The following is a 122,500-nucleotide window of genomic DNA, read 5'->3' on the forward strand; positions in this document are numbered from 1 at the left end:
GGGTTAGGGTTAAGGTTAGGGGTTAGGGTAGGGTTAAGGGTAGGGTTAGGGGGTTAAGGTTAGGGGTTAGGGTTAGGGGTTAGGAGTTAGGGTTAGGGTTAAGGTTAGGGGTTAGGGTAGGGTTAAGGGTAGGGTTAGGGGGTTAAGGTTAGGGGTTAGGGTTAAGGGTAGGGTTAGGGGTTAGGGGGTTAAGGTTAGGGGTTAGGGTTAAGGGTAGGGTTAGGGGTTAGGGGGTTAAGGTTAGGGGTTAGGGTAGGGTTAAGGGTAGGGTTAGGGGGTTAAGGTTAGGGGTTAGGGTTAGGGGTTAGGGTTAGGGGTAGGGTTAGGGGTTAGGGATTAGGGTTAAGGGTAGGGTTAGGGGTTAGGGATTAGGGTTAAGGGTAGGGTTAGGGGTTAGGGTTAGGGGTTAGGGGGTTAGGGTTAGGGGTTAGGGATTAGGGTTAAGGGTAGGGTTAGGGGTTAGGGATTAGGGTTAAGGGTAGGGTTAGGGGTTAGGGTTAGGGATTAGGGTTAAGGGTAGGGTTAGGGGGTTAAGGTTAGGGGTTAGGGTTAAGGGTAGGGTTAGGGGTTAGGGGGTTAAGGTTAGGGGTTAGGGTTAGGGGTTAGGGTTAAGGGTAGGGTTAGGGGTTAGGGGGTTAAGGTTAGGGGTTAGGGTTAAGGGTAGGGTTAGGGGTTAGGGTTAAGGGTAGGGTTAGGGGTTAGGGTTAAGGGTAGGGTTAGGGGTTAGGGGGTTAAGGTTAGGGGTTAGGGTTAAGGGTAGGGTTAGGGGGTTAAGGTTAGGGGTTAGGGTTAAGGGTAGGGTTAGGGGTTAGGGGGTTAAGGTTAGGGGTTAGGGTTAGGGGTTAGGGTTAAGGGTAGGGTTAGGGGTTAGGGTTAAGGGTAGGGTTAGGGGTTAGGGGGTTAAGGTTAGGGGTTAGGGTTAAGGGTAGGGTTAGGGGTTAGGGTTAGGGGTAGGGTTAGGGATTAGGGGGTTAAGGTTAGGGTTAAGGGTAGGGTTAGGGGTTAGGGTTAAGGGTAGGGTTAGGGGTTAGGGATTAGGGTTAAGGGTAGGGTTAAGGGTAGGGTTAAGGGTAGGGTTAGGGGTTAAGGGGTTAGGGTTAGGGTTAGGGTTAAGGGTAGGGTTAGGGTTAGGGGGTTAGGGTTAGGGTTAAGGGTAGGGTTAGGGGTTAGGGGTTAGGGTTAAGGGTAGGGTTAAGGGTAGGGTTAGGGGTTAGGGATTAGGGTTAAGGGTAGGGTTAGGGTTAGTCTTCATTTTGTGATCATGTGATGATTATCTGTTTTTTTTATTTTTATTTTTTTTAATGAGACATAATGTATACAACATATAGCACATACAGATGTACATACATGTGATTTTTGAGAGCTTTCTCTGTTTGGCTTAATGATGAACTTTATTTTTTGTTTGTTGAGAGTCAAAGTTGATGAAACAAATTATACCCATAACCATGGTAACTCTGCACAACAACAATAAAAAACAAGACTAAAAACTTACTAAAAATGTGTCTGCCTGTAACTCAGACAAACAGCTGATATACTACGCTCCGTCTGATTGGCCGCGTCTCTTACCTGTCAACAATCTCGTTATGGATGAGGTCGGCGAGCTTCTTGTCCACGTTCTTCAGGTTCTTTGTGTCTTTCTTCTTCTTCAGCGGTGGTGTCGACGTCGGGGAGCCGAGTTTCCCCCCGAGTTGACGACCTGTTCGACCCTGCGGGAGGAAGAGTCCGAACAGCAGCAGTCACATGAACACGTGTTGACCGGTGAGAGCTCTCCATAGATGAGGGTCAGCGATGAGGTTGGACATGCAGGACTTTATGTTCTCAATGTTTTATTTCATTCAGTTCAGGTCATAAACAACAACAACAACAGACCTGCTTCAGTTTATTATCAATATGGGATTAAAAAAAGCAGCAAATTCTCACATTTGAGAAGCTGAAACCAGAGAATATTATTATTATTTATTTATGTAGAAAGACTTCAGCTCACCTTACTGGCACTGTGAGTGTGTGTGTGTGTGTGCGGGCGCTGTGAGCTCAGGTTGGACGAGCGCTGAAGGCCTGATGAGGATGATGATGATGAAGAGCAGGACGTCTTTGGGAGGAGCTTTGGTCGGCTGGACGGAGGAAAGTCTTTCTTTCTGGAGACAGCGCCACCTGCTGACCATACGCACGCACACACACACACACAGGTTTAGCTAGTCAAGACGCTTGACAACGTCTCTTTGAGGTCACAGAGACCCTTCAGGAGGTTACCTGAGGTCACGTCACAGGCCTCAAATCATGTTTGTTAGTTACATGCATGCAGTTCTGTTTTTAACATCTCTGGTCTTCATCACCAACATCATCATGAGTCATGACGTTCACAGAGTCACAATATAACCTCAATAGTATCTCATTAGACAAATGTACAACTCTGAAGTTTAAAGTGATGTAAAACAGAGAAAACTCATCATTCATTCATCGTCTTTCATCCAAGAATGACACCAAAACCAGCTTTTTCGTCAGTGGTTCTGACTCCTTCAGATCCAGGTCTACCAGGGCTGCACAGATACAGGTCTACAGCCGATACTGAATCCAGATGTCTGACTTCAGAAATCTATGTCTGTCCAAACCCACAGTTCTTTCTGCAGACCTCCAGAGAGTCCTCTCATGCTGCAGACTCCACTATCCATACTACCCATAATCCACTGGAACATGGAAGTGACGATGTAAAAGAACATAATAAACTATATTTATCATAATAATAACAGATGTGTAAAATATCTACCTTTGATAATGTTTGCTTTTTTCATTTTTTGCATTAGTTATTCAGTTTTAAGCCACATTGTCATGATAAATTTAGGTTGTTTTTTGGTCATTATCAGAGAAATAAACTGGGCAAACGTTAGCAGCAGCTCGGCTAACAGCCCCTCCAGGAAGTCCGGTGCTCGCCAAACATCATTGGAGAAACGCTGATTTTTTTAGGTGAGGGAGGACATCTGGATCCAGTCGGACTCTGATCACATGTGTAAGACACTCTCACTCCCTGCAGGACGTACCTGAGCGCAGGTGGGCAGGTCGGTAGGCGGGGTCAGTCTGAGCTCCGGACCCTGAGAGCACCTCCACTACAACAACAACAACAACAACAACAAGAACAAAGATGAACTCAAGAAAAGATAAAAGTTAAAAACACAAAATCAAACAGATTCAAGGAAACACAAAGACTAGATGAAGATGAGAAAGCAGCTACCGAGAGACTGCAGACGCTCCCTCGTCATCATCAGGTTGGTCATCATCTTGTTCTGCAGACGTCTGTCTCGTTCATATTTCTCTCCTGGAAAACAGCCAAAGCTGAATTTCACTTTGAGCAGCAGAATCATTGATCACAAAACACAAAACAAACAGAAGCACAGTTCCAGCCGGCTACAATATTATCAAAGCTCTTCAATACATGTTCACAGGTGATTATAATAAACTTTATTTAAATAGTATCATTTAAAGACACAGTTACAAAATGCTTTACAATAAAAACACAACAAGATTTAAAATCAACTAAAAGCCATAAAATACAAATGAATTATGTACCAACATGTTATCACTCAGGTTTCTGTTTTTGTAATCCACCACTATGCTGACGACACGCCGCTCTTCCCGTCATTCCCCCCGGAAGACCACACAGTCTCGACTCAGATCTCTTCATGCCTTGCCGATATATATCAGCATGGATGAAAGAACGCCACCTTCAGCTTAACCTCTCTAAGACCGAGCTCCTGGTCATGCCAGCCAGTCCCTCCATACAACAAAACATCAGCATCCAGCTCGAATCAACCCAACTCATGCCCACAAAATCTGCCCGTAACTTGGGCGTCATGATTGATGACCAACTAACCTTTAATGTTCACATGGCCTCAGTCACATGATCGTGTTGATTCGCCCTGTACAACATCTTCCTGATGTAGTTGCAGCACAACTCCTGGTTCAGGCTCTTGTAATATCATGCATTGACTACTGCAACTCCTTACTGGCAGGCCTCCCTACATGCGTGCTTAAACCTCTGCAGATGATCCAGAACGGGGCGGTGCATCTGGTCTTCAATCAGCCCAAAACAGCACATCACCCCACTGTTGATATCCCTCTACTGGCTCCCAGTGGCTGCCCGCATCAAATTCAAAACCCTGACACTTACAAAAACGGCTACCACCTACCTGAACTCCCTCATTCAGGTCTACATTCCCCTCCCGCCCACTGCGCTCTGCCAATGAAAGGTACCACAACAGAGTATATATGTGTGTTTGCTTTGTGACGTCAGCTGTTGACTCACCGCTGCCTGACATCTGGATGGCGACGCCTTCCTCCAGCTCGCTGATCCCTCGCTGGTACCAGCCCACCGCCTGCTGCTTGTCACCTGGCAACACATCAGCCAATGAGACACTCACTCTGACATCATCCAAAACTAACTTTCATGTGGAGACTTTTTAGGAGAGTTTCTGCCCCATATTTTCAGTATCTTTCAGTGGGTTGTTGGTCTCTATAAATCACTTCCTCCAGCAGGAAACTGTGACTCTGCCAAATTCAAGAAACCTCCAGAATATAAAAGCAACTTTTCTGCATAAACGTTCAAATCATTGTGGTTTGGACCAATCGTGGCGTTTGGTGTGGTGGTAACTGACGTCATTCAGGTGGAAAATGGACAAACATTATGCCATAGACAAGCAAAGCAGTTCCCAAATGTTCCCAAATGAGGTTTGATTCAGTGAGTCAGAGGAATATTGATTAGACTATTGATCTGCTGTCACATCTAACTGACCTTCAGCTGCATGTGTCTCTCTGGAAACTAACTATAACTGCTGCTTTAAAATATACTGACTCAACTTTACCAAATTTGAATGTGATAAAAAATAGAAAATCCTAATATTTGTACATTATTGATGAAACAACTGCTGGTTGCAGCTTCTTCAATGGGAAGATTTCCTGCTTCTCTGGAAACTTGATGTGGACGATAATGAGAAAATAATTAGTTATAGATGAATCAGTAATGAAAGGATTGTTGTTCTCTGTCTCGTCTCCTCTCTGGCCATACATACTGCTGCCTCAACTGATCAATAATCAATCAATAACAACAGAAAGAGCTGCTGCAGGGCAATGACTCCCCTGATGAGGTTGTGTAAAGTTAGAGAGCTGCTGACCTCAATCTTCTCGCACTAAACTACATTTAAACATCTTCTGATTTCATTTATTTCGACAAGAAATACACAAAACTGTCAGAACTGAACTGAAAGCACATAAACAACAACCACTGAGGTCATTTAACCTGCTCGGCGAGCATCTTATACACCAAGCAGCGGTTATTTTATGAAGTTTGCAAAAATCTGAGTTCATGTTCAGTCAGCTCAACACCGTTAAAATGACGGATTTTCTACCGGAGTTTGGTACAATACAGTCAGGAAGAAAACAACCTCGCTCGTCCTCGTCGATCTTCAGCGCCGCAGCGATGAACTCGAAGGCCCGCCTGTGGTGGCTCCTGACCCGCTCGCCTCGCTCCGGGCTCCCGCCGCCGCCGCCGCCGCCGTCAGAGGTTCGGGTCTCGGTTGTCACCGCGGCTCCGGTGCGGCTCCACAGCCAGCAGAGCAGCGACCGGACCAGGGACAGCACGGCCCGCAGCAGCCCGGCCAGCTTCCCGGTACAGACACGGTCACCGGAGGCGGATCCGTCCGGCGGGTTCCTCCTGCCGCTTCTCCCGCAGAGACCCATCCGAGGCCATGTCACAGCATCCCGGTCCGGTTCCGTTCAAACCGCCGCCGCGTTGCTGCTTCAAACAGACTCTTCTTCGTGTTTACAATTCAATAAAGAACAAAACGCCGCCTGCTGGACCGGACAGTCACCGCAGAACAATAAAACATCCAGAAATATATAATAATCCTAATATTTATATATATATAATCCTAAAAACATTGACGAGACACAAAATGTCCGACAGCGGTTTCATCTCATGACTTTTTTCATTGAATATATGAAAGAGCATTTGAACAAACACATTAGAAATAGAAGAGAATTAAATAAAAATTAAAAAATGAATATATAAAACAACTGAATAGTTAAATAAAGACATTGAAACACTCATTAACAGGTTTTACAGCCTTCTTATTAGTGCAGATCTGATGTCTGTAAACTGTCACATTCTTCATGAAAAACTAAGAAGCAAACTTAAACTCATGGATATGAAACTTAACTCAGATAATTATAAGATAATCTTGAAAACTCAAACAGTTCACAGTAAAGATAATCAGCCATGAATGTAACGTTAATAAACTTCTTGTCAGTGTTTTATTATAGTAACAATGAAAATAGTTTCAGGATGTTAACAACAAAACGAACACAATACATTAATATTATCTCATGAACTTTAGAAATTAATATAAACGACACACAGACAGATAAAACTGAATAAATAAACAAACAAAACGCAATAAAATCTAATAAGGGAGAGTACAGTATTTTGTATTTACTGTATATATTTCATTAGTTAGTTCTAGTTAGTCACATCAAAATATGTGATTCATAAAAGTCTACTTTGTTTCTTTCATGCAGAATAAATGTAAATAACTAAACATTATGTTGTTTAATTTGTTTATGGATTCATTTATTTGTCACAGGGTTTATACATGTAAATATCTATGTTTCTTTTTACATTTTTAATCTATATGTGACATAGAACGAATAAGCGCAGGGACACCACGTGATGTCGTGATGTTGTCGGTGGTCACGTGGAGGGTTGGTCAGCTGATTGCTGTCTTCCGGGTTGTCCGTCGGTGTTTACTTTGAGAGCTGCTCATTTTTTTTTCTGTTTTCTGCGTCTTAAATTAAGGTAAACGTTCATTTTAATGTGTTTATCTGAAGCTAACAGTTCGTTTTAAACGTCTTTTAGTCGGATTCACATTTATTTTCTTTTAGAGTTTATCAGACAGAAACAAAACTCCTGAAGATTAAACATCAGTCAGATGATTAAACACCGAGACACTTTATGAATGATTCAGTTTTCAGTTTCAGTGAGAGTTGGTTTGATTTAAATGTCACATCTTTGATTTTTTTACACTTAATCACTCGAGTTTTTCCAGATTTCCGATGAAAAATAATGACGTCACGTTATGTGATCAGTGTCATTAACGTCTCCATCAAATCAGAAGAAAAGAATCCATTTGAAAAGTGAAAGTTGATATCAAGAGTTTTTAAGGGTTTATAAGGATTTTATTGATGAAGGTTCAGAGTCTCTGCTGGAGTGGATTCAGTCATTTTTGGGGCCTGAAGGCGTTTTTCATTCTGCTAAATTCTGAAAAACTCTGGAAAGTTTCTCTGTTTAGCATCTTCAGGTCAGGCTAACCCAGTGTTGCTAACCTCTGGGGCTCTACTGGAATATCTTTGCATGATTTCCAGTTAAAAACTCCTTATTTATCTTCTACTGGTCCTTTATGCAGCCCCTCAGTTCAGCCTCTGTCTGAAACAGGCCGTTTTAGTTCCTGTCTCTTTAAGGCCCCGCCTCCTGATGAGCCCACTCTGTTCTGATTGGTCAGCTTCAGGAAGCTTCCTCCTACTGGTCTCCTGTCTGGATGTAGAGAAACTAGCCTCGTTATCGATCCTACAGTCTCTGAACTCTTCATCATTGTTCATAAAGATCTTCCTCATGTGGTGTTGTGATGATGATGATGATGGTGCAGAGCGCTGTCTAACACATCAGCTGGATTGAGATCTGGTGACTGTGAAGGTCATAACATTTAATACTCATCAAACCATTCATTGTCATCCTAGAAGAGACCACTCCCATCAGGATAGACATGTTTCAGCACAGGATAAAGCTGATCACTCACAACTACTTTGTATTGATTAGCAGCCCCCCACTGTAGGGGTCCAGCACTCAGACCTGGACCAGTTTTTCCTTTAATGTCACCCGTCTGTATAAATGCCCGTTCTGAACAGGCACGTTTTGAACGGTTACTGAACTATTAACTGATAATAACCGTCCAGCTGCTCGCCGGGAGTCTTAACAGCTCTGCTGGTTATTTGCAGTCGACGCCGTGTGCAGCAGCCATGGACAACGCCTCGGACACCGATGACGACTTCTACACCGAGAGGACGGCGTTGGTTCAGTCTGAGAATCCGGTGTTGCCGTCCTACAGACAAAATGCCGACCCCGAAAACGCCAACGACACCCCGTCCAAAAGGGTAAAGATCCTTTTACCTGTTAATCTTTACAAATGAGTTCAAGTTTAACAGACATTTCTCTGTTGGTCCAGCAGGGACCGACCAGGAGGGCGGCTCCGGCTGCTGTGGACGGCGACAGCAGCGGCGGCGGCGGCGGTGGCGGCGGCTCGGACCAGGAGGTGGACGCAGACGAGGAAGAGCTGACTCTGAAGTACGGAGCCAAACACGTCATCATGCTGTTCATCCCCGTCACCCTCTGCATGGCGGTGGTGGTCGCCACCATCAAGTCGGTCAGCTTCTACACCGAGAAGACGGACCAGCAGCTGTAGGTCCACGTTCAGCCCGCCGCCTCACCATCTCTCGTCCTCCGCTTTGCCGCTAATGCTGATGTGTTTTTGTCCCCCCGCAGAATTTACACGCCGTTCACCGAGAACACCGCGTCTGTCGGCCGCCGGCTCCTCAACTCCGTCCTCAACACCATCATCATGATCAGCGTCATCGTGGTCATGACCATCTTCCTGGTCGTTCTCTACAAGTACCGCTGCTACAAGGTCAGCGCCGCCTCCTCACACAAATGATTTTTGTTTTTAAACTACTACTAATGAAGAGTCATGTATGTAAGTATGTAGTCGCTTCATGCACGCTGCTCTGACGTAACGTTACCACAACAAGAAATTGCATCAATTAGTCCAAAATCACAGTTTCCTGGAGAGACTGCCCATGAGTCTCAGCTGCCGTTGCTATGAAGACGAAGACAGGAAGTGAACTGTTTTACAGTTTTATTGCTTTACAAACTGAATCAAAGTAAATTTGAGAAAGAAAATCCTTTAAAGTAGAAGCAAACTGTCATACAAATGTGAATATTTGGGGGAAATGAGTCCACAACATGGAGTAAATATAGTTTAGACATGTTTACATGCTGCTGACTTTGTGTGTAGCTGCAGTTGAACCTCCTGCTGATAGAGGGCGCCGTCTCTTGTCTCTTGTCTCTTGTCTCTTGTCTCTTGTCTCCTGTGATGTTGGTTTAATGTGTTTGTGTTCAGTTCATCCACGGCTGGCTCATCCTGTCTTCCCTCATGCTGCTCTTCTGGTTCAGCTTCATGTATCTCGGGTGAGTTCAGCTCTCGGCGTCTGTCGCTGTTTTATTTGATGTAAAAACTTTATTTACACCACGTCCACAGAAAACAGTAAATAACATCCTGTTGAAGCTGAAGTATGAAAGTTCAGTTTTTGAAAGTTGACAGTTCAGGTGCATCATGGCGCATCTTCTTCTGTGTCCCAGTGAAGTGTTTAAGACGTACAACCTGGCGGTGGACTACCCGACTGTGGGCGTGATCATCTGGAACTTCGGGGCGGTGGGGATGGTCTGCATCCACTGGAAGGGCCCCCTGCAGCTACAGCAGGCCTACCTGATCCTCATCAGCGCCCTCATGGCCCTCGTCTTCATCAAGTACCTGCCCGAGTGGTCGGCCTGGGTCATCCTGGGAGCCATCTCTGTCTACGGTGAGTCGACGCCGTCAGCGGCAGGGTTCAACAAAGAGTACAGGGCCCAGTACAGATCCCTGTTGAACTCCAGAGGTCCCCAGTTTCCATTTACCACCATAACAAGTCCTGTATCCAGTCTGTAACCGTAGTTACGGTATCTCCATAACGGGGATTCAGGGAAACGAGGACTCAGATACAATGTGTGTCCAACGATGTGACTTTCAGCCTTCCCATCATGCTTTGCTCTGGTTGTTTGTGGTGTCGTTGCAGACCTGGTGGCCGTCCTGTCTCCTAAAGGTCCTCTCAGGATGTTGGTGGAGACGGCTCAGGAACGCAACGAGCCCATCTTCCCCGCCCTCATCTACTCCTGTGAGTATCTGCAGAACCACAATGTTAAAATACTCCCATCACAAGTAAAAGTACACAAGTACTGGCAGCAAAATGTAGTTAAAAGTATTACAGTAAAAGTATTCATCATTCAGAATGGCTCCATTTAGATGGTTGTATTAATCAAACCTGTATATGTATTATTTGAGTATTAAAACTGATTAATTGATGTGAGCAGCATGTTTATAATGTTAATGTATGAAGGTGGAGCTGATTTCTGATCTATAATAATAATATATAATCTATAATAATGAAATGAAATGTTCACCTTCATTTTCTCTTCCATATCTATGACTGACCTGATGGTGATGTCACTGTGATGTCACTGTGATGTCACCATGTTTCCAGATCTGGTTTATTGTCTTAATGAGCACAATGTTATTGATAGAAATGATGATAAACACCTGTAATGTTTCGATCCTTATCCTTAGATCGTTCATACAGTTAGACGTCTGTTAACCGTCCTCCATCCATCCAGAAACTGTAAATATTGATGCTTTCTATAGTTTTTCCCCCACTGGACACCAGATGTTTCCTCTGACATCACACTGTGTACGTTACATACTGGACCACGATTGGCTCCAGACTAGTTGTGATGTCATAAATCCTGCTCCTCCTTCAGTAGATGAATCAAAACAAACTGCAGATGATTCTGACTGGACGAGACTTTAGTTTCGCAACGATTTTATAAGATAAATTATTAAAAATTGAACAAATTTAAGAATTTGTTAAACCCGGAAAACATTTAAAACATGAAATAGTAACGTTTTCAACACGTGATGTTTGTTTTATTATCGTTTTGTGTTCAGCTGCCATGATGTGGACGGTGGGAATGGCGAGCCCGACGGACGGACAGCAGTCAGGACACGAAACAGGTCCGACATAAATAAACTGATTAAATAAATTAATTAAGTTTGCATTCATGTTAAAAATCATTGATGCTGAATTAAATAATTAAACTTTACTATATTTATCTGCCTCTTTGTAAAATGTCCAGATGTTTATTTTCGTGTTGACGCCATTTTGTTTTTCAGACGAGGAGGCGGAGCACAGCAGCAGGGGGGCGGAGCCTGAGAGCCGACGGCCACAGTCGTTTCCAGAAGAGGAGCTGGAGGAGGACCGTGAGTTTCAATCAGCTGACGGCTGCGCTTCACGTGTTTTGATGATGATGATGATGATGATGATGTTTATGTTGTTTTTGGATGTAAACACGACTCAGGAAGTGTGTTTTGGTGTTTTGGCGTGTAGGCGGGGTCAAGCTGGGCCTCGGGGATTTCATCTTCTACAGCGTTCTGGTTGGAAAAGCTGCAGCGACCGGCGGCGACTGGAACACGACGCTCGCCTGCTTCGTCGCCATTCTTATCGTAAGTTGTAGTTTGAGGTGAAGTTGTGTCAGAGCTGCTCCCGATAATCTGCCACCACTTAACATCTTCATCAGCAGCTCCCCAAAACACCATGATGAAACTTCCTGAAATCTACACCAGTTTTCCCAAATATGGTTTCCTAAATTGACACAAACTCCCAAAAATCTACATGGATGTAAATCCACATCAGCAGTTCACCAAATTATGAAGAAAATTCCTAAAATCTAAACAGCAATTCCACAAAATCTACACCAGACTCCTCAGATTCCAAAGAAACTTCCTGCAGTCCTGCCTTAAAATCTAGACCAGGACCAGGACTTTAATCCACAGCAACTCCCTAACCAGCATCTCTCTGTCAGTACTGAAAGTACCTGTACCTGTATCACACCTGTTTCATACCTGTCCTGTACCTGTATCACACCTGTATCACACCTGTCCTGTACCTGTATCACACCTGTATCACACCTGTCCTGTACCTGTATCACACCTGTCCTGTACCTGTGCTGTTTCAGGGTCTGTGCCTGACTCTGCTGCTGCTCGCCATCTTTAAGAAAGCTCTGCCGGCGCTGCCGATCTCCATCACCTTCGGCCTCGTCTTCTACTTCTCCACAGACTTCCTGGTTCAGCCCTTCATGGACAACCTGGCTGCTCACCAGTTTTACATCTGAGACAAAGCCCCGCCCACCTCGCCCGCCTCCTGCACCTTGTCCTCCTTGTTTTTACCTTCGTCACCCGCAGGACGCCTTCTGTTGATGTCACGCACAAAGACTTACTTCCTGCGCCCGACTTCTACCCGGTCTGTAAAAGACGTCATGCAGACAGAGGAAGCTGGCGTGGGTGTCAGCTGATTACCTGGGTGTTTGTGCTCAGGTGTGTTTCAGGTACAAACATCACCTCACCTGCCAGCAGGTGGTTTAAAGGAAAGATCCGCCTTAAATTCTGCCGTCAATCAAAACAAACATGCCCCCAAACATTCCTGTTTTTAATCCTCGACATTAAAATGAAAAGTTTTACAAAATCAGTAACATCAGCGTCGCCTCAGTGAAACAACAATTAACATTTAAACCAAGAAACAATTTGATCTTTTAACAGACAAATGAAACTTGCTTTTTGTGTGTTTTTATTGTTTTTAAGGTGGATTTTGTCCATGAACACATTCAGGGGATACAAGTGTTGCAGAACTCCCTTCAACACATTCAGTTCACATGTAAACTTTCCTGATTTAAAACATAAATACAAACATAACAGGTAATCAGCTTCAGTGTGTCCATGTGGATGCTGAACTTTACCGTTTTCTTTCATTGAGCTGCTGCTAAAACCTCAAAGTCTTTTATTTCTGCTCCTGTTCAACACACATCATGTAAATCAGACCTGTCGGATCTTTTGATGACGCTAGTCCCCCCCCCCCCCCCCCCCCCCATCGCTTCCACTCTTTGTGCTAAGCTACGCTACTTTCCCAAACAGTTCCTCTCCATCCTCTGCAGCATTCAAACAATAAACTTTATTTAAAACACTGTCTGACAGGAGTGGGGGGGGGGTCTTTATATATATATATTTTGTAGATTCAGGCGTAGTGTTTGATTTTGTAACTGAGTACATGTCGAAGAGATTGTTTTATTTCATTGTACTGTGCACTAAAGTAAAACTTATGTAATGAGCTGAAGAAATTAAAATTCTATTAAAAACTTGTTTTGTATGTTTGAAGATTTATTTCTAAGCTTTGGACGGAGCCAGGCTAGCAGTTTCCCTTCGCTTCCAGTCTTTATGCTAAGCTAGGCTAGCAGTTTCCCTTCGCTTCCAGTCTTTATGCTAAGCTAAGCTAACCACATGCTCTGTGCTGATGTTCATCTGAACATCCGCCTCTCTGAGAGAAAAAGAATCTAAAACAGAGACGGTTCTTTTCATGTCAACATGTTTATTCTGGATTATTAAAAAAAAAACAGTGTCGCAGTTCATTAACAAACAAGTTTCTACTGTATGAAATGATTCTAATGCAGCGTTTTAATTTCTCTCGTCGAACTGGGATTTGTTCTTCAGCAGGAACGCTGCCAGATACTCGATGGGGTTCGGAGGTCTGAAAGGAAAAACAAACAAAAAAAAAAAACAACATCTGATCAACAAACTGCAGCAGAAAGACGAAGGAAACAGCAGAGACAGTCAGATATCCGGAGGGAAACTCACAGTAGGAACAGTAGTCTATACATATTATACACAACATATAAACGGGTCATAAATTAAAGGAAAAACTGGTCCAGGTCTGAATGCTGGACCCCTACAGTGAATCCGACTTGAACAAACAAACCTCACAGAGAAAAGTTTTAGAATAAAAATACCAAGATGTCGTTACTTGTGTCAGAGTGAAAATAATCAGCAGAGGAATCAATAATGAAGATAATCGATAGTTGCGGCTTTACCTCTCCTTGGCGAGAACCGACAGACCCTGCAGCAGGATCGGGACCACCGTCTGGTCCAGGTAGGCCCGGGTTGGCAGCGCCTGCAGGTCCACCTTCTGCTTGGAGATCTTCTCTGCACCCGCCTTCTCGTTCTCCACCGTCCTCTGAGGAGCAGCAGCAGCAGAGCATGCTGGGAGTCTGAGTTTACAGAGTGTTTGTGACTGTGTGTGTATGTGTGTGTGTGTGTGTGTGTGTGTGTGTTACCTGGATGTTGTCTGTCAGGCCGTACTCTCCGTGAGGGTTTTCAGACACCTGCAGGAAGATTCATGTTTACAACACAGAACGATCGTTACAGAGTAAAGCTGCAATTAAATTAAACGCCATAAATTTGCTGTTTCAGCTTCTAAAATGTGATGATTTGATGCTTTTACTGACAGTAAACTGAATATTTTGGGATTTTGGACTGTTGGTCGGACAAAACAAGACATAAGAAAACAATATAATAATTTTTCAATTTTTACTGACATTAACAAATCAAACGTTTAATCAAAACAATAATCTGCAGATGAATCCATAATGAAAGTAATGGTTAGTTGCAGCTCTAACTGAGAAACATCAGAAAACAGTGAAAAATGTTCACCAGTGTCTGAGAGCTCAAAGTTTTTTCATTAAACGTTTTATGCGTCCAAAACATGAAGAGTTTCAGTTTACTGGAAGAAAAACACCATCGATAAGCTGGAAGCAATATTTGACTTGATTGTTTAAAATACGGCTGAAATGACCAACTAACAGGCTAACAGTTTCCCTCTGCTTACAGTCTTTATGCTAAGCTAGGCTAACAGTTTCCCTCTGCTTCCAGTCTTTATGCTAAGCTAGGCTAACAGTTTCCCTCTGCTTCCAGTCTTTATGCTAAGCTAGGCTAACAGTTTCCCTCTGCTTCCAGTCTTTATGCTAAGCTAGGCTAACAGTTTCCCTCTGCTTCCAGTCTTTATGCTAAGCTAGGCTAACAGTTTCCCTTTGCTTCCAGTCTTTATGCTAAGCTAGGCTAAGTTTCCCTCTGCTTCCAGTCTTTATGCTAAGCTAGGCTAACAGTTTCCCTCTGCTTCCAGTCTTTATGCTAAGCTAGGCTAACAGTTTCCCTCTGCTTACAGTCTTTATGCTAAGCTAGGCTAACAGTTTCCCTCTGCTTCCAGTCTTTATGCTAAGCTAGGCTAACAGTTTCCCTCTGCTTCCAGTCTTTATGCTAAGCTAGGCTAACAGTTTCCCCCTGCTTCCAGTCTTTATGCTAAGCTAGGCTAGCAGTTTCCCTCTGCTTCCAATCTTTATGCTAAGCTAGGCTAACAGTTTCCCCCTGCTTCCAGTCTTTATGCTAAGCTAGGCTAACAGTTTCCCTCTGCTTCCAGTCTTTATGCTAAGCTAGACTAACAGTTTCCCTCTGCTTCCAGTCTTTATGCTAAGCTAGGCTAGCAGTTTCCCTCTGCTTAGTCTTTATGCTAAGCAAGGCTAACAGTTTCCCTCTGCTTCCAGTCTTTATGCTAAGCTAGGCTAGCAGTTTCCCTCTGCTTCCAATCTTTATGCTAAGCTAGGCTAACAGTTTCCCTCTGCTTACAGTCTTTATGCTAAGCTAGGCTAACAGTTTCCCCATGCTTACAGTCTTTATGCTAAGCTAGGCTAACAGTTTCCCCCTGCTTCCAGTCTTTATGCTAAGCTAGGCTAACAGTTTCCCTCTGCTTACTGTCTTTATGCTAAGCTAGGCTAACAGTTTGTATTTAAATATTAGCCCTTTAATGACAGTGCAGTGTTATACTTACAGGAGTGTGTCCCTCCATCGACTGGTCTGCATCTGTGTGATCTGGAAGACAGACGGTGTATTTAGAGTTTTATTCCTGCTGGTTTCACATTGTTTTTAGTAAAGTATGAAGACCAGAACAGCGACAGAACATTTCAAAAGGTCAAGAATTAACTTTTAAAAAGATAAACTTTGCTTCTTGTAACTCAGAAAGAAACAAAGATGAATAGTTGTTTAAGTGCTCAAAAAAATGGAAATTTACATTCTTCATGAAAACGAGGTAACTTCCATCTGCTGAAGAAGATCTGGTGATGTGATCGAAAGGTCCAGAAAAGCTACGACATGGACTTTAAGTTTAGACTGTTTTGTAGACTGTCACTTCTGTTTTTTGAACTAAGTGCAGAAAGGTGAAATTGGTCATCATCAATTATTGATCACTCAAGTAGTTGACAGCTGATTTGGGAGTAGTTTTAACTAACCACATTAAGACTCTCCAAACATCAGCTAGAAATAACTGTGGCAAAGACAAATTAATTAATTATCTGTACAAAACCAGATCTGAAAAACGGCACCAGTTTCAGTGTCTGAAAGTAAACTTTAAATATCTCGGAAACAGTTCTCGTCTTCCAGGTGAACTGAGTAGATTTTTAAAGAAATGCTCACAGCAACTTCAACTGTAGAAGTGAGAAGAAGAAGAAGAAGAACCTGATTCAACTGAAGAGTAGAGAGCTGCCGTCCTCTACTCAGACAGTTGGAGGCGCCATAACGTCCTTCATCCACAGAGCCGTCAGTACTCTGAGCTGATGTGATGTCTCTGTGTTTATTATACTGACTGCTTCTTACAGAATCTGGATGAACTAAACAGGCTGTAAACTGGCTGATTAATGAGCAGTTTTGGTATAAAAGAGACTGTTTATGGAGCTGAAGATTTAACTGAAATGAAATATCATGTTGTTCAGTGTTTCACCAACAGATCACGCGGATATCTGACAAACCTTTAGTTCAGTTTTATACACATTGATACGGAAGAAATCTCTAAAGAAACTAATTTATGAACAGAGTTTGGTTTACAGACACTTTATGAGAGATAGCCGAGCTCTGTTCAATTAATAAACGTCACTGAGGAGAAATATTACAGCTACAAAATATAATAAAATACCTGATAAGATGCCTGCTTCTTCCAGCTCAATCTTCTCTGATCAATAAGTTTATTTATCAGTTTATTTGTGCGCCCCGAACACAAAGTGTTAATAAAACAAATATTCTTTTTTTATTTAAGTCTCTCGGTGATTCTACAGAAACATTAACTCGTTTATTCTGTTTGAAATTAAAAAACGTTACATTTCCTAAAATCTCGTCTGTCGCGCTGCTGTAAGCGGTTAGCTTGTTAGCTTAGCATCATATTAACACTCTGTAGCCGCTAAATAAACCGGATTTACGGCTCAAACTGACCTCTGCGGGTTAACGAGGTTCCTAAAAGCTCCAAACCAACCTGCAAACACGCAGTAAGGAAACAAAATACAACAAAAAACTGTGAAAAACGCGATCAATGGTCAACAATTAACTCACCGTCCGCCATGTTTGTTGTGGATATTTACGCAGGATGTCTGACGTACGGACGTCGATTCTGTTTTAACGGTACGTAACGCTGCGCATGCTTCCGGTTCTTCTTCTTCTGGTGATATCTGCGGCAGACCAGACGCAGCAGAGGCGTGTTGCTGCCCTCCACAGTAGAACTGCATTAAATGAGTTAAATCATGTAAAGTCCAGCGCGATGGAGGAAATTAATTACAGCTAATTAATTTATTTATCAGGGACGATGCAAAAAAACATTGTAACAGGTTAAAATAACATGAAACAGATGTGTTGCATATAGACTTTTATTTATAGGCTTTTCTACTCAAAATAGTCATAACACATCACTACCAGAAGTACATTAATTAAATAAAGCTTATAATAAATAGTCACAGTATTTACATCACATAACAATCATTTACACATGTTCCCTAATTCATGGCAATGATGTATTTATGTGCATAACATTTATCTTCATGTGTGTCCGTGTACATACATTCATAATCTGTATCAGTGCATGTATGTTTATCTGAATGTGCACATGGACACAGATCACAGATCAATGATCGCAGGTTTGGTTTTGTTTCAGCCGATGTTTCACCTTTTTCATTAAATGTTTTTCAGATCAGTTTGTATTTGTATTTCTGTTGGTAGGGCATTCAAAAGATGTATCCATTTTACTGAAAGAGATGACTGACCGAGAGTAATTTTGCGCTACACTGTCCCTGCTGCTCATTCTTATGTTCTGTACTGTAAAATAAATCCTCCCATTCTTTTTGCCATAACTTCTGTGGAACCATCTTCCAGATTGGGTCCGGGGTGCAGACACCCTCTCTATGTTTAAGAGTAGGCTTAAAACTTTCCTTTTTGATAAAGCTTATAGTTAGGGCCGACCAGGCTTGCCTTGGATCAGCCCTTAGTTATGCTGCTATAGGCCTAGACTGCTGGGGGACTTCCCATGATGCACTGAGCTCCTCTCTCCTCCTCCTCCTCTCCATCTGTATGCATTCATGTAACATCAATGCATGTCACTAACTTTGCTTCTTCCTCGGAGTTTTTTTTGTGCTTTCTCATCTCACAGGAAAACCTGAGTCCCGGGCCGAACCTTCGCGGTCCTTCACAGTCCTGATGGCATCCTTCCCTGGCTATTGATGCTTGTGCTTGTTGTTGTTATTCTGATTGTTGTTCTTCTGTCCCCCCTTCCCCTTTCCCTCTCTCTTTCTCTCTCTCAACCCAACCGGTCAAAGCAGATGGCGTCCACCTAGAGCCGGGTTCTGCTTGAGGTTTCTACCCGTTAAAGGGGAGTTTTTCCTTACCGCTGTCGCCAAGTGCTGCTCATGGGGGAATTGTTGGGTCTCTGTAAATTAAAGAGTACGGTCTTGACCTGCTCTATGTGAAAAGTGCCTTGAGATGACTTCTGTTGTGATATGGTGCTATATAAATAAAAATTGATTGATTGATTGATTGAACTTTGCTATTCCTTGCATGAAGCTCTTACACTCAACCGTTTCATACAGTACCTCCAGATCTAATTCCTTCCTGCTGACGGCTCTTTTTGCTGCCTAATCAGTTTTTTCATTCCACTGTACTTCCATGTGAGCTGACATCTGTTTTCCATGTTGTATCTGTAATTGCGCAATTCTTATTTCTGTTGCAGCTTTTCCATTGCTCAGATTCTTGGAGCCATCAGTGTAACACTGAACACTTGGCAGATGACCACTTATTCTAAGTGCTTCAGCCTGCAACACATCCAGCTTATTTAGAACAGTGTCCCATAATTAAGTACAGATCTTATGATTGCTCTGTATATCATCATTAATGCTCCCCCAGTCACATCCTACCAGTTATGATTTTGCTGCCCAGCTGACTTGGAACCTGTCTGTCCCCCAGAGTAAAAACTAAACCTGGAGAAGCAGCGTTCAGTTTTTATGCTCCACATATCTGGAACAAACTCCCAGAAAACTGCAGGTCTGCTGCAACTCTCAGTTCTTTTAAATCACAGCTGAAGACTTTTCTGTTTGCCGCCTTTCATTAAACCACATTAAGGGTTAATATTTTACACTGCACTGTTACTTTTACTCTCTTGTTTTATGTCTTATTCCCTTTTTAGCTTCTTTTTAATTCCAAATTTAACACTTTTTAATCGTCTTTTATGCTCTATGTGAAGCACTTTGAACTGCCTTGTTGTTGAAATGTGCTACACAAATAAACTTGCCTGCCTGCCATCATTTAATACAATAAGTATGTGTTTGCCTTGAAAATCCTCCAGCACAGCTCAACTTTCTCCCTCCAGCGTCTCTTCCTCCTGCTGTCGTCCAGGTTGCACTACAGAGATCTTTCCCTGTGATGACCTCACTTTATCAACCACACATTCAAGCTCAGTGCTGATCTCTCTACTTTTCTTATAATTCACTCCTGCCACTGCAGGACATCAAACATCATTAAGAACTTCATTATTAACTCATCCATAAACATATACTGCTCATCTGACTCGTCCTTGCTCTGGGCTGCTGCCTACCTGTTGACTTCCAGCTGTTCCTGTGTGTATATAAACTTAATTCTCCACACAGCTACATGATTATTCTTCTGCATATGAAACATAACTGTCATCCCTGAGCTTCGGGAGGCTCAGCCTCAGCATGCTTCCTGTTTAGGGTCGACGTCAAAATAAAAGAACGACAATTAAAACGCGTAGATTCGAACTATTTAATCTAATTAATCTGATACATCTAAATAATATATCTCTGTTCAGTGAAATATTTTAATATCTATCTTTTTATTTTTAATAATGAAAAACACCCATATGTATTCAGACATGTATGTTTGATTTTAAATGTTTCATTTAATTTTAATATAGCTTTGTTTATTTAATAATAATAATAATAATAATAATAATAATACTTTTGTTCTATTTTGTTGTTTGTGGGACACTTTCTTTATCTGCTGCATAATAAACAGATTCTGATTGTTTCCTTTTTTATTTTTAATAAATCACACATGAAAACATTTAGATGAAATAAATGTACAATTTCACACAAAAAAAAGTTGTTTTAGTAAAATTATTAGATTGCAAAAGTTCAACGTTCAATATCAGAGTTCTGCGTCTCATTTTTCTTTAAACACTTTTATATTTATACATTTAAATATAATTTAAACACATAATATTAAAACATTAACAGCACCAACAACGAGTCTCCGTGTTCAGAGTAACATGTGAACTAAACCCCACATTCAACATTTTAATAAATATTCTGGTCGTCACACTACACACAGTTACAGGAGAGGAAGAGGAAACACATGAACTCATCAGACGTTAATGTTTTCACAGCATCTGTACAGACTTTATTTTGAAAAACCCTCCGGTAACAGGAACATAAATCTCATTAATCTCGTGTGTCATTAGTCTCTCTGACTGAAGAAAACATTCAGGTGTTAAAATTGGTAAAGGTGACATTTTTTGGTAATGCTTATAAGTAAATTTGCAGATATTTAACGGTTCGTTTTTAGGAGTCGTGGTGCAATTTGGTACAAATTACAAGAAAAAGATAAAAGTTGGTTTAGTCAATAAGTGCTGATTTATTGTGTTTGGACTTTCAACATAGTTATTAATTTACAAGAACTCTTAATTAGTAGGATTCTTCATTCTGTAACTGACAGAAAATACTCAGTTTTCAGTGTGTCAAATTATACCAGCATATCATCTTAAAAACTATAATGAGCACATTTCCTGTTTACAGAAAGCTTTCAGAGAAACGCCCTGAGATTGAACAGATACACAGCAGCTACTTCTACTGAAATACACTAAAAAAATCCTTTGATACACAAAACTGCACACTGAAAATAACCTTTGCAAATGAACAACTTACCAACTATTAACCAACTTAACACTATTTTCTGGGGTTTTTTTCTTACAATTTGTACCAAATTCCAAGACCTTCTCTGTAAAATGTCTGAAGAATTTACTGTTAAATACCTGCATATTAATCAGGAAGTCAGTATAAAATTAAGTACATTTCAACATTTTGATAGGTAAAAATGACCAAATAGACTGAGGTTGGATGAAGTCAAGTGTCTCTTTAATCCAAACCAAACATGTAGACATAATTGATGAAAATGATCAAAATACATCACATCAGTAAGTTACAATCAGTCAATATCACTTCTCACGATTTTCAATATTAACGTCATAAAGAATCCTTCTTTTGTAACATTACATCACAGATCCAAAAGTAGAAGTTGTTCTTGATATCTTGCTTCCTGGTGCATGACCACAGCTACAGACTTCTTTACCAGTGCCTTGATAATGGGAATGATGCAACAAACACTTACAAAGATCAGAATCAAAAATGGAGCGACTGGAGCCAATAATTTCAAACAAACAGCGTACCATGGACCGGTTACGAACCAGGACCTGTCAAATGTTGAGTCATGATCAACAACATCACGCAGTGAGGTCAGATTAGCAATAGCCTGCTGAATGACTCCTCCCTCATCATCATTAGCAGGGATGTATGTGCAGCATGAGGCGCCTACGAGAGCACACACACCTCCAGTGGCTGCAGTGAGTTGATCTACCACAATGCGGTTCTGAAGGGCAACGGCCCTGAGGCCTCTCAACTCCTCCCGTTCAGCCTGCCACATAACCAGCGTAGTGTTTACGAACCCAGAGAACCTGTAGTTCATAGTTTCCATCCTCAGCATCACTTTACCAACTCCAAGAGACGGGAAGAGTGACAGCATGACTTTTTCACCAGTGGACCACAACTTATGGTCTTCTGGAACATTAGAGCACCAGACAGGATCATGCATCTGACTTACATCTCTCCTCATACGCTGCTCACCCGGAAAGTTCACCAGGGTGGGGCATAGCTGAAACAATGAAGGAATGATCAGTCGGCTCCACAGCCGCACAGCGACCCACCCAGCCAGGAGGAAGTTGAGCATACATGTAGTACTCACAGAGAAACATTACATCAGTCTGTGGATATGTCCCAAGGACGTCTGGCACGGTGGAGTAAGGTGCACACGCACTGCCCATCACTACCTGAGAATAATTTAGAGATGCTTTGCCAATGTTCGAGGTACAAGGACTCGAAATAGTAGAGCAGAAAAGTTTTGGGATGTTTCCTACTCTGATGGAGGAGGACTCAGACAGAACTAATTTTTGAGCAAAACAATCAAATTTAATTTCGGGTCTCAAATGGACCGGCCCAAACAAGGGTTTACAAGAACTCTTAATTAGTAGGATTCTTCATTCTGTAACTGACAGAAAATACTCAGTTTTCAGTGTGTCAAATTATACCAGCATATCATCTTAAAAACTATAACGAGCACATTTCCTGTTTACAGAAAGCTTTCAGAGAAACGCCCTGAGATTGAACAGATACACAGCAGCTACTTCTACTGAAATACACTAAAAAAATCCTTTGATACACAAAACTACACACTGAAAATAACCTTTGCAAATGAACAACTTACCAACTATTAACCAACTTAACACTATTTTCTGGGGTTTTTTTCTTACAATTTGTACCAAATTCCAAGACCTTCTCTGTAAAATGTCTGAAGAATTTACTGTTAAATACCTGCATATTAATCAGGAAGTCAGTATAAAATTAAGTACATTTCAACATTTTGATAGGTAAAAATGACCAAATAGACTGAGGTTGGTTGAAGTCAAGCGTCTCTTTAATCCAAACCAAACATGTAGACATAATTGATGAAAATGATCAAAATACATCACATCAGTAAGTTACAATCAGTCAATATCACTTCTCACGATTTTCAATATTAACGTCATAAAGAATCCTTCTTTTGTAACATTACATCACAGATCCAAAAGTAGAAGTTGTTCTTGATATCTTGCTTCCTGGTGCATGACCACAGCTACAGACTTCTTTACCAGTGCCTTGATAATGGGAATGATGCAACAAACACTTACAAAGATCAGAATCAAAAATGGAGCGACTGGAGCCAATAATTTCAAACAAACAGCGTACCATGGACCGGTTATGAACCAGGACCTGTCAAATTTTGAGTCATGATCAACGGCATCACGCAATGAGGTCAGATTAGCAATAGCCTGCTGAATGACTCCTCCCTCATCATCATTAGCAGGGATGTACGTGCAGCATGAGGCACCTACGAGAGCACACACACCTCCAGTGGCTGCAGTGAGTTGATCCAACACAATGCGGTTCTGAAGGGCAACGGCCCTGAGGCCTCTCAACTCCTCCCGTTCAGCCTGCCACATAGCCAGCGTAGTGTTTACGAACCCAGAGAACCTGTAGTTCATAGTTTCCATCCTCAGCATCACTTTACCCACCCGTGGACCACAACTTATGGTCTTCTGGAACATTAGAGCACCAGACAGGATCATGCATCTGACTTACATCTCTCCTCATACGCTGCTTACCCGGAAAGTTCACCAGGGTGGGGCATAGCTGAAACAATGAAGGAATGATCAGTCGGCTCCACAGCCGCACAGCGACCCACCCAGCCAGGAGGAAGTTGAGCATACATGTAGTACTCACAGAGAAACATTACATCAGTCTGTGGATATGTCCCAAGGATGTCTGGCACGGTGAAGTAAGGTGCACACGCACTGCCCATCACTACCTGAGAATAATTTAGAGATGCTTTGCCAATGTTCGAGGTACAAGGACTCGAAATAGTAGAGCAGAAAAGTTTTGGGATGTTTCCTACTCTGATGGAGGAGGACTCAGACAGAACTAATTTTTGAGCAAAACAATCAAATTTAATTTCGGGTCTCAAATGGACCGGCCCAAACAAGGGTTCACTCCCGGCACTGAGAATCTTAAACCTAGAAAACTTTCGACCTGAGGAAGGCCGCAGGGGTGGCAACACATTTCCAGTTGTCCTAAAAACTGTTTGTTTTAAAACTGTTGAGTCAACACTAGAAACCAAGATATCAGGAAACAAACTCTTTAAGTCTTTAACAGGTCTGGGGACAACATGGGGGTTGTTTGTAGCAATCGGCATATGGCTGCACACATAGCAATTAGAGCGGTTCTTGGATTCAGCAACATACTTGGCATAGGAATACCAAAAGTTAAGTGTGTACATGGTGGAGTGTGATTTCCTTGCTGAGATCATTCTCAGCCAGACATCCTGAGCGTGGCTGATGACATCATCTTCCATAGACCGGGCACCTCTGAGCAATGATAGATAAGGATGAATAGTAGGGAAGAACCATATGCCATATACGTTTGTTCAACTAAGCTCACCATCCCCCCTGACGAGACATGAGTGACTCCATGGCTCGTCATAGCTGCATAGCAAGAAGAGAGACTTTGGTAAAATTGGTTTACCTGCAGGTCAGATGTAAAGACCATCTGCGTCTTGACTAACTCCCTTAGTCTTCCAAAACTGTTTTTCTTGTTTAGGAGAGCTATGTTGCATGTCCATTGAAAAGTCAGTGGTTACTTGAGCTTTGTCAATCTGTACAGAGAAAGAATGACTAACACTCCCACGAGCTGCTTTCTTTGCTGCTTCATCTGCCTTCCTGTTCCCACGAGACACACTGTCGGTATTGTTTGTATGTGCCACACACTTGCAGACAGCGACCTTGGCAGGCAGCTGTATTTCATCAAGTAATTTCAACAGTAAATCCTTATGTGTTACTGGCCGACCTGTGGATGTTATCATTCCTCGGTTCCTCCACTGCTGTGCAACGGTAAACAAAGTGGAAAAGGCATACTGACTGTCTGTCCAGATCGTGACCTTCTTATCTTTCCCTAACCTGCACGCAGCTGACAATGCAACTAATTCTGCTGCTTGGGCAGAGAAATTAGAAGGCAAAGCTCCAGACTCTAAGACTTCATGCAGTGTAACTACAGCATAACCAACTCTGTTAATCCCATCTACATGTTTGCTTGCAGAACCATCTACAAACATCACAATGTCTACATCAGGTAAAGGCGTGTCAATCAAATCAGCGCGAGGTAGGGTTAATTCATCGGTAATTGCCACACAATCATGAGGAATCCCTTCTACAGGTGTTGGAAGGAGCGTAGCTGGATTCAAAGCCGTACATCTCTCAATGGTCAAGTTTGGCTGGCCTAACAATGTGGCTATGCAAGATAAGTGTCTTGCTGGTGACGTGTGAATGTTTGTGCTCCAGCAATAGCAAAGAGACAGCATGTGGCACTCTAAGAGTCAGTGGCCTAAACAAAACCAAAGCAGCTGAGGTCTGCACTGCCATAGCCGCTGCCACCACCGCCTGCAGGCATCCGGGCAGGGCTCTGCTTACTGGGTCAAGTCTGGAGGAGTAGAACGCAACAGGTCTTAATTTATCCCCATACTCCTGTAACAGGACAGATGTCATAAAACCATTTTTGCAATCCACTGTTTGTATGAAATCCTTTTTCATGTTAGGTAAGGCAAGTACAGATGAAGAAGCTATCCACTGTTTTAACTTTGTGAAAGCCTGCTCGCCCTCCTCAGTCCACACCACCTTATCTGAAGCAGCCATTGCTTTACCATAAATCATATTCTGTAATGGTTGTGCAATTTCGGCATAATTAGCAATCCATAACCTGCAGAAGTTGCAAGTACCAAGAAAAGATATCATCTCTCGCTTTGTTGTAGGCTGTGGTAACTGCAGAATAGTTGTTTTTCTCTGTTCATCCAACACATGGCCTTCAGGAGTTAGCGTGTAGCCTAAATATTTCACCTCCTGACTCCACAGCTGGAGTTTAGATTTAGAGACTTTAACGCCAGCTGCAGCTAGATATCTCAACAAGGCCAAAGTCATGTTTTTGCACTTTTGTTGAGAGCTAGAAGTCACAAGGATATCATCAACATAAGTCAAAATCTGAGACGCCTCTTCAGGAGGTTCAAAAAGGTCAATACATTTTTTAATTTCTTGTGAAAAGATAGTAGGGCTATCTTGAAACCCTTGAGGAAGTCTTGAATACGTCAATCGTCTGTGTTTAAACGTAAACGCAAACCAAAACTGTGACTCAGGGCTCAAAGGAATGGTAACAAATGCGTTTGCCAAGTCAATCACTGAGTACCAGACATTAGTGGGTTTTATGTTGTTCAGAAGAGTGTAGGGGTCTGGCACGTTTGGAGCTCGTGGAACTACAGCTCAGTTCACAGCTTGTAAATCATTTACTAACCGCCACCCGGAAATGAGTCAGGACAATCAACTAAAACCCCTTGTTTTATCAAACTGTCTATCACTTCTGAAATACCTTCCTCAGCTTCCAGCTTCAACGGATATTGTTTGACAAACGGTCTATAAGAGCTTTTAGGTTTAATGGTAACAGGTGTGGCAGTACGTAACAACCCGATATCACCATCTTTCCCTGTACTCCACAGTTCAGAAGGTAACTCTTCTAACTCTTTTTCCTGCTCCTCTGTCAGCAAACACACTTTTTCCTGCAATGATCACAAAGAGGGCTGCAAATGAGTTGTGGCTGCTCCCACTGTTACCCAATTCAGCCTCCTGACTCATGCTGCACTCAACCTTTTAAGGCCCTCTCCCCCCAACTCCACTAACGCACCGACGTCCGTCCAGTGCGTCCTAGGGGCGACAATTTGAGTGTGTAAACACGCACATGTCACCTTCCCCTTGAACTTCATTACCTGGCCTAGTTATACTTTATACAACTCAATTGTTGATTAAAGAGACAAACTTCTCACCTCACAAAGGAATCCGTGGGGCTCCCGACTCTCTCCAGCCCGCAAGCGCCTTTATCTCTGAACGTAGCAGGAAAAGGCACTCTACTCCGAGAAACACTTCCAGGAATCCGGCTCGAAGGACCAAAATGATAGGTAAAAATGACCAAATAGACTGAGGTTGGTTGAAGTCAAGCGTCTCTTTAATCCAAACCAAACATATATTGTAGACACGGAGAGTCCGCAGAGTCTCCGTGGAGAATTCTGACAAGACAAAGGAAAGTCACTAGTATATATTGACGGCCTTGATGCCCTGGGAGGCACCTCTAGTTGTTTACAGATTCCTTCTAACAGACCTAGACAAAGCTTTACAGAGCTCTCGGTTCACATGATGACCATGATGTCCATATGTCTATTATAGTGTTCCCCTCAAGGCCCTGCCGCCAAACATATACATACATATGACCATACCTACTTAACTAATACATGGATCGCATTTCAATGACAGTTATTAAAAATATAATTCAAATAGAAAAAGCTTCTCCTCTGTATATAAAATGAGCACAGTTCACTTTTTCGAAGCGTTGATCTTTCACGATGAAGACGGTGAGATTCGGTTGAAAAAGCAACGTAAACCCTAAAGAGTTTTTTGTTTTGTTTTGTTTTGTTTTTCTACTTTTACACATGTCCAACTTTTTCTTACCTGTTTGTAAGTGTATTTTGTGAGATTACAACTAAATACATATTAAAAATACATACAAAAACACATCTTTTATATGATGTAACTTCCCAACGTACCGACAGATTCATCTTAAACAGCCAGCAAGGCAGCAGGAGGAGGATTTCAGATGTTGTATAATGTCCTCCAGGTTTTTATGGTTGATCAGATAAAACTGTGACATACTACTCAAATTGATTTTAAGTGGACAGAGTGACAACACATGTCCTGCACCTGATATGGAGGCAAATTGCCTTCGATGGATAGAAGTTCAGAGGAGGGTTTGTGATCCTGTCAACAGCAGCAAATAAGGAACCTGCATTATTCCTGTTTCTGTCAACGATGTCAGAGAAGAAGAACCGACTTGCATTTCTCAGTTCCAAATTATAAATGTGACGTCTCTCTTTATAGATGTCATAATGAACCTGGAGACTCTTTTTTTTTCCCATTCTGACCAGTGTGGCATTTCTCCATGGAGATCTTTTCTTACCAGAAACAGCCTTCACCTTAGTCCAGGGGTGTCAAACTCATTTTCACCGATCAGCATAATCGTTGTAACTTTTAAAGGTAAAATAAATGTAAGTACTCCTTCATGTTAAATAACTCTGACTGTATTACTTATTCAAGTTACAAATATTATATAGATATTTGCATAGATGTAAAAAAATATATATTTATGTTTGCTTGTTGCTTTGTAATTATAACATAAATCTTTTTAATTTGTCAGGTTATTAAAACCCACATGACTCCATCAATCAACCATCAAACTATCCAAGAGAATAAAGAAACATAACATCAAACACAAGTTATGACGTTAACTTTGTTCAAAACTTTTTTTGTCATAGTTGAGAGGGGCAGAATATTTTTTGGCATCCTCAGCACCGTGTTTGGTAGATCGTTCTCTTTGACCACAGACGCCGCCTCATAACACAAAAGACAAACCGGTTTTTCTCCTTGAAGCACAAACATCTTTCTTGAAACTGCCTTCCGTCTGCATTCATTTTTCTCTTTCTGGACATTTTGGGGTCATTATTTATATTTCTCAATTCCACTTGTTGGGAAAATTGCACTGATGTGGATACGTTGCAGTCTAGTGGCGGGATGCCGTCACTTCGTGGGTAACATAATGGGCATTCATTGTGGGAAATGTAGTTTTCAGTCAATGCCCGCTTTTGACTTTTTTTTTTTTTTTTTTACAATCAGACCTTTTTCTCTTGCGGGCCACATAAAATGACGTGGCGGGGCACATTTTTTTGAGTTTGACACACATGTCTTAGTAGGTGCAATGGCATCAATAACATTTGTAATTGTTGAACTGAAATTATCTACAAGCTCAATGACCAAGACCAAAGAGAGGGCAGGTGTGGAAGAGAAAGCCTGAATAAATATTTCACTAGTGTTTTCATTGATGTACCGTTTTGTGATTACCTCTGTTTGAACATTTGCGTGCATGGAGATAAAACTCTCAAAGAAAACACAGGAATGATCAACATCAGTCAACTGGCTGAGGACTTAAAGCCATTGGTGGAGGTGGACGTCGAAGGAGGTGTAAGTTTGGTTCAAGCAGAGAGCAGCTCTTTCATCTGGTCAGTGAACTCCAAGAGAGGGGAAGAGGGGGTTAAGGGCGACCTGGATGGGGTTTTGGGTGGGGACTCTTCCTCTCGGTGTGGTGCAATTTCATTAAGAGTCATGGTGTGCCGACAGAAAAGATATTAAACAGCGCACAGTGATTCTTATAAACATTATAAGCACTAAGTACTAATGTGAATTATCTTTATGTTGCATATATAACCTCACAGATCACATATAATCAATATAAGGGCACAGAAGTGTGTCAAAAGAATTTTAATTCATACACTGGAGAAATTTGAGTGTGTTTGTATTACATGTCACTTTGCTTGGGTTTGCATGAAAGTCTTCACCTTTTTTAAAAAATACTCTGGAGGAGATCAAGAAATAAGGGTGTAAAATGGCAAGAATAAGTTATAAAAAAAAAATAAAGCCAGGAGACAATTTGGCAATAATGGTGTAAAATGATTCCCAACAGTTATATATATATAAAAAAGGACATGACTAGATAGAACTGAATATGTCAATGCATATCCAGTTCAGCTCAAAACCTATCTTGGAGAGTTTTGGCCAACAACGAGTGACGAGGATAAATTATAATGGTGTAATTGGACCCAAGGGTATAAAAGACAACGCCCTGAGGCCAGAACCCAAGGAGCAACCTGGTTCATCTTGTGTGCACTGTTTGCTCTCCTTTTTTTGTTGCTGCTTGGACCTTTGACTTCTGATTTTTTTTTTTTATCTAAGAGTAGTTTTTTGACCTTGTGTTTCTCCAACTGCAACCCATTAATTTGACACGCCATCGGCTCTGATCATGTTTAAAGCTCTCTTCAGGTGGGGGCTGAGGTGGCTCTCTTTCAAAGTTTTATCATGTATCATGTAAAGGAACTGCATTAAGCTGGTTTAAGTCCTATTTATCAGACCGATTTCAGTTTGTACATGTTAATGATGAATCCTCCGTGAAGGCAAAAGTTAGACACGGAGTTCCACAAGGTTCTGTACTTGGACCAATTCTATTCACCTTGTATATGCTTCCTTTAGGTAATATTATTAGGAAACACTCCATAATTTTTCATTGTTATGCAGATGATACCCAATTATATTTATCAATGAAGCCTGATGAACCCAATCAGTTAACTAAACTCCAAACATGCCTTAACGACATAAAGACCTGGATGACCTGCAATTTTCTGCTACTAAACTCAGATAAAACTGAAGTTATTGTGTTTGGCCCTAAACACCTTAGAAACACATTATCTAATGATATAACTACTCTGGATGGCATTACCCTGGCCTCCAGCACCACCGTAAGGAATCTGGGAGTTATCTTTGATCAGGATATGTCCCACATAAATCAAATCTCAAGGACTGCCTTTTTTTACTTACGTAATATCACAAAAATCAGGCACATCCTGTCCCTAAAAGATGCAGAAAAACTAGTTCACGCATTTGTTACTTCTAGGCTGGATTATTGCAATTCCTTATTATCAGGCTGCTCTAACAAGTCTCTAAAGACTCTCCAGCTGGTCCAGAATGCAGCTGCACGTGTTCTGACTAAAACTAGAAAAAGAGACCACATTTCTCCCATTTTAGCTTCGCTGCATTGGCTTCCTGTAAAATCTAGAATAGAATTTAAAATCCTTCTCCTAACTTACAAAGCCCTTAATGGTCAGGCACCATCATATCTTGAAGAACTCATAGTACCGTATTATCCCACTAGAACACTGCGCTCCCAGTATGCAGGCTTACTGGTGGTCCCTACAGTCTTTAAAAGTAGAATGGGAGGCAGAGCCTTCAGCTATCAGGCTCCTCTTCTATGGAACCATCTACCGGATTCAGTCCGGGGTGCAGACACCCTCTCTATGTTTAAGAGTAGGCTTAAAACTTTCCTTTTTGATAAAGCTTATAGTTAGGGCCGACCAGGCTCACCTTGGATCAGCCCTTAGTTATGCTGCTATAGGCCTAGACTGCTGGGGGACTTCCCATGATGCACTGAGCTCCTCTCTCCTCCTCCTCCTCTCCATCTGCATGCATTCATGTAACATCAATGCATGTCACTAACTTTGCTTCTTCCCCGGAGTTTTTTGTGCTTTCTCATCTCACAGGAAAACCCGAGTCCCGGGCCGAACCTTCGCGGTCCTTCACAGTCCTGATGGCATCCTTCCCTGGCTGTTGCTGCTTGTGCTTGTTGTTGTTGTTGTGATTGTTTTTCTCCTGTCCCCCCTCCCCCTTTCCCTCTCTCTTTCTCTCTCTCAACCCAACCGGTCAAAGCAGATGGCCGCCCACCAAGAGCCGGGGTCTGCTTGAGGTTTCTACCCGTTAAAGGGGAGTTTTTCCTCACCGCTGTCGCCAAGTGCTGCTCATGGGGGAATTGTTGGGTCTCTGTAAATTAAAGAGTACGGTCTTGACCTGCTCTATGTGAAAAGTGCCTTGAGATGACATCTGTTGTGATATGGCGCTATATAAATAAAAATTGATTGATTGATTGATTGATTGATGTTTTCTCCTGTTTTGATTCGTCTTGTCCCTTGTCCTTGGCAGAAGTTAGAGATGAATGATGAGTGCAGTTGTGTTCAATACCAACAAGCTGCTGAAGCTCTCAACTCCTCTTCTGACTGGTGGTAGAGGGCCACTGATAAACACCTCAGTTGGATGTGCAGCTGCGATATGAGGATTCTCTGTGTTAGTAATGGATTTGGCATGTATCCTGCAGTTTCCCAGGGAAATTGTTTATTCTTTGGCTTTATTCTAAGAGTTCTGGGAAGACAACCAGATTTATTATCCAGTTTACAGATCTCCTGTTTCTTGGTAGTCTCAGGTCCAAAATAATTTGAAATCATGTTTCTTTAAGCTCAAGATACTCTCCAGAGTCAAAAGTTGATGATTTACAAAAAGTTGTACATGCTTTTATCTATTCCTTGCTGAATTATTGCAATGCACAACGCTGCTGCTCAACTCATTGCTGGAACAAAGAGGCATGATGACATTACCCCTGTGCTTACCTCCCTATATTGGCTCCTTGTTACATTTCACATTGATTTTAAAATCTTATTGCTTACTTTTAAAGCTTTAAATGGCCTTTCACCTACCTATGTCTCTGACTTATTGACCTGGTATGAGCAGATTCACAGATACACTACATGTAACTCCAGCTATCCGTTGTAAATATGATCCTAAGTGCTCCCCATTATCAGCTTTGGTACATATAGTCATCTTATGCAGTCATGCCCTAAAATTGCAATTTTTTGGCTCTCAGTCCAATATGAGATAAAGAAAATATCTGGGATAGAAATCACTTTGTACTGCGGTTAGATACTAATTATGAAGGCAAGCACAGAAACATTCTTAGAATTATGTGCAGCACGACTCATAATATTACAAAACTGGCTGAACAAAGAGCCCCCTAATATCCTAACATGGTATGAAAAATTTATGTCCATTTTGCCATTGGAAAGACTATCATATGTGTTAAGAGGCACTCTAGAGGAGTTTTTAAGGGATTGGTCACCAATTGCAATATACCTGAAAGAGGAACGGTCAAGAGTAATAAGCATGGGGGTAATAAATATAACAGTTTAAGTACATACAAACTGCATTTTATAAATTCACCAGCTTGTGAATACTGACTGCCGATTTTTGTCTGTTTTGTTTTGTTTTTTTCTTCTTTGTGTATTTGTTTTTGTTCTTGTGCTGTGGTTTTTGGTGCGTCTTAATTGTAGGTCTTTGTACTGTATCATGTTGTTATTGAATATTAAAAAAGATCCTCAGATGGAGCCCTGCTGGTGATATTCTGTTCAATATATCAGTGTGATTTGCATTATTGTGCCAATTTGATGAAATGTTTTTTGTTTTTGTCTTTTTTTTTTCCATGTTATGATTTTAACGGCATATTTTGGTATGACAGCTACAGTCCAGTAGTTCCTGGGAAAATAGACAGGCAGACATTTTGACTCAAAGCACCGGAAGGCTCAGCTGAGGAAACCACACTGGTGAACACTTGTGCACTATGCCAAGGTCAGCCATCATTATTTGTTTTTTTTTTATTCATCATTATTTGCACCTGTGCTTTTCCTCTGTTTGACATGTCAAAATGTTTGCCAAAAACTGCAGTTCCTCATATGGCCACTTGAGGCTGGCTCAAAAAGTCATTCCCAAGCAGGAAGCTCCGGGTCTGAAAAGTGAAGCCAGTATGGAAGTGCCTTAAACTTGCATTCTCTCTAACAGCCAGCAGGGGGCGACTCCACTGGTCTGATTGTATGGAAGTCTATGAGAAAATGACCCTACTGGTCACCTGAATTATTACCTCAGTAAACACTTCTAACGAGTTTATGGTCTCAATCACTAGTTTCAAGTCTTCTTTAATACAGCATGATGTTCATTTAGTAAATTATGGTCCCATTTAGAGTAAAACAGACGTAACATAACAATGGCGTAACCCCAGACTCACAGGGTATAGGCGTAGCTGCTGATATTTCACAGTGTGTTTTCAGTTAATTTTGGTCACCTAAAAAATTCTTGTTCAGTGTTTGGTTGTGATAAAAGATCCTCTAAGGAGACGGATGATCGTTTTCCAGTGACTACATTTTGTTTAATGGTTTTAAGCCTGTTTTTCGCTAGCGGAAATTAGCATTAACATTATCACAGTTAACAAAGACTGTAAATGCACTGTGCTAACCAACCTAGCAGCTAGCAGCTAGCAGCTAGCAGCTAGCAGCTAGCGCTAGGGTCAGCTCTACCCTCTCGTCCAAATATGGTCACTTCTGATTCCAAAAATCCAAGATGGCGACACTCAAAACGTAAAGTCAAGGCTTCAAAATGGGAGTCCACAAGCTAATGGGTGACGTCACAGTGGCTACGTCCATTATTTTTTTACAGTCTACGGTATTTGGTCATAAACCAAAGTATTGGACAAATTAACATTTTGACCAGATGGTGGTGCTAGATGAAAGGTCAGAAGATCACCACAGTTGCAAGAATTCATCCTCTGGGGAACATGAATGTTAGTGCAAGATATCTTAGCAATCCATCTGATAGTTGTTGGGATATTTTAGTCTGAACCAAAATGGTGGGCTGACATTACCATTTATAGAGCTGTGCGGCTAATAAATCTGATAATTACGTGTCATCAGAACAGCACCAACAAAGCAACGGTTTGAAATTAAGGTCTTGCAGGAGGCTTGTTGTTTTACTTCATATGCCCACATTAATATTTGTAGCTGTACTGGTGTAAAATGGACACTCTGTCCTTTATTTATCTGTTGCCATGGTGAATTGTAGTATCAGAGCTCTGTTGGTGAGAGAATTTTACATTCATCACACAAGTGCTTATTTCAAGATTAACCCAAAACTCCATCAAGTTCATCAGCTCAGAGTCCAGATTCAGGCTTTGTTAAACCAGCAGCGACATGCTAGTTTCTTTCTGCCTTCTGGTGGTGAGGGGGTGGCATCGTGACAAAAGTTACATCAGCAGAGACTTTCCTAAACAAAGCAGCAGAAAACAAGCTCCAGAGTGACAGAAGAACATAGCTTACCCCCTTTGTTTTCCTGCTGGTGTCATAATAATCACACATTTCACAATAAAACCACAGCGCAATGCTGTGTTTAGTAAACATGGTTGGTAAAAAAAAAAGTTTGCTGTTTGCAAGTCGGGTGACACATGGTGCAAAACACAACGTTAGGATCTTTCAAGTAATTATGAAAAGTGTCAGCGAGGAAAAAAATATCACCTGCAATAGTCTCATGCAGGACGTTGAGGGCAGCTCATGTAGCGACCACAGATGTCACAAAAACAAACAACAACAAAAAAGGGAAAAAAGTTTATAACAGACACTCCCCAGTCCTCACAGTATGAAAGGAATAAGAGCTTTCCTGGAGCGAGGGTAATCCTCAAACCTCTGCTGGTAGTCTCTGCAAGACAAACAGGAAGGAAACACTGAGGTAGAGTTCATCTAAGGTTACCGTAGCCAACGAAAAACTAAGCAAACAGCTATCTGCTGTGCTGGTAATAATCAGATTATAAAGTTACCTGCTATGCTGGTAGTAATCAGATTGTAAAGCTACCTGTGGTGCTGGTAGGCTCTGGGTCCGATGGAGCAGATGGTGAAGAAAGCGAAGGCGAAGGCAGGTAAAGACCACACAGCTACAGCGTAACCACACCACTCCACAATCTCTCCGAAGAAGTTAGCACCGGACACAAACTCAAACATTCCCCCTGAGAGACAAAACAGGTCCAAGAATTAAGAGGAAGCTGCTGACATCAGTGAAGCAGTCTGTCATCGATACTGTAGACAGATCAATAATTTATTAATCAGACTGAAAAAGCAATCGTGCTTTACAACATCAGAAACAGAATTAATAGAAAACTGTCGACCTTGTTGACCAGTAAAAGTAAACCAGGGGTCCGTTTCACAAAGCAGGTTTAGTGAAAACTCAGAGTCTGTTAACCCTGAAATGAGGGAAACTCTGAGTTTTCTGTTTCAAAAAGGGAGGTAACTCAAACCAGAGAAAGAGGGATAACTCTAGCCTGTTTCAGAGAGAGGGGTAACTTAAGCTCTCTGTCAGTTACCGTAGTAACAGACTCTATGAACCTAACCTGGTCGGGACCAGGTTTTTCTCAATGAACCTCGAGTTTCTCTCAGTCTCCGCCCTCTTTCAGAGCCACACACTCCATTTGATTTCCTTATTCATTCAGTCAGCAGGCGAGTTTTGGCGTAGCCTAGTTCTGCCGTCTGTCATTTAAAGAAATCATTAAAAAAAAAATCAGAGTCAGTATATTAGAAGTCCATTAGGCACAGTAACAGGCACAGTAACATTTTTCACTAACATGGCATGTCCTTTTGATAACGATCCCGTGGATGAAGGTGCAGCATTACTGCGCAGAGAATTAAATATTCGTTGAGAGATGGTTATCAGACCACGCATAGATGTTCTAGCATTTCCAGACAATTATCTTTTTGAGCGGTACCGTTTCACGTCACAGTCCATCACCTACATACAAAACCTAATCCGTCCTTACATTTGCAACATTACCAATCGTAGTCATGCTCTCACATCCCAGCAGATATTGTGTGTTGTGCTGCGTTTCTTTGCAAACGGAAGTTTTTTGTACAGTGTCGGGGCCAGCCACTGGCCTTCCTATAGTCTGGCTTAGGGCCAGCTCCTCTGCCTCCGTTAGAGGTGGCGGTGCTGGACCACCACCCGTTTTATGGACATCTGCCTTCTTTCTGTTGGCTGAGTAGAAGTCTGTGTTAGTTTAAATAGGCTTAATTATTTAACAGAACATGATGTAGATGAGAAGACATTTATGTGTGTGAAACCAGCATTATGTTGGGGATAAAACAGCTGCTCAGTCAAACAGCCACTTAATATTTACTTTACAATGTAAAACATGATCAAAATGAGGTTCCCCCATGAGATTATGCCGAGGTCTCACCTGTTTGAACAATGTTTTTATATTTCATCCTAAACTGCTGCCAAGTGCGCTTCTCCCCCGCGGGATTGGACCTAAATGAAATAAATTAATGGGCGACCAATCAAGCAGTTTTCCTCTGTAATATTATTGTGATTACAAAGGACTACATTTAAACTTACACATTGACCCGAGCAGCGATGTTCTCCCACGCCGTCTCCCTCTCTTTTGCAGCTGCAGCAGTGTTGCACTTCTCTCTGAAAACGTGTTCAAACTCACCGTATTATCGCATTAAGATTTCTAGTTCTAGTGGGGTGAAAAACGCAGCCCACCTCTTCCCCGTTGCCATGGTGACTCGTTGAATCGGGGCTCCATTGATGCTGGCTTTTTATAGTTGTGGTGCACGCGCTTAACTCCAGGTGAAACTACTCCGAGTTGAATAAACTGACTCAAATCAGCTGTTCTGGAACCGGAAACTCGGGAGTTTCCTACCTCAGAGTAGATCAACTCAGAGTTCAGGATTAGACTCAGAGTTTGTTGAACCTGCTTTGTGAAACGGACCCCAGATCAATTCCCAGCAGCTGGAGCTCTGGGTCTTGATCTGGTGTGGACAAGGATTAAGTGTTGATCAGGATCTAGTGTAGATCAGGATCTAGTGTACCGTAGGGGATCTTATAGACGATCTCTCCAGGTTTCCTCAGGTTGCGCAGGATGTGGTCGCTGTGGATGTTGATGGTGAAACCAACCACGAACAGAAGCAAACCTACAAACAGGGACAACACACACAGACAAACCCTTTATTTTCAGGCAGCTGTCAGTTTCACTTGCTGTAAACAATCTGACTATTATTCCGTATTTCGCTCAGTGAAACATCATACAGCTTCAGTGATGAGTTAATATGATGCTGTCACACAGAGTGGAATTTCCCATCTTTAAGTCCCTCCACCCAAAAATGTGTTTGTCTTGTTCTTCTCAACTGTGATGTTGTTTTCTTCTCTGTGAATGATTCAAATGGTCTCAGTGGTTCATTCAACAGTTAATTATTGTTAAAACTATAATTATAATTATCGTCATTCGGCCCATAAATGTTATTTTCACATTCCTAATGAGTCCATTAATGATAACAAAGCGGCCGTCCGGGTCTACAACTGTATTTTTGTTTTGGTATGGAACATTTTTATTCATTAGAACAGCTGATGGATGATGACAACCAAGGAATTCAAAAGAACATCAGAAATACAAAGTACATCACAAATTCCTTCATACATGAATACATCCGTCATCAGTTCTACTTAAAGCCAATAAAGATCCAACTCAACCTACCAGCTACTGCCCTCCGTTACTAATACACACTGACTTAATAATCATTATAAAAGCCTTAAAATTTCCACCTTAATACACCTGGATCAGAAAGGTTTTATCAAGAAAAGACATCAGATAATGTATTAAAACTTTAATCTCATTAACTTCCGACAACAAACTCAAATCAAGACAATTATTGTATCATTAGACGCAGAAAAAGTCTTCAACCAAGTTAACTGGACGTTCTTATTAAACACGCTACACAAATTTGTCTTCAGGGAGTCGTTCACACATTGGATAAGGACACTATACAGCTCACCCACAACCACAGTGTCTATAAACGGAAGGTGAGGATGACCACTGCCTCCTTCGTTATACGCTCTCTTCATAGAGCCACTTAGTGCAGTTATACATCATTACAAGGCCATTAAAGGAGCTACGCAGATGTTATTTTATTATAATTAAAGGACCCTTTACTTACTTACTTTTATTTATTTGACATGGACCTCACGTTAGCTGTAGGGACTACTTTTCAAAAAAGGCCGCTAAGAGACTTAGTAGGCTCCTATATGTGACATACATCCATACAAACTCATCCTGAAGTCCAGATGACATATTACTGATGTTTTAAGAGTCTGACAAGCAGCTGTTGCACAAAAAATATACAAAAAAATTCAATCTGACTGTGAAAATAAAGTGATGAACAGACGATGGTGACGGTCAACAGAAAATATCAGAGCTCTACCAACTCCCTTTGTCCAAAAACTCCCGCCACCACCTAAGTGAAGAGGTTAAATAATAGGAAACCACACCCATGTGTCAAGCAACGTAAGTGACGCAATACGTGATGCCCGTGTCAATATATATAAACAGAAATAACAACATATTTTGGCTCCTACATTAGCTTTGGAACTGCAACATACAATTATGCACCAGATGCACTGTTTAGTGTTTCTGGTTGTTTGTCTTTGAGCTGCAGTAAACAGATGTCACTGTTTGGGGACAAGAACTTAACGATCGTGAGACTGATTCATTGATTAAATTGAACAAGGGTTGGTGCTTCCTCCTGGCACTAACAAATCCAGAAACCAGAAAGGGAGGTGGTGCCCCAATAACGAGGTAATTCATTGATAAAGTATTAATACTCCTACGGGATTGACGTGTTAAGACAGCGCTCTCCACCATCCCTCCAGAGTAGTTAGTGGTCGTGTCTATAATGTGAATTCCTGGATATTAAACGTTCATCTGCAATTTTCTGTAGTGGTCCCAGTGACTACATTAAACTACATTTGAGTCAAAATAAAGGTTATAAATGCAGTTACGAGAACAAGACTTTCCACTCATATCTTAGGATGTTTGATTTGAAGGAGATAACTGTAATTATAACTAATTATCTGTTAACTAATGCTGCTCCGTCATCTGTTTCACTCTGTATTGAGTGTTTTGTCAGTGATGGTTATTTGCGTGCTTTAACTGTGCGCTCTCCCTGATGCCTCTATGTGCCGTCGATGATGAGATCACACTGGACGGTAGAGGAGGAGACGCGGAGATGAGGAGATGCTGGTATTTAAACAGATGCAGGAGACTCAGCGGAGCTCAGAGCAGAAACACAATCGCTCTGCTGTCCTCCGCTCCCGTCATCTGGTGCTGATTCATTTTGAAAGTCATCTCTCACTGACTCACAGCATAAAAACAGACATAACTCATAGCAGCATGACAGAAAATCATCAGATCGATTAAAACTGCAGTATGGAGGATATAAATGTTTGATAGGGATGGTTCAGTTCAGGTGACGGCTGCTGATCATTGATTATATAAGTATGGATGACAGGTCTCCAATTGCTGCCGCTGCGCATAAGTGCAGCCACGTATCTCCTTTACGGGAGCGGCCATCTTGCTTGTGTGATGTCATTTAGAGCCAGTCTACACAGTAGAGTGCGGCGGCGGGATGACGGCCCCCCACGGGACACGCCTCCTCAGCTGTCCCGCTTCGTGATGGAGGTTTGAGAGCAGCTGTCAATCATGACATCACACCCACTTTTTTTATATCATCAAATAACTAATTAAAAACAAACTGATCAGAAAAATGAGCAGTTGAACATCAGCGTGATAAGAACGACCTCAAATGACAGAAACCATCTTTGGGAAGAATTTATTTGACGTGTGCTTTGATTTTTTAGTTTGGCTCATGTCCCATCCGCTAACATGGAGGGGGCGGGACTTTATGACCTATACTGCAACCAGCCACCAGGGGGGCGATCCAGATGTTTTGGCTTCACTTCTGGGGAGCTGCCATGTTGTTCATATTTATATAGTCAGTGCTGCTGACACAGAAGTCATTTAAGGACAAGACAGTCCAACAACAAACAGTTCCAGTCGCTGCAGTAGTCAGAAGGTGGATGTCGTTACCTTTGAACACAGCCAAGCTAGCCGCTTCCTCTTGTTTCCAGTGTTTGTGCTAAGCTAAGCTAGCTGGTTGCTGCAGCTTCATATTTAGCATACAGACATGAGAGACAAGTTAATGAATTGATGAAATTGATGAAACATTTCTATCCTGATGGGAGTGGTCTCTTCCAGGATGGAGGATTAAATAATGTGAATCATATGTTACGACCTTCACAGTCACCAGATCTCAACCCAGCTGACGTGTTAGACAGCGCTCTGCACCACCATCATCACAACACCACATGAGGAAGATCTTTATGAACAATGATGTTCATCAATAACAAGCAGCTCTGAAGCTGTTCTGGCAGCATGTGGTGGTCCAACTCCTTACTGAGACACTTTATGTTGGTTTTTCCTCTAATATGTCACCCGTCTGTATGTACAGCATGTTTGTGTGTGGCTTAAACTTAACATTAGTCAACAATTAGGTATTTAATCAACAACATTGTAACACTTGTAAGAAGGATCAAACATGAACATGAACATGTCTCTAGAATATCAGAAAATAATACTTAAATAAACAGGTTACTCTCTACATATGAAGCATATCCAAACTTTTGGGGGTAAATTGAACCGTTGACTCAACTTGCCCCAACATCACTGGCAGGTTTTACGCCACAACCTCCATTTTGACAAAATTGTTTCACGCAGTGACTCAAATCCACAGTTAAGCTGAGTTTATGACCTTGTTTTGTAGCTTACACTGACTTAAATTAACACGTAATAATGTCCAGAACGTATCTATTTTAATTAAGATACAAGACTGATAACTTTAGTGACATGATGAATTCACTTGGCATAACAAATCTTTTTTTTTTTTTGCTCAGTTTTGCTGACCACTCTCTCCATGTGCTTGAGTCCAAGATGGATGGAATAGCGTGAACTATACTTCCTTAATTTGTGGTCACATGATTACTTTTGTCTGTGGTTACCTAGATACAGGGGGTGGCTCTATTTACCCCGTTATCTCCTACGTAAAACAATATAGGTGTGTCTATACAGAGGACAGACGGTCCAGGTATCGTTGGATAATTCGTAATTCATTTGTAATTCATTTGTTTCAAAACAGTCGCTGAGGATCATGGGTAGGCTAATGTAGCCGCTTCCGCTATTGTACAAAACTGACAAAAATACTTGATTTCTAAACCGAAATTGCGCGGTCTTTTGTATTTGGTTTAAAATGAAAAAAGGAATTGGCTGAATGTCCGCAGACCTGCTCGATATTCAGTCCGAAAAGGAATAACGATAAAACGAATCGGCAAAAACCAAAAGTGGGCCGGGTTTGATTGGTTTTTCGTTATTTGATTCTTGTTTTTTGTTTTGAAACAAATAACAGATTTACTGTTTTTGGGTTTTTGAATTATGAATTAATTACGAATTATCTGATGATACCTGGACCATAGACACACCAGAAATAGACATCTCTGTTCAAAGTACTGAACTGTGTTGCATTTTCAGCTCAGTTTCTCTAATTACACAGTAAATTGGAACAAGTGTCTGGGTTTCTGCAGACACTGGAAACATTAGATACTCGGGTACTGACATTTCTGTATTTTGCATTACTTGTAATGCTTATTATGATTATTATATTATATTGTATTGTATGTTCAACTTTACTTTGACCCAGACTTACCCACAAGCCCCTAGTGTCAATCATAAATGTCACAGAACTCACTGATGGTAAAACAACACTTTTTCTGCCACACAGCATCATTTTTCATTAATTGCTGCCATTTTCCAACTCAGTAATCCACTAAAGATCCAATTTATTGATATATCGATCCATCTTATTACGATGTGCTACGATGCCAAATGCTCAGCTGATGCAACTCAGTGCAGATCGTTCGGATCACCTGACATGACCGGCTGATGTTTTTCTCTCGCCAGCGTCTGCAGCTGCTGCTCCGACAACATCGCTGCATTTTTCTCACATTTCTGACCGCCTGGAGCTGAACGTTTGGTCCTCGCTCTTTTCTTCTGGTTGACTTTAGTCTCCAGAACAACAATGTTGATGAAAACTGTAAATCCATTTGTAGTTACACAGCTGATTCTAGATTTAGGTCCTACTGCAGAAGAAGTTTTCCTCTTCCTCTGCAGAGATCTGATAAAACTTTCAGCTGCTTGAATCAGTTCACTGACACTCTGGCTTTGTCTCCATGGCAACAGCAGTTGGGGCTCATGGGTATTGTAGTATTTAGAGCCATAGCGTTAAACTGACACAAAGTTGAAATAATTCAAACATAAAGTATGGTCACATGATCCAGGAGACTCCTGAACTGGTTGTGTCTCCTGGGGACTGACGGCGTTATTATGACTCACCTGCAGCCCGGCAAGCGTCCGTCATCCAGGCGTCTTCAAGCTGGACGCAGTGTAGCAGGTTGTGTCCCTGCAGGAAGCCGTTGAGCGAGGAGAAGATGATGGCGTTGAGGACGATGTGCTGCGGGACGGGCCGTCCTCTGGTCAAGAAGGCGTAGATGCAACTCCTAAAGAACAGAAACAAGTCACATCCTGCAAACCGTCTGCACACATATCAAACTCTCTCTTTCTATGTTGTGGTGAAGCAAGAAACGTCCAAATCAACAGACACTTGTGATTTGGACCAATCGTGGCGTTTGGTCAGGAGGTTACTGACGTCATCGCAGCATTCAGCAAGGACTCAATTTCATTTAGACAAAGATATTTATCTGTGATTAAAAAAATAAATAAACCAGTGGATCTTAATCAGAAGTCATGCACACGTTGTCAAGTCCATTTTATTTATACAACGGGCACTTTTAGAGCAGGTCTAGACCGTACTCTTTAATTTACAGAGACCCAACATTCCTCCATGAGCAGCACTTGGTGACATGCGTTGTTTTAAAGGGGTGGCCAGTGCCTCTGATTGGCCATCCCAGATACCAGCCCAAAATTTTTGCCACGTAATTGGCTTCCACCGCGCTGTGTGGAGGCTGTTTGTTGCTACTGAGACGTGTGTCTGTATGGGTGACAGAAGGGATGCACGATATTATCGGCACGTCATCGCTGATATAAGCTCTAAAATGAAATATCAGCATCGGCCGAAATGAACATTTTCTGCCGATTATGAGAAGCCGATTTGTTGCCATCCCCTCCGCCGCCTGACTGTTTCACCCTGACGGTCCCGGTGTTTCCTCCGCAGGCTGCCCTTCACCGAGCTGCCCGTCAGACCCGCTGCTTCTTCCCACTTTAACCTGAATAACTAACCGGGGCTCAGTGCTCCGGTTGGATCCACATAGAGAGCCGGGGCTAACGTTAGCTGGGAGGCTAATACAACAATGGGTCCTGTTTTTTCGTGACAGTGCAGCAACCAGCACAAGCAGCACACAGACAATGTGGTACTTTCCTGACTGCCAGGAGGAGATGCCCACAGTTGTATTTGTTATGTTTCTGTGGAAAATGGGTTTCAGACATCTCAGAACTACATCTGTTTCAGTTTTTCTGTTTGTCTTTCGCAAGAGCAAACTAAATGAACCGGTTTTTAACTGTTGTTAAAAAACAATGTGCAAATTCTTCAGACCAAGTGGACACATGTTTTTCTAAAGCAATCTGAGGCTGATGTGATGAAATATAAGCTGAGACTGAATCTTTTAGTTGTTTATGTTGATAACCAGCTGCACTGACTGTCTGATTGTTTTTAAGTTTACGAACAGATTTGTAAAATGCCAATCAAAAGGCACCTTTATTAAGGTAACGTTGATTAATTACTTTGTGTGAGTAATTTTATCATTCTTTAAATTTACCCAGGAGTCAACATTTTATTTTGCTGTTAATATTCTTTTTTATTTTATCCTTAGTTGTGACACACCTTGTAAAGTCGGTTTAGATATGATTGCTGTTAAATATGATGACATTTCTGAGATATCACTGCTAAACTAATGATATGGACGACTGATGGAGAACAGTTGGTTCAACTGTACAGACTGGTGGAACAGGCATCATGTTAATATGAAAACAGCTGCTTCAGTATAACTGAATATTCGTCTGGTCATCGGGTTCGTCTGGTCATCGGGTTCGTCTGGTCATTTTCCAACTTTCTCTTCAGCAAAAGTAGGGTCTCATGTTTTACTCTTGAGACACATCGCAGTGTAGACGCTGCTGTGTAACATTAAACTAAACTATGTGCCCATTTACGAGGTGAGACAGGTTATATTAGAGTTATGGCTGAAGTGATTTATTGTATAACTGCACTTAAATCTGTTGATGCATATATATATATATGATTGTGTTGCGATTTGATTCATTCACGAGTCATTTTATGTAAAGCACATTGTGTTGCCTGTGTATGAAATGTGTTATATATATATATATATATATATATATATGTGTGTGTGTGTGTGTGTGTGTGTGTGTGTGTATGTACCTGTGGAAGTAGTGCAGCATGAAGGTGCAGAGCAGCAGCGTCCTGCCGGTCGGGGGTCCGGTCCTCGGCGGCTCCTCGGTGAGCAGCAGCAGCAGCAGCGGCATCAGGAAGGCGGGGATCTCCTGCAGGAACCAGCCGAGTCTGGCCGGATAGGAGCAGCCAGCCGTCGCCTTCACGTAGCGGCCGTACGCCGTATGGATCAGCGTCTGGATCCACAGGTAAGCCACGCCCCCGACAATCAGAACCCAGCTCAGGTAGGAAACGGCGGTCTCCCGGCACTCCATCAGGTCCGCTGCTGCTCGGCTCCGCTCGGTAACTGAGTTCAGAGACTCACTGTGGAGGGATTATACAGACAGAGAAACACATGCTCCACATTCCTGCTGTCCAATAGCATGTTGGTTCACGCCTCAAAGTATAATCGTCTATCTCTTGTGGAGAGGCGAGGCGCGCTCCCGGTGTCTCCCAAAGTGCCAAAATATGCTCTCTGTGTCATAGAGAGATCAAACCAAAACTCAATTATTCGTCTCATCAAGACCTACAAATCATACGCTGACACCCCTGACCTAAATCCAACAAGAAGTCCACAATTCACACATGAAAGTATGGCTTTGTGCCAATTTTGGACCTTGAATAAACGTTATCTCCTCCTAAGGCGTTAATGATATCGGCTTCAAACTTTAATAGATGACTTACGACACCGTGCTGAATAAAAGTTATTAAAAACTTTGTAATAACTCGAACGGTTTAGATTTTATAAGCCCTGAAAGTTGCAGTGCCACATCGCACCTTACAATGTAAACCAATGGGGAGGCAATCTATGGGCATGAACTTTGTGTCAAACAGAAGCTTCTGACGTCTAAACTATAAGTCTGACCACTTTCAAACCTGTATCAATGGATTCGCGATGGAAATTCCTACTAAAATATGATTTTTAATGTAAGATTTAGCCAAAGTCATGGGATTTATGAGGATATTTCACAAGAGGAGTACTCTGAAATCCTTCTCTCCAGCTGAGAAGGAGGGAAGAAAGTAATTATAGGTCTTATATGTATAATTTGACCTATGAGGGGAAGGGAAAAAATGAGAATGCAGAGTGTGTGCAAAGCAGTAATCAGAGCAAAAGGTGGCTACTTTGAAGAAACTAGAATATAAGGCATATTTTCAGTTGTTTTACACTTTTTTGTTAAGTATATAATTCCACATGTGTTAATTCATAGTTTTGATGCCTTCAGTGTGAATCTACAATTTTCATAGTCATGAAAATAAAGAAAACTCTTTGAATGAGAAGGTGTGTCCAAACTTTTGGTCTGTACTGTATAACTGATATATTTCCTTGTATATTTTTCTCTTGTTGAGCCATGTTGTTGTATCCTTAATGTAGGAGCACCATGATGTTTGTTGTGGTTTAGCTCCCAGAGCTAAGGACAGAGTTCTTCAGCCTTGTTATTGATTCTACAGTCTCTGAACTCTTCTGGAGGGATCTTCATAAAGATATTCCCTCATGGTGTTTTGATGATGGTGGTTAACAGATGATTAGAATAGTTATATTTACAATTCAAATAGGATCTCCTTCAAATCAAACATCTTAAGATATGAGTGGAAAGTCTTGTTCTTGTAACTGCATTTATAACCTTTATTTGACTCAAACGTAGCTTAAACATATCATATAACCATACTTATTTCAAGTACATATTTCCACATGTGTTAATTCATAGTTTTGATGCTTGCAGTGTGAATCTACAATGTCAATAGTCATGAAAAGAAAGGAAACTCATTGAATGAGAAGGTGTGTCCAAACTTTTGGTCTGTACTGTACATGCAGCTTAAAAAAATACCAGTAGCTATTCAGTCAGAAGGGCACGATTTGTTTTTACACACATTCATACAACAATTTTCTATGTCTCCATTAGAATTATACAACTAAAACTAATCTACAGATTCTTGCATCCAACAATGTGACTGATGTAGATGTTGTGAGGAGGAAGAGGAGTCAGATCCTTATTTATTTTAGTATTATGAGGTCTTATTTTGGATTAAAGTTGAAGAGTGGATCTCAGTTTACAACTCAGATTTTTACAGTTGTCCTTTATCCATCATGTTTGGTGATTTAAGGGATGATGCCGTAATGGTTTCTACTGTCATCACCCTTGGTCATTATTGTGTTTTTTGCTCCTGCTGGCCACCTGTATTTCTATTTTTACAATAACCGCTCTGTCTCTTCCTCACCCCTCTAGTGTGTGCATGTCTGATTGTGTGCAGGTGGTGCTCCCTGAGTGTGTGTGTGTGTGTATTATCCTGTTTAATATAAACATTTCAGTAAAGTTTATTAGTGTTTGTTACACAATACTGCAAACATTTAGGAGAGCTGTCTTGTGACACCTGTACTAGTATACAGTATGTAAACTAGTATGTACAGTATTGATTGTAATGTTATGTACTTGTGTAGTGCTCAGTCATTATAATACATGACCAGAGGAAAGTTTGTGTCCACACATCTTTGACACATATACTGCCTTTTCAGGGCTTTTACACTTTGATCCTTGACTTAATTTAGTCTAGGTTCAAAACTATGTGCTTGTTCACCAGTATGGCTCACTAGTAAGGCAAGGCAAATGTATTTGTATGGCATATCTATTTGTTTGGCACATTTCCTACACAGACACTTAAGACTGAAAGTCAACTGTAAAATAGGTCTGCAGTAAGTTGTTAACAAACTATCAGATTTTTTTCTATATCTTTACTGAAGTCATCATCATCTTCAGCATGAGATGTCAGCAATGAGGCCACAGAGAGTGAAGATTAAACCTAAAGATAGTCAATTGTTTTCCTCCTGCCAATATTAAAGGAATCTTTAAGCCAATAAACAATAACAAAGCTTTTTTAATTGGCCCACACTAACTACTTTAAAACCCCCAAAATGCTGTGGTAATATGCAAGGTATTCCCTTAATATTTATATGTATAAATCTTTTCAACTAAAATGTTAAATATGCAAATAAATGAGTGATCTATGAGCCATACACCAGCAAACACCTTTTACAAATCTTGCAAATATTGTGAGTTGGGATGCAGATTTAGTACAAGCAGAGGAAACCATCAGATCAGTGCAGCCATACTTAACATGGTTTCAAAGTTGTAATAAATCATATTATAAATGTGGAGAAAATTAATTTTTGACCTACAGTTTGGGTTTCTATTTACAATCTGGTTTCTTTTTTTTATAGCATTTCTCAAAAATGCTGACGAAGGGCTTGAACCCAGGAGGAAACAAAAGCAGCAGTGGTCTCCATCTGAGGTTGCAGCAGTGATGAGACATTTCAAAGGTCTCATCAACAACAGGAAACTAGCAACAGTGATTGAGTGTCAGCAGTGCAAGACTGCTGAGTATCCTCCTCTAGCCAATCACACAGTTTAAAACATAAGAGACTTTGAAATCGTGGCATATCCTTAAAGAAGAAAAGTGGTGAATGAACAGCCGCCATTTTTATTTTCATTTGTGAAGTTTCTTGAACAAAGGAGAAATGTTTTAATATTATTCAAGATCTCCTTAAAGTTAAAGCTAAAGGTTTATATCTGAATTATAGAATGTCATGTTCTGACAAAAAACACAATTAAATTTAAGTCCTTGTTCACTGACTTCTGCATGTGGTTTAATTTCCTTATCTATCATCCATCCATTACAAGGCTCTACCTGATGTAGATAACAACCAGTTCACATAAAAAGCATCATGTGTTTTAGTAACATGCCAGTTTTAGCCCTTTGTTATAAAACGGTCCTCACAGATCAGTTATTTCTATTTCTCAGTGCTGTTGTGTAAAACAATTTGTCCTCATATATTAGGTGCGTCCTTTTAATGCACACTGCCTTCATTTCAGTGTTTGCGTGAAGCCAAGTTCCATTAAGTCATGTTAGACCCTTCAAGTCACTTGAGTGACATGTTTGTACGTGTGTATAACCACTGTCCTTATAAACTGACTAGGTCCTTATAGTTTCCTTTTTTGTGATAGGCGGAGCTTATGCACCTAATTATCTATGTCCTTACAAGGATGTGTGTTGTCCGGTTGTTATATTTTCAGTTGCTTTGTGTGTATTCAACTTTTGAAGTGAGATTCTGGTAGTATGGCTCAAAATAGATTTTTTGATACTGACCACGTCTTTGTGGAGCAAGTGGAAAGGGGGGTCCATCTAATACAGCAAAAAACTTGTTTGAAAAAAATGTCCTTGTAATACATAAAGGCGGGTATGTGTGTGTGTGTGTGTGTGTTAGTCATGTACAGGAGTGATAAAGTGCTGCAGATTTAATGTCAGACAGGTCTGCTAGGCGGCTCTTATCCAGTAGATGATTGTTCTTGTACATTGTAAATATTTGCACAAACTTTGGCAGCAGTTTAATTCATAGGAGTGAGAAGCCCTTTTTTTGTGTGAACCTTTTTCTCCTGTTTTTCTTGAGTAGGAGTTAGATTATGCCTTGTCTTTTGTTTCTATTTTGTTTTTCGATAGGGAAGTTTAGGGTGGGGGTTTAGTTTAGTTTTGTTTGTTGTTTTGCTCAACTCTGAAGTTCTGCAAAATAATTTGCTACAGAGAACTTTGATGGTTGTCCGGCTGACCATTCTTGGGCCTGGGAAGAGCAGAGGCTCTAAACATGTTATGTCCAGGTCCAGCAGACGGTTGTTCTCTACCTCTGACCGAGGTATCGAACGTAGTTCCCAAAATCTACACGCAAGACCATCCAAGCCTTACTTAGGGAACCAGATTCAGTCTGGCTTCTATAATCAGCAGCTGTCGTTGAACTGCTACCAACGGGCCTGTTTAGTCAGGATTCCTGACAGCCGGGTCACAACCAAGTTTATCAGTGCAAATGAGGTGTTGGAGGATTGAAAGTCCTCCAGGAGCCTTCTAACAGGTCGTCTCTGGAGGAGACCCACTCTGACGGTCCAGGGCACTTGCCTGGTTTTACAGGGCAGCTTCGGAGTCCTGATCCCAACAGTTCAGCCAATTAAAGCTCTAATAATAAATCTCTCACCTTGATTTTATACTGACATTATTCCTCTATCAAGTTGACCTCAGTCATTAAATCTGAACCTTTACAATTCTGTTATTCAACAAACACTACAAGTTTATCCTTAACAAAATGAATTATAATTTGTAATCTTAATAAATTTAAAACTGTCAGACTGTCCCAAAGGAGGCGTCTTTGCTCACCTTAAAGAAACACCAGGAATAAGTCAGGAATATAAAAATACAAACCAGTTTTATTTGGTTTTTACAAAATAAGAAATATAAGACGCAAAAAGTAAAAATACAAAAACTTGAGTAAAAAGTTAAAAAAAGCAAAAGGACCAAAAAGAGAAATCTCCCAAAAACCTCCTCAGGAAAAAGAGTCTAAGAAGAAAAAGGCCCTGAGTCACTCTTGGGTTCTATTTTTAAAACCTTCCATCCTCCTCTTCTTTACACTTTTATTTCCACATATGGTCTCCAGGACATCTACCAGCTTCAACAGTTACCTTTTCTTTATCTGTCACTTACAACAGACTACATGGAACTTTTGAACTTCTTTTTTACATTTGAGATTAAATGTAGTGACGTCTGCAACGTGCAGAAACCTGCAGCTTCTACTTTGGCCTCAGGTTTGAAACGGTTGTCGAGTCTTTGTTGCTTGTGTTTGTGTTTGCTTAATCTCACTTGACAGTTCAGATCTAGTTCAGTACAAATGATGTAAGACATTAGACTATGTTTTATTTATCACCCATTAAATCATTTTATTCAGAAGGAGGCTTGAGTGGAGCTTTCAACAATGAAGGAGAAGACCTGAAGCAAATATATTTAAAGCTACAGAGAGACGACAACTAAACACTAAATGTTTCAAGATGTTTCTGAAGTATCGGCGGCTTCTTGAAAAAGATGTTAATAGGAAGAAAGAACAGAATTAAATTTTTGAACATGGTGGGATAAAGGTCAACTAAAGGGATGTAAATATGTTCATGTTCTGGCTGTTTGGGAGTGCGAGTATGTGGATGTGTATATGAATACATGTGTGCGAGTATATGAGATGTGTACATGTTTGTGTGTAGATGTAACTAAATGTATACGTGTGTATTTACATATGGCTTCACTCGTATGTACATATGAGTATACGTATGTGGATATGAAGCTGCCTTTTTTCTCTTTTTCTACTTTCCTTTTTCTTTTCTAATATGTTGTTGTCGGTTCTGTTGTCATTTTCCTTCACTTGCATGTGTGTGTAAACAGTAGGGATGTGCAGAGATCCCAGTATTTGTATTTGTGTCTGTATTTGTTGAGGCAGCAAAATTATTTGTATTTGTATTCGAATAAAAGTGGAAAGAGGCTTAAAAATCCTGTTTTTGTTTTTATGACACTTTTAATTTTAGAAAATTAAAGTGTTACAATAAGTGTTCATGAATAAACTACCTTATGAAGGAGGTCCCCAGATCAGAGACGACTGCGCTGACTACTGAGCTAAAACTTTACTCATCGCCTCATTGCAGACAGACCTCTACCTGTTTATACACCCATAACACAGAGACAGCACAGCCTGGAACATGTAGAGAGGAACTTCAAAGGTGATTCTTGCTTTGCACTTTTCATTTATTGCCTATTTTTTACAACCTAACTTTGTGGAAAGGAGAAGAGGAACAACAGGTTATGGAGAGTCTCTTGAGACCACTTTGCTTGTGTCAGTAGCTCAGCTTTATCTCTGGGGAACACCCCCAACAAATAATTTTTTAAATATTTGTATGAAACAAATATTCATATAAAACCCACTATTTAGTGCTTTGCCGAATAATGTATTTGTATTCGGGCACACCCCTACTGTGTATTCATGTCCTTTGACTTGTGTAAAAAATTTTTTTTTTAACCCACAATATGTAATTTCAGCCGCTAGGGGTCTCAATCAAAACAATAACAAAAGACGGAGTGTGATGACGGTGTGAAGTAGCAAGGGATCATGGGAGTTGTTGTCTTCATTGTTAAATAACCAGCTTCACCAGGATAAGATTACTCCAGTGTTCATCAAATTTGGGATGTTTTTACTGGGAGCCGAATTATCCACAGAGGTCTCCTCCTCTCCAGACACAAACGTACACGCAGATTAAAATCGTTCAAAATACTAATTAAAGCTGTTTCACCTAAAAAATCAATGTTTCTCTAATGATGTTTGGTGACCACCGGACTTCCTGGAGGGGCTGTTAGCCGAGCTGCTGCTAACGTTTGTCCAGTTTATTTCTCTGATAACTTAAGATCCAGACGTCCAATGACTAAAATCCTTCTTCCGGCTAAAAGATATAGTTAAAAACCACCTAAATTTATCATGAAAATGTGTCTTAAAACTGAATAAAAGTCCATTTATAACAGTTTGTGTGGAACAACCACAACGCCGATGTATTATCTTGTATGTGTGTAAGTTACTCTTTGGTAGACGCCATTGTAGCGGACAAACACAGCGCCGCCGTATGAATCTGGTGTGTGTTTACTCTTTGGTAGAGGAGGTATGACGCCATCGACAGGCGACCAAATGAAACGGTCCGTTACTTTGATTAAATTACAGATTTCTCTGAGTTTGAACATTGTTGGAAACATTTGGGATAATGTAAGAACACAACTCAACAACATATATAACATAGGTCTAGTTGTTTTTACACATTTTAATGTGGAATAATTACATATTATACCATATGTGATGTGGAAGCACAAACACTGAGATGAAGTGTACAGTGAAGGAGTAAACATCTGGTGTTAGTTAAACATTTGAAGTGAAATATATTTGCATATTCATAGATTCTGGGAGTTTTTAATGAGGAAGAAGGAGGAGACGCCATTTTAAGGATTTTAACATGGTATTTATACTTTTTTGTGGAACTTTTTTGTGTGTAGTAGCACATCTTCATCACTGGATAAGACGATAATAATATTACAGTAACTTCTGATTATCAGTGAGATCAGTGTGAGTTAAAGAGGTCTCTTCTCCTTCTCCTGAGGGCACAGGTTAGTCATTAGTCATAACTTCTAACATTAGAGAATGATTAGAGAGCAAAGGTGAGTGAAGGAAGGTTTTCTTTCATTAGATCAAAATGATCTACTTAGTTTTATTTCAGCACAATAAACAAAATACAAAATGTCAACAAGAGTAGAAAATCTGCTGTTCTTTGTTAAAACAGCTGCAGCTCTATCAGCATCCACACATGGTAAATATTTTAAATTCAATACATTTCACTGGTTATACAGAACAACAGCCTGTCAGTCTGTGGAACAAAGTGATCACTGTCTCCTCTTCTTCCTCTCCTCACATACGCTCTCGGTTAAGGGAGAGGCTCGCCCTCATGACCTTTGCTCTTTCCCGACAAGATGCTAAGTTGCTTCCCAGACTTGATCATGTGACCTGAATCTTTCCATTTTTCTTCTGTCGGTTTCACAAACTTTGCCACAGATGCCGTCAACGAACGTCTGTGACTTTTCTCTCTGCTGTGTGAGTGTTTATGAAGCAATATGAGCACATTTATAGTTGTATCCTGGTGAAGTTATTACTGATGGATGTTTGTCAGTGATGATCTGCTGGACTTGGCGCCCTCTGCTGCTTCTTTTCGGTAACGTCTCATAAATAATAACTGATTATAACACCAGTTTGTTGTCAGAACTCAGATTTATGTTAACTGAGTTTTTATGTAAGTTTATTATTAACATGTGGTTAATATACATATAACCATATATAGAGAGTGCTGTTTGAGGCACTGACAGTACAGTGGGGATGCTTTCATTAATAGTTTTTATTGATCAGTTAAGTTTTAAAGACTTGAATTTCATTCACAAAGGTCTTAAATATTTTATGTAGCCTGCTGTTATATATATATATATATATATATATATATATATATATATATATATATATATATATAACTGTAGTAAAACCTGGCTGGAAGATCATTGATTCTGTTGTTCTGGACCTCTGAGCTTAAATGAATTAGTTGAGTTATTTTTAATCGGTTAATCTATCATCCATTCATCTGGTGCTGCTGATCCACATCCAGGTTCTGATTATTATGATGAGCCAGTAGTTATATTATTGGGAATGATTGTTAAAAACTGCCAGGAAGTAATGACCAAAATGTGAAATACATTTAATAAATGGACATTTATCTTATGTTGCACTTAGTAAATAATTCCAGTCTTATTACTGCTGATGGTTTTATTGATATCTTTCATACTTTGACTGTGAAACAGGTATTAAATTGTGTAGCTTATACTATTAAACAAGCTGCAGAAACCGGTTCTCCTCGGTTCACCTGCACACAGCGGGTACATCTCAAGTCTCTTAATCTATGTCTGCTCGCTCCTCGCCTGAACCGGAAGTTGTTCCTAATGCGCCATTTTGACGAGGGTCCCGAGTCTCTTATTTTGCTCTGAGGAGCGAGGAAACATGAGAGCAGCCTTCACGGAAGTCTTTTACCGGCCGACACGCCCCCTTATTGGATATCAGTTATTGATTGGACGCTGCAGCTGATCAGACTGATGTATGACTGCAGTTTCACACCGAAGTGGAGACAGATTACAGATTCAATTTAAATGTATCACTCCCAAGTTTTATGCTTTATTTGTTTTCTGACTCATCATATAGTTAAAATCTGTTAATTGTCGGTCTGATCAACAAAAGAACCATAAACAACTTTCTTCATTTATTAGTAAGATTTTTCTTTTCATGTTATTTCCTCCATTAAACGTCATTTATCGTCATTTACATTCAGTCACATGTGAGGCTGAAAATTCCTGAGCGTCGGGTTTGACATGAGTTACATCATTTCCATTTTCCTTGAAACATTTAGCCAAATACATATTTCCCAGTGTTCAGAAGAAATGATCATATTCTGGGTTATTGAATGATGAATTCACTATCAGGATTATCAAAAAATACAGATACAAATAACCAATAAATAGTATAAACGCATTCTGTCAGTAGAAATGGTTCCTGTGCATCTGAGCAGGACACAGTATAAATACAGAATGCAGGTTTTTATTTATGTTTGTTAAACAGGTAACAGCTGCAGAGAGGAAACAGCTGCTGTGAATAACTGTGAACCTTTATTAGTATTAACACAGTGCACATGTGCACAGACACAAACTCCATCAGAAGTTTCTACAGCTGTTGAAGCCGACTGACAGCTGATCCAGCTGTGATCAGCTGTCACCGTCATCAGAAACAGACGTCGCTTCACATGACGCTTCAGAGGAGAGGACGTCTCATGTCTCTTAAAACAAATTTCCTCGTTTCCTCTCTCCTCGCTTGGTTTCCTGGGGGTCTCTCCTGCATCCTCGGTGGGAGGGACTAAGTCTCTTAAATTGTCTTAGTCCCTCTCACCGTGGATGCAAGAAGAGACGCAAGGAAACCACGCGAGGAGAGAGGAAACCAGGAAATTTGTTTGATAAATCTCAGTTTAACAGGTGAACCTATGGATTTGTGACATCACAGCTAGTTTTGGAGCCAATCACGGTCCAGTATTCATCTTATGGATGTGGAAACTTGAGGCCTCCAGTTCACAAACACTGAGATTTAGGAGACATCTGGGGCCTGTTTCAGAAAGCGGGTTTAGTGAAAACTCTGAGCTTGTTCACCCTGAGATGAGGGAAACTCTGGGTTTTCAGTTTCAGAAAGAGAGCTAACTTAAACTTCAGTTAAACCTCAGTTTAAATTTGAAATATCGGTATGAAGCTTTAGACACGTAGGATCAATGAATAATGATCTGTATCGGTCATGATGAGATTGGTCCACTGACGGAACATCATCCCTTTAATATTTGAGATTATATGTTAATATTTCTGAGTGAGCAGGATCGTGGTGCAGCTGCAGAATGTGAAAGTGAGATTTTTTTTAAATAAGGAGCATAATCTGAACGTGTTTTAACAGCGTTCAGTGTTTAAATTTACTACATTTGCTGAAGCAGCTGAAATAAAGTCACTGAATGTTGTTGAGCTGAGATACAAATAGATCTTTAAACATTTTAAATATTCTGTATTTTAACCTTTGATACAAATCATCAAACACATTATTGATCAGACTGTGAGCTACAGTCACGTCTCCGTGTTTCTGATCTCTTTATGTTTTAAATCTTTAAACTATATTTTTCATCTTCAGTTGCTGCTTCCTGTGTTTTGTCCTTCAGATTAAAGCTGAACAAATATATTTAAAATGTAATGTAGCTGCAGCCTGATACACAGTCAGATTCCACTTTATCATCATTAAGGAAATGCAAGTCTGATAAATGATCGATTAATGGACAACACTCAATAAAACTTTATTGTGTTAATTTATTGACACTTTTCCCGCTTTGACGGCTTCAAAGATGTGCAGCGTCCGCACACACATGCATTAATATCTCTACGTCCACTGGATTAAAATGGAGACTCTGCCTTTTATTTATCTGTTGCCATGGTGACTCGTTGTATTGGGGCTCCATTGATTATGGCTTATTTCATTCATCACGCACAAGTTTAACTGAAAGTGAACATACTCAGAGTTGATTGAACAAACTGATCAGCTGTTCAGAAACCCGAAACGTTCAGGCTTCTTCTCAGAGTTTGCTGAACCTGCTTTCTGAAACAGACCCCTGGTGTCCAGCAGGAAAACATCTACATTTAAATATTCACAGATTCTGGATGTTTAATGAAGGAGGAGATGATGGTGTTTTAAGGATTTTAACATGATAATTTAACTCCTTTTGTGGAGAAAAAAAAAACATATCAGACACATATTATTGGTCAAAGCAGAGCATTTTAGATTCATCTTAAACATGTCTGGAGGGGATCTTTAAACACCCTTCAACAAAAACAGGCTTAATCTATGTCTGCTCGCTCCTCGCCTGAACCGGAAGTTGTTCCTAATGCGCCATTTTGACGAGGGTCCCGAGTCTCTTATTTTGCTCTGAGGAGCGAGGAAACATGAGAGCAGCCTTCACGGAAGTCTTTTACCGGCCGACACGCCCCCTTATTGGATATCAGTTATTGATTGGACGCTGCAGCTGATCAGACTGATGTATGACTGCAGTTTCACACCGAAGTGGAGACAGATTACAGATTCAATTTAAATGTATCACTCCCAAGTTTTATGCTTTATTTGTTTTCTGACTCATCATATAGTTAAAATCTGTTAATTGTCGGTCTGATCAACAAAAGAACCATAAACAACTTTCTTCATTTATTAGTAAGATTTTTCTTTTCATGTTATTTCCTCCATTAAACGTCATTTATCGTCATTTACATTCAGTCACATGTGAGGCTGAAAATTCCTGAGCGTCGGGTTTGACATGAGTTACATCATTTCCATTTTCCTTGAAACATTTAGCCAAATACATATTTCCCAGTGTTCAGAAGAAATGATCATATTCTGGGTTATTGAATGATGAATTCACTATCAGGATTATCAAAAAATACAGATACAAATAACCAATAAATAGTATAAACGCATTCTGTCAGTAGAAATGGTTCCTGTGCATCTGAGCAGGACACAGTATAAATACAGAATGCAGGTTTTTATTTATGTTTGTTAAACAGGTAACAGCTGCAGAGAGGAAACAGCTGCTGTGAATAACTGTGAACCTTTATTAGTATTAACACAGTGCACATGTGCACAGACACAAACTCCATCAGAAGTTTCTACAGCTGTTAAAGCCGACTGACAGCTGATCCAGCTGTGATCAGCTGTCACCGTCATCAGAAACAGACGTCGCTTCACATGACGCTTCAGAGGAGAGGACGTCTCATGTCTCTTAAAACAAATTTCCTCGTTTCCTCTCTCCTCGCTTGGTTTCCTGGGGGTCTCTCCTGCATCCTCGGTGGGAGGGACTAAGTCTCTTAAATTGTCTTAGTCCCTCTCACCGTGGATGCAAGAAGAGACGCAAGGAAACCACGCGAGGAGAGAGGAAACCAGGAAATTTGTTTGATAAATCTCAGTTTAACAGGTGAACCTATGGATTTGTGACATCACAGCTAGTTTTGGAGCCAATCACGGTCCAGTATTCATCTTATGGATGTGGAAACTTGAGGCCTCCAGTTCACAAACACTGAGATTTAGGAGACATCTGGGGCCTGTTTCAGAAAGCGGGTTTAGTGAAAACTCTGAGCTTGTTCACCCTGAGATGAGGGAAACTCTGGGTTTTCAGTTTCAGAAAGAGAGCTAACTTAAACTTCAGTTAAACCTCAGTTTAAATTTGAAATATCGGTATGAAGCTTTAGACACGTAGGATCAATGAATAATGATCTGTATCGGTCATGATGAGATTGGTCCACTGACGGAACATCATCCCTTTAATATTTGAGATTATATGTTAATATTTCTGAGTGAGCAGGATCGTGGTGCAGCTGCAGAATGTGAAAGTGAGATTTTTTTTAAATAAGGAGCATAATCTGAACGTGTTTTAACAGCGTTCAGTGTTTAAATTTACTACATTTGCTGAAGCAGCTGAAATAAAATCACTGAATGTTGTTGAGCTGAGATACAAATAGATCTTTAAACATTTTAAATATTCTGTATTTTAACCTTTGATACAAATCATCAAACACATTATTGATCAGACTGTGAGCTACAGTCACGTCTCCGTGTTTCTGATCTCTTTATGTTTTAAATCTTTAAACTATATTTTTCATCTTCAGTTGCTGCTTCCTGTGTTTTGTCCTTCAGATTAAAGCTGAACAAATATATTTAAAATGTAATGTAGCTGCAGCCTGATACACAGTCAGATTCCACTTTATCATCATTAAGGAAATGCAAGTCTGATAAATGATCGATTAATGGACAACACTCAATAAAACTTTATTGTGTTAATTTATTGACACTTTTCCCGCTTTGACGGCTTGAAAGATGTGCAGCGTCCGCACACACATGCATTAATATCTCTACGTCCACTGGATTAAAATGGAGACTCTGCCTTTTATTTATCTGTTGCCATGGTGACTCGTTGTATTGGGGCTCCATTGATTATGGCTTATTTCATTCATCACGCACAAGTTTAACTGAAAGTGAACATACTCAGAGTTGATTGAACAAACTGATCAGCTGTTCAGAAACCCGAAACGTTCAGGCTTCTTCTCAGAGTTTGCTGAACCTGCTTTCTGAAACAGACCCCTGGTGTCCAGCAGGAAAACATCTACATTTAAATATTCACAGATTCTGGATGTTTAATGAAGGAGGAGATGATGGTGTTTTAAGGATTTTAACATGATAATTTAACTCCTTTTGTGGAGAAAAAAAAAACATATCAGACACATATTATTGGTCAAAGCAGAGCATTTTAGATTCATCTTAAACATGTCTGGAGGGGATCTTTAAACACCCTTCAACAAAAACAGGCTTTTATTGGCGGTTCTGGGGCCGCAGCGCCCCCTGGCGGCGGCTGCCGGGGCCGCAGCGCCCCCTGGCGGCGGCTGCCGGGGCCGCAGCGCCCCCTGGCGGCGGCTCTCAGACTCGCCGTCTTCTTCTTCTTCTTCTCCTCCCGGCGGCAGCAGCGGCTCGGCTCTGCTTCTATTCCCGGAGAGACCGCCTCCATTTTAGCACCGACACCCGGCGGAGGAGCAGCGGCTCGCAACGGACTCAGCGGCCGACGGAGGGACACTCTCCTGCGGTGTGGGACTCTCCCTGTCACCCCCCCCGCCCCTTCTCCCCCCTCCGGGCCTGGATCAGCCGGCGCTGCGGCAGGACGCGACCGGGGCTGCGGGGCATCTGTGAGGATTTAACGGGTGGTTTTCTGCGGAGAAACGAGACATTTATCGGGGGAGAGGAGCAGGAGGAGCGGCTACAGGTACAGGCTTTATGCTAATTGGGTTTATTGATTACGCGGATTTATTCTGATTAGGCGGCTTTGTTTGATCTCCTCGGCGGGTTTATTAGCGGCGGACAGGCCGCTGCTGCTGCAGCCTCTCCGGCGGCCTGTCAGCGGCTCCGGCTCGCTGTTTCCACCCGGACAGCATCCATCCAGCCTCCGTACGGCTTTGTGTTTTTATGTGTGAGTGTGTGTGTGTGTGTGTGTGTGTGTGTGTGTTGGGGGTTATATAATGTGCGCAGAGGACACACCGAGCTGTTTGTCTGCAGCTATAATGTGCTTTCACCTCTAACTGAATGATTTACAGCAAACACGCTTCGCCTCATTAAAACATAAACGCGTCTGTTTTTAGTGTTTCTGTCTCTTCTGTTTCATGTCGGTTAATTCGCAGTTTTCGGCCGCCGCGGAGCCTCTGAGGCCGGACTGCAGGTGCTGCAGGGCCGCTGCTTCATCCAGGACAAACACGGAGGAGAAAAAAACAAAAAAAAAAACAAAATACTGAGTCACAGTGTGAGAGACAGCGGCTGAAATGCTCCTTTAACTGAGTCAGAAACAGGTCAGTCAGTCACACCTGAGCTGCTCAATGTCACATCTGAGCGGAGAAAAGTCCAAACATACATGTGAATTTAACACGTTAAATGCTGTCGGAGCAGAGCTGCAGCTCACCAACATCTTCACTGCAGATTTTTCTGTTTGTCACTTTTTCCAATTAATCTTTTACTCAATAAAATGTCCACAATTTTACAGCTGAAACAGCAACTGTCCATTAATCTGCAACTATTCTGATAATCTTTTATCTTTTAAGTCATTTTTAAGCAACAAAAGAAAAACACGAATCAATTTTCTGTTTTCAGCTTCTTAAATGTGAATATTTTCTATTTTTCTTTGTGTTTTATGATATTTTTTTGGTTTTTGACTCTTATTTTCTGACATTTAATGGATTCAATAGTTTAAAATGATCAGAAAAGAATCAATAAATCAATCAATAATGAAACGTAATCCCTAGTTGCAGCTTCATCAATACTCACTTCTATCGTTTACAGAAGTGAAGCGTCTCTGCTCTCAGGCTGACAGATTTGGGTCAAATTAAACTCATCAATTATTGAGATGCAGGACTGAAACATGAAGCACAAAACTAACATCGAATATCTGATACTTCCTGATTTAAATCATCACTTCTCCAGTTTTACAAATCAATACTCGTCAATAGTTCAGTTTGTCCACCAGTTCAACCAAAAAGTGATTTTATCTCCTTGAAAAAACAGATTAACTGACAAGAAACAAAATCAAATGTTAAAGTTAAACATTATTTGTTCTCTGTGGTTCATTAAATGGATCAAAAAGAAAATGAAACAGATTTCTGTCAAACAAAACTCAGTTTAGAACAGAGCTGGAAGAAGTACTCAGATACTTTACTGCAGTAAAAGTACATAAGTATTATGAGCTGGATGTAGTTAAAGTATTGCAGTAAAAGTACATAAGTATTATGAGCTTGATGTAGTTAAAGTATTGCAGTAAAAGTACATAAGTATTATGAGCTTGATGTAGTTAAAGTATTGCAGTAAAAGTAGTGGTTTGGTCCCTCTGACTGATATATTATTATATATGACATCATTAGATTATTAATAGTGAAGCATCAGTGTTAGAGCAGCATGTTACTGTTGTAGCTGCTGGAGGTGGAGCTAGTTTACACTACTTTATATACAGTTAGCTAGTTTAGTCCAGTGGTTCCCAACCTAGGGGTCGGGCCCCTCCAAAGGGTCAGCAGATAAATCTGAGGGGTGGTGAGATGATTAATGGGAGAGGAAAGAAGAAAAAACAAAGTTCTGATACACAAATCTGTTTTCAGTTTTTGGACTTTTTCTCTAATCTTTGATTTTTGCTGAAATATTGGATCATTTGAACATTTATTGAAATGAAAGCATGTGAGAAGTTTAGAGGGAAAAATCACTATTTGGTGGAGCTGTTAACAACTCATAGACATGTGAAATGTGACCCCGACTACACACTGCTTTTTGTAAGACGTCAAAAGCCAAAAAGGTTGGAAACCACTGGTTTCATCTTTAACAATGTGTTGTATTTTAAAAGCTTGTTATATTATCCATTGTGTCAAATCTTCATCTGAAAAGTAACTAAAGCTGTCAAATAAATGTAGTGGAGTAGAAAGTACAATATTTCCCTCTGAAATGTAGAAAGTAGCATCACATGGAAATACTCAAGTAAAGTACAAGTACCTCAAAACTGTACTTCAGTAAATGTACTTAGTTACTTTCCTTACTTTGGAAGCTATGAATTGATTTGATTTATTGATTGGGACAGTGAACAGTTTTAAACATTAAAGATGCAACAGAGTTAGCTCGAAGCTAATTTACATCCTCAGTCCTCCAACAATCAAAACATACAACAACAACAACAAACAGTACAAAGCTACAAACATCACAAACACCCACAATGTCAGTTAGAAATTAATAATTTAAACTTGTCAAATTAAAAACAAGACGAGCTGCCGTAGATGGAGATTAGACTCAATGGTCACACAGCTGATTGGTCTTTAGTAGATCTTTTAATTTGGCCTTGAATGTATTGATTGAACTGCAGTTCTTCAGATCACACAGACACAGATAGTTTTCACTCACTGATTTCAGACACATTTATTGTAATAAGTCGATTGATTTTTACTAAACGATGAAATATTTCTGAGGATATTAATACTTGAGAGTTTAATGGTGCATCGCTCAGTATTGATTCTCTTAAAACAATCAAAACATAAATAAACATTTCTAATAGAATCCATTAAATAACTGCAGCAGCCAGTAAATGTGCCTCCATGTTGTAGTTTATCTAATGTTACGTTAACGTTAGTGATGCGTGGGATGGTTTAAATAGATCAATCAACTAATCGACTAATTGTTTTTAACTCTACATGATCCCGTAAAGTGGAAACAGCAGATAATAACCTTTTTATTTTAATTAGTATGATGGTTCAAGAAATGATTATCGCTACTATTTGATTATTATCGTTTAGTTTATGAAATGTCAGAAAATCTTGTAAACGTCGTCGCAGTTTTCTGACTCTTGCGGTGGGCGTGGCCTGGCGGCGGCGGCAGCAGAGTCACAGAGTCAGGCGATGTTTCCGGCGACGAAGGCTTGTTACTGTAAAGTGTGTTCAGCATCATCTTCATCACCACAGACAGCTGGCGTTAAAGGAGCACATCAGTGTTTCATGACATATTTTATCTTTTGTAATCAAATGTTCGGCCTCCAAAACACAAACACACACGTAACTCAGCTGATTCCAGCTGATCGATCAATCGATCCACAGGAACATTGTCATTTTTCACCATTTTCTGACGTTTTATAAACCAGACGAGTCATCAAGAAAATAATTAGATTAATCAGAATCTAAATGAAAATGATGGTTAGTTGCAGCTCTAATTAATTAACTTCTTAAACAATCTTTCATCCTGGAACTCATTTCTACGGCGGAGGTATACATTCGTTCCTTCTGTGTAGTTCGGTCAGCAGACGTCCCGCCTTTGAGTAGTTCTGATTGGACAAACTGCTCCGTAAAGCAAAACACGTTTCTGACCAAATCATTGTAGCTTTGAGGATGCAGCCTTCATCACGTCGGATGAGATGATGATGCTTGTAGCCTGAGAGACAAAACCCTGTTTGCTCTGTTACCATGGTGACGACTGGCAGCTCAGATCTCATCTGGACCTGTTTTCTGTTAAGTCCTGCAGATCTGAACCATGTACAGAGACCCTTTAGAGGAGGTGGTCTCAGCCTGTCTATTATAATAATAATAATAACCTTTATGCATGCAGCTCTTTTCAAAAACAACTTAACAAAGTGCTTCACTGACATAAAACCAGAAAATAGACTGCAGTTACAAATCAGAACGAGTTCAATGCATCGAGAAAAAGAAGCAGATAATAAATAAAAATCTTAAGAATAAATCAATGAAGAAAAAAATTTAAAAATTAAAAGTCAGTTTATAAGAATGAGTCTTTAAATGAGACACTGAGGTAGTTCGTCTGATTCTGGAGCCGAACAGGCAGCAGTTTACTCAACTACTGTACTGAAGTACAGTTTTGAGGTACTTGTACTTTACTTGAGTATTTCCATGTGATGCTACTTTCTACATTTCAGAGGGAAATATTGTACTTTCTACTCCACTACATTTATTTGACAGCTTTAGTTACTTTTCAGATGAAGATTTGACACAATGGATAATATAACAAGCTTTTAAAATACAACACATTGTTAAAGATGAAACCAGTGGTTTCCAACCTTTTTGTCTTTTGACGTCTTACAAAAAGCAGTGTGTAGTCGGGGTCACATTTCACATGTCTATGAGTTGTTAACAGCTCCACCAAATAGTGATTTTTCCCTCTAAACTTCTCACATGCTTTCATTTCAATAAATGTTCAAATGATCCAATATTTCAGCAAAAATCAAAGATTAGAGAAAAAGTCCAAAAACTGAAAACAGATTTGTGTATCAGAACTTTGTTTTTTCTTCTTTCCTCTCCCATTAATCATCTCACCACCCCTCAGATTTATCTGCTGACCCTTTGGAGGGGCCCAACCCCTAGGTTGGGAACCACTGGACTAAACTAGCTAACTGTATATAAAGTAGTGTAAACTAGCTCCACCTCCAGCAGCTACAACAGTAACATGCTGCTCTAACACTGATGCTTCACTATTAATAATCTAATGATGTCATATATAATAATATATCAGTCAGAGGGACCAAACCACTACTTTTACTGCAATACTTTAACTACATCAAGCTCATAATACTTATGTACTTTTACTGCAATACTTTAACTACATCAAGCTCATAATACTTATGTACTTTTACTGCAATACTTTAACTACATCAAGCTCATAATACTTATGTACTTTTACTGCAATACTTTAACTACATCAAGCTCATAATACTTATGTACTTTTACTGCAATACTTTAACTACATCAAGCTCATAATACTTATGTACTTTTACTGCAATACTTTAACTACATCAAGCTCATAATACTTATGTACTTTTACTGCAATACTTAAACTAACTTCCGCTTGTAAACAGTAACAGTGAGTAGAAGGTGGATCAGCAGGTTGATCTTTAATAACAAACAGCCGGAGGATTCAGAGCCGCTGCTGCTGCTGTTCAGAGACTGTTGGAGGTCATTGAGTTCTTGTCTCAGACCGACGACACCTGCAGCAGACTGATAAAACCCTCAGAAACATCATGTTCGCTCGACTGTCTGCAGACGTCTGCGATGCTCCTGAGAGTCGAAAACTGTGAACTTGTCTTTTTATCCTAAAGAGACTCTAGAAAAACGACAGAATCGGTCAATTGAGCCGTAAAACATGTTTACATCACAGTGACGGCGCCCTCTAGTGCTGCAGCATCAGGTGATCAGGTGACATTGTTATGAAATCAGCCTGTACCAGAGTTCACTGTTCTCTTCCTGTTTACAACCACGATCGTCCCCTTATCTGATGCCACTTTCGGCCTTCAAACTGATTCTTCTGACAGCTTCAGTATAAAAATACAGAAGTGTCTGAAAGCCAAACAAACATGGCCGCCAGTCTGTCATTTAATGTAATTAAACCCAAATCTAATGGATATAATGTCATTTTGCCAGCACTCAGTGTGCTATAGGGATATCAATGATTAATGGATTGTCAAGTAATTGCTGTTAATAATTCAGCTGATTAAAAATGTATTAATCGATGAAGATGAGGGACTTGTGGTGTAACTGGAGGACCTGGTTGAGCTGCTGGTCTCTTACTGTGTCTGATTGAGTCGCTGTGCTCTGAGTGTAAACGCATTTTACTGTTGCAGCACATGTTGAAAGACTTCCTGGAGAGATGAAGTCAGAAACTGTGTCTGTTCCAGCAGCTGGACTAACGCTTCCCTCCGTCATGTAGATCAGCTGTGAGTATCATTTCAGCAGCTCTGATGAAGCAAAGTGTGTCAGAGTTCAATCTGTCTAAACACGTCTCGACTGATCTCATTTGTCGTCTAATGAAGCTGTTTAACACTTTAGATTTTGTCGGCCAATCGTTGAGCAGCGACCGTGTTGCAGCTCTGAAATTGTAAATAAAGTCTTTATTTTGTGTTATTGAACTTGTAATTCATGTAACCTGGTGTTTACTTCACCTGCTCTTTTAAATTCTTCATGTCCGCTGACTTTGTGTCGAACACATCAGAGGTTTTTTCTCTGACACGTTTCCTCTGAGCTGAAGACACAAACGTTGCTATCAGCTCGCTCTCTCTCTCTCGCTGTTATCTATGAGCTGCAGGCGGTGAAACGACGTTTTCAGCTGCTGATGATTCGATGTTCCTTCACTGAAAAGGACAAACGTGTCTATAAACCAGCAGTCAGGTGTCCATATGAGCAGTGAAAGAGGTTTTCCTCGCTGTAATCATTCCTCCTGTTCATACTGGATATTAAAGATCCTTCAAATGTGCTTTCAATGGAAGTGATGGAGGCCAAAACCCACAGTGTGTCCACACAGTCATTTAAAAGTCTGTGTGAAGCTTCTATTCAGCTTCATCAGTCTGAGTTAGTCATATCAAGTGGATATCTGACACATTTTCAGTCTTTTTAGCATCAAATTCCCTCTTTGTGTTTCCCTGTTGAGCTGCAGGTGGAAGTATAGTAACAAAAAGAGGAACTTTGGCACTAAAAAGACTGTAACGTTGAAAGATAACTACTTGATTTGACTCATTTGGACGCTGAAGCTTCATATTAGCTTCAGATAAACCTTCAACTGTGATCTTGTCCTTTTTAAACCTGCACTGAGCTCCTCATTAGACGAAGAGAAGAAACAAACTGCTGCGTATAAACTGTTCAGATTACAGACTGTGAGCTCGTTCAGTAAGGAAATAATCAGAGTGGATTCCAGCTTCTGCTTGCAAATGAGTATTTGTGCTTAAAAATGTTGTAAAAGCAGAAAACAGTGTCTGAGGGTACACTGTTTTAATCAATAATCAATGGATTTTTGAGGCCGGTACTGATATCAATATTTGGTATATTTGAGCCAAAAGAAAGTGATATATGGACTGATTTTACATAAATGCATAACATAAACAACAATCTACATAAAGAGCCTTTGATCTGATGGTGTGAACGAATCTCCTCTGATTGATCCTCAGACTGACGGAAGCTCGTCTATCAGATTTATCTGAAACTTCTCAGATATTTAAAAAGCTTTTATGAAGTGACTCTACAGAATCATGATGGACAGTTTTTTTTTTTAAAAAAGAAGAACCAGAGAAATTTTTATCCTTTTGAACAGCTGGCGCCTACGTTACCCACAGTGCACCTGGAGATCGTTGTGTGTGTGATGCTAGTAGCGGCTAACACAGCCTGGAGCTGCTAGCCACTATGAGGAGCTTCTTTCTGACCTCTGCCCCCCCCCCCCCCCCCAACCCACGCTGTGACATCATCAGTGACATCATGACTTCACACCGAGAGCACCTGGAAACACCTGCAGGCCATGCTGCGTTCAGGTCCTCTCTGAGTTATAGTAATTATGACACTCGTAAACAGTGTTCACCGGGAAATTCACGTTTACTGGATGTGGAGTTAAAGAATCAACCCGTCAGCGATGTTTCTAAATGTCGCCGTTTCTTGTTGTCTATCAGCCGACATACACGCTGACAGTGAGCTGTGATCCACACATGAAGCTTATTTTTACACTTTACGTCTGTTTTCTTCAGTTTGTTGCTTCACTGATTGTCTGCTGAGTGCTGCTAAAAACAGGTGACCTACACTCAGTCCTGCACCTGAACGCATCATCCTGTGACACTCAGATGGACGACTGAAGCTGACGGTGTGCGTGTGCGTGTGCGTGCGCGTGTGTGTGTGTGTGTGTGTGTGTGTGTGTGCAGCTCAGAGACTTGAGGCTTCAGATGAGTCATGCTGCTGCTCTGCACCATGACAACAGCAGGGGATGGAGGCGGGGGGGCTGAGATGGTGGAATATTCCAGATCAGATCATCGCTGCACGTGATTAATAATAATAATAATGATGATGATAATAATAATAAGTTTTGTTTAAATGTGTTTCAGGAAGTAACGTGCACGTTCAGACTGTTGCTGTCCCGCTCCGATGACGCGTTTTACGTCCACGTTGGAGACGCGTCAGGACGTGTTGGCATTTACCAGACATGTGGTCAAACGCGTCCCAGACCTGCTCAGTAAAGGTCTGAGTGTAAACAGGGTCTTTGTTGGTGTTTGGTCTGTCAGGAGTGAACCAGACAGTTATTGATGATCTGATCAGTAGCCAATGAGTGTAGAGCTGCATAATAATCAATCAGCAGAACATTATCTGCAACTATTTTCATAATTGATTAATTGTTTTAGTCGTTTTCATACGTTAGTTTATATTTCAGGTTGTTAGTTGGACCAAACAGGAAGTTTAAAGACGCCACTGTGACCTCAAGAAACTCAACGTTAACGTTTCATCAACTAGACGTCTAATCAGCACATTGATCACTAATGAAAGTCGTTAGTTGCAGCTCTAATTACAAAGTTTAAACCGTCCAGTTTCTGCAGTGATGAGCAGCGATGGAAGAAGAACTAATACTTTAACTGAAGTAAAAGTATTAATATCACAGTATAAAAATACTCCTTTATAAGTAAAACAGCTCCAGTCAGTCATCTGTTACACAATCAGATTTCATTCATTATCAGTTTTCTTTTTTTTTTTTTATAACTTTCAAAGATTTAATGTTGATCTTCTGACACTAAAGAACAGAAAAAGATCCTTTAACGTCAAAGTGATTTAAATTAACGACAAATATAAAATACATCATCTGTTAGAAGTAATATTACATATATACGTAACGAATGTAGTGGCATCAAATACAAATACTCCAGTAAAGTGCAAGTACCTCAATAAATGTACTTGTTGAGATTCTGGTTGTAAACAGTCTCAGTGAGGCTGACTGCGGTGCGTTCAGGGGACGTGAGCTCTGACTCTGCGGTGCGTTCAGGACTCATGAGCGCCGACTCTGCGGTGCGTTCAGGACTCATGAGCGCCGACTCTGCGGTGCATTCAGGGGACTTGAGCGCCGACTCTGCGGTGCGTTCAGGACTCATGAGCGCCGACTCTGCGGTGCGTTCAGGGCTCATGAGCGCCGACTCTGCGGTGCATTCAGGGGACGTGAGCTCTGTGTGGAACTGAAATCTTTTCATGATAAATAACAGGATCAGAATTAACTTCAACACATCGACACTCGTTAACAGTTCAAACCGATGGATCAATCAGTCTGATCCTGAAATGTATTTGTGGTCATTTAAAGGTCAGAAACATGGCGTCTGAGTGATGTCATAACTTCCTGTTGTGTCTGTAATTCTGACAGAAACATCAACAAATGAATCTGAACGGATGTTTCTTGTTTCTGTTGCTTCATTTCTCCGGTTGTTGTGTTTGCCCTTGAATGCAGCGTTTCCACGGCGACACTGCAGGCCGGTCGCTGCAGATGTTTCTTTGTCTGCTCGGCCGAAGGCGGGGTATTGTGATGTAACGATGACATCATCAGTCAGAGCGCCGTCACTGTCGCTCTGTGACAAACGGCCGCTGAGGCGTGAAAACTGGGTCAGCAGCTGCAGCGGGGGTTACCGTGGCAACCGGATCAGCAGGTCACAGACTCTGCTGCTGAGGCATGCTGGGAAATGTAGTAGCTCTGTGTCTGACTTCTGCCTCTTTTCTTCCCTCCCTCAAGGTTCTCAGCGAGGATGTGGCACTGAGCATGCTCAGAGTGCTGATTGTTACCATGGGGATATTCAGCAGCGGCCAGGCGTGCGGCGGGCAGGACAACTGCTCCGCCCACAGCGAGTCCAAAGACTACTGCTACTCGGCTCGCATCCGCAGCACCGTGTTGCAAGGGCTGCCGTTCGGCGGCGTGCCCACCGTGCTCGCCCTCGACTTCATGTGCTTCCTGGTGAGTCACCGCCGCCGCCGCCGCCACGGCACACACACACACACACACAAACTACAAACTGTCAGGTCACATGACCTCAACAGGAAGTGATTGTTGTGGAAATGTTTGCATGCAGAGACGTAAAGAAAGAAAGCTCTTCCTCTACAGATGAAACACAGTCAGACGTGCCGACAGACAGATGTGGTCCTAGATGATAATCCTCCAGGTTCCTCATGATCCAGTTTGTGAGGCAGCAGGCTTAAAGATCTCTAACTGGCCCCAGAGGTCAGCGAGCAGCCCTCAGATAGAAACAAGTTCAAGAGATCAACTAGACTAGGAGCAGGATTTCTTCTCCAGCGCGTAGACCAGAGTGACATCACATCACGTCCGCCGTCGTCTAAAGACTCAGAGACGCAGCAACTAAACCTCAGACTCAGTTTCTAACATGTGATTATAAACAGGAAACACATCAGATGATAACCAATCATCTCACAGTTAATTGATCATCATTGATCATTTTTAAAGGATCATTTCAGGTAAATGTGACGGGTACGTTATACAGTACGATGGGAGTTGAGAAGGAAACACAAATGCTCCTGTCAGTATAGAGGAGATGTTTACATTAGGTTTGAAGACAGAGGTATGTAGTCCACTATTGTCCTGTGCCGTCCCACCACTGACGGGGGCTTTATCTGAAATCCATTATACAGTTTCCTCTGGTACATATCAGTCACATGATCGCTGGGAAGGCCTCGGAGGAGAGAAACCGGGTCGAGTTCAAGGTTTTTTTTTTATCAGGACCTTTTTGCGTTTCAAACGAGACGTCGCTCCAATAATTTAGTATTTTTACTCAGGACCAGAAACGGTGAGTTTAAGAGCGAACAGAGAGACGTCCGTCCTGTACTCGGAGAGACGGTTTGGGCCGACAGCTGCTTGTTCTGAGATCTTACAGAACAGCAGCAGAACTGATGATGAGTCTGCAGACTGATGAAGATGATGAACTCTTTGTACTGATCAATAGTCTGGGCTCCTGCAGACCAGCTTAACAGCTGATTCACAGGACTTTAATGGAAACTGTGGTCGTAATATGGCGGCAACACGACACTAAACTCTGCTGCTGATGTTTAAGTTTGAAGTTTTTATTCATTTTAACATTTTAATAGTAAAAAAAAATACACAAACACACATTTATAGAAACAGAAACAGTCGACCTCTGTGAGATGAAACATCCTCAGTGTACGTCAGATGTTTGACGCCACGTTTGAACAGTATTTACTGCAGCCGACTGGTTCCCAGTGTTTCCAGTCTGACACGTTTACAGTCTTTGTGTTTCCCTGTTGAGCTGCAGGTGGAAGTATAGTAACAAAAAGAGGAACTTTGGCACTAAAAAGACTGTAACGTTGAAAGATATCTACTTGATTTGACTCATCTGGACGCTGAAGCTTCATATTAGCTTCAGATAAACTTTTAAATACATTTTCTGCACAAAAAAACTGTGAACTCGTCCTTTAACGTTTACATCATCAGCCGTCTGGTTTAGTTTGTTCCTCCTGTGCTGTTCACTGACTGGTGGAAAAATCAATTCTGCAGAAACATGGATCGACCCACATCCTGCTCGTATCCCTTAGCAACGGTCAGTCGATGGATTAGTTCATGTAAACGTTGTTCTGACTTGTTGTGTCTTTCTGTGTTTATGTTTTTCCATCACAAGTCTAACAGGAAGTCCTCCTCCTCCTCCTTCTTCTTCTGTGTTCAGGTGCTGCTCTTCGTCTTTTCCATTCTGCGGAAGGTTGCGTGGGACTACGGCCGCCTGGCGCTGGTCACCGACGCCGACAGGTAAACTTATAATTCCACACATGAAACGATCACTTTTGATTAGAAGTTAAAACAAATTAACAACTTCAGTTTTTTCTTATTTTTAAAATGTTCCAAAAAAACGGAGCCGTGGTTCCCAACATGCGGGTCGGGCCCCTCTGAGAGGTCACGAGATGATAAACAGGTGTACGGACAGTTGTTGTTGTTTCAACTGAGGTGCAGGAGTTCTTCTTCTGGTGTTTTTGTCAGTTTTTAAACAGCTTCAGGTGCGTTACCGCCTCCGTGTGGACTGGAGGAGATTTACATGTAGCCAAGAAAACGCCGCCGGATGGAAAGCGGATCCGTGTTCAGACGAACGTCGATCCAGAACGCATGAAGTGACTCCATGTTAACAAAGAACAGATTCACTCTGTGACATCATCAGATTCATGGACAGGTTGTTTTTTTTAAGGATGAAAATTGAGCGTCGACATTACCCACAATGCACTTGCCGACAGCTGGCTGGGCGATTGAGGCGTGTTACCCCCGGGATTCCACCGGGAGCACGTCAGAGGCGGAGCGTCTTCACTGCGGGGGAAGCCTTCCGTCGTTTAAAGTCAGTTGCACTCCTACTACAGTAATTACAGCAGCCTGGTCAAAGCTGATAAAGTGCCTCAAGGCTACCGTAATTACTGCAGTAGCAGGGCAACTAAACTGCCCAAAACTTGCTCAGCTTTCGTTGATTTGGTCATTTTCCTTGATCTTTGTGCTTCTGCTGTGGTTAATTAGGCTACGTAGTTAAACGGTTTCTTTATTCGTCTGATTGGACCAAAGTTTAAAAACTGGGCTCAACTTTTGACACAAAGCTCCAGACGTCATCCAGCGCGGATCACATGACACCTTCAACTGTCAAACACAGCGTCACTTAAACTACATGTAGCTGATGATACTCGTGTAACGTTGTTGTTTTTGTTCTTATATATTGAACACATCAGCAGCAGATTATTGTGAAGGAGCTTCTTGTTATTGATGTTGCTGGTTTTAGTTTTTCTCGCAGCGGAAACGTCGACATCTTTGTTTGTTTGTTTGTTTGTTTGTTTGTTCCTCGGCTCTCACAGCAGCTCTTTATTTTCTTTCTGTTTGGATTCCTGAAGACTGAAGAAGCGGTTCAGCGACCTGGAGGAGCGGGAATAGTATGTTGCTGCTTCCTCCATGTTTGGTTTGTCCGCTAACATCTTCCTCCTCCTCTTCCTCTTCCTCTTCTTCTTGTGGTTTCATTAACAGGGTTCTGCTCTCTGATTGGTGCACTAACACGACTTCTTCTTCTCCATTTCAGTTTGTGTTTGTTTGTGTCTGTGTGTATGGCAGGTTGCTAGTGCCACCAACCACACGATGATGTGGAATTATTCTTCATTTGTTTTCACATTTAAGAAGCAGCAAAATGACTACAAACAATTAACCAATTATCAAAATAGTTGGTGATTAACTTAATAGTTGGCAACTTATGGGTTAATCATTGCAGCTCTACCTTTGAGACAATTCATTAGCTAAGCGATTAATTGAGTATCAGCTTCAGTAATGAAAACAATCGTTAGTTGCAGTTCTAGTTAAAGGTAACGGGCAGAAATTCACGTTTATAGAAACAAGTATCACATCTGTGTGGAAGGTGGCACTAATCACCCCCCATACACAGAAATACTGACATGACTTTATATATATTTGTATAATATTTGTGCGTGTGTGTGCAGTGTTTATATGACACCTTTTATTGATGTTGGCTAATGTGATGCTAACAGTTGTGATGCTAACAGTTGCCATGCTAACACTGCTCCGCACTTCTCTCCATTTTAAACGTTAACTCAGCCGAAGACGAGACAGAGATAACTATGAACCAGTCAAAAGGTAACAGGGTGTGTGTGTGTGTGTGTGTGTGTGTGTGTGTGTGTGTGTGTGTGTGTGTGTGTGTGTGTGTGTGTGTGTGTCATAAACCCAGTGACGTGCTAGCCAGCTAGCGTACTCCACACAGACCCAGCATCCTGTTGGCTAGCGGCTCACATCTGGAAACAGCTGTATCCTCTTTGTGCTGAGTCGCTGTTTCCTTCAGAAGTTTCCAGATTAGAGTTCAGTCTGTGAACGTTTCTGTCTTTAAAGGATCATTCTGATGATTCTCTTTATTTGTCTTCATGTTTGGATCCAAACCAACAATGAACTGATCTACTAACGAGTATTGTGTGTTTATCCAGAGTCTGATATATCTTTAACTTTGTACTGAAGTTCTTTGATAAATTTATAATGTAGTATAAAGTCAGAGGTTGTGATCTGCAGCACAACAAGCTAGCAAAGCTGTAAACAGAACCGTGTTCCTGCACATGCTCAGTGGCGTCTTCCTCACACAGAACTACTCTCTGGAGACTGAAAACATGATGCTGTTATTAGTCTTTGGAGCCGTTTCTAAACAAACTAACATGATGAAGGATCATGTGACCCAGTGCAGCAGTGAGACTCACTGACGGGTTTTTAATCAGATATATCAGCTTTGATACACACACAATACTGGTTAGTAGATCAGTTCATTGTTGTTTTGGATTCAAACATGAAGACAAATATAGAAAATCAGTAGAATGATCCTTTAAACATTTGGTGTCAGCGTGTTTTTAGATAAACTGCAGGTTGGTGTTTGTTTGGTGAAAACATCGTGTTAGCTTCTGTTAGCTCCTTCTGTGTTTTTCCACCGAAATGTTCCAGGAACCAGAAGAACTAAAGTCAAGAACTGAGTCCAATCAGCATGCTAACAGCTAATAGCTAGCTGACTCCTGTCTGTCTGTCTCCACAGCGTTGCCTCGGCGATGCACTCAGAGACGCCCGACCGCTACGAACGCCTCACCTCCGTCTCCAGCTCCGTCGACTTTGACCAGAGAGACAACGTGAGCAGCTCTTCTTCTTCTTCTTCTGCTTTCTCTTTCTTCTTTTCTTCTTTCTTTCTTTCTGTGTCATTCAGACAGAAAGCGAAACAGATTTTCTCCTCATGTCATTTGTGCTAATTTGACCAGTTGCTATGCTAGCTACTGATGAGCTGATGGACAGGTGAGGGGCGGGGTTAGCTCGTTGTCCTCAATCGTATTTGATTGGACAAATTTCTGTAACCGACCCAGAGTTCAAGATGAGTCATAACTAATATTTTAATGTTTACAGGAGAGATTTTTGACACATTTTCAGCATTTAACAAGAGATCAATGAATAATAAACACACAGATAATATAATGTTTGTTTCACAGAGTCTTTAAAACTCAAAGTAAGTGACAGTAAACTGACCTCTAGTGGAGACTTATCTTCATCATGATGATGCAGTGGCGCCTCCTGGTGGAGAAAATGTAAACTGCTGATTTGAGTTGAATTCACACAGATCATTTAATGAAAGTTATAATCTGGAAGATCTCCGTTTCGTTCTCATTGGCGGCTCCATGTGGTGATAAGCGGTAATTGCAGGTGTGTTGTTCTGTTGCAAGGATAACATTAATAAATTACTCTTATTGGCTTTTTACTCGCAAAGCTTTTATTACACTTACAATTTTTTTAATAACTCACCCGTTTAAGTTTTATTAAGCCGTAAAGTTCTGCATAATGAAGGACATGGATGCTTTGAGTGACAGGTCCGCCAGCCGCTAGCCGCCTCTTTGCCCATTTCTGATTGGCCGGGAGTTAGGCAGCGTCACGCACTGCCAAGATGGCGACGGCCGGAGCGGCTCGCTTTGAGCTTCAAAACCGCTCTTCAGAAACCAACGAGTGACGTCACGGTAACGACGTCCATATTTATATACAGTCTATGGCTGAAACACGAGTAGAGGATTACAGCTGTAGTCTGCTGGTCGATTAGTTGATCGATAATCTCCGTGTTACTTTCATAAGGAGAAAAGTGCTACATCAACAGCTTTCCAGGATTAATCCATTATTTCCTGCGGCGGGAGGGACAGACTAACAAATGACCTGTGAAAACAACGGGGGTGTTTTGAATACACCCCCGTTGTTTTCACAACTTTGAACTCGCCCAACCTGATGGAGCCTGCTGGGTCTAACTGTACTCAACGTTTCCTGAATCAGTGTTTCTGCTATAATTATCACAACAAGAACTCCCGCCAGGCCAAAAAGAATATTTCTTAATGCCAAATATCCATTAATTCGGAAATCATCAGCGTTTGGGAGTCTCTGTGCAGCGCCGTTCTGAAACGTGAGACAACCTCTGTGTCGTTACCAAGGAAACTATTGCCAGCTCAGTATGAGAGTCTCTGTTGCATTTTATTGTAATTTATGGCGGCGCTGCTTCGTCTCCTCCGCTGCGGGGAGTGGCGAGGAGCGGCGAGGAGTGGCGGGTAGAGGCGGGGAGCGGCGGGTAGAGGCGGGGAGCGGCGGGGCTGAGCCCTCCGTGCGTGTGCTGCACACACAGCGCAGCACAGGAGACACTTTCTGTACCTGCAACAACAGCTTCACCGGTAAAAAGCCAATAAGCGTAAGCTTTTAAAAGATAAGCAGCTTCACACAGAAGCCAATGAAGAGCGAGTCTGTTGCGTCAGCTCCGCTCATTTGAATGCATGGCGGGAAAGTCGGCGCTGACACCCGGTTCATAATAATCATATTCTTTGAGGTAACAGTGGTGATTGAGTTTATGGCCGCTGATGAAAGCTCTTGTATTTATCAATCTGTGATAGATGATCACTTAACAGACATTTATTTAAATGTAAATCGTCAGAGAGCTTCTAGATGCCACTTTAAAGTGATTAACTAATATTGATCATTACTGATCGTTTCCCTCAGTAGTTTGGACGTGAATCTGTCTGAGGAGTGAAAAGTGTGAAGTCGTCCTGCAGCTCAGCAGCTTTTCTGTTTTTAATCTGTCAGCTGCTGCCGCCGACGGTAATCCAGTTTAACGCCGAGCGGCTCAGAGGTCAACCAGACACCCGGAGGCTCCGCCCACTCACCTGACCTTACCCGCACGCCCACAAAACCAGTCCTCACAACAATAACTTCATCAATATAAACATCATTTATTATTCATCTGCCACAGATCTGACAGTGAAAAAGATTAAAATATTCATCAATATAGTCTCACAAAAGCATTAATGTTTCTTTTTTTTTTAAAGACTTCTTATTACAGTACAGAACAGTATTAAAACAGTGAAGTAAAATTCTTCTTTTATATCATCAGAAAATTAGACCAAACTTCATAAAACTTTCCTCAGTAATTATTAATCAGATTCAAAAGAGACAAAGTCTGTCATCAGTTTTTAATTAGTCTGAATGTTTCTTAATGAACGTCTGCGTATAATTCTGTGTATTGTTGTGGATATTGGTGATATATTTACCTATAAAAACAACATTACACATCAATAAAAACACTGCTATAATACAGAAAATGAGTCTTACAGTAATAAAGATGTTGATGTGACAACATGAAGAATATTTTATGTGTTTTAATGAACCGATGAGGTTTATTATTGTAAATGTTTGATTGAATCTTTCTGTTTGACTGCAGGGCTTCTGCTCGTGGCTGACGGCCATCTTCAGGATAAAGTGAGTATCGTTCTGTTTGTCTTCTGACGTCTCAAATCAATCAGAGTTTCTTCCTTTTGTTTGGTTGATTAAACACAACAGAAGCTCCGTGTTCAGACCACATCAGGCGGTGAAAACGTCAGTCCTGCCGTTCATCTGAACGGAGGGTTTTGGCGTTGAGCCAGAGTCAACTTTTAGAGAAACGCAACCTGACTGATGTCACTGCGGCTGAAGGCTGCGGCGGCGGCCAATCACAGCCGGACATCAGACCGATCAGAGCTGTAAACTCTGCCATGACGGAGTAAAAACATGTTATTAGGACGACGGGAGGAATCAGATCAACACAACCTCATTTTCTGATTATTTCACATCAGTTACGCTCTAGAGCACAAATAAACACACCCACCCCCCCCCCCCCCCCCCACACACACACACACACACACACACACCTCCGCTCGACACCACCTCCTGATTGGGTCTGAAGCCGTCCAATCCACACGCAGCACTCAGTGTTTTTCCTGGTTGAGCTTGTTTCAGACTTCCTGTTAGTTTGTTTGGTGGTCAGGTCTTCTTCTGTGGTAAACTGTGGAAAACTCATCATCACGATGTCACTGAAGCTTGAATACATTTATGTACGTTTTATTTAAAATGACTGTTTAGGGTTAAATATAATATTCATTCATCCTCACGTTAACATAAACAGGTCACATTAGCATTAAAAGCTAAGATTAGCATTAGCAAACAGTCGTCTGGGAACCATCACCGTGTGTTTGAAGTGTGCTGACCGCTCTCCGTCCTCGTGTTGCCGCAGGGACGAGGAGATCCGGGAGAAGTGTGGCGAGGACGCCGTGCACTACCTGTCCTTCCAGCGACACATCATCGGCCTGCTGGTCGTGGTCGGCGTGCTCTCCGTCGGCATCGTCCTGCCCGTCAACTTCTCTGGAGACCTGCTGGGTAAGAGCCGACAGCACCCAGCCGTCCACCAATCAGCAGCCATCCAGAGGACGGAGGCTGCAGCCGATTGGTCGGTTTAAATTACTTAGAGAAACATATAATATTTACTGTGAGGCGAGATTTAACTTTATCACACAGAGTTACTGAAAACAGATATTTCATCTAGAAACAGTTTTTATTGTAAGAAAATCTAATTCATGCTGATATTATGTAAATATAATATAAAATAATATTTACCTGCAAGAAGATTTTATTAACGTCCACGAAACTGAACTCATGAAGAAGCTTCTGCTCACTGAGACGAAACAAAACACCAACTTACAGAGTTTAGTTAGTGAGTTAACTGTCCAACAGCAGCGGAAAGTAACTAAGTACATTTACTGAAGTACAGTTTTGAGGTACTTGTACTTTACTTGAGTATTTCCATGTGATGCTACTTTCTACATTTCAGAGGGAAATATTGTACTTTCTACTCCACTACATTTATTTGACAGCTTTAGTTACTTTTCAGATGAAGATTTGACACAATGGATAATATAACAAGCTTTTAAAATACAACACATTGTTAAAGATGAAACCAGTGGTTTCCAACCTTTTTGTCTTTTGACGTCTTACAAAAAGCAGTGTGTAGTCGGGGTCACATTTCACATGTCTATGAGTTGTTAACAGCTCCACCAAATAGTGATTTTTCCCTCTAAACTTCTCACATGCTTTCATTTCAATAAATGTTCAAATGATCCAATATTTCAGCAAAAATCAAAGATTAGAGAAAAAGTCCAAAAACTGAAAACAGATTTGTGTATCAGAACTTTGTTTTTTCTTCTTTCCTCTCCCATTAATCATCTCACCACCCCTCAGATTTATCTGCTGACCCCTTGGAGGGGCCCGACCCCTAGGTTGGGAACCACTGGACTAAACTAGCTAACTGTATATAAAGTAGTGTAAACTAGCTCCACCTCCAGCAGCTACAACAGTAACATGCTGCTCTAACACTGATGCTTCACTATTAATAATCTAATGATGTCATATATAATAATATATCAGTCAGAGGGACCAAACCACTACTTTTACTGCAATACTTTAACTACATCAAGCTCATAATACTTATGTACTTTTACTGCAATACTTTAACTACATCAAGCTCATAATACTTATGTACTTTTACTGCAATACTTTAACTACATCAAGCTCATAATACTTATGTACTTTTACTGCAATACTTTAACTACATCAAGCTCATAATACTTATGTACTTTTACTGCAATACTTTAACTACATCAAGCTCATAATACTTATGTACTTTTACTGCAATACTTAAACTACATCAAGCTCATAATACTTATGTACTTTTACTGCAATACTTAAACTAACTTCCGCTTGTAAACAGTAACAGTGAGTAGAAGGTGGATCAGCAGGTTGATCTTTAATAACAAACAGCTGGAGGATTCAGAGCCGCTGCTTCTGTACTTTTACTGCAGTAAAGTATATGAATACTTCTTCCAGTACTGTAGTCCAAGCTCAGACTACATGTTAGCCTAAAACTAGCTAGGCAGCTAGTTAGCTTAGCTGACCTTCAAGAATATAATTCAGCATCAATATCATCAGAAGGAGAAGAACAGAAAGACTTCTGGTCACTCAGGAGATATTTTTACTCCCAGATGTTCCTCGTAGTTTCTGTTTAACTTCGGTCGGTTGACTTTTCAGCGTCTTCAGTCGATGTTTGAAGTGTGAGGATGTTAAAGCAGCTTGTTCAGGTCTTCAGGTTTCCTCTCTGAGTCTCACAGTGTTGTCGCCTTCTGTCTGATTGATTTTAGTCAGAATTATCAGTAAAGATGCTTTCCTAAGCCGAGGAGCACCTGGACCTCCTTCTAAAGAAGGTAACACAGCTGTAGACGTGTGTTTGTGTCTGATGGTAGAATCTGGATCTGAATCTGGAGCCAGTCTGGTCAGGTAGTTTAGATCTGTGTGTTCAGTAGAGATTTAAGTTCTTCTGCTGCAGTAAAAACCTCATAAAATGACATAAAACTGGTGTCCTGATTCTAGTCCAACTCCGTGAAACCTCACAGGAATTATGGGCCTTACTTCCTGTTGTTTCTTCCACTGATTTTGTATCTTTTAGCTGTTAGCTGTTAGCAGTTAGCTTTTGTGAGCTACAGGTGTCTTCTGTTTTCTTTTAAATGATGAACATAACCTGTCATTTGAGAACCCGTTAATTAACAGATGAAGTAATGTCAAGTTGAACATGACTTCCCTTTAATTTACATATTAATTAGCTGTATACTTAGCTAGCTATACTTAGCTGTTTTTATAAATTAAGGGGTTTTCATGGTTTTTGGTCCATTTTAAGTTGTTTTTTCCCCTTAAACTGTGCAAATAATCCATTTTAAAATACCTTAATTTAATTCAGTCCATTAACTATCCCCTTAAAACCTCATTAAAAATACTTATTTATATTTCAGCTGTAGCTGTTTCCAGCTAGCCCGGCTGGTCTGAAGGCTCACTGCAGATTAAACAAACCAGATATAATGTGTCCTTCATGTGACAGGTTGTGTTCTCACATCATTTATTTACTTAAAATCTTTTAAAATACCGACAAATAAGTGAAGACGGCTGCTGACTCTCACAGACGCAGTTTAACTGACGGAAATAAGTTGGAAGTTGAGCTCATAATTCACATGACGTGTCGCGGAGCTGCGAAGAACAACTGTGATGTTCATTAAGTGAAGTTTCACGACATCTTTCTGTGAGAAAATACAACGAACAACAGAAGCGTTTCAGGAACTTTAACGGCTCTGATTTCTGTGTTTTTAGTTTCTTTTTGAATGTGTAGAAATGTCTGAACAGTCGTCACATTTTATCAGATAGATGAAAGATTTGAAGGGGTAACAGGCCAAATGTCTCCGCGAACAATTTCCATGCACTGCAGGTCCATTTAGTAACCGTTCTCGAGCTTTCTATCAAATCTCAGGAACTTCATCAGCAGGAGGAGTTTGTCCAGTTGTCATGCAAATGTACTTGAAGGACTTGTTGGCTCAGAATAAATATTCAGTTTTAACTTTTAAGCAGAAGTTTGCTCATAAAAATGGAGTTTCAGGACAACTGAGGAAGACCATGTGATACAATCAAAAGCTTAAGAACAGTTACTAAAGGGACCTGGTGGTGAGATTGTTTTGTCAGCTGCTGTTTCCAACGTCAAGAACAAACTGAAGCTAAAAAATATTCAAACTAAATGAATATTTTAGTTTTAAAGGTTATTAAAAAGTTTCAGGACCTGTTTTGTTTCCTGATGATTTTATTAATTTATGACTTCATTTATTCCAGAAAACAACGCCTACAGCTTCGGACGCACCACGATAGCCAACCTGAAGTCAGGGTGAGTCATCATCATCATCATCATCATCATCATCATCATCATCACTGATCAGATTTACAGTTTTGTTTGTTTTTTGATCGTTAAGCAACTCTCCGACTGCATCAGTGTTGATGTTCAAGACAGGAAGTGTTTTCATGCATCAACAGCAAATGAAATAAAATCTGACCAAAAGATAATACAAGCAGAGAAACGAGAAATAAAAGCCGTCCAGCGCCGCTGTGATCAATAACGATTTTCTGTTTTTCTTCTCAGGACGAATCTGTTGTGGCTGCACACTTCGTTTGCCTTCATGTACCTGCTGCTGACCGTCTACAGCATGAGGAGACACACGTCCAAGATGCACTACAAGGAGGACGACCTGGTGGGAAAACACTCTGTTCACTGCAGAAAGCTCAGGACACACCAGTCAACAAAGGCACCATTTAGGGAACAAATGCAATTAGCCGCGCTAGCAGCCGATGAGCTGTGGGCGCTAACGTTGGTGTGTCGGTCCAACGATCTGGTTCAGACTGAAATGTGTCAACAACTGTTGGACGAACTGTCATTAAATTAGTTTCACACGTTCATGTTCCCCTCAGGACGGGATGTAATAACTTTGATCCTCTGACTTTTCGTCTAGTGCCATCGTCTGGTTAGACTGTTAATACCTGCCTAAACTTATGATAGCAGACATTAGCATGCTAACATAATAAACATTATACCTGCTAAACATCAACATGCTAACACAATAAACATTATACCTGCTAAACATCAACATGTTAGCATAATAAACATTATACCTGCTAAACATCAACATGCTAACATAATAAACATTATACCTGCTAAACATCAACATGCTAGCACAATAAACATTATACCTGCTAAACATCAACATGCTAGTATTATCATTGTTAGCATGTAGCTCATATTTATCAGTTTAGCTCATCAGAAGCTCGCCAGTGTTTCCTGCTGGCTTCTGATTGGTTGGTTTAGTTTATTACATTTATTTATCAGGGATGTATTCTGGTCGTTGTCGTATTCTGATTGGTTGGTTTGTAGTTGTGGGTTGGTCCGGAACGTCAGTCAGACTTTTGTCGCAGCGTTTGATTGGTGGACGAGTCTCACAGTGAGATGTGAGACAACTGTTCAGACCACCAGCCAGAGGTTTCACCACACGTCTCTCACAGTTGATTTACTGTTATCAGTGTTGGAACAGACCAGTGCAAAAAAATAGAGCAAAAGTAAGAGAATAATAATAATAATAATAACAAATTAAAATGATTTACAGAACAATAATAGTTGAGATATAAAACTTAAATGAATGTTGACTGTTTAAAGGAAACATGACTTATATTCTGTATATGAAGGTGCAATAAATAATTGGATAAATAATGAAGTTATTTAACATGCAGGTTGAATTCAGTCTACAGTGTAAAGCTTCTGGTGTGTTTTCAATCCCAGTTTTGTGTCTTGCAGGTGAAACGCACTTTATTCATTAACGGCATCTCTAAATACGCTGAGGAGAGTCAGATCAAACAACACTTTGAGTAAGTTCACAGCTCTTCTTCTTCTACTGCTGCTTTTAAACATTTACCCTGATAATCAGTTTGTTTGTTTTAAATCTAATATACTGAAAAATAATATATTTCATGACATAATGCAGAAATGTTTGCTTATCGGTGTGTCACTCATAATTAACTGATATTTAAAAGGCAAAAACTATTAATTATCTGTATACTTAATTTTCAGCTCAATTAGAAAATTAAGGGGTTTTTAATTCAATTAAATCCATCAATTATCTCCTTAAAATCCCATTAAAGATACCTTAATTTAATAATTAATGGATTGGAAAGTTAAAGTAAAATAATTAAGTGATTCAGTTTCATAGTGACACCGATATGAAGACAGGAAATGAACTGAAATATGTGTTTTTATTAGTCAGATTTATTGTTTGTTGTTTGCTGTCGCAGGCAGGCGTACGAGAACTGCACCGTGCTGGAGGCTCGTATCTGCTACAACGTGGCCAAACTGATGTCTCTGAACGCGGAGAGGTGAGCGAGTCGGAGCCCAGTGCATGCTGGGACACGCTGCAGCTCTGTGTTACCGCTGCTGGAGACGTTAAAAACAAGTTTAAAGTTAAAATCACATGTTTTTGAAGGATTTTTTAAAATATTTTTACCACCCAACTGATACAAGCCTTTAACTCTTAATGTTTCCCCACAATAGAATAAAATAAAACAGTTTTAACAACATAAGATAAAATAAAATACAACGAGACAACTGCAGCATAACTTCAGTTTGCATATTTACGTAGTATAAGAAGCCTGTCGTATTGTTTTTATTGTAAATACATGGAGAATATCACAGGATCAAAGCAAAGATAAAAGTAAAGTATCACTAACTGAGGATCAATAAGCAAATATTAATCAAATTAAAACAACAGTACAGGAAACATACAGGTTATAGCATTAAAAACAAAAAGATGATCAATGAGTCGTTTCTCTTTGTGATCAATACCAGAGCTGCAAAGATTAGTCGATCGACAGAAAATTATTTTGATAACCGATTTAATCTTTGATTAACTTTAAAAATGTTTCCAAATCCTGAAATGTGAAGATTTAGTAAAAGTTTATTAATACAGAACATTTCAACAAGGAAACACAAACTGTAACAGCAATAAAATTACTAATAATAATAATTAATAATTACAATTAAAAAGAAAATTAAAATAAGCTAAAATAGAATAAAGACGTAAAAGAGGAGAGTTACAGAATAATTATATAATAAAAGGCAAACAGAAAAGTCTTCAGCTGTGATTTAATGAACTGAGAGCCGCAGCAGACTCGATCCAGACTCGATCCAGACCCGATCCAGACCTGATGAGAGTCTGGATGCTTCATAAACCAACAGCAGTGTTTTAAAACCATTTTCTTTGACATTTAATGGTTTTCTTTGTCTTCTGTGACAGTAAACTGAATATTTTTGGGTTTGTTGGTCAAACAAAACAACTGAAGAGATTCTAACAGATTTTTCACTATTTTCTGACATTTTATAGACAAAATGAATCTAGAAACTCTTCTGCAGATCGACGGATTGATGAAGATGATGGTTGTTGTGTTGTTTTGCGTTCGGCAGGAAGAAGACGGAGCGCAGTAAGAAGTTCTTCACTGACCTGATGGCGAAGGAACACGTTCCCACCATGATCAACCCCAAACCCTGCGGACACCTGTGCTGCTGCGCCATCACGGGCTGCGAGGAGGTGACGCTTCACACACGCATCACGTGACACCGAGGTCGTCTCCGTGCCGACAAATTCAGACCGCTGTTTATCTGCCAACACAGAAAAACAAACAAACAATTACACACGTTTTTATTTTTATTTTAACCACAACGAGGAGGAATTTAGTCGGTTGCTGAGCGTTTCGGAGAAGCTCCAAATAAATGCACTGAAAGGTCAGATGTCCGAGTTTTCCACCAACACCTAAATGCAACACGCATTTGTGGTTCAGAGGGCGAAAAAAGTACGGAAGGTTTAAAACGCCAAAACCAAAAAAACCAAACCAAACAACGAGAGACGATGCGATACAACACGTGTCATAATTACATGAAAAACATCTGTTACAAAGACGATTAATTAGCTTTTTGTCTTTATTAACTGAATTTATTGTTTTTCATTATGACATAAGAAATAATTAAAATCAAATCACAACACAGAAAACAAAAATAGTCCAATCTGTCCAATTTAATAAACCTGAAGTTGGATATTTAGATTTCATTTAGTAAATCTTGCTTTTATCTGCAGGTGATGAAACACGTCTGGCTCATGACTTTGGTCCCAGAGTGACGTAATAACATGTATTGATTAAAATCCTGTGAAATCAGCTTCAGACATTCACCAGCAGGTCGTCACCTCACGACGACAAACAGAGTCTCTGCAGCTGTTGTCGTAGCAACAAGTCTTTCAACCCAAAACCTGTGAAAAGTTCAGTTAATTCACAGTTTGAGAGTCATTTTAATAGACAAATAAATACAATAAAAACTGCTTGTGTTGTTTTAATTCTCACGCTTTGGATAAAAGTGTTAAATCAGATAGTTACACTTAAAAAAAACCTCAGCTAAATGTTTTTATGGCATTTAAATTCTGATGTTATGGTAAGAATTTATCATTTGAGCACTAAAATATATGAGACATACTTGCATCATAAGTACAAACTGTGTTTACTGGATTTAAATATATTAAATATTATAGGTGAACTGTGAGGTTTAATTTCATTTTATTTAATCTCTTCATACGTGTGCTGATCAAACTTTCAACACTGTAGTTCGAGTCAACTTCATCCAAGATTAACAAATAAAAAAAACTACTTTTAAAGAGCCAAGTTAGCTGGATCAGTTTAGCCTGGATCAGTTTAGCCTGGATCAGTTTAGCCTGGATCAGTTTAGCCTGGATCAGTTTAGCCTGGATCAGTTTAGCCTGGATCAGTTTAGCCACATTTAAAGAACGGAGCTCTGGTCTGACTGGATGTGGGGGGGGGTTTGCGTGTTAGCATGTTAGCATGTTAGCAGTGATTCAGCAGCCCTGTGTTTGTCCTGCAGGAGGAGGCGGTGAGCTACTACACCAAGCGGGAGGCCAAGCTGAAGGAGGAGTACCGGAAGGAGAAGGAGAAGGTCCACACCAAACCACTGGGCATGGCCTTCGTCACCTTCCAGAACGAGGCCATGACCGCCATGTAAGCCACGCCCATATCTGTGACTCTGCTTCCTGTCTGACTCCACCTCCTCTGAGTTCTCCTACTGATAGCCTGTTAACAGAAAAGATCGCTAACTCACTCTGAATTTTGATGATAAAGTCACTGTAAGCTGTTTATGTGCTGTGTGAAAAGGGGAAAATGACAGGTTAGCAACAGTAACTAAGGGGGGCGGGGCTTAGCAATCGTCAGTTGCTTCAGTCGTCTACTTGTTTGTCATTCTGTCAAAGTTTTTGTTTTCTGGTTTTGTTTCAAATGTTTCCTTTTCTCTGATCCCGCCCCCTCTTCCTGGCCCCGCCCCCTCTCTGGCCCCGCCCCCTCTCTCTCTGGCCCCGCCCCCTCTGTTTCACAGTATTTTGAAGGACTTTAATGCCTGTCAGGTGCAGGGTTGTCTGTGTCGTCAGGAGCCGCGCTCCTCGCAGTTCAGTGAGGTTCTCCACGTTCACAACTGGAGTGTTTCGTACGCGCCCGACCCGCTGAACGTCCGCTGGTACGTCCACAAACTCCACCCGCCCAAAAACCTCCCAAACACCAAACAAACGAACCCATTCAGAGCCGCTGATGTGTCGTGGTTTGTCTTGCAGGGAGCACCTGTCACTGGGCGGGATCTCCTGGTGGATCCGATGCTTCATCATCAACTGCATCCTCTTCATCCTGCTCTTCTTCCTCACCACGCCGGCCATCATCATCTCCACCATGGACAAGTTCAACGTCACCAAGCCGGTGGAGTATCTCAACGTAAGAAACCACGACCAGTCTGAGTCACTCAGCAGCAAAGATAAACCTTCGGACCTTAAAACTCTTCACACTCAGTCAAATTTTAAACGGGTCTCCGCCTTTTATACTTCTTAATATTGGTAAAGTTTTTCGTACCTTTCATAGTTTTTAAGTTTTAGGTCCTTTTCAGGCAACACAGCTAATAAGCTACGATAGCGTCCTCCATTTTGGACTCTTCTGTTCTCAAAGGTCAGCTCGGTCAGGATGGCTTGCTATTGGCCAATGGTGCAAGTTTGTGTGTCAAAGTTCACCAAAGTTGAAGTTGATACAAAGAATTTTAGTCTTTAAGTCAAATTTGGATTAAATTGATTTTGCACCACCATTTCAATGTTTGTGAGACACCCGAACCGTCGGGCAGCAGACACCCGAACCGTCAGGCGGCAGACACCCGAACCGTCGGGCAGCAGACACCCGAACCATCGGGCAGCAGACACCCGAACCATCGGGCAGCAGACACCCGAACCGTCGGGCGGCAGACACCCGAACCATCGGGCAGCAGACACCCGAACCGTCGGGCAGCAGACACCCGAACCATCGGGCAGCAGACACCCGTGTTTATGGTGGAAAGTGTTTTTGAGTCTCAGGACATCATGTGATCTGTTTTCTACTGTGGCTGCCATGACATCACTGTGACCCTTCTGCTCTGACTCTTGACTGACTGTCTGTCTGTTTGTTTGTTTGTTTGTTTGTTTGTTTGTGGTGAACAGAATCCCATCGTCACTCAGTTCTTCCCCACTCTGCTGCTTTGGGCCTTCTCTGCTTTGCTGCCCACCATCGTCTACTACTCTGCTTTCTTCGAGGCCCACTGGACCAGGTAACACTGCTGCTTCTTCTTCCTGACCCTCCTCTTCCTCAGCATCACAGCACTACAGCAAAGCATCAGTGCCTCAATACAACATTAATCCTACAGCACAGCATCAATACTCCTATCAAGATTTTTGTGGAAAGTCAAATCTCAACTCAATCGAGGCAGGTTGAAACGAGTTCAGATCAGTTTGAGAGTAACCTGAGACAAGTCTGAGTCAATTATCAAAAACTGTAGAGTCCAAATCAAGTCTCAAGTTACTTTAGAGTCAGTTGAAAGTTGAGAATCCAAGTCAACAGTTTAAAAAGTTGAGACGTCTCTAAAGTCAGCTGATTTTCTCTGCTGTCTGCAGGTCCGGAGAAAACAGGACCACGATGCACAAATGTTACACCTTCCTGATCTTCATGGTTCTGCTGCTTCCTTCACTCGGACTCAGCAGGTAATAAAAACTGTTTTCTGTAAGAAGCCGTCCCTGAGTGACCTTTTGACCTCTGCCGTCCTCACTGAAATGTCTGTCTTGTGTTTTTTGCAGTTTGGATGTTTTCTTCCGCTGGCTCTTTGATAAGAAGTTCCTGGCCGACGCTAAAGTCAGATTTGAGTGAGTCATCTTTCAAAATTTCTCCCATCTCCTTTTGTGTGCACATGATGCATGATAAAAAATTGAAATTTGATATACAATACATTTTTTCATTGTCATGTCTGGAAAGGCATGATTACTGCGAACATTGGAAAGTTTGCAGTTGCATTTAAAAAACAAAAAAATTCAATTTTTAAATAAAAAATTGAAAAAGAATGTTCAGTTTCATTAACATCAAAGTGTTTGGAGTAATATGACCTTAATCAGTGATGTTTTTAATGTAATTTTCACTTTGGTTGTAGTCATGCATCTTTTTAACATAACAATTAATTTGGAATTCCAATTATAGAATTCCAAATTAACATATATATTCTTTAAGTATTCAATTTTAATATTGGCTCTCCTAAGCTTCCATAATTTTTGTTTATGCAGTAATTTTCTCAAACAGCCCAGTTTCCCTGCAGGCATCCATAAGTTATCAATAAAGCTCGATCGATCAGTCAGTAGTATGCACTGCTGTAACAACGGTGCTGCATCCCCTTCAGGTGCGTCTTCCTGCCGGATAACGGAGCGTTCTTCGTCAACTACGTCATCGCCTCAGCATTCATCGGGAACGCCATGGACCTGCTGCGGATCCCTGGTCTGCTCATGTACATGATCCGGCTGTGTCTAGCTCGTTCCGCCGCCGACCGCCGCAACGTCAAGAGGGTGAGGACAGACGCTGACCGAGATCAGTTTGTAATAATATGACAAGACAATAATAAATAACAGAGAACACTGAGTCCATCATTAATTCTGTAGCGACACCTGAGCACAGATGTTTGTCCAGTTTTCTGGTGTGTGATAAACATTACAGCCTCAGGGGGCGCTGCTGAGTGCTGTCAGCGTTTAACATGATGTGTCGTCCCTCCAGCATCAGGCCTACGAGTTCCAGTTTGGAGCAGCGTACGCCTGGATGATGAACGTCTTCACGGTGGTCATGGCCTACAGCATCACCTGTCCCATCATCGTCCCCTTCGGTCAGTCTCAACAACAACTACATGTCATACTGCCTCTAAAGTACTACAGTATCTGCACTACAGTAACAATATCTGCGCTACAGTAACAATATCTGCGCTACAGTAACAATATCTGTACTACAGTAACAATATCTGTACTACGGTAACAATATCTGTACTACAGTAACAGTATTAGTACTACAGCAACAATATCTGTACTACAGTAACAATGTCTACTACAGTAACAATATCCATATTACAGTAACAATATCTGTACTACAGTAACAATATCCATATTACAGTAACAATGTCTGTACTACAGTAACAATGTCTACTACAGTAACAATATCCATATGACAGTAACAATATCTGTACTACAGTAACAATATCTGTACTACAGTAACAATGTCTGTACTACAGTAACAATGTCTACTACAGTAACAATATCCATATTACAGTAACAATGTCTGTACTACAGTAACAATGTCTACTACAGTAACAATATCCATATGACAGTAACAATATCTGTACTACAGTAACAATATCTGTACTACAGTAACAATATCTGTACTACAGTAACAATATCCATATTACAGTAACAATATCTGTACTACAGTAACAATATCTGTTCTACAGTAACAGTATCTGTACTACAGTAACAGTATCTGTTCTACAGTAACAGTAACTGTACTACAGTAACAGTATCTGTACCACAGTAACAGTATTTGTACTACAGTAACAATATCTGTACTACAGCAACAGTATCTGTACTACAGTAACAATGTCTGTACTACAGTAACAATGTCTACTACAGTAACAATATCTGTACTACAGTAACAGTATCTGTACTACAGTAACAGTATCTGTACTACAGTAACAGTATCTGTTCTACAGTAACAATGTCTGTACTACAGTAACAGTATCTGTACTACAGCAACAGTATCTGTTCTACAGTAACAGTATCTGTACTACAGTAACAGTATCTGTACTACAGTAACAGTATCTGTTCTACAGTAACAATGTCTGTACTACAGTAACAGTATCTGTACTACAGCAACAGTATCTGTACTACAGTAACAGTATCTGTACTACAGTAACAGTATCTGTTCTACAGTAACAATGTCTGTACTACAGTAACAGTATCTGTACTACAGCAACAGTATCTGTACTACAGTAACAGTATCTGTACTACAGTAACAGTATCTGTTCTACAGTAACAATGTCTGTACTACAGTAACAGTATCTGTACTACAGTAACAGTATCTGTACTACAGTAACAGTATCTGTTCTACAGTAACAATGTCTGTACTACAGTAACAGTATCTGTACTACAGTAACAGTATCTGTACTACAGTAACAGTATCTGTTCTACAGTAACAATGTCTGTACTACAGTAACAGTATCTGTACTACAGTAACAGTATCTGTACTACAGCAACAGTATCTGTTCTACAGTAACAGTATCTGTACTACAGCAACAGTATCTGTTCTACAGTAACAGTATCTGTTCTACAGTAACAGTATCTGTATTACAGTAACAGTATCTGTACTACAGTGTTAGTACTAGTACTACATCAACAGTGCAGTATCAGTGCATACATGTCAATACTAGTGCCCAGAGTTGTTTTTAAGACTTTTAGGGAAAGTCAAAGTCAAGTCTGAAGTCAGCTCAGACAAGTCCAGGTCGAATCCTTTAATCTGTCCAGAAGAGTCTAGATTAAGTCTTAAATCAGCAGTGACACGTCCAAATCAAGTCCACCAAGACAAACCAGGTCAAGTCAGCTAAAACAAATCAAGTCTGCAGTAATTTGTCTATTAATGTGGTTGAGTCGGTCAGTCTGAAGTCTGGTCAGATCTAGTCGTTGATGATCAGATATGTTCAGCGGTGTGTGACGTCCTGCCTCACCAGCTCACCTGTCCCTCTGCAGGTCTGATGTACATGCTGCTGAAACACCTGGTGGACAGGTACAACATGTACTATGCCTACCTGCCCTCCAAACTGGACAAGAAGATCCACTCCGGAGCAGTCACCCAGGTGGTAGCCGCGCCCATCCTCTGCCTCTTCTGGCTGCTTTTCTTCTCCACTGTACGCACAGGTAAGCCCCGCCCCCTGCTGGACGAAACACTAAACAGCCTTTACAACTCGATCAATATCGATTATCAAGTCCAAACCAAGTCTCAAGTCGGTCAAGATTGCTGCAAACCAAGTGTTAATCTAGTCAGTTTAGACCAGTTCATACATGGTCCAAGTAGTCAGTAAAGTCACATCCTGAGTTGGTTGAAACGAGTCTAAATCGATTCAGTCCAGACGGGTTCAGATCAGATACAGAACCAGTCAAAACTTCTGATACTGTAGGAAATCCCAAACTCTCATCATCGAATCATCAGAGTCAAATTAAATGTTTGTTTGTTGACAGACAATAATCTGATCTCCAGTCAGTAAGAGCCATACGATTGTGTGAGTGACAGGATGTAGTAAGTTGTTGAATGCTAACATATGCTAACTGCTAACCACCAAATTCCTGTCAGGTTTTGAGACGCCGACCTCCATGTTCACTCTGGTGGTGCTGATCGTCACCATTGTGGTCTGTCTTTCTCACGTCTGCTTCGGTCACTTCAAGTACCTCAGCGCTCACAACTACAAGGTACAGGAACTTTTTTTTATTCTGTGGAGCATTTTTACACCTCAGAATGATTTTTGAAGCAATCGGCAGGAATCAAAAAGTCTAAAGGTTCAGAAGTTATTGAGCTAAAACGTGTATGAAACACGAATGTGACTGTTAACTACACCGACTCATTGTGTGTCTCAGATCGACACCAAGGAGACGGATGTGGACGCTGTTGAGAACGGACGTCCAGCTCGCACCTCGTCCTCCCCGACCACCAAGTCTCAGGTGAGCAGATCAGACGACGTGTTACAGCTCAGACATGTTAAACGTTAGCTTGTTAACTAGCTCTGGTTCTTAAAATTATTAGCTTACAAACTAGCTTTAGTTCTTGAGTTTCAGTTCTTGTGTGTTTTTAGTTTATTAACAAGCTAACTTTAGAGTTTGAGTTTGTGTGCTTGATGACAAAGTTTAGTAGCCAACTGACAAACTAGCATCACAGTCTTCATCATCAGATGGAGACTAAAGGACATCGAGCGAACGTTAGCTTACTAAGCAACACAATGGCTCAGTGGTTGTCACTGTCGCCTCACAGCAAGAAGGTCCTGGGTTTGAACCCCGACCGTGGAGTGGAGTGCGGAGTTGGCATGTTCTCTCCGTGTTTGCGTGGGTTTCCACCGTCAAAAGACATGTATGTTAAGGGTTAATACTCCTGTCAGTGCCCCTGACTGAGGTACCGGCTAAAAGAACTGGAATTGGTCCTCAGGTGCTGCACTGCGGCTGCTCGTAGTGTGTCAATAAAGTTCTGCTTCTTCTAAAAGGTTTAATCACCAGTAAATAAACCACAGACTGTATAAAAATATGGACGTAGTTACCGTGACGTCGCTCGTTGGTTTCTGAAGAGCAGTTTTGAAGCTCAAAGCGAGCCGCTCCGGCCATCGCCATCTTGGCAACGCGTGACGCTGCCTAACTCCCAGCCAATCAAAAATGGGCAAAGAGGCGGGGCCGAATGGCTGAAACAAGCCACCTAGCGGCTGGCGGACCTGTCACTCAAAGCAGCCATGTCCTTCATTATGCAGAACTTTACGGTTTAATAAAACTTAAACAGGTGAGTTATAAAAAAAATTCACCCCCTGTACAGTTGTCATGAAAGAGGAAATTAGCTACAGAGACCAAAACCGTTGTTTGTACCAGACTGTAAACATGTTTATTTCTGCTGTAAAGTTGGACATTTTAACATGGGGGTCTATGGGGATTGACTCGCTTTTGGGGCCTCAAGTGGTCGTTCAAGGAACTGCAGTTTTTGGCTTCATATTACAGCCGCTTGAAATAAACAGCAACAGCAAATTACAATTACAAATGATGTGTAGCTAACATCAGTTACTTATGTGCACAATTAATATTGTGCACATAAGATAACCATGTGTGCACATATAATCAGCGCAGACCTCTCAGGACTTCGGGGATCCGTAGATACTTTTGATACTTTAAATGATTGTTAAATGTCTGAATGCAAGAAGACGTTCAAGATCTGAAGTTTAAAACTGTCAAACTGATGATTCAAATCAAGAACTATCTGATCAAAGAATAAGTCGGCAAGATTATGAATCTGAAACATTTGATGCCGACATTTTGTACGTTTGGTATATTTTAGCTCTGCGGCGCCAGTGAAGATGCTAAATGTAACGGTCCCGTCAGGGTTTTGTCTCGCTCTGCTGGTTAACCTGGTTGTGGTCTTGTGTCGTCCAGCAGCAGCAGCAGCAGCAGCAGATGTACATCGCTCAGGTGCTCCAGGACCCAAACTCGGACGAGCCGGGCGGTGGCAGCGGCGAGGAGGACCGGGGGTCGTCCCAGGACGAAGAGATGCTGAACGGAGGGAACAGCATCAACGAGGCGGATTTCCAGTCAGGGGAGGACAGTCTGATCGCCAACGAGGTCCACCAGTAGCTGGGGGCGGAGCTAGAGGGAAGGGGCGGAGCTGTTGTATGGATATGGAGTTGAGGGTCCATACCCACACAACAGTTAGAAAATAAAGCTAACTGGAGAATCACTACACACATACATACATACACACACACACACACACACACACACACACACACACACATACATATATATATATATTCAAATAGACTGACATGGTTAGCTCCGCCCCTCCCAGCTCGAAGACTTGACCCTGACCTTTGACCCCGGCGCCGGGTCGCCAACACCCAGTCCTGCACGTCTGTGGAAACTTGATGGACATCAAACTGTCTCCGCAGGAAGTCAGTGTACATAACCACAAAGCCAAAAGTTTTTCTTTTTGTTTTTATTTTCTCGGGGTGGGGGGGCGGGGTTTAAAAATTCGTGCCTGGGCGGGATTTTCGTCTACGTTCGTTCGCACTCGTGTCTTGACTCCTGATCCCACCGCAGGTCGCCGGGACTCGCCCTGTCGAGGGGTCAAAGCCGATGCTGACGCTGTCTTTTCCTTCGGCCTGGTGGACGCCAACAGCTCCAAACAAATCCCCCCCCGTCGCCGTCGTCGCCGCCGCTTTTCTCCGGAAAATCGGAGCAACATGAACTTGCCAACCGCCAGCTCTCGTAGTGATAGAAGCCTCGCTTACGCAGACGCATCGCAGTCTCCTTCCCCTGTTCTGCTTTTTTCCTCTTATCGTTGTGGAAACCGTTAGTCGTGGATCAGGCTTTCGCCGGTATGTTCAACACATCACCTGAAGTTTTGGGGGTTTTTTTTTTTAACAAGCCGAGCTTTCGCTGCATGTTGTTAAAGTGCTGTCTGGATTAACGTCGCCACCTTCGGATGATGTAATTCATAACAGAACTGTAGTGACCAATGAAATCCAGCCCGATCTCGGCAGCACGTCCTCCCACCTGCCAGATGAGGGTCTCCCGTCACTTCGGTTTTGGACCGCTCCTCGACGGCCGAAAAAACACACACCGGACTCGACACGAGGATGCTTTCTTTTCTCGTTTTTTGATTTCACCTGAACTACCTTAAATCATGAGTACGTACACCTGACTTAAAGGGAACGGGGATGTTTGTGTCTGTGTAGGTTTAGCAATCAAAACTCTTTTCATCGACGGGGGGAGAAAACTTTGTGAAGACGCTCGGACACTTCCAGCAGCAGCAGTAGAGTAGTTTGAGCTCGGGTAGACGCAGAAGAGCAGCGCTTTTCGTCCGGACGGTCTACCTTCAACGCCTGAAGCTGTCAGCACTCTCAAGGGAAAATGTTTTCTGTTTGTGTGTGTGTGTGTTTTTGAAGTGTGCATTGTCTCTGTGTGTGTGTGTGTCCAGTAGCTTATTGTACACCAACCTGCATCATGAAGGGTTTAAAAAAAAATAATAACGTCACCAGGTAACCAAAAACACTGCAACATTTGGCTAACAGGTTCCAGTGCTCCTCAAACCGGTCGTCTGTCTACTGTAGAATTAGTTCAATGAAATGTTTTCCTTCACTTTTAGGACAAAATGTCTGAATTTAGAATGAAAATGAATCAAGTTTCACATCCTCATCTAACATCAACAAACCCCCGTTTTTACTGTTGCAGTAATGTTTCCATCAGTTTGCAGATTGGTTTTCTTTTTAGTTTTAGTTTCTGTGAAAAGTTTGAAGTGTCCCCCATTATGCAATTAATTAACGGACACCTGCCAATCAATCAGAATCTGGTATTTTTCTGTGTCTTGAGGTTGAAGTGCGAGAACAAAAATGCGCTTTTTTTATATACTTGCTTTTTAACTACACGCTCACTTGTGATGAGCCTGCGTTCCCCTCAGAGCGTTACCTGTGGGCATGAACAGTTCACTAAGCCCCGCCCCCTTCATTACTGTTGCTACACCTGTCAATCTTTCCTTTCTCCTTTAATTTTTCTTCTTTATGGAACAAACATTAACGGAGCGCTGCTTTAATTTAAAGGTCCACCCACTAGATTTTGAAAAGCTACTAAATGAATATTCACTGAAGATAATTTTGAGTATTTCTGAAGTTATGCAGAAATTCAACGTAACCTCCTAAAGTTACATTTGCGTAACACATTCTGGCTCTTATCTGCCCCCCTAGTGGACGGACTAATCCTCCAGTGTACAAAGTAAACAAATATATGATGTGTGACACTTTGCACATGTAGACAAGAGGCTATGACACATGTAGTTAAAACACAAGTATGATGTTCAGCACGTTCCGCCTCCCCCACCTTTATTTGCTGCCATGGCAACAGGAACAGGAGGCCGACCCAGCGGGCAGCATCGGGAAGCGAGGGAACACTTTCAGACAAACTGTTACAGAACAGCGACGTGACGAAATAGTCTCAGGTGTTGTTTGTTTTCCTAAAATAATGTTTACATCAGTTTTTGTTGCTCGTTTTATTTGGACATGTTCTGCAGTGTGTGTGTGTGTGTGTGTGTGTGTGTGTGTGTGTGTGTGAGTGTGTGAGTGTGTGTGTGTGTGTGTGTGTGTGAGTGTGTGTGTGTGGGTGGGCACAGAGCTGGACTATGAAAGCTGCAGTCATCAGGACGTCTCTGGTGGCTGCACGCCGGAGAACCTGCAGCGTTTGTGTCCAGATGTTTTTGTTTTTTCCTCTTCACTTCCAGCAGGGCGTCTGCTGTCGGACGCTCCGGCCGTGATTGTATGCACATGAAACTGAAACAGAAGAAGAGCTCACGGTGGATCTGAGGCCGCAGGTTCAGCTCAGCAGCTCTCAACCCGACAGTTTGGACGCTGCACAGGGACAGTTTTTGTTTTTGGAGATGGAAGAAACCACGAGTAGGCGTGGAGGTCGTGACTGGACGTCCTCCCAACAACCCCCCTATAAAGTCTCCACAGATTAGATTTCATTCCTTGCTGATTGGGGAACACCTGTGGTTACCATGGTGACATCAGGTGCAGTTTAACACTACAGTAAATACTGATTGATCAGTTACTTTGTCAGAAATCCAACAGCAGGTGTTTCTGTTTACAGAGCAGCCAAACAAACTCACAAAATGTTTTGTAGATGCATTAACGCGCTAACGCAGCAGCAGCAGCAGGAAATGTTGTGTTAGCATTAGCAATAAGCTAATCCAGCTGTGATACAGCTGTAGGAGAGTGATCAGTAAACAGTGAGGAAATGCGTTGCATCGTATCCTGTCAGTCCCTGAACGGCAGACTCCGCCACTAACAATGAAAACTGCAATAGACAGATAATTACTGAATGCATTCACAAAAAAAAAAAAACAGAGCAGAAATGGCATCAAAAACATGGTTTGATTTAATGAACAACTGCAACAAGTCTTTAAACTTGCTTTCTTTTTTCCAGTCTAATTAGGGCTCTAATCAGGATTGAAGAGTTCTTTTCAGGAAACTTCCTAGAAAATGATGGAACTGTAAAATAAATGATTTTATTTCACTGCTAGGACTTAAATCATGTGGAGAAACGCTGGTCTGACTGTTGTCAGATCCTACCGCAAGACGGAAATGTTGAAAAACATCTTACAAATATGTAGTTTCATTCCTAAACAATATTTGAAGCTGGTACACCAGGAAGCAAAAGAAGTCAGAGCAACATGTAAAAACACTAAAATTCAAATCAAATGTGATAAAGCAAACTTGATAAAATAGATACAAATGGGAAAAATAATAATGGATCAGAAATACTATTAGAGTGCAGTTACAGTACAGTAATAAGCTAGTTAGTGTAGTATTAGTGATCATCCAAAACTATTATTACAAAATATGGAAAAGAGATCAAAATGTGACGTGCAAAGAAATGTGATTTTCATTCAAAATGACGTCTTTTACCCGTTTCTGGTTTGACTTTCTCAGTTTTTTTCTCAGATAATGCTCATGTTAGCATTAATGCTAACATTAATGCTAAGGATAATGCTAATGTTAGCATTAGCATTATCGCTAGCTCTGAAATGGGACACAACAAATAAAAAATCTAACTCCAAGTCTTTATAAAAATAGATAATAAAAACCGCCATGTGGCTCCTGTTAAAACATATTTTAGCTGCTCAGTAACCAGGAAGTTAATTTGTCTGGTTTTGATCGTCTCTGTTGAGAGTCAGTTCATTCAAAATGACGTCTTTTACCAGTTTCTGGTTTGACTTTCTCAGTTTTTCTTACAAAAATGATCCATCGCTGTTTGAGTGTTTTAGAGTTAAGATTTGCTAACTCACCAGATAATGCTCATGTTAGCATTAATGCTAACATAATGTAATGTTGGTTTTGATCGTCTCTGTTGAGAGTCAATCGGTCTGATCGGTAGTTTATCTGACCAATAACTGCGAAGGTCAAACTCAAAGAGAAACTGAGAAAGTTGAACCACATTGCTTTTCATTTCGCATTTTTATCTCTTTTGTCATATTTTATACTGATCTGAACAGTTTTTGAGTTGCAGTTATTGTTGGATGGACGTTTTTATTTTGAGACCATATTAACTCGTCCAGGCTTCTTTTTAGGGTAACAGTCGTTACTCGGCTTGTTTTCGGGACTGAAGAGCTAAATTTAGGGTTGAGAGCTGCTGCGTTCGCTGACGGTCTCGCTGTCGCAGGAACTGAAGACGCTCAGTCGTCCTCTGGAGAGAAAAAAAAAAAGTCTGTTGGATATTTTTGTAACCTGCTGAAGTATTTGATACTGAACATGTATTAAAGAAACGTTGATAGCTGTGACGATGCTGTTGTACCATGTAACTAAAGGTTTTTAATAATCAGCCACTGGTTTTTTGCTTTTCTTAGTTTTTTAAATTGTTGCTGAAGTAATTTAAGTTATGAAGAGAAGAATGTGAACTGAAGACAGAATAGTGTGAAATGAAATGTCGGCTGAAAGCTACTGAAAATGAAAAATGTGTAAAAAAATAAAAATAAAAAAAAAAGTGTGTAAATAGCCATCGAACTGCACTGTCGTCCTCCGAGAGACACGACTCAGCGTCTCATCTCACTGACTTCATGCTAACAGTCTATTGGTCCATTTCATGCATTTAATTTATTGCTGTGACTCTATTTATTTTTACTTTGGGTTCCAGGTTGTATGTACAGTGAAACATTTGTCCTATTTATGTTACTTGATCAATAAAATTGGCTTTCATCTGTCGTCTAAGTTTGTGATTGTAGACTACGACCGAACCTCCCCCGCTGAGTCAGCGAACACTGCTTCACTGAGACAAGGTCAAAGGTCACAGACTGAGTCCATGACAGTGTTGAAGGTTCATCCTGAGAATATTTCAACCTTTACCCAGAATTATCTGCATAAGTGGAGATATATCAGTTTATTAATGTTCAGTATTTATTATATCTTCTCCTATGAATATATTTTATATTATTACAGCTGTTTATACAGAAGCAAACACCACAGGAGGAGTTATAGTTATAAATACATTAACAAACACTTCTATCCAGTGGTGGAAAGTAACTAAGTACATTTACTGAAGTACAGTTTTGAGGTACTTGTACTTTACTTGAGTATTTCCATGTGATGCTACTTTCTACATTTCAGAGGGAAATATTGTACTTTCTACTCCACTACATTTATTTGACAGCTTTAGTTACTTTTCAGATGAAGATTTGACACAATGGATAATATAACAAGCTTTTAAAATACAACACATTGTTAAAGATGAAACCAGTGGTTTCCAACCTTTTTGTCTTTTGACGTCTTACAAAAAGCAGTGTGTAGTCGGGGTCACATTTCACATGTCTATGAGTTGTTAACAGCTCCACCAAATAGTGATTTTTCCCTCTAAACTTCTCACATGCTTTCATTTCAATAAATGTTCAAATGATCCAATATTTCAGCAAAAATCAAAGATTAGAGAAAAAGTCCAAAAACTGAAAACAGATTTGTGTGTCAGAACTTTGTTTTTTCTTCTTTCCTCTCCCATTAATCATCTCACCACCCCTCAGATTTATCTGCTGACCCTTTGGAGGGGCCCGACCCCTAGGTTGGGAACCACTGGACTAAACTAGCTAACTGTATATAAAGTAGTGTAAACTAGCTCCACCTCCAGCAGCTACAACAGTAACATGCTGCTCTAACACTGATGCTTCACTATTAATAATCTAATGATGTCATATATAATAATATATCAGTCAGAGGGACCAAACCACTACTTTTACTGCAATACTTTAACTACATCAAGCTCATAATACTTATGTACTTTTACTGCAATACTTTAACTACATCAAGCTCATAATACTTATGTACTTTTACTGCAATACTTTAACTACATCAAGCTCATAATACTTATGTACTTTTACTGCAGTACTTTAACTACATCAAGCTCATAATACTTATGTACTTTTACTGCAATACATTAACTACATCAAGCTCATAATACTTATGTACTTTTACTGCAATACTTTAACTACATCAAGCTCATAATACTTATGTACTTTTACTGCAATACTTTAACTACATCAAGCTCATAATACTTATGTACTTTTACTGCAATACTTTATCTACATCAAGCTCATAATACTTATGTACTTTTACTGCAATACTTTAACTACATCAAGCTCATAATACTTATGTACTTTTACTGCAGTACTTTAACTACATCAAGCTCATAATACTTATGTACTTTTACTGCAGTACTTTAACTACATCAAGCTCATAATACTTATGTACTTTTACTGCAGTACTTTAACTACATCAAGCTCATAATACTTATGTACTTTTACTGCAATACATTAACTACATCAAGCTCATAATACTTATGTACTTTTACTGCAATACTTTAACTACATCAAGCTCATAATACTTATGTACTTTTACTGCAATACATTAACTGAGGCTTGTTTTGATCCAAACACTCTCCACTCTTCTTGTACATTCTGGGTTAAACTAACTGATTGTGTGGATGAAGTGAATCTGAACATGAAATCATTGAACAGGAGTCATTTAACAGACTTTACTGACTGGATGTGTGAACAATCTGAAGCTTTACATAATCAATCAAGATGTTTTTTCAACAGTGAGCAAAGTATTTTCTTCTGTCTTCATCTCAGGATCTCATTCAAAGCGATACAAACGATGTTCTATTTGCTCTTTTTGTGGTAAAATTGCAAGCAAAGGAAAATAACGTTTGAACTGCTAGCAGTGAAGAGTCATATGTAATGACTTCCTGGATAAAAAGCATCCTGCATATTTCAGCTCTAATGTTTAATGTATTTTCTGAACATGAGAACCATGAAGACTCAAAGTTCTATAAAACAGAAAAATTGTACTTGAGTTTATAAGATTCTTCTTTTTTTTTAAAAAAAAAAAGAGACATAATATATAGCAGGTATTCAGTAGACAGACAGCGCCCACAACCCTCCGCAGCAGAGCAGATTACTGATGTTCAGATACCTGTGATTGTACCTGAGCACGTGCACACACAGTCCAGCAACACGTCCTCGTGCCTCTGGTCCTCCAGTTTATCCACCGCAGCAGTTCGCCAGCAGAGGGCAGCGGAGGAGACCACAAGAAGCCATTTTGTTTTGTTTTTTTATTCCCATCCCTCTCTGATGTGAGTTGTTTCCGTCCTTACAGGATTTCTAGGTTTGTAGTTTCCTTTAGATGTTGATCTTTCTATCATCACTGTGTTTTAAGATTTAAGGTTTAGAAATCTGATATATTAATCTGGATCACAGTGTTACTGAGATCTGATTTGCTGCTACTTAAATCTCCTAAAATTACAGTTTGTAAATTGATGGTTTATATATTCTTTATTATCTGCCTATTTATTTATGAGTTGATATATTTATAAGCCTTTATTAAATAAACTTTCACCTCAACATGAGCACCAAATAAAATCAGTCAATAATTCCATTAAAATAAATCAATATATAAACATAATCAGCCACAGACCTTCATTCAGCTGCTTTACTTTAGTTTTCCCTCCTTTATATCAACTTAAAACAACTTACAGTTTTATTCACAGCGTTCAGGTTTATAATCTTAGTTTGTGTTAACAGCTACTGAAGTTCCAGTGGAGCACAGTGTGTTTGAAGCAGGTTTTATTTCACGTTGATGCTTTAATGTGAAACGTTTTCTTCACAATGATCAATAAAGCTTTAATACTGTACCGATAGGATGAAAATAAACAGTCATCTCAGATCCCAAAAAACACTTTGGCACCAGGAAGCAGAGCTGAGCTACAAAACAGGGTGAAACACACAGTATCTCTTTAAAACTTAACCCCTCCCTCTCCTTCCTGCTCTCAAACACAACAAGCTCCACTCTGTCCTCATATCTCCTGGTTCCCTCCCCTTCAGATCTACAGTTTGCAGATGGGTGGAACCAACATGTAGTGCAGTATAAGAGCTGCAGGCTGAATTCACTGCAGAGACACATGTTGTTCAGATCAGAGCTCAAAGTTGTTTCACTTCTCAGGAAGTGAAACTCAGACAGTCGTTGCCACTGAGAGCTGAAATGGAGCAGAAAGGAGTTCAGCTGGACCGAGAAACCTTCTCTTGTTCGATCTGTCTGGATCTACTGAAGGATCCGGTGACTATTCCCTGTGGACACAGTTACTGCATGAACTGTATTAAAGGCTTCTGGGATGAAGAGGATGAGAGGAAGATCTACAGCTGCCCTCAGTGCAGACAGACCTTCACACCGAGGCCTGTCCTGGTGAAAAACACCATGTTAGCAGCTTTAGTGGAGCAGCTGAAGAAGACTGGACTCCAAGCTGCTCCTGCTGATCACTGCTATGCTGGACCTGAAGATGTGGCCTGTGATGTCTGCACTGGGAGGAAGCTGAAAGCCCTCAAGTCCTGTCTGCAGTGTCTCGTCTCTTACTGTGAGAATCACCTCCAGCCTCACTTTGAATCAACTAAATTTAAGAAACACAAGCTGGTCGACCCCTCGGAGAAGCTCCAGGAGAACATCTGCTCTCGTCACGATGAGGTGATGAAGATGTTCTGCCGTACTGATCAGCAGAGTATCTGTTATCTCTGCTCTGTGGATGAACATAAAGGCCACGACACAGTCTCAGCTGCAGCAGAAAGGACTGAGAGGCAGAGAGAGCTCGAGGTGAGTCGACAAAACATCCAGCAGAGAATCCAGGACAGAGAGAAAGATGTGAAGCTGCTTCAACAGGAGGTGGAGGCCGTCAGTCGCTCTGCTGATAAAGCAGTGGAGGACAGTGAGAAGATCTTCACTGAGCTGATCAGTCTCATCCAGAAAAGAAGCTCTGATGTGAAGCAGCAGATCAGATCCCAGCAGGAAACTGAAGTGAGTCGAGTCAAAGAGCTTCAGGAGAAGCTGGAGCAGGAGATCACTGAGCTGAAGAGGAAAGACGCTGAACTGAAGAAGCTCTCACACACAGAGGATCACAACCAGTTTCTACACAACTACCCCTCACTGTCACAACTCAGTGCATCTACAGACTCATCCAGCATCAATATCCGTCCTCTGAGATACTTTGAGGATGTGACAGCAGCTGTGTCAGAGCTCAGAGATCAACTACAGGACATCCTGAGGGAGAAATGGACAAACATCTCACTGACAGTGACTGACGTGGACGTTTTACTGTCAGAACCAGAACCCAAGACCAGAGCTGAGTTCTTAAGATATTCACATGAAATCACTCTGGATCCAAACACAGCATACACACTGCTGTTATTATCTGATGGGAACAGAAAAGCAGAACTAACGAGTCAACAACAGTCTTATTCTAGTCACCCAGACAGATTCACTGGATGTTGTCAGGTCCTGAGTAAAGAGAGTCTGACTGGACGTTGTTACTGGGAGGTGGAGTGGAGCGGAGGAGGAGCTGATGTAGCAGTCGCATACAAGGATATCAGCAGAGACGGAGGCTGGAATGAATGTGGATTTGGATACAATGACAAATCTTGGATGTTATATTGTGACACTGACAGTTATATATTTTGGTTCAACAACATCAAAACTCCCGTCTCAGGTCCTGGTTCCTCCAGAGTAGGAGTGTACCTGGACCACAGAGCAGGTATTCTGTCCTTCTACAGCGTCTCTGAAACCATGACTCTCCTCCACAGAGTCCAGACCACATTCACTCAGCCTCTCTATGCTGGACTTAGTCTTTATAATGATGGAGCCACAGCTGAGTTGTGTAAACTGAAATAGACAGAAGTCATTTCAGACTTCATGTGTCAGATTCTGTTGTAATTCTTCATGTTTTTGTCTCCATTGTTTCTGAGAGCTCGTTGCTGTGGTGTTTCTGAACTGCACAGAGATCAGCTGTCAATCAAACTGGGATTATCAACACTTTCTTCTTTTCATTTGTTGTTCTGTTGATGTTTTCAGTTTCTTTAAATGTGACTTTTTGCTGTGTGTTTTTATCCATGGAGGCTATCGCTGCTCATGATGACGTCTTTTACCTTCACTGACGCTTCTTCAGATGAAAATATAAACTTCTCTTTGTTCTAAATGTTAGTTTCATGTTTGTATTGATGTATTTGATCTCATCACTTTATAAATTCATAGAGAAATGTCCAATCAAACTGTAATTATCATGATAATAATCATTCATTATGTTCTTGTACATTCTGGGTTAAACTAACTGATTGTGTGGATGAAGTGAATCTGAACATGAAATCATTGAACAAGAGTCATTTAACAGACTTTACTGATTGGATGTGTGAACAATCTGAAGCTTTACATAATCAATGAAGATGTTTTTTTCAACAGTGAGCAAAGTATTTTCTTCTGTCTTCATCTCAGGATCTCATTCAAAGCTTCTGGAGAAAATGTGAAACTAAAATGAGAGTTTATTTATTTTACTCTGTTTTCTGTCTGATTGGACTAAATATCGTTGGTCGTGATCAGCTCGTCTACCAACAGCAGAACATCTGCAGCACATTTTATTTCCATTTCAACCAATTTCCTTTCATTCATCCATATTTATATATTTATATATTATAAATGTATCAGATTGTTGGTAATTATTAACCAGAGATTTGACGATTTCACACAAATTAAACTTATAATTAAATTCCTGCAGAATAACTCAGCACTGTAAGGATGTTTTAAATAAATGTACAATACAGCAGATGTCGGGCCGATCCATATCTCTGATTGGTTGTTCCGTCATGTGATCAATCAGTACGTCACGTGATAATATTGTTCACACTCAGCCAGAAACTCTTTTACTGTGAAGTTTGAGAGTTTAGTGTCGTTCAGAGTTTGATGAAGTCGAGTTTGTAAAGTTTAAATCCAGACTTGATTAAAACTTCTTGTGACTGATTTTGTTGCTGTGCTGAAGAGTTTTAGTCATTTATATTAATCAGCAGCAAAGAAATGCATCTAAAACAGTGGTGATTAGTTTCCTGACAGCTGTGATTGATTTATTGAACCATCACAGGTAACGTTACTCCACCTTTTCTACTGCAGAAGTCATTCAGGAATCATTTGATCAAAACTCTGCACATATGAGACGCTGAGTTCAGTTCAATCGTAATAAACATCAGAAGGAAACAACATGTTGACTCCAGTTTGAAGCCGTGAAGACGCCGTAATAGATGTTTGCTGAAGTTTACAGTGTTAGTTTTTACTAAAAAACTCATTTGAACATCAACACTAAATTAAACACATGTGGACTCCATCAAGTCCAGTCATAATATGATTAAACTATAAACTGAACATATAATTATTCACATCTGGTCACAGAAGTCAGAGAAATCACAGCCTGCAGCATCAAATCTCACTTTCACAAGTTCTGTTTACAACCTGAAAGCTGATGTGAATAATATTTGCAGACTGGAAACTCTTCTCTCCCATCTTTCCCATGTGACCTGAATGCAGCGTCAGTGTTACAGGATGTGACTTCTGTCAACAAACTGACACAGTGTGATATTACAGATATTAAAATCTGTCTTTACTGATGTTGTTTGAAGCTGTTAAAGGCTCAGTGGAGTTTTTACACGTCTTCCTGCAGTGAACATCACAGCAGGTCAACAACTGAAATCTGAAAACTGATGCAGGACACAAGAGGGCGCCTTCATCCTGCTAACCAGGGATGTAGTGGAGGTTAAAGCTCCTCCACTCGGTCTGTCTGCAGTTTTAGTCAAAAACATGTTTTTAAACCAATTAAAACACACCATGATAATAAGAATGCATCCTGTCATTCATCATGGTAAATGGTGTCAAAGTGCTTTAAGTCATTAATTAGTTATTTAGTTAGTTAGATTGTGGAAACGTCTTTGGCTTCACCACATAGTGTTAAAAACAACACAGGACAGCTGATGAGGACAAACAGCATCAACAAACAACATGATTTAAAAAAAAAAAAACAGTAAAAATGAAATAAAACGGTAGACAGTTTGATGTTTGTCAAATTGGTTTCCAACCTTTTTGTCTTTTGACGTCTTACAAAAAGCAGTGTGTAGTCGGGGTCACATTTCACATGTCTATGAGTTGTTAACAGCTCCACCAAATAGTGATTTTTCCCTCTAAACTTCTCACATGCTTTCATTTCAATAAATGTTCAAATGATCCAATATTTCAGCAAAAATCAAAGATTAGAGAAAAAGTCCAAAAACTGAAAACAGATTTGTGTATCAGAACTTTGTTTTTTCTTCTTTCCTCTCCCATTAATCATCTCACGACCCCTCAGATTTATCTGCTGACCCTTTGGAGGGGCCCCACCCCTAGGTTGGGAACCACTGGACTAAACTAGCTAACTGTATATAAAGTAGTGTAAACTAGCTCCACCTCCAGCAGCTACAACAGTAACATGCTGCTCTAACACTGATGCTTCACTATTAATAATCTAATGATGTCATATATAATAATATATCAGTCAGAGGGACCAAACCACTACTTTTACTGCAATACTTTAACTACATCAAGCTCATAATACTTATGCACTTTTACTGCAATACTTTAACTACATCAAGCTCATAATACTTATGTACTTTTACTGCAATACTTTAACTTCCTCCTGTAAACAGTAACAGTGAGTAGAAGGTGGATCAGCAGGTTGATCGTTAATAACAAACAGCTGGAGGATTCAGAGCCGCTGCTGCTGCTGTTCAGACTGTTGGAGGTCATTGAGTTCTTGTCTCAGACTGACGACACCTGCAGCTGCATTAAAGTGAGGTATGAACCATTTATTGACTCTTTATAGGCTGATTATTGATGATCCGTAGGAGGATTGTGTTTCTCTTCATTGGACTCAACCTAACTGGGAAAAACAGACACGGTCAGCGGGACTTTTTGGTTTGTATGCAGGAATCAGAACAAGAGAAAACAAAACATTTGAATCAAACTTTATTTGTCCTGAAACATCACAGCGAGCAGCAGAAACGCGACGACGTTCAGTAAAAACTCAACATTTTATAAAGCTTCACTGTTACATCTGGTGTTCAGACCTGAAATGTGATTTGTGTGTAAAGCTGCTGAAGCATCGACATCCCAGTGACCTCATGACGCTTCTCAGGACGACATGTTCAACAACAGATAAACCATCCGGATGTGTGTTCACAGTATGTCTGTAACGAGCTCTGACTGTCCCATTAACTGTATGTGTGTGATGTCATCAACTCTGTAACCATAGCAACAAGACAGGAAGGAGATGAAGGCGGTCTAAGGTCGTTGTTTCACACTGACGTCTCCTCCTTCGGCTCCACTGTCACCTCCTGCACAGACAAAACAAGAAGACACCCGGTCACATGGGCTCCACAGGAAGTGATGTCATCATGTCATGAACTAAAAACATGAGGAAGACAAACCTTCGGCGGAGCGGCAGATGTCTGTTCAGCCTCCGCCTGCTGCAGCAGCGCCGACACTTCCTGTCGAGCCTGAAAAACAAACATGACATCATCACGACATCACCGTGACATCATGAGCTCGACTTCCACATGACAGACGTTGAATGTTTCCGACCTGCTGCAGCTCTTTGTCCAGCTGCTGCCGCTGCTCCTGCTCTGACTGCAGCCGCATGCTCACCTGCTGCAGCTGAGACTGCACCTGAAACAGTGAGATACATGTGAACAGGTGGTAATCTGAACACAAGATAATCTGAACATGTGATAATCTGAACACATGATAATCTGAACATGTGATAATCTGAACATGTGTGGTAATCTGAACACGTGATAATCTGAACATGTGTGGTAATCTGAACACATGATAATCTGAACATGTGTGGTAATCTGAACACGTGATAATCTGAACATGTGTGGTAATCTGAACACGTGATAATCTGAACATGTGATTATCTGAACATGTGATTATCTGAACATGATAATCTGAACACATGATAATCTGAACATGTGATAATCTGAACATGTGATTATCTGAACATGATAATCTGAACACATGATAATCTGAACATGTGATAATCTGAACATGTGATTATCTGAACATGATAATCTGAACACGTGATAATCTGAACATGTGATTATCTGAACATGATAATCTGAACACATGATAATCTGAACATGTGATAATCTGAACATGTGTTATAATCTGAACACGTGATAATCTGAACATGTGTGGTAATCTGAACACATGATAATCTGAACATGTGTGGTAATCTGAACATGTGTGATAATCTGAACATGTGTTATAATCTGAACATGTGTGATAATCTGAACATGTTATAATCTGAACATGTGTTATAATCTGAACACGTGATAATCTGAACATGTGATAATCTGAATATGTGTGATAATCTGAGCGTTTGTGATAATCTGAACATGTGATAATCTGAACATGTGTGATAATCTGAACATGTGATAATCTGAACATGTGTGATAATCTGAATATGTGATAATCTGAATATGTGTGATAATCTGAACATGTGATAATCTGAATATGTGTGATAATCTGAACATGTGTGATAATCTGAGCGTGTCGGACCTGAGCGAGCTCCTCACTGCAGCTCTGGGTGATGCTGGCCTCTTCCAGCTGTTTCTCCAGCTGAGCCTCCAGCAGCATCAGCTGCTCCTTCAACTGAGACACAACAAACAAACAAACAAACAAACAAACAAACATCAAACATCTGCAGATTCACTCATTTCTTTAAAAACAGAAGAAGAGTCTGAGGACGGACCTGCTGCGTGTTTTCTGTCTCCATCCTCTTGGAAGCGACTTCGTCTTCCAGCTGCTTCAGCTGATCCAGGACCTGCAGACACCAACATGACATCCAGACACCCGTCAGACGGCCTGATGACACTCGGCAGCTTCGTTGTCTCCTCAGAGACTCAGCGAGATAATGACAGACCCGCCTTCGTCTATATATATGAACCTGAACCCTGACACTCCTGGTAATCCAGCACAAGGACTCTTTCACCAGCTGATCACGAATCCATCACTCAGGTTTAGTCTTTAGTTCTTAGTGACCACTAACTAGTGATTTACTAAATCAGGCTGCACCAAATGTCTCATCTAGTAAACACTTCAGTAATGAGTAAACAGGACTGTAGCTATTTGATTGACAGGTCTTTTCATTTAGGAGCACTGAACATTAAAATGAGAGTTATTCATGTTTACTGAAGCTGTTTAAAGCAACACTATGTAACATCTGCTGAGCTCGTGTCACCTGTTCCTTCTGCTGCTCAGCCTCAGACAGTTTCTTCTTCCAGATGTTTTCTTCTTCTTCAGAGCGTCGCTTTAGAGCCTGAAGCTCCGCCTCCTGTCAGACAAAAAAAAAACATGAAAATTAAAATGGTTAAGTAACCCTTTAGTGCCATTTATAGCCAGATATATAGCCACTGTATAAGATGAAACAGGTTGATGAGTTTGTGTTGATAAAGTTGTGTTAAAGTTTGTCTCACCGTCTCCTGCAGCAGCTTCCTGTTCTGATCAAACTCCGCCTGCAGCTCAGTCTGTTTCTCCTCAGCCTCCTTCAGCCTCGACTGCAGCTGATCACGTGACCAAAAGAAAACACGTCATCACATATCATCACCATAAAAAACACAGAAGTTCCTGAGTTCTGTAAAAAATATTCTCAGTTTATGAAAATAACAACATAAACACTACCTGTGTTGTGGAAAAGTTCTTAGAAAATATAAGTTCCAGAGTTCTGAAAAATGTCCCAAAAAATGTTTCAAAGGAAATAGGAACTTGCAGACACCTTGTACATTCCAGAGTTCCTGTTCCTAAAGTCTTTGTGGGGTCTTGAAAACATTAGAAAAAAGAAAAAACAGTACCTGAGAAGCTTCTTAAAAAAGGTTTATACACTGTTCAACCTGTTCAACACTACCTGTGTTGTACAAGTTACATTAGTTCCTGAAAATGATGCGGGCTTCTAGAGTTATAGAGTTGCAGAAAAACATAATAAGTTCCTGAAAAAGTACCAGGTAAACATTCCTAAATCTGTGAAGAAACTCCAAAGTTCAGCAGAAAAGTAAATACTTTGTGAGTTTCAAAAAAATGTTCCCAACTTTTGGGAGAACTTCTTGAGTTCCTGAAAAAGTTTTCAAGTTCACAATTTCTTAGCTGCTGTCAGCTCTTGGTACTTTGTACGGCCAGGAAAAGTTTCTGAATACTGATAAAAAAAGATCCCAACCTCACTCCCAACTGACACTGACAGTTGTTTGATCAGACCAGCTGTGTGTTTTTACCTCAGATTGAGGGCTCTCTTCTTGGCTTTTAGTCTCCTGAACTTTCTGGGTAAAAAGTTCCAACCAGTCACTCTGCAGAAGAAACACACATCTGTTAACACACTGCTGCCTGCTGGACTGGTCAAGCCCAGTGTCATGACTGTCAGGTTGCTTTTTACACAGAGATAACACAATGAAACATAACAGTAGTTTAATTATTTTGTGATTTAACTGATCAGAATCATCTCAGTTTTCAATTTTGCAAGAACACCTGAGGGAGGTCACATGTTTGCGGACATAGTGGAAAGTCATGTGGCGGCTGGGGCTCAGGAGGTAGAGCCACAGCAGTCCACCCATTCATGTGAGCCTCCTTGCTCATGGGCACTTTAACACTGTTGCTGTAGGGATCAAACCTGTGAGCTCAGAGTGACAGGACAAAGCTAACCGACCTGCTCCGCCTCCACAGAGACACCCGGGAACAGAACTTGCAGCGACGCCTGGAAGTCCGAACGCAGGGACGCAAACCCGGACTCAGCTTCAGTCTGAACACACACACAAAAATATTTATTTCTTACAGCGTGCTCTCAGTTCAACAAAGGTCTGCTGTGTTCTGATATTCAGGTGTTTGTATCTTTAATAAAGATAAATACATTTGCAGGTGTTTAATTAAGACATAAGCAGCAGTTTGTCACTGACCAGCGCTGCTTTAAGCTCCGCCTCTCTCTGCTCTGCGGTCGCCGCCGATTTCTCCTGCAGCTCCTGAAGAACCAAAAACTCATCAAACTTCACTGAATTTAATTTAATTTAATTTCCAAAACTCATGAGCAACTATTTTAAAAGGAAAAACAAATGGGGAAGAAGTACAGTAGTAATAAACTAATAAAAATAAAGACGAGCATCAGAATGATTAAAACAAAAAAACAAGAATCATGAAGAGAGTCAGAAAATTTAATCTGAATTCAGAGTTTTGTTCACACCAAGGAAAACATTTGAGTTATAACTCTTTTTTTTTTAATTCTGGCTTTTATTCTGAAATAACTTTTTTCCAGAGCTTTGAGAAAAAACTTGTGAAGGTCTTGAAAATGTTTTTGTTTCTGTAAAATATTCTCTAATTTTGTTTGTTTATAAACAAAAAAAAGAGAAAAAAAACATCTGTTTCGGATCAAGTTTCCAATATTCAAGAAAAAAAAAGAGTTTCTGTAAAAGTTCCTAAAAAGTTTTCAGATTCTAAAAAAAGTTCCTGAGTTCCTTAAATATATTATTGAGTTCCTGAAGAAGAGTTTTTGAAGTTCTTAAACAAATATCCGGATGCTGATAAAAGTTCTGATAAAAGTTCTTGAGTTCATGAAAAAAAATTCAAAAGTTTCACACACATTTAACATTTTATTTCTAAAACAAGCTACAGAGTTCCTGAAACTTCATCTATTACTGGAAAAGGTTTAAGTACCAAGAAAAGTTCCTATATACATGAGGAAATTCAAAAGTGCAGCAGAAAAGTTCAGAGTTTCTGTAAAAGTTTTGGAGTTTCAAAAAACTTATCTTGAGGGAAAATATTTGAGTTTCTAAAACAATTTCTTGACATCTGGAAGGAAAATACTGTTAAAAAGTTCCTGAGCTCACACACATTTGCCCACAACGACACTTTTTAATTCTGACTTAATTTATAAAAATATTTCACTGAATGAAACTTCGACAGCATGACTCGCTCTAAATTATTAAACTATTAAGACTTTTCTGACAATTAATTGATTTTATGGCTTTAATTTTTACATTATACTCAGAACTTTTTTTTATTCCAGGATCTGGACATAATAATATCTTATCATCAGGTTATATTACACTATAAGAAGTGAGTTCCTGTTAACTGGACTCACGTTGCCGTGGTTACGGGCCTGTTGCAGCTCCTCTCTGAGCTGCTGCAGTTCTTCCTCCAGACGCAGCAGCTGAGAGTCTTCCTCCAGACTGAAAACCACAAACATGACAACAATCAACACTGACAGAGAGTTTTCAGCTAAATGCTTCATTAAATTAAAAGACTTTTTTAGGCATTTTAGTTAAATTAAACTGGAAAAAAACATTTTAGTTTTATTCGTAACAATCCTGTGAAGTCACACAAATGTCTCATGTTTATTGACTTTATATTATTCTCTATTTGATTCATGGACAAATATATATAAATACACCTCCAATAATCTTCATAAACTTTATTTGCTACAAAAATGATTTGTTAGTTATAACTACAGTTTCAGACATTATAGACAGTGCAACCACTAGCCAGCACGGCGGACTGGAAATCAGAAAACCAACCCTCGCAAAAGCAGCGGCTGAACAAACTTTCATCATTACTGCACAACGTCTGAAGCATACAACAGAATATGAGGCTCATTTTTAACACTTCTCCCTTCAATCATTCCTCTTAGTTAAAACATGTCGATCTATCCCATGTTACATCTTACTACGTCTTTCTGTTTGTCTCAAATAAGGACCGAGTGTTTAAAGTCGTTCCTCATATATTTCTTTGTTTTTATTCTGGTTCTTCTTGTTGTATTTTTGTTATATTTTCCTAAATTATGTTCTGTTGTATCAGCCTGCGGCTTCTTGGCGTCTCCTGACGCATCTTTTATTTGTATTATCTGGATTTTATGCGCGTGCAAATAAAATAAAGACATTAGAAATAAACATATTTACTATTTACACATGGAATTTTAATCTATAATCCAGACGTTGAGTCTCCAGCAGGTCGATTATCAAACCCAAAATTCATCTCACAGCCTTCAAAAAGCCTCTTTCATCGATTCATATTGGTTTACATGTTAATATTTCTTCATATATTATATGTAGGACACAGCAGGACATAGATACATGCACTCAATATGTAGTTGTATATTCTCTCTATCTATAACTGTTGCTTTTTACTCATTTAAATATTTCCTTTTTTCTCTTACTGCATTGTCGAGGAGCTGAAACCTGAGAATGACATATAACAGTAAAGAAACTTGAACTTAACTCGACTTGTTTAAGTGTTTTTACCTTTCAAACGGCTGCTCGGACTCTGTCTCACTTCCTGATCCCTGCAGAGAAGAAGAAGAAGAAGAAGAAGAAGAAGAAGAAGAAGAAGAGCAGATAATATGAGAATGTTTTTCATATGTTTATTTTTAATTTATTGTACAAATCCACTTTTTTTCCTGCAGACTGTTGGTTGTGTTTAAGGACAATCTGACATTTGAGTCTCAGCTGCTTAAGAACAATGTTTAAATGTTTCACTGATTCGTATATAGTCAGCTAGCGTTGTGGATTTGTTTACGTACGTCTTTCTGCATCTGATCGCCTGCTGCTGCTTCCACGTCGACTTCCTTCAGTCTGAAGACACAAAGAAGGAAAAACATCATGAAATCTGTTTTTAGTTAAAGGTTTATTATGCAGGATTTTCCTACAAATCAATGTATAGAATCATACAACAGTAATCCCTCTCACTCATCACTAAAAGTGTGTGTCTGTATGTATCTGCCTGTATTTTTGTCAGGGCTGCTCGCTCTCTTCATTCACTCTCTAGCTCGCTCGACCACCGCTGCTCTCTCTCTCTCTCTCTCTCTCTCTCTGGTGTCGTTGAGCCGGGGGGGAGGGGCCAACTTTGAATGTTGTTTACAAACAGCAACCAATGAATCCTGCATAGTATGCCTTTAAAGAACGTGTTCAGCTACTTGGAGAGTGTAGCCTAAGCTAACAGTTACTCTGCATTAAATGAAGCTATCCCTCAGAGAAATGTAGCTAGCTAAGCTACAGCAACACAGCAACAGTGGTTTGCTTCATCAAAGCTACTTCTACGTTTTTTATTTTATTAATATCATATTTTATGTGATTGTAGTTTTAAAAAATTGTATTTTTATTAGGCCTACGCTGTACTATCTACATAAATTTCAAGCAAATAGTTTTGGCTAATCACCATACTTTGGTTTTGTAGAGAATAAAGAGAGAAAAGAGAATGTAGAGAACTTTTCCTCTATTCTAGTTAGTGTTAGCGTTAGTTAGCATTAGTTAGCGTTAGTTAGCATTAGTTAGTGTTAGTTAGCATTAGTTAGTGTTAGTGTTAATTAGCATTAGTAGTAAGTATTAGTTAGTGTTAGTTAGTATTAGTTAGTATTAGTTAGTATTAGTTAGTATTAGTTAGCATTAGTTAGTATTAGTTAGTATTAGTTAGTATTAGTTAGCATTAGTTAGTATTAGTTAGTATTAGTTAGTATTAGTTAGCATTAGTTATCATCAGTAGTAAGTATTAGTTAGTGTTAGTTAGTATTAGTTAGCCGTAGTTAGTGTTACTTCTCCATCTCTTCCCTCCTAATATGTATTTGATTATTTATTTTAGTTTGTGTTTTCAGTTAAATTCGTGTATTTTGTCGTACAGCCATGGCGACTCCTTCAGGATCTATTCTCTCCGTTCTTACAGGTTCCCTCTGCCGTCTCTCCATCAGTAAACTCAGCTGATGTGTCTGTTTTCCTGCAGCAGCTTCTGTCAGCTACACATGTACAATTTGTGCGTGTGTGGCGTCGGCGTCACGTTCTGATCGTCAGCAGATTTGTTTCTGTCTGAGCTGCAGAAATGCTTGATGGGAAAATGTAGCTTGTGCGGCTGCTACTGCACCTGATCAATACTGAAAATGCTGTTTGATTCAGAAAACAGCGACGCTGCTGAGAAATGGAACAACACTGCACACTGTAAACACATCAGCTCTCAGCAGATTCACTGAGCTTCTTCTCTGTTTCCACTTCTTGTGGTTCTCACCTCTGTGACGTCATCAGCTGTAGCTCCTCCTTCAGCCGGCTGAGCTCCGCCTCCAGAGCGCCGACCTGCTCGTCCCTGCGTCGCACGCTGACGGGAGAGTCATACAGGAAGTCACTCGTCAGTCCGTCACACATTTTACACTCAGTTATTGTTTCAATAATGTGAAAGCAGAAAAGTTTCATACTCGTTCTTCAGCTGCTCCACTTCAGCCGAGCTCAGCACCTGCAGACACACACACGGGTCGGGTTTCTGACTGTCGACGTTCACCAGAGCTGAACTCTGCTTCACGTCTGTGAGTCAATCTGCTGCTCGCAGCGTTCATTTGAAATGAGACGATTTCAGTCCGAAACTTCACTACTGTTATATTTTACAGGTACCTGTTGGTTCTTCTACAGTATAAATTCCTTTCAGATTGTTGTCTCCTCGTACCTCCGTGTACGAATCAGTGAAACAGTTACACAGTCCGTCGGATAGAATCACGACATGACCGGTGATCTAAAGTGTCAATAAATTTTATTTTAAGTCGTTTAAAGGTTCCTTCTGGAGTTTTTGGCCACTAGTAGCGCTGTGAAGCAATGCTTTCACAGGTGGGGTCCTGTTTTATTTGTTCTCGTGCACGAGCGCAACAATACAGCAACCAAGGCAGACAAGAAGAAGAAGAAGACTGGTGACAAGTAAACAATGCAGGAGGGAAGGAAATGAATTCAACATGTTCTGGTGAGTTCTGGTGAGAAACACTGAATGTAAACAGATTAAAAGTCACAGAGCAGCTTTAAGGTTTTTCCCTCCTTTAAACTAACGATGATGATTAAAGTGTCCAGCAGGTGGAGCAGTTTAACTACGTCAGATCAGCTGTAACATCAGCACATAATCAGATATTCTGTCTGCTGACAGCTAGTTTAACGTAACTTTCCTCTGAGCAAACGTTACGTCACTGTTTCAGTAAACATCACACAGATTCCTGTGAGCAGTGTTATTTTATTTGCGTTCAGTGTGACATTTTAAACACAGGAAAAGATGTCTGTCCTCAATAAATTTACAGTCATGTGTCATTGATCATCTCTGTCACTGTTACTGTTTAACTTATGTTGACTTGTTGATTTGCACTGTTTCTATAATGAGTAAAAAATTATTCTCAATTATGTATTTACATGTTAATTAACTAAAACCATATTCATTATGCTGCTTTTCCTTCTGTAAGTGCTGTGGCTGTAATATGATGCAATATTATATATATTTGTATATTTATTCATTGTGTATATTTGTAAATATTTTAATTATATAATCAAATTGGAACTCGAGCTTGAAGAAGCTCGACTCAACCCTCAGATCAGAGTTTTATTGGTGCACAATAACGGAGTTTACCTTAAAAATAATATTAATCAATCACTTTCTCCAGGATTTCAGTTTTTTTGTGATTATTGGCACCAAAAATGTTTGATTTTGGTACAATTTGTGATGCTGTATGAGCTCTTATTGCAGTGAAATTGCAGGAATTGGGGAAAAAAAATTGCAATCAAAGGAAAATAATGTGATTTTTTAAAAACTGCTACCAATGAAGAGTCATATGTAATGACTTCCTTGGATAAAAAGCATCCTGCAGATCACAGAAACAACTATGTTTCAGGTCTAATGTTTAACGTGAGAACCATGGGCTCAGAGTTATGTAAACAACTGCCTGACATCCTGTTTCATCGGGACACGTTACCTGGACTGCAGCCTGGCTCTCCAGCTGGGCCTTCAGCTCCTGCAGCTCAGTCTCTCTGGACGCCAGCGCCCCCTGCAGCTCTGAGGAACAAACAGCAGAGACATTTAACAGACCATAATGTTCCTCTTTGCGCTCCGAAGCAACGGCTGCTCGCCGTTCATTTCTGTTTCTTTTTCATGTCGGTGTCAAATTTTTCTGACAAAAATAGAACCTCAAACAGCTCGAAGGAAAAACAAAATATAATATTCATTATACCTTTCTGCTCGTGTTCTTAAGTTAGCATTAGTTAGCGTTAGTTAGTGTTAGTTAGCTTTAGTTAGTGTTAGTTAGCATTGATTAGTATTAGTTAGTGTTAGTTAGCGTTAGTGTAAGTTAGAGTTAGTGTTAGTTAGCGTTAGTTAGACTTAGTGTTAGTTAGCTTTAGTTAGTGTTAGTTAGCGTTAGTGTTAGTTAGCTTTAGTTAGTGTTAGTTAGCATTGATTAGTATTAGTTAGCATTGGTTAGTATTAGTGTGAGTTAGCGTTAGTTAGTGTTAGTTAGCTTTAGTTAGCGTTAGTTAGCATTGATTAGTATTAGTTAGTGTTAGTTAGCGTTAGTGTAAGTTAAAGTTAGTGTTAGTTAGCATTAGTTAGCGTTAGTGTGAGTTGGCGTTAGTTAGAGTTAGTGTTAGTTAGCATTAGTTAGTGTTAGTTAGCTTTAGTTAATGTTAGTTAGCATTGATTAGTATTAGTTAGTGTTAGTTAGCTTTAGTTAATGTTAGTTAGCATTGATTAGTATTAGTTAGTGTTAGTGTGAGTTAGCGTTAGTTAGTTAGTTAGCTTTAGTTAGCATTAGTTAGCATTGATTAGTATTAGTTAGTGTTAGTTAACGTTAGTTAGCATTAGTGTTAGTTAGTTAGCTTTAGTTAGCATTAGTTAGCATTGATTAGTATTAGTTAGTGTTAGTTAACGTTAGTTAGTGTTAGTTAGCCTTAGTTAGCATTAGTTAGCATTGGTTAGTATTACTTAATGTTAGTTAGCTTTAGTTAGTATTAGTTAGCATTGGTAAGTATTAGTTAGCTTTAGTTAGTGTTAGTTAGCGTTAGTTAGAGTTAGTTAGCGTTAGTATTACTTAGCATTTATCTCCCAAACATACTTTTTTTCCCTCACCTTTTGTTTTGTGTTTTTTTTTCTTTATGATTTTAAAAAATGTGATTTTAAATTGTTATTTTCTTTTCATTTTGTCTTGATATGTTTTGTATGTACTTTGTGTTAAGGAAGAGCAGCTGTCGCCTCGTATGATGGATAATCAACTCAAGTCAACAAACATACCTGACATCATTCATACCAAACCAAATAAACAGACCAGTAACATTGATTAAGCCGCATGTTAACAGAAACACTGACCGCTGACAGCTGCACCTTCCTGCTGCGACGCTCCGAGCTCCAAACACACTTCCTGCAGCCGCTGCTGCAGAGCACGCTCAGTGTCTGCATGGACCAGCTGCAGACAGACAGACGGACACAGGTCACTTCCTGTTTACAGCAGCTCTACTGTCAGGTTGGTTGTTGACATAGAGACAGTTTGGAGAATAACAGTAAGCTTGAACTGATGAGTTTTTCTTCTGGGGGTCTGACCTGGACCTGGGCCAGCTCCTTCTCAGCAGCGGCCATCTTGGCCTCCAGGCTGATCCTGCGCTCCTCGTCGGCCCGCAGAGCGTCAGAGCGCTCGGACAGCTCGCGACCCAGACGGACGCAGTCCTGCCGGAGCCGGGCCAGCTCGGCGTTCTGCCTGCAGGGAGACAACCAGATCTCAGCAGATCACAGACGGTGCTGCAGCATCACTTTCAGCTCAGTTCATGTTAACTCTATAGAAGAAGGTAATGGTGGCGTAACAGCACGGTGAAGTTAGAGCTCATGGGTACTTTATTGACCTGACCCGTGTGTTACCTGCTCTCGGCCTGGCTGGTCGCCTGGTTCAGGGCATCTCGGAGGATGGAGTTCTCCTGCTGCAGTCGGGCCAGCTGGGCGTTGGGTCCGTTCTCCAGCTGTTCCTGTAGACTCCCGATCTGTCCGAGTTTAACATCCAGTTAACTAAACACGTCACACAACCTGACAGCGTATCAGGCCTGTTATTTAAAATCATTATTAAAACAGCTGTGGAGGGAAATATTCAGATTTTATGTCATTTTAATGTTTAGCATTCAGAGACCTGGGGGAGAAGACCTGTGACTTGAAATAACATTCAAGGACTTCAGACTTGCTTTAAGCTGCTGACAATCACCTCCAGGAAATTACGATTTTGTGATCAAAATAATTAACACAAATTCAAGAAATCTCCACGATATTTGCAAGAGCTTGCCAGTTTTGCCAATTCCCGCAATTTTACCGCAATAAGAGCACATAAAACATTGCAAACTGTATCGCAATAAACATTTCTGGCCTCAATAATCACAATAAAACTCAGTGACATCCTGGAGGGACTGAGTAAAGACTTCAACATTAGCTAAACCAAACCTTCTGGTTGAGCTGCTGGGTTTGTTTCAGGTGTTCCTGGTCAGCAGTCTGCATTTTGGCCTTCAAGGTGTCGACCTCCTGACCCCGAGCACCGAGCTCCGCCTTCAGACGGGCCTCCAAAGACGCCATCTTGGATTTCTCTGCACCAAGTTCCTGAAGAAAGAAACACAGCGAGTATGAAGAAGACATTCATATGATGAACAGTTTGAAGATAAAAGACCTGATAATACTCAAGCCAACAGTCCAAGCCAACAGATATGAAGTAATAAACTTCACAGAGATCAGATGATTCAGTCTGAATGCCGCCAGGTTCACCTTGCTGAGCTCTCGGAGGCGACTCTTGGCGGCGGCGGCGTCCTCCTGCTGAGCCGCCAGCAGCTTCTCTTTCTCCTCCAGCTGCTTCTTCAGAGCGGACAGCGGGTCTCCTCTCTGGCTGGCCTGAACGAAGACATATTTAAAGGATTTACAGATGTGGAAAAGATCACTTCATGTGTTCATTTCTGTCTGATTGATGGTCTAAATTAACAGCAGCTAGTGTTGAATGGAAGGTGAAGGGAACAATTCCCATGCATCAGTCTATGGTCACAACATGTAAATAAATAAATAAATAATAAATAACGCCAGTGTTACTCATGAAGACTGAAAGGATATTTAGAGTTGAGCTGTGACTGTATGAGAGGATGGTCGGTCATTTATAGTTAATAGTTTATAGTTAAGTAGTTCATACTTAAAATAGTGACTTTGGCTGATGTGAAGCAGATATATTTAGCACAAGGTTATCAGGAAAATACAAGACGCAGTCATAATTAGCTCTTGAATAATTACCTGAACAGAATTTACAAGTTGGAAACTGGTAAATATGACAACATCCATGTGATATGACATTTGAAAATGCTAATTTTCCATTCCCAGTGGCTGAATTATTCAGCTGTGAGACTTAAGATGAGTCAGTCAACGTATCAGCGGCTAACGTTAGCTACTGACATTAGCTGGAGAACTGTTTACTAACTGCATCAGTGTGTACTCAGCTAGCTGCTAACGTTAGCTACTGACATTAGCTGGAGAACTGTTTACTAACTGCGTCAGTGTGTACTCAGCTAGCTGCTAACGTTAGCTGCTAGCTGGTGAAAAATGTTGTGATAGTGTTTGTGTACCTGTTGTGTATGCTGCACATGTGCTAACTGCTAATTCTGTATTATTTAGCGAATGTACAAGCAGCTAACATTAGCTAGTAAAAATAATAAGTAAAAACAAAAAGGCAGACTGCTAACACCGGGTGGTGAATGTGTTATCTGCAAGTACTGCAAGTATCTGTCAGTACTTTCTAGCTGCTAATACCTGGTAAATACATTAAGTGTTAATATTCAGTCCCTCCAGGAAATTGCAATTTTACAATCAGAATAATTAACACAAATTCAAGAAAGAGTCCGTAATTTTGCTAAATTACAGCAACTTTTTTGCATGAAATGAACAAATGAACAGACGCTTGTGATTTGGACCAATCGTGGCGTTTAGTGTGGTGGTAACTGACGTCATCACAGCATTCAGCAAGGATTCCATAGCACTGCCATGGCCCGCGCCCAGTCACTACAGAACTTTACAGAACTTTACAGAACTGTACCAGTTTTCCCAGTTCTGACGTGTGTGTGTGCCAATTTTCATGAATTTTTGAGCATCCAAAGCCTCTCAACAATGCAACGGCGTAGTTGTTGTTTCTGTGGATGCTTTTTGTCCAGGGAAGTCATTACATATGACTCTTCATTGGTAGTTTTTAAAAAAAATCACATTTTCCTTTGCTTGCAATTTTTTCCCAATTTCCACAATTTTATTGCAAAGAGAACACATTAAACATTGAAAATTGTATCGCAATTTTTGAGAAAAGCTGCTGCAAAATCAAACACTTTTGGCCTCAATAATCACACAAGAACTGTGAAATCCTGGAGTAACAGGGAGAGATTATTCCATGAACTAACTTTAACTCGTGTGCTGTTTGTGTTCTGTGTCAGTACTTGCTAGCCGCTAATGTTAGCCGTTAGCTGGTGTTATTGTTTATTTACCAGCTGCCAGGTGTCGCCGGTCTTCTTACTCAGGACCTCCATGAGTTTGTGCGTCTCGTCGTCGCTGAGCGTCACGTTGGACACGGCGGACATCAGCTCGCCGTACGGCAGCGACAAGGAGGCGTCTGCAGAGGAGCTGGAGACCGACGCTACAGGATGGAAAAAGCACCTTCTGTTTTAATTTGACAGAACTTAATTCAAGAGCAACATGGAACTTTTGCAGCAACTACAGAAACGATTGTAAGGAAGTTTTGTTAACGATGTCAGTTGACGTGTTCCTGTTCGCTCACCCGTCTCAGGTTTGTTCTTGGATTTCTTCTTCTTGCTCGAGGTTTCTTTGGGTTCTTCAGTTTTGGCGGCAATCGGTTCTTTGGCCACTTCAGTGACGACATTCACCGCAGCGACGTCCACCACCGGGGCGACAGCCATGACCAGCACTTCCTTAGCAACGGTTTCCATGACGGCAGCTGTCTCCACCTTGGCCGACTTCTTCTTCTTCTTCTTCTCCTTTGGTGAGGGGGCTGCGGGAGGCTCGGCAGTGGCGGGTTCCGGTTCTGGTTCTGGTTCAGGTGTTGGTAGGGGTTCAGGCTCCGCGGCAGGTTCAGGGTCAGATTCCGGCTCGGTGCAGGTCACCACCACCGGCTCCTCGCCGCCGTCGCTGCCTGGTTCAGAGGGTTTCCCGTCCTGCCGGTCCTCCTTCTTCTTGGCTTTGCTTTTCTTCTCTGAGATCTTGTCCTTCTTCTTCTTCTCTCCTCTCTGGGTCTGAGCGTGGACGAGCTGGCGCCGCTGTTTGGCCAGCGCCTCCTCGTACGACGTCTCCTTCATGGACAGCGTGGAGACGAGGACGATGGCCACCGCCGAGATGACCATGAAGCCTCCAAAGACCATGAAGCCCAGAGTTTGCGGGTCGGAGACGTCCATGACTGATCAGAGTGTCTGACAGGAAGTCTGCGGGACAAACAGGAAGAACATCACGACAATCATCCGACGACAGGAAACACTTTGAAGATATTCAGACGTTTGTGTTTCCACTCAGCTTTTCATGTGCAAACTGAAGATGCAAATAAAACAGTTGAGCTGCAGCGATAAGTCGATTAATCGATCAGTTGCCAAGTATTAAATTAATCACCGACTATTCTGATAATCGATTGATCGTTTTGAGTCATTTATTAAGAAAAAAAAAGTCCAAATTCTCTGATTGCAGCTTCTTAAATGTGAATATTTTCTGGTTTCTTTCGTCTCTGTGACAGTAAACTGAAGATCTTTGATGACGTCGTCTTTGGGAAACACTGATCAACATTTTTCACCATTTTACAGATCAAACAACTAATCGATCAATCGAGAAAATGATCGACAGCTTAATCAATAATGAAAATGATAGTTGCAACCCTACACTTAATGAGATGAAGAGCATCATGTATCCTCTATGAGA

General features: G+C 40.7%; 7 protein-coding genes across 17 annotated transcripts in view; 3 read left to right on the plus strand and 4 right to left on the minus strand.

Annotated features, from left to right (window-relative positions):
- LOC122975496 (spastin-like) overlaps positions 1-5,831 on the minus strand; it is a 13,248-nt gene extending 7,417 nt beyond the window's left edge. The window contains exons 1-6 of one of the 2 annotated variants that reach the window (XM_044343952.1): positions 5,433-5,831; positions 4,298-4,381; positions 3,227-3,310; positions 3,036-3,101; positions 1,985-2,154; positions 1,567-1,706 (exon numbers count right to left, since the gene is read on the minus strand). In XM_044343952.1, coding sequence (XP_044199887.1) covers positions 1,567-1,706; positions 1,985-2,154; positions 3,036-3,101; positions 3,227-3,310; positions 4,298-4,381; positions 5,433-5,727 — 839 coding nt within the window. In that variant the 5' untranslated portion in view covers positions 5,728-5,831. The remainder of the gene's footprint in view (positions 1-1,566; positions 1,707-1,984; positions 2,155-3,035; positions 3,102-3,226; positions 3,311-4,297; positions 4,382-5,432) is intronic. The other variant, XM_044343960.1, reaches the window with a different exon arrangement.
- Positions 5,832-6,741: 910 nt separating this feature from the next.
- On the plus strand, positions 6,742-13,097 carry psen2 (presenilin 2). 2 transcript variants are annotated; one of them, XM_044343971.1, is made up of 11 exons: positions 6,742-6,841; positions 8,038-8,193; positions 8,265-8,497; positions 8,582-8,723; positions 9,216-9,283; positions 9,455-9,675; positions 9,928-10,026; positions 10,854-10,919; positions 11,079-11,165; positions 11,293-11,408; positions 11,921-13,097. In XM_044343971.1, exons 2-11 carry the CDS (start codon positions 8,059-8,061, stop codon positions 12,074-12,076), a joined length of 1,323 nt encoding a protein of 440 aa, XP_044199906.1. In that variant the 5' UTR covers positions 6,742-6,841; positions 8,038-8,058; the 3' UTR covers positions 12,077-13,097. The 2 variants fall into 2 exon arrangements, with proteins under 2 accessions (XP_044199906.1, XP_044199918.1); XM_044343983.1 differs by having other exon boundaries at positions 8,268-8,497.
- Positions 13,098-13,303: 206 nt separating this feature from the next.
- dpy30 (dpy-30 histone methyltransferase complex regulatory subunit) lies at positions 13,304-17,229 on the minus strand. Its single transcript, XM_044344006.1, has 5 exons — positions 17,160-17,229; positions 15,613-15,653; positions 14,066-14,113; positions 13,823-13,965; positions 13,304-13,482 (listed from the first exon to the last, which is right to left on the minus strand). The coding sequence occupies exons 1-5, from the start codon at positions 17,167-17,169 to the stop codon at positions 13,410-13,412; spliced, it is 315 nt and encodes a 104-aa protein (XP_044199941.1). The 5' UTR covers positions 17,170-17,229; the 3' UTR covers positions 13,304-13,409.
- A 17,090-nt stretch (positions 17,230-34,319) lies between these two features.
- Positions 34,320-45,032, minus strand: srd5a2a (steroid-5-alpha-reductase, alpha polypeptide 2a). The gene is made up of 5 exons (XM_044343994.1): positions 44,631-45,032; positions 42,572-42,735; positions 37,167-37,268; positions 35,158-35,308; positions 34,320-35,004 (listed from the first exon to the last, which is right to left on the minus strand). Exons 1-5 carry the CDS (start codon positions 44,912-44,914, stop codon positions 34,938-34,940), a joined length of 768 nt encoding a protein of 255 aa, XP_044199929.1. The 5' UTR covers positions 44,915-45,032; the 3' UTR covers positions 34,320-34,937.
- A 13,926-nt stretch (positions 45,033-58,958) lies between these two features.
- On the plus strand, positions 58,959-97,078 carry LOC122975534 (CSC1-like protein 2). Of its 5 annotated transcripts, XM_044344019.1 has the most exons (25): positions 59,095-59,431; positions 59,844-60,008; positions 69,196-69,414; positions 71,150-71,229; positions 72,342-72,380; positions 74,021-74,111; positions 76,715-76,752; positions 77,543-77,685; positions 81,007-81,058; positions 81,311-81,419; positions 82,514-82,584; positions 83,008-83,088; positions 84,173-84,296; positions 85,634-85,767; positions 86,138-86,275; positions 86,370-86,523; positions 87,270-87,376; positions 87,720-87,806; positions 87,900-87,965; positions 88,490-88,652; positions 88,858-88,963; positions 90,870-91,037; positions 91,471-91,586; positions 91,752-91,835; positions 93,297-97,078. In XM_044344019.1, exons 3-25 carry the CDS (start codon positions 69,223-69,225, stop codon positions 93,492-93,494), a joined length of 2,541 nt encoding a protein of 846 aa, XP_044199954.1. In that variant the 5' UTR covers positions 59,095-59,431; positions 59,844-60,008; positions 69,196-69,222; the 3' UTR covers positions 93,495-97,078. The 5 variants fall into 5 exon arrangements, with proteins under 5 accessions (XP_044199991.1, XP_044199954.1, XP_044199973.1 ...); XM_044344056.1 differs by lacking the exon at positions 59,844-60,008 and having other exon boundaries at positions 58,959-59,431; XM_044344038.1 differs by lacking the exon at positions 59,844-60,008 and having other exon boundaries at positions 93,303-97,078.
- Positions 97,079-101,597: 4,519 nt separating this feature from the next.
- LOC122975556 (tripartite motif-containing protein 16-like) lies at positions 101,598-104,052 on the plus strand. The gene has a single exon (XM_044344065.1). The coding sequence runs from the start codon at positions 101,933-101,935 to the stop codon at positions 103,604-103,606; it is 1,674 nt and encodes a 557-aa protein (XP_044200000.1). The 5' UTR covers positions 101,598-101,932; the 3' UTR covers positions 103,607-104,052.
- Positions 104,053-106,735: 2,683 nt separating this feature from the next.
- rrbp1b (ribosome binding protein 1b) overlaps positions 106,736-122,500 on the minus strand; it is an 18,533-nt gene continuing 2,768 nt past the window's right edge. Inside the window, exons 2-24 of one of the 5 annotated variants that reach the window (XM_044344183.1) lie at positions 121,359-122,016; positions 121,069-121,217; positions 119,327-119,449; positions 119,012-119,164; positions 118,445-118,563; positions 118,133-118,286; positions 117,902-117,998; positions 116,517-116,596; positions 114,993-115,030; positions 114,809-114,895; positions 113,337-113,388; positions 113,059-113,099; positions 111,903-111,990; positions 110,725-110,787; positions 110,478-110,570; positions 110,050-110,121; positions 109,261-109,347; positions 109,026-109,118; positions 108,537-108,608; positions 108,344-108,436; positions 107,366-107,449; positions 107,212-107,280; positions 106,736-107,118 (exon numbers count right to left, since the gene is read on the minus strand). In XM_044344183.1, coding sequence (XP_044200118.1) covers positions 107,080-107,118; positions 107,212-107,280; positions 107,366-107,449; positions 108,344-108,436; positions 108,537-108,608; positions 109,026-109,118; positions 109,261-109,347; positions 110,050-110,121; positions 110,478-110,570; positions 110,725-110,787; positions 111,903-111,990; positions 113,059-113,099; positions 113,337-113,388; positions 114,809-114,895; positions 114,993-115,030; positions 116,517-116,596; positions 117,902-117,998; positions 118,133-118,286; positions 118,445-118,563; positions 119,012-119,164; positions 119,327-119,449; positions 121,069-121,217; positions 121,359-121,989 — 2,577 coding nt within the window. In that variant the 5' untranslated portion in view covers positions 121,990-122,016 and the 3' untranslated portion in view covers positions 106,736-107,079. Of the gene's footprint in view, positions 107,119-107,211; positions 107,281-107,365; positions 107,450-108,343; positions 108,437-108,536; positions 108,609-109,025; positions 109,119-109,260; positions 109,348-109,465; positions 109,509-110,049; positions 110,122-110,477; positions 110,571-110,724; positions 110,788-111,902; positions 111,991-113,058; positions 113,100-113,336; positions 113,389-114,808; positions 114,896-114,992; positions 115,031-116,516; positions 116,597-117,901; positions 117,999-118,132; positions 118,287-118,444; positions 118,564-119,011; positions 119,165-119,326; positions 119,450-121,068; positions 121,218-121,358; positions 122,180-122,500 lie in introns of those variants that run through there. The other 4 variants (XM_044344186.1, XM_044344185.1, XM_044344184.1 and 1 more) reach the window with 4 other exon arrangements.

Source organism: Thunnus albacares, chromosome 3, assembly GCF_914725855.1.
Source record: "Thunnus albacares chromosome 3, fThuAlb1.1, whole genome shotgun sequence".
NCBI lineage: Eukaryota > Metazoa > Chordata > Actinopteri > Scombriformes > Scombridae > Thunnus > Thunnus albacares.

Coding starts and splice junctions, on each gene's coding strand:
- dpy30 (XM_044344006.1), bottom strand. Junction 13,966..14,065: donor GCCTGACAGACAACATCCAG/GTAACACACACA, acceptor GCTGCTCCTCAG/AGGACGGTGGAGAACGAGAA. Junction 13,483..13,822: donor TCGGTTCTCGCCAAGGAGAG/GTAAAGCCGCAA, acceptor TTTTCCTTTCAG/ACCTCCGAACCCCATCGAGT.
- LOC122975534 (XM_044344056.1), top strand. CDS start 69,223: ATGCTCAGAGTGCTGATTGTTACCATGGGGATATTCAGCAGCGGCCAG. Junction 76,753..77,542: donor ACGGCCATCTTCAGGATAAA/GTGAGTATCGTT, acceptor GTGTTGCCGCAG/GGACGAGGAGATCCGGGAGA. Junction 81,059..81,310: donor ATAGCCAACCTGAAGTCAGG/GTGAGTCATCAT, acceptor TTTTCTTCTCAG/GACGAATCTGTTGTGGCTGC.
- psen2 (XM_044343971.1), top strand. CDS start 8,059: ATGGACAACGCCTCGGACACCGATGACGACTTCTACACCGAGAGGACG. Junction 8,194..8,264: donor ACGACACCCCGTCCAAAAGG/GTAAAGATCCTT, acceptor CTGTTGGTCCAG/CAGGGACCGACCAGGAGGGC. Junction 8,724..9,215: donor ACAAGTACCGCTGCTACAAG/GTCAGCGCCGCC, acceptor GTTTGTGTTCAG/TTCATCCACGGCTGGCTCAT.
- LOC122975556 (XM_044344065.1), top strand. CDS start 101,933: ATGGAGCAGAAAGGAGTTCAGCTGGACCGAGAAACCTTCTCTTGTTCG.
- srd5a2a (XM_044343994.1), bottom strand. CDS start 44,914: ATGGAGTGCCGGGAGACCGCCGTTTCCTACCTGAGCTGGGTTCTGATT. Junction 35,309..37,166: donor CGTCTATAAGATCCCCTACG/GTACACTAGATC, acceptor TTTGTCTCTCAG/GGGGAATGTTTGAGTTTGTG. Junction 35,005..35,157: donor AGAGCCTACCAGCACCACAG/GTAGCTTTACAA, acceptor TTTGTCTTGCAG/AGACTACCAGCAGAGGTTTG.